The sequence below is a fragment of the Gastrolobium bilobum genome, unplaced genomic scaffold, assembly GCF_033153095.1.
Source record: "Gastrolobium bilobum isolate Gb01-03AN ecotype WA unplaced genomic scaffold, APGP_CSIRO_Gbil_v1 utg16812, whole genome shotgun sequence".
Lineage (NCBI taxonomy): Eukaryota > Viridiplantae > Streptophyta > Magnoliopsida > Fabales > Fabaceae > Gastrolobium > Gastrolobium bilobum.
Window position 1 is genome coordinate 9,881 of NW_026896311.1, and position 142,719 is coordinate 152,599.

At 34.4% G+C, this 142,719-nt stretch overlaps 13 protein-coding genes across 18 annotated transcripts in view; 7 read left to right on the forward strand and 6 right to left on the reverse strand.

Moving 5' to 3' along the window:
* The first annotated feature begins 11,001 nt into the window (after positions 1 to 11,001).
* On the forward strand, positions 11,002 to 23,304 carry LOC133298854 (uncharacterized). The gene is made up of 10 exons (XM_061498231.1): positions 11,002 to 11,332; positions 11,627 to 11,670; positions 11,943 to 12,078; positions 12,203 to 12,317; positions 19,181 to 19,731; positions 19,907 to 20,204; positions 20,292 to 20,571; positions 21,215 to 21,376; positions 21,911 to 22,378; positions 22,709 to 23,304. The coding sequence occupies exons 1-10, from the start codon at positions 11,137 to 11,139 to the stop codon at positions 23,000 to 23,002; spliced, it is 2,544 nt and encodes an 847-aa protein (XP_061354215.1). The 5' UTR covers positions 11,002 to 11,136; the 3' UTR covers positions 23,003 to 23,304.
* Positions 23,305 to 26,283: 2,979 nt separating this feature from the next.
* Positions 26,284 to 27,824, reverse strand: LOC133298861 (small ribosomal subunit protein mS86 (rPPR1)-like). The gene has a single exon (XM_061498239.1). It carries the CDS (start codon positions 27,725 to 27,727, stop codon positions 26,558 to 26,560), a length of 1,170 nt encoding a protein of 389 aa, XP_061354223.1. The 5' UTR covers positions 27,728 to 27,824; the 3' UTR covers positions 26,284 to 26,557.
* An 8,638-nt stretch (positions 27,825 to 36,462) lies between these two features.
* LOC133298865 (uncharacterized) lies at positions 36,463 to 44,532 on the forward strand. The gene is made up of 8 exons (XM_061498242.1): positions 36,463 to 36,582; positions 37,134 to 37,841; positions 39,125 to 39,313; positions 39,410 to 39,501; positions 41,690 to 41,749; positions 41,838 to 41,907; positions 43,696 to 43,899; positions 44,028 to 44,532. The coding sequence occupies exons 2-8, from the start codon at positions 37,137 to 37,139 to the stop codon at positions 44,412 to 44,414; spliced, it is 1,707 nt and encodes a 568-aa protein (XP_061354226.1). The 5' UTR covers positions 36,463 to 36,582; positions 37,134 to 37,136; the 3' UTR covers positions 44,415 to 44,532.
* A 1,946-nt stretch (positions 44,533 to 46,478) lies between these two features.
* On the reverse strand, positions 46,479 to 49,347 carry LOC133298845 (coatomer subunit zeta-2-like). Its single transcript, XM_061498218.1, has 6 exons — positions 49,305 to 49,347; positions 48,512 to 48,671; positions 48,157 to 48,304; positions 47,960 to 48,037; positions 46,855 to 46,939; positions 46,479 to 46,764 (listed from the first exon to the last, which is right to left on the reverse strand). Exons 1-6 carry the CDS (start codon positions 49,320 to 49,322, stop codon positions 46,705 to 46,707), a joined length of 549 nt encoding a protein of 182 aa, XP_061354202.1. The 5' UTR covers positions 49,323 to 49,347; the 3' UTR covers positions 46,479 to 46,704.
* A 1,445-nt stretch (positions 49,348 to 50,792) lies between these two features.
* On the reverse strand, positions 50,793 to 60,671 carry LOC133298847 (uncharacterized). The gene is made up of 7 exons (XM_061498220.1): positions 60,556 to 60,671; positions 59,975 to 60,163; positions 56,162 to 58,161; positions 56,068 to 56,095; positions 54,767 to 54,808; positions 54,071 to 54,169; positions 50,793 to 52,988 (listed from the first exon to the last, which is right to left on the reverse strand). The coding sequence occupies exons 3-7, from the start codon at positions 58,159 to 58,161 to the stop codon at positions 50,934 to 50,936; spliced, it is 4,224 nt and encodes a 1,407-aa protein (XP_061354204.1). The 5' UTR covers positions 59,975 to 60,163; positions 60,556 to 60,671; the 3' UTR covers positions 50,793 to 50,933.
* An 11,599-nt stretch (positions 60,672 to 72,270) lies between these two features.
* LOC133298864 (phenylacetaldehyde reductase) lies at positions 72,271 to 74,227 on the forward strand. The gene is made up of 2 exons (XM_061498241.1): positions 72,271 to 73,273; positions 73,926 to 74,227. The coding sequence occupies exons 1-2, from the start codon at positions 72,438 to 72,440 to the stop codon at positions 74,086 to 74,088; spliced, it is 999 nt and encodes a 332-aa protein (XP_061354225.1). The 5' UTR covers positions 72,271 to 72,437; the 3' UTR covers positions 74,089 to 74,227.
* Positions 74,228 to 74,564: 337 nt separating this feature from the next.
* On the reverse strand, positions 74,565 to 81,081 carry LOC133298860 (leucine-rich repeat receptor protein kinase HPCA1-like). The gene is made up of 19 exons (XM_061498238.1): positions 80,986 to 81,081; positions 80,736 to 80,853; positions 80,569 to 80,640; positions 80,151 to 80,225; positions 79,980 to 80,051; positions 79,733 to 79,894; positions 79,563 to 79,637; positions 79,093 to 79,164; positions 78,926 to 78,997; positions 78,739 to 78,807; positions 78,560 to 78,634; positions 78,393 to 78,464; positions 78,120 to 78,257; positions 77,520 to 77,956; positions 77,276 to 77,431; positions 77,061 to 77,197; positions 76,259 to 76,478; positions 75,703 to 75,938; positions 74,565 to 75,331 (listed from the first exon to the last, which is right to left on the reverse strand). The coding sequence occupies exons 1-19, from the start codon at positions 81,065 to 81,067 to the stop codon at positions 74,849 to 74,851; spliced, it is 2,823 nt and encodes a 940-aa protein (XP_061354222.1). The 5' UTR covers positions 81,068 to 81,081; the 3' UTR covers positions 74,565 to 74,848.
* A 3,405-nt stretch (positions 81,082 to 84,486) lies between these two features.
* Positions 84,487 to 98,537, reverse strand: LOC133298859 (leucine-rich repeat receptor protein kinase HPCA1-like). The gene is made up of 19 exons (XM_061498237.1): positions 98,248 to 98,537; positions 97,837 to 97,960; positions 97,681 to 97,752; positions 97,293 to 97,367; positions 97,125 to 97,196; positions 96,743 to 96,904; positions 96,559 to 96,633; positions 91,957 to 92,028; positions 91,805 to 91,876; positions 91,617 to 91,685; positions 91,426 to 91,500; positions 91,258 to 91,329; positions 90,956 to 91,093; positions 90,310 to 90,797; positions 90,050 to 90,220; positions 89,828 to 89,964; positions 89,112 to 89,331; positions 87,510 to 87,745; positions 84,487 to 85,187 (listed from the first exon to the last, which is right to left on the reverse strand). Exons 1-19 carry the CDS (start codon positions 98,327 to 98,329, stop codon positions 84,735 to 84,737), a joined length of 2,865 nt encoding a protein of 954 aa, XP_061354221.1. The 5' UTR covers positions 98,330 to 98,537; the 3' UTR covers positions 84,487 to 84,734.
* Positions 98,538 to 112,276: 13,739 nt separating this feature from the next.
* LOC133298866 (uncharacterized) lies at positions 112,277 to 114,475 on the forward strand. Of its 4 annotated transcripts, none has more exons than XM_061498243.1 (5): positions 112,277 to 112,662; positions 112,733 to 112,902; positions 113,117 to 113,801; positions 113,879 to 113,970; positions 114,097 to 114,475. In XM_061498243.1, exons 1-5 carry the CDS (start codon positions 112,339 to 112,341, stop codon positions 114,230 to 114,232), a joined length of 1,407 nt encoding a protein of 468 aa, XP_061354227.1. In that variant the 5' UTR covers positions 112,277 to 112,338; the 3' UTR covers positions 114,233 to 114,475. The 4 variants fall into 4 exon arrangements, with proteins under 4 accessions (XP_061354227.1, XP_061354228.1, XP_061354229.1 ...); XM_061498244.1 differs by having other exon boundaries at positions 112,739 to 112,902; XM_061498245.1 differs by having other exon boundaries at positions 112,409 to 112,662; positions 112,733 to 112,840.
* A 6,970-nt stretch (positions 114,476 to 121,445) lies between these two features.
* Positions 121,446 to 126,647, forward strand: LOC133298851 (ferric reduction oxidase 6-like). Of its 2 annotated transcripts, none has more exons than XM_061498224.1 (9): positions 121,446 to 121,798; positions 121,893 to 121,989; positions 122,097 to 122,291; positions 123,810 to 124,048; positions 124,311 to 124,634; positions 124,720 to 124,966; positions 125,057 to 125,312; positions 125,401 to 125,839; positions 126,237 to 126,647. In XM_061498224.1, exons 1-9 carry the CDS (start codon positions 121,561 to 121,563, stop codon positions 126,404 to 126,406), a joined length of 2,205 nt encoding a protein of 734 aa, XP_061354208.1. In that variant the 5' UTR covers positions 121,446 to 121,560; the 3' UTR covers positions 126,407 to 126,647. The 2 variants fall into 2 exon arrangements, with proteins under 2 accessions (XP_061354208.1, XP_061354207.1); XM_061498223.1 differs by having other exon boundaries at positions 121,448 to 121,798; positions 123,810 to 124,044; positions 124,307 to 124,634.
* A 6,275-nt stretch (positions 126,648 to 132,922) lies between these two features.
* On the forward strand, positions 132,923 to 136,694 carry LOC133298867 (endoglucanase 25-like). Of its 2 annotated transcripts, none has more exons than XM_061498247.1 (6): positions 132,923 to 133,494; positions 133,603 to 133,919; positions 134,143 to 134,604; positions 135,428 to 135,563; positions 135,660 to 135,832; positions 135,957 to 136,694. In XM_061498247.1, the coding sequence occupies exons 1-6, from the start codon at positions 133,113 to 133,115 to the stop codon at positions 136,356 to 136,358; spliced, it is 1,872 nt and encodes a 623-aa protein (XP_061354231.1). In that variant the 5' UTR covers positions 132,923 to 133,112; the 3' UTR covers positions 136,359 to 136,694. The 2 variants fall into 2 exon arrangements, with proteins under 2 accessions (XP_061354231.1, XP_061354232.1); XM_061498248.1 differs by having other exon boundaries at positions 135,660 to 135,805.
* Positions 136,695 to 137,460: 766 nt separating this feature from the next.
* LOC133298858 (MLO-like protein 13) lies at positions 137,461 to 140,509 on the forward strand. The gene is made up of 12 exons (XM_061498236.1): positions 137,461 to 137,580; positions 137,928 to 137,985; positions 138,334 to 138,554; positions 138,798 to 138,914; positions 139,034 to 139,081; positions 139,149 to 139,247; positions 139,450 to 139,524; positions 139,625 to 139,713; positions 139,805 to 139,854; positions 139,937 to 139,977; positions 140,076 to 140,285; positions 140,438 to 140,509. Exons 1-12 carry the CDS (start codon positions 137,461 to 137,463, stop codon positions 140,507 to 140,509), a joined length of 1,200 nt encoding a protein of 399 aa, XP_061354220.1.
* A 1,665-nt stretch (positions 140,510 to 142,174) lies between these two features.
* Positions 142,175 to 142,719, reverse strand: part of LOC133298862 (uncharacterized) — a 4,274-nt gene continuing 3,729 nt past the window's right edge. Inside the window, exon 5 of the mRNA XM_061498240.1 lies at positions 142,175 to 142,658. Within this exon, the coding sequence (XP_061354224.1) occupies positions 142,430 to 142,658 (229 nt within the window). The 3' untranslated portion in view covers positions 142,175 to 142,429. The remainder of the gene's footprint in view (positions 142,659 to 142,719) is intronic.

Below are 142,719 nucleotides of genomic sequence, written 5' to 3' on the forward strand. Positions count from 1 at the left end.
AAACTGTTCCCTTTTCCTTCGAGGAGGCTGTTACACTATTAAAGACATGCACTTTGTTGCTGCTCGCCATTCATGATAATGGATATGAAGCTAGAGTCCTGCTTATTTATCCTCTTAAGCACTGTTTTATCACTCATATCATCTGCAACATAGCTTACTGCCGTTCTTCTTTTGACCATATAAAGAACAGTATAGCGCATTTAAATGCGGGTAATATAGTTTTATGTCCCTTAATCTAATCTACCGGTTTGTTTTCAAATGTGCAGCTCACTCGGTCATAAAACGAGTCTGTGATTGGCTGAACGCTTTAACTTCTTTTAAGGGGAAAAAATCTACCCAAAAGTTAATTTTTTTTTTTTGGTGACCATACCCAAAAGTTAATTTAATAACAAAAATCATGGCAATAAACTTGAAAGTTATTCGAAATTATGAATTTTTTTAGTTAAGTAAATATAATGAATTATACGGGTGATAACAATGAGCCTATTTGAAATATGTTTCGAAAAGCAGTTTTTTGATTTTCAAAATAAAAAAATCTGTTTGGTAAGGTTTGTTTTGTAAAATAGGTTTTATAAATTGTAAATATATATATTTTTTTTTGGAATCAAATTTAAAAAATATATTTGAGTTATTTTTATTTTGTGTTTTGACTTTTAACTTAGAAAAATATATTAAAATACCTATTTTATTAACTATTCTACAAAACAAATTTAAGATAAAAAAAATTAGAACACAATCGAGCAAATCTTATTTTTTTCCAGAAGTTAATATTTGTATTAAAACATCAAAATTACAATTGGGTTAATTTCATATTAATGAACAATGGTTCTTTTATTACTTAAGGGGGCGTTTGGTACGTGGTATTTTTCAGGAATCTCGGCAAAACTAAATTTTTCTAAATTTTTAATTTTCGGATATTATCATAAACTGAATGTAAAAATCATATTTCTGAAAATTGAGATTCTCGAATAAATCTTTTTTTTCTCTACCAAACGCCCCTTAAAGGGTTATGAAGTATTATGTTACAGGTAATTTTACTATAGAGACAAAAGTGAGGAGAGAGATTTGGGGCTTTTGCCCCTCTTTATTACAAAAAAAAAAAAAAAAAAATGAGGAGAGAGAAAATGATAGAAGAAAACATAAAAGAAAAATGATGGACCCCACATTTGCATTGTTTGTACGGGAAAGTAGTTTTTTTTTAGTAAATACCCTTTTTAGTCCCTAGCAATATCCACGAAGTCCTTTTCAGTCCCTAGCAATAAAAAAAGGGACAAATTGGTCCCTGAAATAATAGAAAAGAGGCCACGTTCATCCTTCTGTTAACTCCCACCTGATGGTCGAACTAACGGTGCACAGTTGGCACGTTAGTTTGCTGACGCGGCTTGGATGTGCGACACCGTGGAAGACGAGACGACGACGTTTTGGTCCCTGTCAAAACCACGAGGGCCATTTTTGTCCCTGTCAAAATGCACGAGGACGTTTTTAGTCCCTGACAAAAAGCATGGGGCCCTTGTTGGTCCCTAACCAAAGAAAAATAGGCACATGACTTCTTGCTTTTCTATGCAGTCCAATTTTGCAAAACAGAAGTGCATTATAGAATAGGTGGTGCCATATAGAATAAGTGGTGCCATATTGTTGCATAACTTGTATGATTGCATGAGCATAATAGCTATTATGTCTTCAACGACTAGTATGATAGTTATTATGGGATTATTTTGATTTTAAATCATCCTAAGAAATTAATTAATAATTATTATGATTTTTATTAAAAATCTAGATTAATAATTGAATTAATTAATTTTGGATAATTAACATTAAGACAAATAATCGTTATGGAAATTATTTTGATTTCAAATTATGCTCATAAATGATAATTATTATGATTGTTGCAATCTAGATTAATAATTAAGTCAGCTATTTGGATGATTTAAATCTAGAAAAATAATTAGAGAAAATTTCCTAAGAGAATTCTTTTATTTTGCGAGTAATTTGTGGGTTTTCTGAAATGGTCATGGAATAACACACGCTGCATACAACATTCATGTATCATGATTGTTTGGAGCACACGCTGACGTAAAGTGACCGGATTTCAGGACCTTAATGCTTTCAAAATTATGTTAAGCTTAGTGCACGTTTATCGGCGCTCTTACTTATATAGTTTTTGAAATCAAACAAAGGATACTCTCAATTAAATAATTTTTGGAAATTAGAAAATGTTGCTTATGTTGAATGGAAGGAGATTTAAATTAAGAGATTAATTTAACCTTCAAGCGCATTATAGGACCATTAATAAAATAATCATGTGAAGTCCCATCGAATAAACATGATTGGATTTTATTAGATTGGACTTAAATATCTATGGGAGAAGATTTAAATTAAGAAATTAATTTAACCTCCAGGCGCATTGTGGGCCTATCAATAAAATAATCATGTGAGGCCCCAACGGATAAGTATGATTGGATTTTATTGGGCCTTAATAATTTCAAAATTTTAATAAAGTATTGTACGACCCATCGTCGATAATACTAAGTTATTAAAGATAATTTTGAAATTAAACAATGAATTCGACTGGGCTTATGAAAATTCTCAAACAAAAATGTTGAATGAGTAAAGGTTTTAAAAATTAATTAATTTTAAAACCTGCGGGCTCCATTTGTGGGTTTATTAGTGAAATGATTATCGCTGAAGCCCCATCGGATAAGGATAATCAGATTTCACTAGATTAAATCTTAATAATTTCAAAATTTTAGTAAAGTATTGTACGACCCATCGTCGGCAATGCTTAGACACTAAGGATAATTTTGAAATTAAACAATGGTTAATTACATTCAACTTTGGTAAAATTGTTAACCCTCTCATCGAGGCTCTGACAATGGCACTGAAGGCCCAAATAACAATTTTGGTTTTTACAAGTGACTTGCCCATCGTAAGCCTTGTAAATATAAACTGAAGGATTGTTAACAATAAACAAGAGTAGTTATGAGAATCTACTCGCAGTTCGTTTGTTTATTGCATTATTTGTTTGTAATTGTGTGCTTTATATGTTTTTCAGAAAATATCTTAGAAATGATTTTGAGTCGAAAACCTCTAGATGGTACCAACTATGAATAAGTGAAAAGCAAATTTTTTGATATTGTTCTAAAACATGGAAGCTAATATTTGTTCTGACAATGCGAGGGCCATAGCAACCTGCAAAGGATGCGTTTTAGGAAACTAAGATGCATTTCTCAGATTAGGAAATGGCAGATATGGTAGTTCGCTGCTATATTATTGTCAGTCTTTCCAAATACTTGCAGAAGCAAGTGTACATGATTAAGAGTGGAGTAGAAATGCTTCAGACTCTTAATGACATGTTTGCTGCGTCTAGCAGCTCTGCTAGACAGAATGCAGTCGGTGTAGGTTTTGCTAAGAGTCTTGTTAAATCCAAAGGGAAACCCAAGGGTGGTAACAAGAACAAAATGACTTGGCTATCAGTTGTCAAACCAGTTGCTATGAAGAAGCCGCAAGGCAAGTTCTTCAAGTGCAGACTAAAGGGACACTGAAAGAAAAATTGCCCAGAGGTGATGAAAAGAACCAGACATGGGCATATCAAGGCCTGATCAGTGAATGAATTATTGATTCAGGAATCACTGATTATGTTTGTTACTCTTTGTAGTAGTTCAAACATGGCATACCTGTCAGCAATGGACATAGATATTTTAAGCTTGAAAATGGAAACTTGTGTCTGCATTTGCAGTAGGACAAGTTATTTATACGACTATGGTTTTGAGTGACTGTTTATTTGTTCCGGATTTCAAGAAGAATTCAGTCTTTGTTAGTTGTTTTGGTTAAAACATGATTTGACAATGCAATTGATTCCTCAGTTACATTTCAAAGTTCATCTTCGTCTTGTTTTTTCTGGTACATTGTTTAAATAGTCTTTATTACCTTTGTCCTATACCCCCTAAATTTTTGTGTTGAATGGAAAGGATGATGAACAAGGATTTTCACCAAAGAAATAAAAGTTTCAAATGAAACACAACTTTGACCTTTGTGATTGAGTCACATTATCTCAAGTAGAGAATATGTTTTAGTTAAAAGAGAGACTGAAAGTTCAAGAATCTTTTAACTAACAGCTACATGTTAGTCTTATTTGGAAGGTAAAGTGGCCAAGAAATCCTACAAGGGCCAAAAAGGTTTGCGCAACTATTCAACTGGAACTGGTACATACTAATGTATGTGGACCAATTAACGTTCAGATCAGAAGATGTGATGAGTACTTCATTATATGAATGTTTACTCTGGATTTGGACAGATGAACCAAGTGCGCCATAAGTTTAAAGCTTTTGGAAATTCCAAGAGGTTTAGTCTGAGGCAGAAAAACATGTAGGTGTTCAAATCAAAAACACTTTGATCTGACTAAAGTGTTGGCTACCTGTCTGGTAAGTTCAGGTCTTACCTGATTTAAGAGGGGATAGTTTTTGTAACTATCAACTCTAAGAACGCGTTAGTTGAATGAAGTTGCAGTATGCAAAAATCAAACATTTATAGACTTGGTGAAGATCATGTTCAGTTATTCATCTTTGTCAATGTTGTTCAAGGGAGATGCCTAAGAGAAGGAAATGTACCTTCTTAACTTGATTCTGTCAAAGTTTGTTGTAAAGACACCTAAAAAAATTATGGAAAGGGTGCAAGCCCAGATCAAACCATATTCGGATTTAGGGTGCTACGGCACACGTCCTACAACAGCAGTCAAATGAGATGGAATCTTGTATGGAATAGTGCATATCTTTTGGCTACCCTAAGAGAACTAGGGATGATTTCTTATTTAGTCTTAAGGACAAGATAATCTAAGTGAGCACTCACATGATTTTCTTAAAGGAGGACTAGATAAGAAATTATAAGCTCTTAAGTTAGGTTATTCTTGATGAGATTTATCTCAGATCAAGAATTTACAGAATCTTTAGAAGCTTCATCCACTGTTCCCTTGATTGTTCAAGAGGGGATAGATATATCTCTAAGTGAACAAACAAGAGAACCATGATTGGAAATTCAACATGATAATATATAAGTGAAACTAGTAGAAATATTAGTATCACATGTAAAGGAACAATATCAAGGATAAGCAGATCCTCAAGAAATTGAAGATCCATCATTTAACCCACTCTTTGTTTTACCTATAAATACACAAGGTCTAGTGCAGTACATTCGTAGTGGAAAAGAACCTTGTTAACTCTCAAGTTGTCTCTTGTTGAGTGATATTGATCCTACTAGTTACGATAATGCACTAGAAGATGTTGTTGATCAAGTGTTGCTCAAGCTATGAACAATGAGATAAAATACTTGTATTTCAACTCCGTTCGGTCCTAGTAAAGACACCAAGAGGGTTAAAACCCACAAGGTGCATGTGGACATAAAAGGCAAAGAGAGGATGGACAAAAAGGTGAAAACCTTCAAAGCTAGCTTGGAGGCAATTTTTGCCAGACGCCATGCTTGAGTCTATCCAGATTCTCTTAGTTGCTATAAGTCTCAATTATGAGATTTCATTTTGGGAGTTGGATGTCAGGATATCTACATACAACAACCAAAAGGGTTTATAGCAAATGAGTAGGAACACACGGTATGCAAGTTGTGAAAGTCTATTTCATAGACTTAAGCAAGCATCCAGGTCTTGAAACATCAGTTTTGATCAGGTTATCAAAATTTTGATTTTGAGAGAACCTTGATGAATGATGTGTATTTGTATGTAAAGGATACAACGGAAGACAGTAGCTTTTCTGGTACTTTATGTAGATGATATGCTCCTTATTAGAAACAATGTGGAGGTAATATCAAGCATAAAGAGTTGGCTAAGTTAGTGTTTTGGTATGGAAGTACTGGGGAAGCCAATTATATTCTTGGTATAAAACTCTTATGAGGCCGGAAGAATAAGTTGTTGGCATCACCTCAGGCTACTTACATTGACAAAACTCTTGCCAAAATTCAACATGAGAATTCTAAGAGAAGAATTATAATTCTCAGATGTGGAATTCATCTTCCTAAGGAGTGACGACTTGTAAGAAGGAAGAATGCATGAGCAAGATATCTTATGCTTTGGCAAAGGTAGACTCACGCATATCATGTTGGGCGTTAAACCAGACATCTGTCACGCAGTGGGAGTAGTGAGATAGTACCATTTTGAACCTAGAGGAATACTAGATTATTGTTAAGCATGTACTCAAGTATCTTTGGAAAACGAGAGATTATATGCTGGTATATTCTAGTGGGAGTCTTGAAAAGCTGAGTTTTCAAAAATTCAGTTGTTTCAAGTGGATATTGACTCAAGAAAATCAACCTCGAGCTATGAGTTTTTCACTAAACTCAGATAGCATTAGAGGTGGATCTTGCAGACCCAGTTACTAAGAGTTTGCCTGAACTTGTGTTCGAGAGACATGTTACTTCTTTGGGTCTTAGGAGGATCCCAGACTTGCATTAAGCAAGTGAGAGTTATTGGTTTTATTGTGCTCTTGGAATAAGACGATGAAACAATAAAATCATTTTCTGAATTTCATAAATAAGGTTTTATTTATTTATTTTGCGCACTATTTACAAACATAAAGGTCCGGATCAAATTGTGGAGTATATGATCATATGGATACGTTCATGGAGGATATGATCATAGGATCTCACAATTGATGAATGAAGTCACAGCCGTTAAATAAAGCTGGGCACTTTATTCAGGCTGCAATATTTTATGAAATGATTTTGTCCGAATCATTGTAAAATATTGGTGTGAATTAACATTCACATTGAAAGGATCAAGGAGAGATTTGATTAAGGTTGTTTTTCTGTCATAAGGTATCAAATCTCCAGTTAACTATATTTATGTGATTGCTCTTAATCCTGAGTTTATTATAAATAGGTAATCAAATAGTTTTCATTCTTTGATTTACCAACGGGTGAGGTTCGATCTATTGACGGCCAATAACTCGGTATTTTGGGAGTGAGATTATTTGATTATCGGTATTTATGAGATAAACAATATGGAATTTATAGGATATGTCCCCTTGATATGTTTCGGTACTTGGATATTAAAGACACTGGCCAGTGCATGTAATCCATTAGAGAAACTATCATAGTCAAGGGAATAAATAATTGATTGAGTTATAGAAAACTTGTCAATCAATTATAGACATTCTACAAAGGGGCGATGCATATTCATGTTATAAGTGTTGTTAATCTTGGAGTTCAAGTTTGGGCTTTTAGTGGAGTAGCACCGAATTAGATAATCATTCGTTGATTATCAGGAGCCTTGATTAATAACAGATGGTAGATCCCCAGGCTAGCTTAAGACAAGGGACGAGTTGTATAATCAGATGATGATGGCTTATGGGCTACATAGTCTTGAGTTTATGAACTCAAGTTTGTGTCCGAAAGAGCAAGTGGGAGATTGTTGGGTTTAATATGCTTTTTTCACTTAAGCCCAATAGCTTTAGTGAGAGTGAGCCCAAAAGACTAATTTCAACCCATGAAGCTTAGGGTTAGTCTTGGATTGGGCAGAGTATATAAACTCTCTTTTCTCTCTAGTGCCTCCTAGGGTTACAAACATCAGAAACACAAAGAGGCAGACGTTCATCATCTGAACAGTTGCCCACACGACCACCTGATCCCCCTTGAGTCATAGCCTGGAAGATCAACCGTAGAGCGAAATTGCGACCGTTCGTGGTGCGTTGCTGCAGATCGTGAGGCTTGAGGAGGAGAACAGAACGTGAGAAATTGTCACGCTCGCCGCTTCATCTCAGGTAATCAAAGAGGTGTTCTTCATTCCTCATCACATCAGTACGATGCGCTTCCGCGTTTCTGATGATATACCTTCAATTACATCAGAAACAGGAGTGCAATCCAATTTTGCAAAACAGGAACATGACATTAAATTGGATTTGTATGCAGTCCAATTTGTTAAAACAGAAGACATGGATGTACAAGAACTACAACTACATATATTAGTTAAAAAACATCAAAAATGATAAACTTAAACATTCATCAACCCTGTGAAACATAATAGCTGGAACATGATTTGAGTATCATTATATTTGAAGACATGGATGTACAGTAGTGCATTACAAAATAAAGTAAACTGCCAGGAATTAAAAGAAAGGCCTCTAATACAATATGGCTAGAATTTACAAAAAAAAAAAAAATTGACATAATAAGGCCTCCAAATACATAATGGCCAGAATTTTCAAAAAAAGTCAGTCACATAATAATAAACCATTCTAAGTTGGCTCATGCACTACTCCCAGGTCATATACAGCAGCAGGTCATTTTCTTGAGGCAGGCCTTGGTGGCCTAAAACCAGGTGTGCTCATGAAGGCCAATAATCTGCTTCGTGTGCCACTGGTTGCTGCATTCATTGTTTCATTACTCAACAACTCATTTGCCTTTTGTGGATTTGATGCAGGTGGGCTGCTTCCTCCCAAGTTGCCTTCATGTGGCTGAGAACTACCAACTGCTGCAGTCCAGTTAACTGTCATGCATTGCAATAATCAACAATCATTTACCTGGCTTCTTCTCTTATTTTTCTCTGTATTTAAATATCAACAATCATGCAATTATCTTTTATAGAAAAATAAATAGTATAATTGTAATGCTACACTACTGAAGATATTGTTCGTAAATCGCATAACGCTATGTCTTATACAGACTAAGAGAATTAAAGCAGTTCATAGTGTTATAGGGATCGTAAAAGCTATTTGCAAGCGCCAAGAATCCCTTTTAACAAAGTGAGAAGCTTAGTTAGCATGAAAAAGATGAATAATCGTTAATAAGGTGGAAACTTCTGTTACAAACACAAACTTCTTTGCAATAAAATGCCAAGAAGGAGTATTTTACTTTGTGATGAAATTTAGTTTAATTACTTTGTGATGAACAAATGGATTACACTCCTGTTTCTGATGTAATGCACTTTTGTTTTGCAAAATTGGACTGCATAGAAAAGCAATGAAGTCATGTGCCTATTTTTCTCTGGTTAGGGACCAATAAGGGCCCTGTGCTTTTTGTCAAGGACTAAAAACGTCCTCGTGCATTTTGACATGGACCAAAATGGCCCTCGTGGTTTTGATAGGGACCAAAACGTCGTCGTCTCGTCTTCCACTGTGTCCCACATCCAAGCCGCGTCAGCAAACTAACGTGTCAACTGTGCACCGTTAGTTAGGCCGTTAGGTGGGAGTTAACAGAAGGATGAACGTGGCCTCTTTTTTGTTATTTCAGGAACCAATTTGTCCCTTTTTTATTGCTAGGGACTGAAAAGGGCTTCGTGGATATTGCCAGGGACTAAAAAGGGTATTTACTCTTTTTTTCCTATTACAAGATATTTATATTACCCTTACTTAAAATGTGGAATTACCTACACGACTTCTTCATCACACGAATCAAATGAGTTGACCCATATTTATATTGGGCTTTGTATATCTCATGTTACTCCAGAGCTTTGTCTTCTCTAGCGAGTTGCGTTGATAAAAAGTAGGTATTTGTATTTGTCATTTAACATGACACAACAAACTTTTCTACACATACAACATTTTGTGGGGCTCACATTTTTTGAAGAAAAAAAAAAATTACGGCAAGCAAAACGAATCTCTATAACATTACACAATTACTTCTCATACAACATAACTCTTATAAAACCTTAAAAAATAACACGAAAACTTGTTTTGTTATGTGTAACAACATTTTGCTGTTACGAATTGCGACCATCTAGGAGATGTTTGGTAAATTTTTTTTTTAAGATTTGCATAAAACTGAGAGTAATAATCTTATTTACTCATTTTTGATACAAGATTTTTAAAATTTTTATGAAAATCTGATTTTTCTGAGATTTTATTTTGTGTGTAAAATTTTCTGAAAATATCATCCAAAAATATTACCCAGGGGTGATATTCTAGGATTTTATGATAAGGTAAAATTCAACACAACCAAACATAGTATCAAGAAAATTAACTTAATATTTTTGAAAAGATTTTGATCTATCAAACAACTTTTTTGGTAATATTTTCGAAAAACTCATTTTTTAACCATATTCCTGAAAATTATGATTCTCGGGTAATTTTTTTTTTTCTGTACCAAAGATATATTATGTAACATAAATGATCGGTGAGTCTTGAGATATACCATAATTTTAAATTTGGACAACTTCTCCCTTATACTTCTGAAATATAAAAAAAATAATGCTAATATTACTAAAGTATAATTAAAAATTGTCCAATTAAAAATAACACGCACACTAAGATGAAGAAAACAAAATTCAAATTTGTTGCACTTGATTGAGCCTTATGGGCTTATGGCTTAGGAAATCCAAGTATTAAATGCGCCGGATACCATCTCGTGATGATATACCAGTGAAGTACTATATACCATATGAACAATTGGTGCTTCAGAATTATTATATTAAAAGAAGTAATAGATTTTAACAAATTATGGTTATTTTACAATATTAACATTTTATTTTTATATAATAAAATAAAGTAACCGTTTTTAAAAATGAGACAATTTTTGGTAACCCTTTTTTATTGTATCCTTTTCTTTCTTAAAATATGTGACTTAATTTTAAAACTCTCAAATTATCAATTATTTTTAATTTTTTACATTAAATTCTTTAAATTTTTAATTAGTTATATTCTTGAAATAATTTTTTTTCTGGAAAAACTCAAATACTTACAGTATCTACTTAATTATTTTCAAATTTTTTTATCAACCTCAGCAGCTTTACTTTTATTTCTTAAATCATAATATAGTACTTGAAGAATAAATAAATCCTTTTTTTTTTAAAGAATGAAACATATCATTCCTAATTTTAATTTAGAATTAATTAAATTTTCTTATAATTTATAAATTTATAAATTGTATCTGTTAAACATATAGCCATATCTTTTATAAATTTAAATAATGTATTAAAAATATTTTTAATTTAAATCAGCTGTGTTTTTTTTTAGTAAGAATAAAATAAAATTTGTAGATGCGACAAAAGGAGTGGGGAGAGAGTGAGAAGGGGTTTTCGCTTTCTGGGTGCAGAGAGAGAGAGAGAGAGAGAGAGAGGTTTCTTCTTTTTCGTTTTTGGCGCGGCGGAACCCTAGTGCGGTGGTGAGCGAGCCCTGTGGGGCGTGGGAACTGAGAGAGAGGATGAGTGGGAAGGGCGGTGGTGGCCACAACAATGACGGCGTTAAGGGGTTATCGGGGACGATTCCGGCGTCGTCGAGGAATATGGTGCAGAGTTTGAAGGAGATTGTGAGCAATTTCCCTGAAAACGAGATCTATGCTATGCTCAAAGACTGTAACATGGACCCCAACGAAGCTGTCAGTCGCCTTCTCTTCCAAGGTTCTCTCTCTCTCTCTCTCTCTCATGTTCGAGTTTTTTCTCTCTTTCGTTCAATCTCTCTGTGTTCTGTTCCATCGTTAACGTTTTTCTGTTTTGAAGTTCAACGCTTCTATCAGTTGGAGAAAAAAAAAACATTGTGATATGATTGTTCAGTGGGGGATTGTTGCTTTGCTTGCAATTCACGTGACATACACGTGAATGGGTGCAACATTATCAGATGTGTGTACGCACGCACTAGTTGGAACTTGGATGTTCAAAATTTTATTTCTAATCTTAGGTTTGTTAATTGTGTAGATCCTTTTCATGAGGTGAAGAGCAAGCGAGAAAAGAAAAAAGAGGTGTGTGTTTATGTAGGGAAATGTATATATTATTTCCGCTGTTCAGAATTGATTTTATGCTTGATAATCAATTCTGTTTCTTCCTTCTAGAGTGTGTTTCAATGCTAATTATAGAGGGTGCATATTTTTATGTTTCACCTCAATTAGCATGTACATGTGCCTAGGTTGATAAATTGACAGTAGGTGAATCTATGTGCTCCCTTTTTTTATTTTTGATATTTTGTTTGCGTTTCTCTATCCTTTTCTTTACCTGCTTGCTCTTATTGCTTCAGATTAAGGACCCAACAGATTTCAGGTCTCGTGCGAGTGGGACAAATAACTCATCTAGTCGTGGTGGTGGTGGTGGTGGTTGGGCTGGCACAGACCGTCACGGTGGACGTGGGGGCACCAACCAATTCAGCAGTAGTGGTATGCGGATGATGGGTGTTGGAACTGATATGCTTTTAGTCGAATTGTGCTCTGGACTTTATGAACTTATTTGCCACTTTTTTTTTTTTTTTATATTTATTTCTTCCATGTTTTTGGAGGTCAGATTTTGGTCTGCAGGGAAAACCTGTATACAAGAAGGAAAATGGAGCATCTGCTTATGGAGGTTCTACAGCTAGTGTGCTGGGAAATAATGCGAACAGGCGACCACCATCCCACAGGTCTACTTTCCTTCGTATTTATGCACAACAAAGTTTACATGATTGTAGTGGAAAAGATGTGTCACTCTAGAATATTCTAGAGTCTTTTACTTGTTTCTAGCTACTAGTATCTTTGAGTAGTGTGATGCCTCTTCGGTTACTGTGTATTTTATTTATTACTTCATCTCCTTAACTACCTTGTAATCTGTATAAAAAGAACCCTTTGGGGTGTCAATCAATATATGAAAAAATACATTTCAGTCTTATATTACAATATGGTATCAAGAGCAGGTTATCCTGTGGTCTTCTTGTAAACCTCCGTCGTCTTTTTTCCATTTTTTTTCACTGTTTCGCTTTTACAATTCAGAAACCATATCTGGACCCCTCCAATCACGAAACCAAGACCACCACTGAACTCAGAAGCCATTTTCGAGTCGACCCACGTCAGCCCCGTCGCCGGACCGTCAGCCACGCGCCGCCACCGCAGATCTGCCTCTCCGGCGCGTGTGAGCCACGCGCCACCCTGCCAGCTTCTGTTTGTCACGCGGCTTCCACAGAACAGCTCGCCTGGCTTCCCTCTTCCTGTTCTGAGGGTTTAAATCATGATTGGAGCACTTTTCTTGCTAAGTCCAGTTGTTTCCTCTTCGTTATCAAAGACAATAGGCGTGACCTGTTGCTCTCCTTCTTTTTAGAACGATGGAAGTTGGAAATAATGAGGATGAGAATAAGCATTCTGAAAAATTATCCGGTAATGTTTCCGGTGTCTCTCCTCTTTCCTGTTCTTCATCTTCTGGAGACAACCCAGCTATACAGATTACTAACCACCGTTTAAACGGTAAGAATTATGTGCAATGGCATCAATCTGTCAAGCTGTTTATCCAAGCAAAAGGGAAAATGGGGTATCTTGATGGAAAAAAGGAAAAACCCGAAGCTGATGATCCTGATTATGATAAATGGATGACTGAAAATGCCTTGGTCATGACGTGGTTGACTAACTCCATGGATCCTGATATTAGTCAAACTTATTTGTTTCTTGATACGGCTCAGGAAATTTGGTATGCCATTAAAGAATATTATTCTGACCTAGGCAATGCTTCTCAAGCTTTTGAACTCAACACCAAGGTAAGAGAGTTACATCAAGAGGGGATGTCTGTTACTGAATACTTTCTTGCTTTAAAAACTCTGTGGCAGGAGTTGGATCTTTATGATGCAGCAGATCTTCAAGGTTTAGAAGCTAATGCAAAGTTTAAGAGTTATTTAGAGAAAAGACGTCTCTATGATTTTCTTGCTGGCCTTAATCGTGATCTTGATGATGTTCGTGGAAGGATATTGGGGTAGAACCCGTTACCTTCCATTGCAGTTGTTTTTTCTATGGTACGACGGGAGGAACTTCGCCGAAAGGTAATGTTGGGAGACAAGAACTCTAAATCCTCCGATGTATCTGCCCTAGTAGCAAAACGTACTCCTCGTCCCCCTAGTGATGCAAAACGTTCTGACCGATGGTGTTCTCATTGCAATAAGAGTGGTCACACTCGCGAAAAATGTTGGGAAATTCATGGAAAACCACCAAACTGGAAAACAAAGGGGCTGAACAAGAGTCGTGCTTATCAAATCTCTTCTGATGATAAGGGTGAGGAGTCTCGTGCCTCTCCAAACTCCGATGGTGTATTCATTCTGAAAGCTCAGTATGAGCAATTCCAGAAGGTGATGTCTCAATCTGCTGAGGCAACTAGTCATGTTGCTCAACAAGGTATGGCATTTCATGTTGATCGTAGTAGTCGTTGGATTCTTGATTCAGGAGCCTCTGATCATATGACAGGTAATGCATCCTTGTTTTGTTCTTATACCCCTTATTATCATCCGTCACGAATAAGGACTGCTGATGGTAGTTTCTCTAATATTGCGGGAAAGGGATCCATTAAGCTCTCTGATCATATTACTCTGAAGTCTGTCCTTCATGTCCCTTCTCTTACTTGTAACCTTATCTCTATTAGTAAACTTTCCTCTGAATTGCATTGTGTTGCTAAATTCTCTGCCAAAACCTGTGTTTTTCAGGAACATGATTCGGGGCTGATGATTGGCAGTGCTAGAGAGGAAGAAGGACTTTACTATTTTGAAGAAGATTCTCATGAAAAGAGAATTTTTGCGAATCACTCTTTTTGTTTATCAGACGATTGTAATGATGTTTTGTTGTGGCATCGTCGTTTAGTACTCCCAAATTTCTTTTATCTTCAAAAGTTGTTTCCAAACTTATTTATCAATAAAAAACCAAGTTCCTTTTTTTGTGATGATTGTCAGTTTGCAAAACACTCTCGTGTTTCTTATTCCCTCAGAGATTATAATGTTTCGTCTCCATTTACATTGATCCATAGTGATATTTGGGGGCCTGCTCGTGAAAAAAATATATCTGGAACTCGTTGGTTTATTACTTTCATTGATGATCATTCTAGAGTATGCTGGGTATATCTTCTAAAGGATAAGTCTGAAGCTGCAGCCACTTTAAAAACTTTCATGCTATGGTACGAACTCAATTCCAGACCTCTATCCAAATCCTGCGAACTGACAACGGTACTGAATATTTTAATTCTGTTCTTGGGGATTACCTAACCAAGCAAGGTATTATCCATCAAAGTTCTTGTCCTAACACCCCGCAACAAAATGGGGTGGCTGAAAGAAAAAATAGGCATCTCATTGAAGTTGCTAGAGCCCTCTTGTTTAGGATGCATGTCCCTAAATACCTGTGGGGGGAGGCTGTATTGACTGCCGCATATTTCATCAATCGGATGCCCTCTCGTGTCCTGAATTTTCATTCTCCCATATCTTGCCTTACCCTTTTTTCCCCTCCTTTCGGGCTTTCTCTTCCCTTCCTCCAAAGTTGTTTGGCTGTGTGGCTTTTGTTCACATTCCTCCAGATCAAAGGTCAAAACTTGATCCTAAGTCTGTTAGATGTGTCTTCATAGGATATCCTCCTAATCAAAAAGGGTACAAATGCTACTCACCTTCTCTTCGAAAGGTCTTTGTTTCTATGGATGTTACCTTTTATGAAACACAATCATTTTTTCCTTCGACTTCTCTTCAGGGGGAGTCTATTGGTGTAAATGAAGACAAGTCTTGGATTCCAAATAATTCTACTGCATTTTTTTTACCCTTGGAAACAAGTGTTGTTTCTTTACCTATGGAGACAGGGGGAGTTAATGTACAGGAGAAAAGGACAACAACTGTACTAGAGATTGGAGATCCTCCCGGTAAATGGGGAAAATTCTACAGTAGGCGTAAATCTCCTCAAGATCCTCTAGACTGCCAGAATTCTGACTCGAGTCCTAGTTCCAGCAATCCACTTGAGAACACCGGTACATCTGACCTAGATATGCCCATTGCCCTTCGAAAAGGTACTAGATCTTGCACTGCTCATCCTATTTCTCATCACATTTCTTATGAAAAGTTATCTCCAGGTTTTCGTGCTTTCAACACTATATTAGACAGTACAAAAATTCCAAAAAATATCCAAGAGGCACTTAATGACCCTAAATGGAGGGATGCAGCTTTTGAAGAAATGGATGCACTTAAGAAAAATGGAACTTGGGAATCCGTGGCACTTCTCAGAGGAAAGAAAACTGTAGGTTGCAAATGGGTGTTCACAATAAAATTTAATGCAGATAACAACATCAACAAATATAAGGCCAGATTGGTTGCCAAAGGATTTACTCAGACTTATGGGATAGACTATCAGGAGACGTTTGCTCCCGTTGCCAAACTTAACTCTATCCGAGTCCTACTATCACTTGCTGCCAACCTTGATTGGCCCTTGCATCAATTGGACGTAAAGAATGCCTTCTTAAATGGGGACTTACATGAGGAAGTTTACATGGATCCACCACCTGGTTTTGAAGAGGGAGATGGTTCAGTATACAAGTTGATGAAGTCTTTTTATGGACTTAAACAATCCCCTAGAGAGTGGTTTGAAAAGTTTACTCGTGCTGTTAAAGAAAGAGGATTTGACCAAGCTCAGACTGATCACACTTTATTTTTTAAACACTCAGATAGTGGCAAAATTGCTATCCTCATTGTTTATGTTGATGACATAATTGTCACTGGTGATGACTGGGAGGAAATAAAATCTTTAAAGGGGGGTTTAGCTAATCAGTTTAAACTGAAGGATCTTGGATCACTCAAATATTTCCCTGGAATGGAAGTTGCTCGTAGCAAGGCGGGAATTTCCTTATCTCAGAAGAAATATATCCTAGACCTGCTACAAGAAACATGTATGCTCGGGTGCAAGCCAGCAGAAACTCCTGTTGAACCCAATATTAAATTGGGAATTGAAGATGGAAAAAATGTTGACAGGGAGCAGTACCAAAGGTTGTTAGGGAAGCTGATCTACTTATCTCACACTCGGCCTGATATTGCATTTGCAGTTAGCATGGTTAGCCAATTCATGCATTCTCCTAAGGAAAAACACCTTAGTGCGGTTTATAGAATCCTCAAGTACCTCAAAAACACCCCTGGTCGAGGAATGCTCTTTAAAAGGGGACACAAGAGGATGATAGAAATCTGTACAGATGCTGATTGGGCTGGCTCTGCAATGGACCGAAGATCCACTTCAGGATATTGTACCTATGTCTGGGGAAATCTTGTGACCTGGAGAAGTAAGAAACAAACTATTGTTGCCAGAAGCAGTGCAGAAGCAGAATTTCGGGCGCTAGCCCATGGCATTTGTGAAGGAATCTGGTTAAGAAGACTCCTTGAAGAGTTAAAGATATCTTATTCTCTACCTGTCAGACTCTATTGTGATAATAAGGCTGCAGTCAGTATTGCTCAAAATCCTGTACATCATGATAGAACCAAACATGTGGAGGTTGATCGTCATTTTATTAAAGAAAAATTGGAGGAGGGTAGTGTATGTTTGTCATATATACCTACCAAGGAGCAAACAACCGACATTCTCACCAAAGGATTACATAAACCCATCTTTGAGGATCTAATTAGCAAGTTGGGGATGATCAATATATATCTCCTAATTTGAGGGGGAGTGTAGAATATTCTAGAGTCTTTTACTTGTTTCTAGCTACTAGTATCTTTGAGTAGTGTGATGCCTCTTCGGTTACTGTGTGTTTTATTTATTACTTCATCTCCTTAACTACCTTGTAATCTGTATAAAAAGAACCCTTTGGGGTGTCAATCAATATATGAAAAAATACATTTCAGTCTTATATTACAATAGTCACAATGGTTAAAGGGATTCATATGGTTATGATACATATGCAAAAAATTTGGCCTAGTTATAAGATGAGAACTAAGCCTGACCACCTACAGGGGTTAATATAGTATGAAATTCAATTGTATTATATGCCAGATGACAAATGTTGAAATTGATTTCTTCAATTTATTTAAGAAACAAGTAAGCTGTCAAAGCATCTAGCTCTTACAGTCTTATCATCCATGATGTAAATCGGGTAACCAACAGTACTTTTCTTGGCCTGTTAATCTTCTGACAACCCTAGATTGTTTTTCTAGGGTTAGAGTGATCCTCCTACACAAGTCTCAGATACTCTCTGAATTAAAGAAGTATCAAATTTGTATTATGCAAAAGTCTCAATTGCATAAGGAGCTTAAAGGATATTTACAACCCAAAGATAAATAAAAATCCTAGGTAAACAAAAATCTAAATAAGTCCTAATTAGTTACATAATCTTAATAAAATATTAATATCCTTAAACTAGATAATTATCAAAGATTAACTCTCAAAAAATAATGAAAGATGTCTGTAACTAAATAACATAATTATCATGAAATCACAAATTAAAACTAACAAAAATTATTCTAATCTAATGTGCATCATTCTCCTCCTCAATAAGAACTCACCTCCTGAGGTTTAAACATTTTGTACTCATCTGAAGAGTTTAAGCAAGAAGAACATTGTATCTCTCCATCTTCAATTAATGGAGAGTGACAAAGAAATCTTGAAGTTTGTGATGAGCACAAAAATCAAGGCTGCAAACAAAGCATGGCAGCGAGATTGAAAGCAGTGTATGGAACATGGAAGCGGGATTGAAATGCTTGCGTACCAGTTCGATGTAGGGTGGGTAACCAAGACTCCAAGTGTACTCCTCTTGGCTAGATACTCCCTTGATAAACCTGGAGTGTTCATCAAGGGTGAAGTGCTCCTCTAACTCAAGCCTTAGATATTCTCTGAATAAAGGAAGTATCAACTTTCAATCGTGCAAAAGTTTTAAAAGTCTCAATTTGATAAGGCACCTAAAGGTATTTATAACCCGAAGATAATAAAAATTCTAGATAAATCCTAATTAGATACATAATCTTAACAAAATATAAATTTCCTTAAACTTGATATTTTATCAAAGATAATATCCCTTAAATTAAGGAAAGATGTCAATATCCTAAAGTACACAATTATCATCAACTCCATACATTAAAAATAACACAAACAATCCTAATCTATATTGCATCAATCTATTTCCAGTATAGATTTTATTCTTTTCTCAAACAGTAGATGTGTTTCTCCCATTTGTTCTCTGGATTGCTTTAGGGTTCTTTGTTGTTTTCTCTGTGCTGAGTATTACAAATAATGAATATTTTGGTTTTTGAACGAAATTGGTTGAATATGGATTGATAGTTTTTGTGTTCATTTTATGGTTTGTTCTTGCAGCTTTTGTTTGTTACATTTAATTATAAATAGAAAATATATGAAGTCCTAAAGTATTTGCTTGTTGTGTAACTATTTCTATTTTAGCTATCTTTGGTGGCTTAAACTTTTATGTCTTTTTTTATTGTTCCTGCAAGCACTTGGACTCAACTGTTATTATTATGTAGCCAAGGTGGAGTTCCCACTTCCCATGTCTCATGTATGTTGAAAATTTTTGCAGTGATTCTGCTGCTACTGAAAATAAAACATTTGCATTAGGCATCGGTGATGGATTTTCTTCATCATCACAGCATGATGGATTGCAGTCTGCATGGATGGGGAATGTGGGTCAAGTATCAATGGCTGACATTGTCAAGAGGGGTAGGCCACAGGCCAAGTCATCCATGCATAACATTTCCATCCACAGTGCTAATCATCAGGGTGTTTTGATGCATCCAGAATTATCAGATTACAATTTGCATTCATTGCAAGTTCATGCTTCTGCAGTTTCAGAGACGAATACTGATCAAGGTGATGCTATTAGCCACAATGTTCCACAGAATGATGAATGGCCTTGTATCGAGAACCAACATGATGTTAGAGTATATGCTGTTGTTGATGCCCATGCAAATTCTGAGTACTATACGAATTCGTCAAGCTTCGGTGAAGCTAATTGGCAGCAGAATGCTCACTTAGATGAACATTTGACTGAAGATGGTTCTGTTGAGAATGCAGACGATGAAGGATCTGCTTCCATATCTATTAGAAGTACATCAGACGATAACACAGGAGGTACATCTGTTTTTTATGGTAGCTTCTATAAGGACATAAATTCTTACCAACTTCACAGGCATCCTTTTCATAATAATGGTGACTAGGATGCTTTACACTTACAGTTCATAGTTGTAAGATAGACATTTGCCTATAAACAGACTCTTAGTCTTAATTATGAATTTCTTCCTTTCAGCTGAAGATGGCGTTTCATCAGTGGCTGCAAACTTAGAGCAGTTAAATTTACAGAGAGATAATCAGGGGACTGAACCAGAGGAGGACAATCCTTCTGTAGTAATTCCGAATCACTTACAACTCCATACTTCAGAATGCTTGAATCTGAGCTTCGGAAGTTTTGGATCTGGAAACAGTGCTCCACTTCCTGGATCTGGGCCATATGCATCTAGGCCCTTGAAAAATAACTTGGAAGATACATCTGGAGTGATGGATGTTTCAACAATTGGATCCTTGGATGCCAGATCCTCAGATGCTAGGTGTGTTGCTAGTACAATGGTAAACTTTGTTGCAAACATGCAATATCGTGATCATTCATAGTTTCCTTAAACATATCTTTCTTGCAGAAATCCTGACTATTATGGCGAGGAGCATATTACTACTACCCAGGATGGAAATTTAGTTCGTGGTACCAGTGCGAGTGCTGTGACCTATGAACATTCTTCCATTTCACAACAAGAGGTTTTAAAACCTGAACCCCCTGAAACTGCTCAGGAAAATCAATATTCATTTCCTTCATCTTCACATGGGTTTACTTATGAAAATGCCCAACAATCAGAGGTCACATTTCCTCATTCACAGACAAGCTCACAGATGCAGAACCTTGCTCCCTTCTCTGGTGTAATGGTAATGCATAGGGTTGTTAGGTTTTGGATGTTATATAGAACATGTTTTATGGCTGGGTCTTATTTTGGATCTTCAATGAATTAAAGTTGGTGCAAACTGACTAATTAGAAATCTTGTAGTGTTAAAACTTTGGGATGACCGGGACTGTGCATTTGTCCATTCCTTACTTGGTAAATCAACCTTGTGTTCTCCCAGTCCTTTGGGTGGGCGTAGTGGGTTTATTATACAAATTAACTTAAATTTGTTGGTCCATTTTTAAATATAAATTTGTCTCCTCTTTGATTTTATACCAGTAAGTAGAAGTAGAGGAAGGCCAAGGAGTACTCTCAGAGAATTGGGAATCTGGGCAGGCATATAAATGCCTTCTCTTGGACGTTTCATCCAGTTTGCTTGGACAATATGTGTGCTTTTATATCACTCCTCTGGTGCTTTACTAAATGAACTTGTTTGAAATGAACCCTACCCTTATTAGTATATAGCTAATTTCTTTCCCCATAAAACAATATTACGGAGACCATCTTCTGTTGCTTTAATGTAGTAATAACAACTTATATATCTCTAGTTTCTGTCTTCTATCTTGTAATTCTATATACTAACCCTGCTATCTACCTCTAAATTTTAGTGTTGACTGTTGATATTTTAGCAGGCATATTCAAATTCTTTGCCCAGTGCTCTGTTGGCTTCGACAGTTCAAACAGCAAGGGAGGCTATCCCATACTCACCCTTCCCTGCAACACAATCAATGCCTGCAAAATATAGCAACATTGCTCCTTCAATTGGCGGTCCCACCATAACCATGTCAGAGGTGCATTTCTGCTCTAGCTTATTTATGTGTCTCTATATACAAGCTTTTGAGAGGAGTATGTTGTATACATGAAACATACTATTCCAGCTTACAGAGTATTTAGAATTTTAGAGCATTCTTAGCCTAAAAAATGTGCAGTGGAATTATAATTATGGCTTATGTTATATTGAAGTGCTGAGTGGTATTCCAATAAATTCTTTTTTACATAATACTTTAGGGTATATCACAAATTTCACCCTGGCTATTATGTTATTAGCTTAATGTTGGCGTAGTGTGTATATTACATACCAACTGTGAACTTTTTGACTACTTTGTGTGTTATTATGCCAGTACTAGTGGTCCAATGATTGATTTCTCCTTTAATGAAATGTTTATAGAGCTAGTCATTGGTGTATTCTGAATTGAGATTGTTGGTTAATGATTACATTTGCAGAGTTAAATGCTGCATCTGTATCTTGAATTTATTGTTATAGGATAGGAAGAAGGAAAACTTGGGAATTCAATTATTTGATAATTTTCCTTGTCATTATGCAGGCTCTCAGAGCTAGCAGCATTTCTACACCTCATCCTAATCCACAAACCATTCCAGGTGCTAATGTTGCCACTGGACCTACACTTCCTCACCACCTAGCTGTGCATCCCTACTCCCAACCTAATCTTCCTTTGGGACACTATACTAATATGATTAGCTATCCATTCTTGCCTCAGAGTTATACCTATATGCCATCAGCTTTTCAGCAGACTTTTGCTGGAAATAGCACAACATATCACCAGTCTCTGGCAGCACTGCTTCCACAATATAAAAATAGTGCTTCTGTCAGCAGCTTGCCTCAGTCTGCTGCTGCTATTCCACCTGGATATGGCTTTGGCGGTTCAACAAACATTCCTGGAGGAAATTTTCCTCTGAATCCACCTGCTGCTCCTACTGGGGCAACCATTGGATATGATGACATAATAAGTTCCCAGTTTAAGGACAACAATCACATGATTTCGCTACAGCAGGTACAAATATCTTGATTTTAAAATGATTTACAGTACTGCCTTTCATTTTATGTAACAATTCTTCACTAAAGAGTTGTGTCAATTTCAAATCATCATGATGATTCTATTTCAAACTGATATGATCTGTTAAATTTTCTTTCATTTATGCTCATTAAAAATCATGGTCCTTTTAAAGGCTAGCTAAAAAATGTTGATCTGGTTCTTGTAGCCAGTAATTAGCTCCGATTTGTAATTTTTTGGGGGGTGGGGGCAAGGAAAAAATATAACTGATAATCTTGTCTCTTCTTTCAATACTGCATATAAGTTAAGCTATTTTGTATTTTCTGCCAGAATGAGAATTCTCCCATGTGGGTTCATGGGCCTGGCTCTCGAACAATGTCTGCAGTTCCTCCGAGCACATATTACAGCTTGCAGGGACAGAATCAACAACCAGGTGGATTTCGGCAAAGGCAGCAGCAGCAGCCTTCACAGCATTTTGGACCCCTTGGGTACCCTAATTTCTACCAATCTCAGACTGGCATTCCTATGGAACATCAACAGCAAAATTCTAGGGAAGCATCCCTGGGAGGTTCGCAAAGCCAACAATCTAAGCAGTCCCAACAAATATGGCAAAACAGCTACTAATCCTAGTCAAGTCCCGGTTTTTCAGGGTCTTGATGTGAAAGTGGCTAATCAGAGGCATTTCCATTGTCTAATAACTAAACTTATCACTGTCTGGTCCGAAGAGACCATGAGCCCATTGCCACGAGGTTGTATTCTACATAAATTATGTTCATCATGTTTAACGTAGGTACAAGTGTGCTAATTTGGTTTACTCAGTACATTTTTTTTTTTAATATTCTCATATCGTTATAGTGGAAAATCTCTTTGGATAATTTTCTCACCTTACACCCCTTGTGCTCATTTTTATTTTGTGATATACATTCGCCAGAAATTGTTCTTCAATTTGAATACACTATTACCCGGATTAGTTAATAATCAGTTTATTTTAGGCCTAACTTGTCATGCCCCCCTTATACTAAATAGTAAACTTTGACTTCCTATTGGAGGTAGTATGGTGATTTTAGGAAATTGTGTTAGTGAATCTCGAGGCATAAGAGGTTTTTGCACATGATTTGGAAGTGTTACGCATTCTAGCCTTTATTTTATAAGCCTCCACATGCAGTTACATAAAAGCGTGATGTTCCTTGTGGTAAAAGAATTGATTGTTTTGCTGTTCGCCGCAATAAGCAAAAATTTTCCTCGAAATGCATTTGTACTAGGTAGGTGAAGTGAATCATTATTACAAATTGAACTCTACGTATTTTCTTTTGTTGTCAAAGATGTAAATATTAAATCGATGTACTCAATCTGGTTTCCCAATGAGAAAAGGAATGGGCAGACTAGCTTTGCTGACGCGGAGGAGTTGGTTAGAACAGAAGCACAACTGTCAACTCCAAGTACAACTCTCTGGTTTTTCTACCTCTAGTGTATTGTTCGTCCTCTATCTCTCTTTTTCTAATCCCCCATGGGCCATGCTTACTGATGTTAGAGAAACATGATTCTACCTCAATAAAATTGCATCCACGTTATTCAGTTAATTTTCCGTCTTACATGTTTTCCTTATAATTGTTACAATTATAAATAAAATCTAATTCTATTCTCAAATTCAAAATGTCTGATTATATTTTTTTAGAGATAGAATATTTTTACTGCCAAATGTTTCTACTACCACTGTAATATAATTATGTATTCTGGAAGTACATTAAAAGCTATTTTCCCCTCTCTTCATAAACTTTTCCAGAGATTATCGGTTGAAAAATAGAATCTAACAGTGACTAGAGTGATAGTAGAAATATTTGATAGTAAGTAGGGGTGCTAAATGAACCAGGGACGAACCTTTGGCCGGCTCGTAAAGGCTTCAGCTTACATGTCTAAAATTGGTGGTTAAAACCAGACTTATAAAAGCTCGTTTAATAAAAAAGCCTCATGCTCTAATTCAAAAGCTCGGTCTTAGAGCCTCTAGGCTAGCCTAATATATTATATACTGACTTTTATTTATATTTTTTTATACTGCTCATAATAACTCTCTCTCCTCAACCTATTTCACCTCATTTTATTGGTTAAACAGACAATGATTTTGTATTATATTATGCTATTTGTATATACATTGAATTTATGAATTTTTGTGGAATTGTTAGTGTTATTGATCGTATATTCTATTTAGATAATTTTTGTTATTTTATTTTTTTAACAGTCTAATTGGTTAAACCAAACTTTTATTTTTTGTAAATAAGCTAGGCCATAGGCTGATAATTATATTTATAAAAGTATCAGGTTAGGCCAGACTGACACATTTAAATACAGACTTAGTCTTTTAAGACCAAAGCTCGACCTGACTCGGCCCATTAACACCCCTAGTAGTAAAAATATCCTACTTCAACTTTTTAACCCATGAAATCAAATAAATTCTTTAGAATTATATAAATCAAAATCTGAAATCCATACACATGCTTTGGAAAAAAAGGAAAAAAAAAATCTTCTCGTTACAATAATCAAGTCATTCTCATATGACTTGGAAAATTTGTAATTGCGCGTGATTCTTTAAAACACACACTTACGAATAATTAAGATTTTAAATAAATATTATTACAAGTACTTATTGAGATTTATAGCATGACATAAACTTACAATGGGATAGCCTCCCCTTTCACTAAATTTTGATCACCCAAAAAAAAAATTTGTTGATAAAAGTTATACTATTTTAGTACTTTATTAATGTCGATATCATTATCAAATGCTGCTAAGACATCAGCTTATCATTCAAAGCATTAACAATATAACCATTTGAAGTCTGAATGCATCTAATTGTATAAGAAACAACGAAATCACCAGAAATAATTGGTCAACTTTTTCAGTTAGAAAGTTAACATAAAAGAAATTCAAAACTTGGTTTTAGATATATGGTTGCTTCCGAAATACATACAAACAAACAGTGCTCCAAATTGAGAATCAATAGTAAATGTCCGGTATTATGATATTTATTGTTGGAGGGAGGTTCGGTGAAACGCTGAGTTTTCAGGAAAATAGGTGTTATCGAAAAGTAGTTGAAATTAAAAGGGTTAGAATAGCTTACAGCAAATTGGAGTCAGACCCCATGGATCCATTCATATCAAAATGTATAAAATCGAGTTACTTCTTAAAGTAGTTGATATAAAGGTAACAAAACACAATAATTAATATATTTTTTTAATGAGGTTAATTATAAAAATAATATATATTATTAACGAGACTTATTAATCTCATGTCGTTGAAGATATCTTGTCTCAGTATCATAGAAATAAACATGTAAGTCCCTTTAGTTTTATTTTTATTTTATAAAAGATGAACCCCACATGCTTATCTCTATGGCATGAAACAAAATATCTCTAACAATATGAGAAAATATTTTTCTATTATTAATATTATACGCTTAATGTTATACAATGTAAGCGGTTGATTTAAATGTTTATAATAAGTAATACAAAAAGAAAAATGCAAAAAGTGAATAATTCTTCTACCATACAGGCAATAAGAGCAACAATGTTGCAGATATTTTAAAATTTATTTATCACAATATTCATTTGAATTTATAAAGATCTAAAAATTACGTACTATTATTATTATTATTTTATAAAAAGGTATTGCGTTCGTATTATAATATTTTTTAAAAAAGCACTTTTTAGGGTAGAAAAAAAAAACTTACTTAGATTTCTAATTTACAAGACGAACGAATATATGAATAACTAATTTTCATTTCCCAAGATTGTCCAAAAGTGCAGTAATATACAAGTCTCTAAAAGACCCGAACACATGAAATAGAGGAAGAAAAGACAATGCAATTGAAAGAGGTAAAAAAATGAGAACTTTCATCAAACTATAAGCGTAACAATTTCTAACTCTTTTATTACCCAAACATGGAAAACTAAGCATGCCCAACAATGGTGAACATATTAAACAAACTTGCCAGATCACCATCTAACGTTTCATTAGAGGAAAATGACAATGCCTAGTGTCAGGGGGATTTGAGCAAAAGGCCTAGTGCAAGAGGAAATGGCAAAACAAAAGAAAGCCATTTCTAAGCTCCCTATTCCTGACATAATTTAATTTTTCAGGTTCCCCTCTCATTGACCAAAGAATTGTACAAGCACACGACACTCTTCATTCCTGAGGCAATCCAGCTTCAATTTCATCCCATTTTTCGCTGTTTGCAGCAAACTTTTCCTTGATTTGCTTAATAAGCTCTTTAGCATCATCAATCTTGGAGGCACCAACAAGCCCATCCACAAGCTTTTTCATTGTTGTGAAATTAGGAACCCATCCTTTGGCCATACTTTCTTTACAAATCTCCAAAGCATACTCAAAATCCCCACCTTGGCAAAGGAAGTGAACCAGGGTAAAATAAACATCAGCATTAGGTAAGTAACCTCTTTTCTTCATATCCCTAAACAACCTCTTGGCCTCTTCAAGGTTTCCTTCTCTACAGAACCCATGAATCAAATGAGAATAGCTAACCAAATTCGGCTTTATCCCTCTGCAAATCATCCCCTCAGACAAAGCCTTTGCCTCAGAAGACCTCTTCAACTTACACAAGCTATGAATCCTAACATTATATGTACTAAGACCAGGATACAACCTATAATTCTCCTCCATCAATTTCAACAACTTCCCCACTTCGTCAAACTTCTCCTCCCTATAAAAACCCTCAAGGGAATTGCAAAGAGTTGTGGCATTGGGTTTAACATTATTCCTATCCATCTCAGCCAAAACTGAATACACAGAGCTAGACGAACCAGACTCAGCAAACGCCTTAATCACTAGGTTATATGTATCAACATTGGGCTGAATCGCGTAAATCTTAGGGAATTCAAGGTAGATTCGTGTTACCTCTTTGTAGTTCTTGGCGAGGAGGGAAGCGAAGAGTAAGGCGTTGAGGGATTTGACGGAGCGAGGGACGTTGAGTTCATCCTCCATGTGCGTGAAGGTGCGGAGCGCGTGGTCGAGCATGTTGGCTTGGCCGTAGAGGACGATGGCGTGCGAGAGGAACCGCTCGTTGCGGAGGTCGGGTCGGGTTTTGAGTTCCTCCAGGTATTGGCGGATTCCGTCGAAGTGGTTTGCGCCGGAGAGCTTGGATACGGCGAGGGAGAAGACGATGCGGTCGAGGTGGGAGGCCGGAGTGAGGGATGCGGCGCGGCAGATTTCGAGGATGCGTTCGGGGTTGGTCTCCGTCTTGAGGAGGTTGAGTGCGCTCCTTGTTTTCTCCTTCGAGGTGAGTGGCGTCGATGAGAGGACCGTCGAGTAGTGGCGGCGGAGACGACGGAGCATAAACATGGCGGCGTCTGAGTAATTAGGGTTTTTCAGCAGAGAAATGAAGGGGACAAGGGGGGGGTTTTAGCAGAGCAGATGAAGGGTTCAGTGAAAATGCGAAAGAAAGTGTGTAAATGTCAAAGTGTGTGGACATTTGTGAAACGTTGCGTTTTAAGTATTTGGGAAATTAGGGGACTTCGGTTGTACATAATAATAAATATGATTTTTAGGAACATGCTGAGTGAATTTTTCATAAATATTATTGAAAAACTATTTGATAGATTAAATTATTTTAGAATAATTTTGATTTATTCTATATTTGATTAATTATTGTTGAAAATATGGGATAATTTTAGGGGAAGGTGCTGTTATAGGAAAACAAAAGATTGTGTTGCAGACACAACATTTTAGGAGAGAGAAAATGGTATAAGGAGAGAGAAAAAACAATAGATGGGACCCACAAAAAACTGTCTCTGCTTGAAAAAATTTCTTTTTCCAATAACAGTAGGGCTTTTTGACCACTGTAGCCCTTTATTAATAATTATTTACCAAATTGCCCTTGATTAGAAATTATTTCGAAAAATTAACCCTTCAAAAAAACATAACACCAATCTGCCCCTGTTTGACCGCTGACCACGAAATCTATCCGGGTACCCCACTCCATACCCGAGTATTTTTTTGAAAAATCAACCCTACTCGTGTATGTAGGTGGGTATCTGGATATTGTTCTTAAATCTGGAAAAATCTTAAATTATTTGCCCGGGTAGGTATGGGGGTACTCGGGTAGATATCGACCAGACATCTTGTGGGATGTGCTGTGTATGGGGGTACCCTATTGTCATATTCCACAAAATAAGCTTTTTTTCCTTTGGAGTTTTGAAGCTTCCTATAGTTTCCTACATAGATAGACCCTTATTTCAGATATTGTTAAAGATTTCATTTTTAGTTTATGGGTTTTAACTTGTGCCAGTTTGGAGATCTGGGTATGCTGCATTTTGGCCTTGACTTCAGCTTCTACAATGGATTAGGCCAGTAACAAATCTAGGTCATGAAATGCTGGATGCTCCTTGATTTCTCTTCTGCTGCAAAAAAAAAGGTTTTGTTTCTGTGAGCTGGGTTTCTTTTTCCCATTGTGAATTTGCTTTTCCTTTTAGTTGGGGGAGGCAGGGATGATGGCGGAGGAGGGGACTTAGTTGGCGGCAGTGTAGGTGATGGCGGAGGAGAGAGGGATGGGGAATGACGAGGGGTTACAGGCACTGCCTGTGGAGGAGAAGGAGGAGGAGCTGTAGATATCGTCAACCCTACCCGGGTATGGAGTGGGGTACCCGGGTAGGTTTCGTGGTCAACAGTCAAACAGGGGCAGATTGGTGTTATATTTTTTTGAAGAGTTAATTTTTTGAAATAGTTTCTAATCGAGGGCAATTTGGTAAATAATTATTAATAAAGGGCTACAGTGATCAAAAAGCCATAACATAGCGATGCATTACCCATAATTTTATAAAAGTAATCTGTATGCTTCAATATAAAGCTTTATGAGTTGCCGGTGGCGTTTCAGCCTTTTTATCCTCCAATAGATTTAATAGCTCCTTTTTGTTTGGACTTCTTGCTAAACATATTCACGGTTGTTACTTGTTACCCTCTTGCCATGGTATCCATGTATTCATCATGTCAGCCTGAACTCTCATTCGATAAGTTCTTGTGAAAATGGTGATGTTAAATACCTTGTTGGCTCAATGAATGATTAATAGCCAAATATTTTAACGAAGCCAAGAAGTTGATTAATCAAAAGTAAATCAATAAGATCAAGCTGAATTGACAAGAGATTAGAGTTGGCGACAGATTTGGGTTTTCTTTGCCCAGCATCCTTTTTCCTTGTTCCGTCCTTCACATGTGTTTGGCGGCACGTGACGGCGGTGGTGTTAAAACTCAACTCTTGGTAAAATATTTCTTCATTCATGCTGAAAATGGTTCCTCCTAGAGGTGTATTTATACAAAATAAATAATAACAACTCAGTAACAAACTAACAAATTCCTAGGATCAGAATATACAGAATTGTAACAGCTTTACTAAGAAACAAATTCCTAAAAATAACTTAGTTAAGATTCTAGAAAATACAACAATATTTCAAACTCAACTTTGAATTTTTCTTTCTGTTTCAACACTCCCCCTCAAGTTGGGGCGTGTATATCCAACATGTCCAACTTGCAAAGTATACTATCATGTGCTTTAACAGAGATTGCTTTGGTTAGACCATCTGTCAGTTGATCTTCAGATTTGATGTAAAGAACATTAATAATTTTTTGATCCACCTTTTCCTTTATAAAATGCCTGTCAACTTCTACATGCTTGGTTCTATCATATTGAACCGGGTTTTGTGCAATTTCAATGGCAGCCTTATTGTCACAGTAAAGGTCCATAGGGCAATTACTTCCTAGTTTTAAATCTTTAAGGACATTCTTAATCCATAGGAGTTCACAAATACCATATGACATACCTTTAAACTCAGCTTCAACACTTGATCTGGCAACCACCTTTTGTTTTTTGCTCCTCCATGTGACTAGATTCCCATCAACAAAGGTTAAATAACCCGAGGTAGACTGCCTTGAAGTCTGATCTCCTGCCCAGTTAGAGTCAGTATATCCTTCTATGCCTTCTTTCTTATTTTTCGAAAAGAGGAGACCTCTTCCGGGTGATTTTTTTAAATATCTCAGGATTCTAAAAACAACCTTCATGTGTTCTTCACTAGGAGAGTGCATAAACCTGCTCACCACTCCTACTGCATAACAAATATCTGGTCTTGTATGAGATAAATAGATAAGTCTTCCCACTAGTCTCTGGTACTTGCTAATATCAGTTTCAATTTGATCTGGGTAAATACCAAGCTTGTGGTTTACATCTATTGGTGTGTCAGCTGGTTTGCATGCTAGCATTCCAGTCTCATATAACAAGTCTAGAACATATTTCCTTTGTGACAAAGCTATTCCTTTTTTGGACCTTGTGACTTCAATGCCCAAGAAGTACTTCAGTTTACCCAAATCTTTCATATCAAATTCAGTGGCTAAGTGTTGTGTAAGAGATTACATCCCCTCCTCCTCATCTCCAGTCAAGATCATATCATCCACATAAACTATGAGAATAGTTATTTTTCCTTCCCCGTGTTTGAAGAATAAAGTGTGGTCTGCATTGCTCTGAGTATATCCATATTTTTTCATTGTTTGAGAAAATCTCCCAAACCAAGCTCTTGGTGACTGCTTCAGACCATATAGTGCCTTTTTTAACTTGCACACTGTATTCTCCTTTGAAGAAGAGAGCTTCACTCCAGGTGGCACATCCATATACAATTCCTCTTCCAATTCTCCATTCAAAAAAGCATTTTTTACATCAAATTGCCTTAATTTCCAGTCTCTGTTTGCAGCCAAAGAAATCAGAATTCGGATTGTGTTTAACTTGGCAACAGGAGCAAATGTCTCTTGGTAATCCACCCCATACTTCTCCCTTAGCCACTAATCTTGCCTTGAATCTATCAATATTCCCATCCGCTCTTAATTTCACATTGAAGACCCACTTGCATCCGATTATTTTCTTATTTTTTTGTGGCTGCACTAGTTCCCATGTATTATTTTTCTGAAGTGCCTCCATTTCAACTTCCATGGCAGCTTTCCACTTAAGATCATGCAACGCTTCCTGCACACTATTCGGAATACATACACTAGATAGTTGATTAATGGTTAGAGCACATGATTCAAAGAGATTTTGGGTAGACACATAGTTACTAATTGGATATTTGGCTTTGACTTTTGGATCTGGTTCATAAAAGGATTTTGGTATACCTTTATTGGTACAGTTAGACCTTCTAACATGAATGGGAGAATGTTGAGGTATAGGAGTTATGGATAAGTCAATTTGCATTTCACTAACCTGTTCAATTTGTGTTTCATGGTGCTGTGAGGATGAGACCCGAGGTGTAGGAATCAGACATGAAGCTTCAGGATGTGCAGAAATATTCGTGGAGCTAGGAGATGGAGTAGAGGCAGCACTTGATGGGAAAGAAGGGGCAGCAATCGTGAGTTTGTCTTGGAGATATATTTCTGCTTCTCCGAATTGATCTAGGACAGTCTCCCCCTGAGAAGGAGAAATGGAATCTCCCCCTGAATAATATGGTGTAGATTCATAGAAAGAAATTTCCAAAGAAACATGCATTTTATGAGAAATAGGATCAAAACACCTATATCCTTTTTGTGAATCAGAGTAGCCTACAAATACATATTTTTTTGCCTTAGGGTCAAGTTTAGACCTAAGGGTTTTAGGGACATGAACATAGGATGTGCAACCAAACATTCTAGGTTCAAGATTTGTGACATGAGGAAGAGAAAAATGGGACTCAAGTATTTGTTGTGGGGTTTTGAAATTAAGGGCACTGGAAGGAGTTCGATTCAAAAGATAAGCAGCGGAAGTTACAGCCTCCCCCCAATAACAGGGATGAACATTCATTTCAAAAAGAGAAGCTCTAACAATTTCCAAAAGTTGACGGTTACATCTCTCCGCCAGACCATTTTGCTGAGGTGTATATGGACAAGTTTGATGTTTTATGCCATGGGAGGATAAAAAATCAGAAAATAGATTGTTCAGGTATTCTGAGCCATTATCAGATTGGAAAATATAGATGGCAGAGGAATATTGATTCAAAACCATAACATGAAATTTTTTAAATGCAGAAAACACTTCACTTTTATGCTTAAGTAAAGTAATCTAGACCATACGAGTGCATTCATCAATAAAGGAGACATAATAATAAGATTTAGAAAATGAGGGAATTTTAGAGGGTCCCCATACATCAAAGTGGATTACTTGAAATGGAACAGAACTTTTATTAAAAGTGGGGAAAAGGGGATACGATGACTCTTGGCCAAAACACAAGTCTTACATTGAAAATCAGCAACATTCAAATTAACAAACAACTGGGGAAACAACTTTTTGAGATAACTAAAGGAGGGATGACCGAGTCTCTTATGCCAAAGCCAAACATCAGTGGAGGAAGAATCCAAACTCGAAACAGAAGATGCAGAAATTGAGGGGAAATTATCACGGATAGAGGAGTCCAAGAGGTATAACTTGCCTTGTCTAATTCCATAACCAAGGATATCGTGATTCTGGTTTCCCTGAAAGAGACAAAATTAGGGTAAAAAATAACCTTGCAATCAAGGTCTGAGGTTAGTTGGCTGACAAAAATAAGGTTGAATTCAAGAGATGGTACAATCAAACAGATTCAAGGGTGATTGTAGGAGATAATTCAATGAAACCTTGACCAGTAATAACTGAGGTTCCTCCATTAGCAGTGGAAATCACATTTTTAGCAGTAAGATTAATATTAGTTAAGGCATGGGGAATACAAACCATGTGATCAGAGGCACTCGTATCAACTATCCAAGTAGTATTGCGAGAAAGTGTAGAAGAAGCATGAGACATACCTAACAGCCCTTCATACACCGCATTGGCAACGGGATGAGAGGAATTAGTGGGCTCAGGAATTGAAGTTGTGGCCAGAGCTTTGAGAGATTTCCTTCGAGGCTTCTTGGAAAAATCCCACCAATCAGGATATCCATTGAGTTTATAGCAACGGGGCTTGGTATGGCCAGTATCCCCACAATACGAACAGAGAAGAGGGGTAGACTTGTTGGGGAATGGTTCTCTGCGGTTTCTGTTGGAAGAAGGGCCAGAGGAAGAACGTCGAACACTGTGATCTGTCGATTGTGTGAGCATAGCAGAGGGTTCCGTTGCAGGGTGTGGGCGACCCATAGTGATGCGTTGATGTTGTCCACGACGCACATAGGCGTAGCTGTCCTCCAAATCCAGCTTGGGGTCTTTGCGAAGGATTTCCCCACGGACGGAATCAAAGTCAGGGTCTAGGCTGCTGAGAAAAATATGGACACGGAGACGAGCCATAGCGGAATGCATCTGAACCACTCCTTGAACCGTGCTTCCTTGAGATGTCAGACAGTAATCGATGTCCTGGAAAATTGAAACCAGGTCGTTGTAGTACACGGACAAGGGGTGTCCATTTTGCTTCATGTTGAAGGACCTCTGGTTCAACTCAAACAAACAAGACTCATCAGACCCGTCGTAGAAGATACGAAGAGCAGCGTCCCAAATTTCCGAGGCTGTCTCCAAGCGAAGAAAACGCTGCATGAGAGAAGGATTCATTGATTCAATCAGCCAACTTTTCACTCTCTTGTTCTCTGTAACCCAACCGGCGTATGCAGGATCGTTCGCGGGTGGCTTTGTCGTTGCTCCGGTGAGATAACCGGATTTATTCCTTGCCCTAATTCTCATGTCCATCAATTGGGACCAAAGAGGGTAGTTGGAATTATCTAAAATTACGGTGACCAGGAACGAGGAGTTATCCTGGTGAATCACAATGTTGGAGGATGGTTGGAATCCGAGGAAGAAATGGCGGTGTTATGGGTGGGAGAACCAGTGTTTTCTCCGTCGACGGCCATTTTAGGGATTGAAGTTTTCGGGTTTGGGAAAAAATGAAAGCGAGTCAGTTTTGTTGAACAAGTTTCGGGTAGAAATAAAAACACACGGGTACGGGTATGGATATATGAAGTGAGAAGGATACGTGGCAGTAAGGAGAAAAAATTGGGGAGGGTTACGTGTTAGTGTTAAACAAACACTAATATGGGTGAAAAAAAACGGCCAGAGATAGAAAAATGATGATGAAAAAATATCCGAGGATCAGAACACTCGTGATACCATGTTAAAACCCAACTCTTGGTAAAATATTTCTTCATTCATGCCGAAAATGGTTCCTCCTAGAGGTGTATTTATACAGAATAAATAATAACAACTCAGTAACAAACTAACAAATTCCTAGGATCAGAATATACAGAATTGTAACAACTTTACTAAGAAACAAATTCCTAAAAATAACTTAGTTAAGATTCTAGAAAATACAACAATATTTCAAACTCAACTTTGAATTTTTCTTTCTGTTTCAACAGGTGGCGGCTGCTTGGGATTGATTGATGGCTGTGGCGGATTTTTCCGAAGAGGAGAAGAACCTTCCTTTGAAGACTATGTTTGATGAAGTCCTAGCAACATGGTGCTGTGAACTGCGACATTGAAAGAAGACAGAGAGAGAGAGACAATGAACAAAGAGACAGAAGAGGGTTTTTGATTGTAGAGAAAGAAGATTGAAATGGGTTTTTGATTGTAGAGAAAGAAGGTTGAAATGGTTGGCCAGTGGTTTGTTCAAAAGTTTTGATTGTTGAATTGAACTTGCATTATGTATTTTGGCAAACAGAGAAAAGAACCAAAAACGAAAGAAGAAGAGATAAGGTTAATTATGTTCAAATTTTTTTGCAAAATATTCCCATCGAGCGGTGGAAATTTAAAAAAGAGAGAAAAGAAGTTAAAGGGATCCACTTACTTTTGTACGAGTGTAGTAGAAATTTATTTTGCAGAAAAAATAGAAATATTAAATTTGTAATTAAAATAACACAGTTCTATGTTATTTAAAAAGGCAAACACTTGTTTATCAAAAAAAAAAAAGACAAACACTTTTTTACAAAAAAAGAAGAAGACAAACACTAGCAAAAAAAATTATGATATTATTATTTAAATAATAAATTATGAAAACATAACATTTTTTAAATGATTTACGAATCTATTGCATTTAGTCATGCTCAAAATGAACGTGACGACTCGCACTAAGATTAGGTGCAATAAAGTGACAATCGTGCCCAATTTAAGGGTGACTCACCCAGTACTGATATGCTGCACAAAAAAGTCAATCAAGAGTTTGACTATAAAATTTCGGAAGGCCATAAATTGACTCGAGTATCTGAATTCAGGTAATTTTTTTATTTCACATAACTTTTCGATATATATGCAATGACATCTCATTCAAGGGGATTTGGTCAAAAAAATTGTTTTTTTTTTTTTAAATTTGAGATATTTTACTGTAAAACTTCGAAAGACTATAACTTTGACCCAAGTGTCAAAATTAGGTGATTTCATTGAAGGGGATTTTTCATTTTATCAGGTGATCAATTCCCCCCTCCCCAAAGTGCTTCTCTGTGTCCCGTTTGACATATTTTATCTTTGTGAATGATGTTATTTAAATTTTACATTTCTAATATTAACAAATATTCCTTCGAGAATTTTTCAATGTGTATATATCAAATAATTATGTGAGATTAAAAAAAAATCTAATTTGGACTTCCGAGTCAAAAATTATGGTATTTCAAAATTTTACGATAAATTTAATCTCTTGGGGTGGCACCATTGTTGCAAATTTTTTGAATTTTTTTTGACCAAATCATCTTCATGAGATATCATTGCGTAGATATCGAAAAGTTATGTGGAATAAAAAAAATTACTTGATTCATACACCCAAATCAAAAGTTATGACTTTCTCAAATTTTACGATTTTTTTTTGTTTTGTTTTTGCCACGTGTCAATAATGGTAGTAACGCTGAGTTGCATCTAAATTGAGCACGACCATGCATCCTATTATACCTAATCTGGCATGAGGGCCATGACCATTTTGAACGTGAGTAAAATAGATCGGTAAATAGTTTCAAGTTTTCGTAATTTTTTACTTAAATAATAATATTTTAATTTTTTGCCGACAAACACTAACCCAAACAAAAATCATGAGACAACAAATACTCAAAAAGTATAAGTGGGAGTGAAGATGGCATTCTGGCAATGTCCATTTGGTTAGTTAGATATGTAGGTCGTTATCAGCAGGGCATCTCGTGTCAGTTACTGTGCACGCGCACAACGTGTCTCTCTTCCTTTATCAATATTCTTTTCGTTTGGAGATTGTGAAGCATCTCCACTCACCACTCATCACTCTCTCCATTTTCCTCTGGTAATTTTTTCTTTTCTTTTCTTTTTTCTGCAATGGTTGTGTTGTTTTGTTTTGCTTTTTGATTTTGACCATAGGAAGCTTCTCTTGTAGAGGTTTTATTGCATTATGAAAGTTCTCTAAAGTTATAAATCACTCAACCTTCCTTCTTTGTTCAAAGAAAATATTTTGTATGACAGTTAGCTTTTGATGCATGTTGATATATAAATGATTTAATATTTATATCCAGCCATCCTTGTGGTTAGAGTTAGACTACTGCTGAAAAATTTTCTTACAACAATCTCCTGCTTTAATTAACTACAATAGCAAAATAAATCACCAGTTCTGTTTAAATTATTTTCATTCACCCTTTGCTGCTTTTTCTTCTTGTTTCAATAAAAATACCTAAATTTAAAATTAAGACCTTTTACCTTCAAATTGTAGCATTAATTTGTTGATTGCCATCAGAAGAAGTTTTTGAAACATCACATTAGTGTAACTTTCTTTTTATATAAGAGTGGTTTTTCCTGTGAAGATCTAACTTATAAGCTCTATGTTGGCTTCATGAAGGGCAGAAAATGAATGATACAAAAGATCAATCACATTCCTCAAGAAAAAAGAAGAAACCAGAAAGCCTTAAAACTAATCATGGCAGTGATCCCAATCCTGGAAATGACCTTTGGACAGATGGACTTATTTGTGCTTTTGAATTTATTCGAGGACAAAAAAGATCAGGTAAATCCAGGTCCTCATCAAAGATCACAGACAGACTACACTTTGATGGACAATATTCAACGATGCATGTCCCTTCAGATGGTTTAATGGAGGCTTCTTCCATGAGACTAGATGAAAACAAGCTCTCACATCCTTCATCTGTAAATGTCTTAAGGGACAATTCGTTTGGTGCGTCCGATGATGACCGAGGGAGACAGGTTCTTCAGTCTGGCCAATCCAATACCCCAGAAAAGTATGTGGGTAGTCATTGGGTACCAATTGGATGGGCAAGAATTTCAGAACTTGTCCAATCAGTTCAGGTTGATGCAGTCTGGTCTTCTAATCAACTTGAATTTGAGGATTGTGAAGATGATATTACTGTAGCAGATTTGGCAGCTCCCTATTGGGAGCGTCCAGCTGGGCCTATATGGTGGTGCCATGTTTCTGCAGATCACCCCACTGTTGAGGCTTGGCTCAGCAATGCTCAATGGCTACATCCTGCTGTTAGTTTAGCTTTGAGAGATGAAAATAGGCTTATAAGTGAGCGAATGAAACACCTTCTCTATGAGGTACACTGCATTTTCAGCATTGTTAATTGCTAGTCTTAATAATATAATCATTTGACATCTATATTTTGATCTAAGTTTGCTAAGAGCATCTACGTGCACACGAAAAGCACATGATGGCATATGTGGCTGTGTATATACAATAATATTTCAAGTTAAGTTCTTCAATTGTATTATGTTTTTGTTGATCGCCTGAATGCTTCAAGGTTTGCGGTGTCCTTGTCATATTTATGTTTGTCATGTATTACTTAGACAAAGTCAGTGACCTGATGGATTTTGTTTTCTCTTCTGAGTTTGCAACTCTTAATAGGAAGACAGCGACAGATGCAATATTCAACGGATTTGGATTAGTGTTTTCTAGGGCAAATTAAGTGTGCAAAACAGGTGAATTGAAGGGTTATTTAGTGAATGTGAGGGAAGGGGGGAATTTAAGGAAAGTGTATACTAGAAGATACAAAAGGAAGGAACAGTTAGTTAGTTAGGGTAGTTAGGCATGTTGGGTTTGAGCTGGAAAGAACAGTTAGTTCTGTTCTGGTAGTTAAATGGGAGAAGCAGTGTACAGAAGAAGCAGTCAGATATTCATTCAGTTGAAGAGTCTTGAAGGCTAAGTTGAGAAGGGAAACCTTGTAAATGAGTTCTCTCCTTCAATTGATTCACAGAGTCAGAAGCTAGATTCTTCATCCCATTCTTTCCTTTCTTATCTCTTAATTTGTGTTTCCCTATATTTCCTCAATTAATCTTGTTCTTCTCACCCTTGAACCCTAACATCGAGGCATCACTCTTTTCACGAGTCAGAATAGGTGAGCAAGGACGCATCAAACAATGAGAAAGGATCATATCTTTATCTTGTTTGGTGCTTGTTAAGGACACGAGCAATTTAATAATTATGTTAGTAAACAAAAAAGTCGTCCCACCTCATACCCCTCAAATTGGGGGGTGAGTGATGGCGGAAGAAAAATAGATGAATTGGATAGAATAGACTCCATTAGGTTTCATTCTATTCACCCTATTTCAAACAATTCAAATAATGGCAACTAATGCCATTCCGTTCCATCCCTTTCCTTCAATTCAAACATAGTCTTAGTGTTTATAGTTTGTGCCTTTTTGAAAGTTTTATAATGATCTTAAGAAATGTTTAAACAATAAGATGAAGATTAAGACAAGGAATCTGCTAATAGTAAATAACATTTGCAACAAGTCAATGATTATCATGTTACTCTTCAAAAATTTTCCATGGACACCAGTCTTACTCATTACTGATTATTAGACTTTACTCTTATATGTAGGTCCCAGTCAGAGTTGCGGAGGGGCTGTTATTTGAGCTCTTGGGACAATCAGCGGGGGATCCTCTTGTTGAAGAAGATGACATTCCGATTGTAGTTAGGTCTTGGCAAGCACAAAACTTCCTAGTAACTGTAATGCATATAAAAGGATCAGTGTCAAGGGTAAATGTTCTGGGTATAACAGAAGTTCAGGTTGTTCTTGCTTGCCATTTCACTTCACTGACCTCTAGTCACTAATTAAAATTCTTATACAAAGATGTAATTCATTTTGTGCTCTGCTTTGGTTAGGAGCTTCTTTCTGCTGGAGGGTACAATGTGCCGAGAACAGTGCATGAAGTTATAGCACAGCTTACATGCCGTCTCTCTCGGTGGGATGATAGGTAATGACAACATTTTTCTTCATATTTGATGTGGGTAATAATTAGGTTGCTCACATATGAAAGTATGAAACAATACATTTGTCGGTCTCATGTCTCTTTCTTTGTTTCTATTCTTCAGTTTAAAATTGTTAACATAAGTTTTTTCTTAGTTATCTTACATTAGATTAAACTGACCTGCTCTTATAACATGGCAAATATTTTCTTACTACATATCATGCTTGAGCAAACTTACATATATGGTTTTGTTCCTGAGAGAGAAAATAAATTGGTTCATATTTGGCATCATATCAATAACTTTGTAGATAGTTGGTAATATGCAAGCTTGTGATTATACATGGATAAGCTAAATTTAGTAATAAAGATAATTTTATTCTTAATTTAGTGCAATGGTTTGCTTGAATGTTGCATGGTCCAGATTTTGTTTGATGTGTACCAGTATATCTTTTTTTCATCCATATGAAAAGAAAATGAACATGAAAGGAAAAATACAAAATACAAAATACAAAATAAAGAAATAAGTATAGAAGGAAGGAATAAGAAAGAAGACAATTGAAAGTAATTCACCAGCTGACTGTTGATTGGAGATGAATTTCTAGAAGACCTGAAAATTTGGTATATGGATTCCTCAAATTAATTGCTTATGCAGTGAAAATCAACCAATTCATCACTTGGCAGGGGAAAAAAAGACAAGTTACTACTAAAAAGCTTGCAATCAAAAAATTGAGAATTTTATAAAAGGCTAAAATACAAGGAACCCCTCCAACTATGGGTCATGTGCAGAAAGCCCCCTGTACTTGAACTCATCAACACATCTCCCTATACTCACCAAATTGTGCATATTACTGTGTATTGGCTCCCTCGTTCATATGTAGAAAACTCCATACAGGGAGTCAATAAGCATGGTTTGGTGAGTTTAGGGAGATGTGTTGGTGAGTTTCAAAGCACAAGGGGATTTTCTGCATATGACTTATAGTTGGAGGGAGTTCCTTGAAATTGTAGCCTTTATAAAACTAATGACAAGCATCCAATCCAAAATATGATAAAAACCACTCCTCATTAAACCCTGACTAGCAGGGTGGGGTGAGGACAATCCTTGTACGCAGCTTTACCCTAGCATACCTGCATAGAGATTGTTTTTTGGATTCGAACCATGACCTTTCAGTCATAAAGGAGCAGCTTTTACCGCTGCTCGAGGTTCGTCCTCTTTTTTTCCAATCCAAAATATGATAATTTTATAAACTATGTGTTATCATTCACTGAGGATCTATTTCACCATCTTTATTTGGCACTACGTTCTTACAACTATATAACTTTTCTCCTCCCTCTTGTTCTTTGTGAATCTACTACTTGAAACTTGAATCTTCTATCTTCATACTAAGATTGTAGTTTATTGATGTAACCCAGAAAATGGGAAACGAGAAAATGAAGATATTCGCACAAAGATATGGGTAGTTTCAATCCAATATAAATTAAGGGAGAATTATCCAGTGTGTTAGTGTTGCGTCTTGGCATTCTTGAAATACTTTCCCAAACCCAAAACTGGTTCTTTTATTTATTTATTTTGAGTTGTCTGGAGCACTGGATACTTTTAAAAACATATACTTATTCTGGAAAAGAAGAAAAATCTTTCAAAATTTGGTTAAGTCTTGCTCTAATTATGTCAAAGATTTGGAATCTTACAACAATCTTAAAACATGCAAAAGATTATAACTCCGTTTGAAAATTATAGATTCAAATGTCTGAGGGTCAGTTAAGTCTGTAAAATATTATGACATTAAATGTTTCGAAAGAAGAGCTATCAAGCATAGGGAAAAATGATTGATTTAATTTCTTGAAAAATGAATTCTTTTTCCGTATTTAATTTTTAATATTATGACATTGTGTTGTCTATCACTCCTAGCTCTGCTGATTTACAAAAAAGGGGGAAAATATGGATTGCTAGATTAGATTTTGATGTGGGTTTTGGTGTTAATTTGTCTTCTTTAGCTTTTTTTACTTTTATGCTCTCGTACTTGATTACATGGGCACATTGGTTCCTCAGGAGCGTCTCTTAGGTAAGTAGCACGCAAAGATGGACATTTTGCCCAATGCTTGCATTGATGTTCAGTGCACCTTTTTTTCCCGACTGCATTTCAATTAAACTTCAAGTCATGTTAATTTGGTTTAACATTTTTGTTTAGTTTTTCAGGTTATTTCGTAAATCTATATTTGGGGCAGCAGATGAGATTGAATTGAAGTTTATGAATAGGTTCTTAAATGTGCATTGTGTGTGAATTCAAGTCATTCCAATTTTGTAAGTTGTCTTCCACTAAGTTGACAGTTTTCCCTTTGACCAGGAGAAACCATGAAGATTTAAATCTTTTTGTCATAATATTAAATCAAGAAATCAGAAAGTTATCAAGACAGGTATGCTCATTCTTGTTAAGCAGAAGATACCTCTTTAGAGGAATTACTAATTTTATTATTTGAGGCTGAAATGCATTTGAAAGGAGAAAACTCAAATATTATTATTTCTCAAGTCAACATGTACAAAGGGTTACATTATATATAGAGACTAATGAGGCTAATGGGTCGAAGGGAATAAATCCAAATCCTATAATAAGGAAACACTTATCTTGCTAATAAAATAAATACAATAATTTACAACAAATTCTTTTTTATGTGATTATTTTCACTCAGTAATAGAGGATAAAACGAGGGTTCAGATTTTTAAATGGTTAGAGGGTTGCAATTCACAGGTTGATCTTTTGGTTGCTGGTTAAATAGTGCATTTTTCACTCATAAAATTAAGTATAATTTTATGAGAGTATACAGGAACTGTATGTCTAAATTAGACCACACAAGGGTATATTTATACTAGTGAGTTTTAATTACAGCCATAGTAACAAGTAATTATCTCTGAAAATTGCTCCTTAATTAGAGGACTAACGTACTTTACACATGCATTATTAAAAAGGTATTTCTATGAATTATTCTGGAAGATTCAAATCCTGAGTAAGACGTATGTGAATTTAGTTTTGATGTTACATCTCTTAATAGAAATTAAGATCAAGAAAGTGGATATAATTGAACTGAAGCTGCAGATCTGTTTGATAAAAAGTTGTTAGTAAACTAAATTCTAATTGCTATTGAGATGTGTGAGTTGACAAAACTAAATTCTTAGGATTGTAAAATGTCCATTGGCTATATTGAGCCACACATAACTGTTTGCACTGAAGTACCTGGTAGTTGTTCATGTGCAGGTGGTCTAAAGTTATCACGCTTGTGAGGGCTGGCAATGAACTGAACCAACTTGAGAGTAGTTTAAGACTCGACTAATTATTTAGCTCGATGGACTTGGTTCATGACCCAAATAAGCTAAACTTGAGCCAAGTACTGCTAGACTCTTTTAGTTAACGAACTGGCTCAATGTATGTGCATGTATATGCGTGTATATATATATAATTGATTAGTTGAGTTGAGTTGAATTATGAACCAGGTTCAAGAGCTAGTTTGGTTGATAATAGAATTTGAAAGCGGAAACCACTTTTTATTTTTATTTGGTGTAACTAAGCCGGATGAAACTTACCCATCAAGGAATTTCACTACCTTAGGACCGTTATAGTTACGGCTGCCTGTCTCATGTTTGATTCATGTAATTCAAACTGGTGACCCAAACCATAGAGTTTTAGAACTTGTTTCGAGCTGTGAGCTACAAAAATTGGTTCATATTGAACTCGAGTTAAGTTTGGTGCTGAACCATTTATTATCAAGTCAAGCCAAACCGAACTTGTTTCCAGCCCTGCGGCCACTTGTCTATAAAAAGGATAACCTGGTGCTATAAAGTTCATGCTCTACACAGGGTCCTGGGAAGGATTTGTCGTAGGCAACCTTATCTTGCATTTGCAAGAGGTTCATTACATAAATTGAACCTTTGACCTGTTCACATAGCAACAACACTAACCATTGTGCCTAGACTCCCCTTCAAACATAATGGGTTTATGATCATTAAAATTTACCAGACTTGTGATAAGGGTCTATTTAGTTGGTTATTTTGATCATTCGCTTTTGAAAATAGCTTTTGAAAAGCACAAGCAACACCAAAGTGAGTTAAATTTTCTGTCTTAGGCTGATTTCTGTTTGTTTAATAACAATTCATGCCGGCCAAGTCCATTGTACAGAGAATCTCCTTACAACTTTTGTGTTTCGATCCAGGTTATCAGAGTGAAGTGGTCACTCCATGCAAGAGATGAAATTGTCTTTGAGCTTCTCCAACATCTGAAAGGAAATGGAGCAAGAAGCTTGTTAGAGGGAATAAAAAAGAGTACTAGGGAAATGATTGATGAGCAAGAAGCAGTTCGTGGCCGCTTGTTTACCATTCAAGATGTTACGCAGAGCACTGTTCGAGCTTGGTTGCAGGTATTAATACCTCTGAACTTTCATTTAGGATGCCTTTTATTTTCAAATAGTAGCTAGAAACAATTGCATATTCCTCGTCCTAGATAAACATGATATTTTTGTCTTGCATCTGCTGAATATCTATCCAGGATAGAAGCCTTAGAGTGACCCATAATTTAGCTGTATTTGGTGGTGTTGGCGTCATCCTCACCATCATTACTGGGTTATTTGGGATCAACGTTGATGGAATACCTGGGGCAGAAAAAACACCATATGCATTTGGTGTCTTCACAGCCATCCTCATCTTTTTAGGAGCAGTGCTGATTGCAGTTGGCCAGGTTTACCTTGGGTTGAAAAAACCTATTGCTGAAGAAAAGGTTGAAGTAAGGATGCTTGAGCTGCAAGAATTGGTGAAGATGTTTAAACATGAAGCTGAGACTCATGCCCAAGTTCGGAAAAGTGTTTCTCGGAGTAACTTACCTCCTACTGCTGGTGATGCTTTCCATAATGATGCGGATTATCTACTCATACAATAAATTGTCCAAGTATGCTTCAACATTGACACCAGTTGGTGGCAATGGGTTGTTGCAAGTCTTAAGTTGAAAAGAGCTTTGGTAAATAAATAAGTTTTTTATATAAATTAAATATTTATATGCCTCAAGTCAATTTTTATTTGGCTTAATCGATGGAAGTTATGCCAACTAAGTATATATATAATAATTTCTCTTGTCTAACACCAAAGTGAAAAATGTGACAAACAAAGCTCAGCATATTTGGTAGATAGTTGGATTCCTTAATCATGCTGACAGGAATTTAATTCCTAGTCATGTGTATGAAAAATGATTTGTTGGGAGAGATTTACTCACTTAATGTGATTTTTCGTCTCGAAAGGATTAGTCTTAAGCTGTCGGCTAGAGGATATCTCAGGAAAAAAAAGAGAATGAAAAAATGTGATACCAGTGAGAGCGTGAGACTTCAAACATTCTAGCTCTACCATGCTAAAATGGGATTTGTAACTTTCTGCTACCTTCATTCTTTAATAAGAACAATATACATTATTGTAAAAAAACATTTGCCAGCTGTTCGAGCTCATCATCAAGCACTATACAAACTCGCAGATTATTGGTTTCAAAATAAAATTAGACGCATGAAATGGTTCATGATAACAAATTTGAATGCGTTACAAGACAAGCAGTTAGAGTACCACCCGTTGTCCACATAAAAGCACATTAAAAAGGTTATAAAGTCACTGAATACAGGACCATAACTTGGTTATTGAACAAACTTCACTACCTTGAAAAATGGGGGAAATTAATGTTGAAGAACTGCTAAGAAGGAATACTTGATCTTAAAAGAAATAACAAGTTTAAATTATTAAGGGCCACGCTAATTTTGTCTAGAAACGATTGCTAAATTTAACCTAGATAAAGATTATCTTATGAATTTTTTTATAAATGATTATTGTTTGTTAATTGGTATGTATTTGTACTTAGTGTATGATTAACAATTGTTAATGAAGTTATATATAAGATTTGTGATGTTAAAAAGAAATTTGAAAATAAATCTCATTCTTGAGTTACGAGTCCTGTTCTAACTATAGCTACTTAGGAGATACAACTTAAAATAATAGCATAAGGGATTGAAATATACCTTTTTTTTTTACTAAGAAAAAATTGTGTTCTTATTACTTTCCTTTGTCAAACCTCGAACCAATAAGGGAAATTAATTCACTTTAATGCATTAAGCAAATATGGAAGGTATACCTTTGAAATCGTATTAAAAAAAGTCATGTGTTAATCAGTTGTAGTCCAAAAATATTTATAACATAAAATAAAAGAGAACAAGAGACTTGGTCTATACCCTACACTTTGTATCAATTTCATGAATATGTTTGGTTTAGATTTTTTTTTTTTTTTTTTGGTAAAAAGATTTTAGTTAATGTTTGAAGAATTAATTTTAAAAGAATTAATATTGAAATAATTTATTTTCTTAAGAATAATATTTTAAAAATTATCCTAAAAGAATTAATTTTATTTGAGTGATAACAAGTAAAATTAATTTTGAATATAAAATAACAACTCACTTTCTATAAAAGACAAGTATGTTGATTGTAAATTTTTTTTATATAAAATTGACAATCCACAAATATAAAACATTATGCAGCAAAGTTAACTTCTTGGTCACGTGATAATCCATACAAATGGTGTACTTGACACAAATCAACAATAAGAGAAGAGATTAATTACCATACAGTATACTCGATCAATTTATATTTTAAAGTCATAACAAAAGGTGAACAAGATTTTTTGAGATGTATATGTGCAATGATGGATGAAATATTTTCATCTTTTAATTTAAACTGTGAGCTTTCTGTAAAACAAAATCTTGTGCAACTATGAGGAGTTAGGCCTGTAGACATGACGACCTATTTATTATCAATTTGAAATCCATTATTAACAATTTTCACGATCTCTGAAACATTAATCAAGGGAGAGTTGTATACTTTTGAAACTTAAGTGGGGATAATATAAATTAAAAATTAGCATGAACTAAAACTGATTTTGACGAAATTTTCTGAAGAACATAGAGTATATGCCATAATGATCTTTAAATATAGTGGGTAATTAAATGAAAAAAATGTCACAAGAAAAAGAGTGCAAAAAAAAAAAAAAACAAAAAAAAACTATATTCGCATGTAAAAAATAATAATCACAGCGCAAGTAACATCATTATACAGGTTCCAGAATGCAATATGCAGGGAGATTCTTAAACGTTTCTAGAAAACGCCAAAAGATAAGTTTCCTCCATTGCCCAATGCCATATGGATCATTTAAGAAGAGATCTTGCAAGATGTTCTCTGGCTGTGGCCAATGCTTGACTTAATGTCTGCAACGGAAAGAAATACAATTATTCTTCAAATAAGTGAGTTTCATTTCAATTTTCTTTTCTGGTATTAAAGTGACGGATGTTAAATACCTGTTCAGACAAAGGAGCTCCAGAATCTATACTATTACTTGCAACTTTCCCAGCTATAACATTTGGATCTGTTTCAAGAACAATACTGCACAAAATATGAAGACATGAAATTTGAGTGAGACTGGGATGGAGAGTCAAGACAAATGTTGACAAGAGGCAAGAAAAAGAGGAGAAAAGTGGCGAGGTGAAAATGAGGGAAAGCCTGAATGAGAGAGGGGGCACACATAAGGAGAACATTGGACGATATACGGGCTAGTAGAAAGGTATATAATGGGGAAGGAGAACGTCAGAGGGATATGTCTGTTCTAGAGAAATGTGATTTATGGTATGATTCTGCTGAAATTCTAGTACAGCGGGACCTATAACTATTGAAATCACAATGGCAGCAACGAGGTGCTATAATTATCATTGTAATGTGCATTTTAGTTCACAGGAAACCTGGAGGAAAAACATTTAAGGAGTAGCATCAAAATTAACTGTATCCAAGATTTAAGCTATGGCGTAATACACTTTTATCAAAACTTCCAAAGAAACATGCATTCAACCTTGTGCTTCATCTAAAACTATTGTTTTGATCTAAATGACATCTTTTCATTTAAGAAAAAGGGAAAATGAAGAGATCATGGATCCAAACCAATCAGGGGTATGTGGTTGGCTTAAAAATGAAAAGAGAACTGATAAAATCGATGTCATCGTATGAAAAATTTAGCAAAAATTTTCAGCAGAAAAATCATGTATTCAAATTCTACTCTGGCTGAGGATAGTGAAAAAAACTTATGCAAGCGACATTTGTTACATCACATTGATCACATTAAATAAGTCCAATGGTACATAATTATTCTAGAGTTAGCAAAAACTTATCTAAGCACAATTGTTATTCAAAAGTATCATGGCGAACTTAGAAAGCTCCAAACTGTGGTATTTATGTTCCTTCCTAGCAGAATAACAGTTCAAATAAGGTGTTTTGTTTTTATGACAAAAATTACAATTGCAATCAATTAACTGCAGAAAAAGAACCGGTCTCTCAAATGTAGAGGCAAGAACAACATGAAGCAAACAAACAAACAGTAGAAGATAAGTTAAATATGAATAACATATAGCATACCCGCCATCAATAATTTCATCAATGCACAAGAGAATGAGATCCAAGTTCTCCAGTGCTTCCTTCTTGTCCACATTGCCTCTGGAGGGGAAAAGTGGGGAAGCCAATAAAATCACCAAGGAATAATGTGTCAATACATATAGATTGATAACACCTTTGAATATGTCATAAGGTTAAATAGTTAAGTTTAAGAAAATAACCTGAGCAGGAGACCCACAGAATCAAAAAATGCCTGCAGAACTGTGGATAAGATAAGCTCGTTTTCATTGTCACCCCCGGTAACAAAGAAGTGAAGATCTTGGACAAACTTGTAAACAACAATGTTACTCTCAAACATTGCTATCTCCGCTGTCAAATGAAAAACCCATAAACACAATAAAAGTGACATCAATATGTTGGCAAAACGAGGACATATACAGAGTAGCGATTAGAAATATATTCAAATCATAGGCAGATATCAACCAAACGTGAAGGTGATTCTTGATCATGAATTATGGCATGGCCATTCACCATACCACAGAGAGGACCTCTTGAGAAGGAAGCACAAGCACTCACCTTCTGTGCGGGCATTGGTCTTCTGAGTCTTGTTGAATACAACTTTCTCAAAAGTCTCCTTTGCACTATTCGTCGGCCAGTCATCGGAGAAATATTTGACCGCCACACGTTTCCCATCAGAATCCAGAAGAAGGATGTTCTTTACAGAAGGGCATGACTCCTAACAAAAAGCACAAAGTACAGGATCAGAACTTTCCTTAAAAGTAAGTATCTCTCATAAAAACACTTCAAAATCTCAATTTTTTTTACAGTAATTTTAAATCAAGGCTTACAAGCAAGTCAAAAAACACATTGTCATATATAGTAAAACATGTTTAACTCTAAATTAAGTCAACCAAGAGAATCATAATGGTCAGGTCCATCTCTAAGTGGCACAGCATAAGCTAAATTGGAATTTCGAAATACCAAATTATGTAGCTTCCAGCTTCACTTTCGTAACCCAAATCCAAAAGAGAAAAAAATAAAATTCCCACAAAGGAAGAGAACAATAAACAATTTTACGAATTAGATCATAAAATCCAATTATAAATAAAGTAATAAAATTAGGTATATGATTATGATCTGAATGATACATACATTATAAGCAGGCGATGGTTTACAGGGTTTAACAGTAAAATAAATCAGCAAAGGCAGATCTGTGTTAACAAAAAATAGAAGAAAATCGGATTCATGCAAAGTTGAAGAGACGAGATCTGAGTATTATGGATTCAGAAAATTGAAAAGAAAAAGAAAAAGAAAAGTGTGAAATTGAAGTCCAGAGAGAGAGAGAGAGAGAGAGAGAGAGAGAGCTTACAACAGATGGGCGAGACATGATGGAGAAACCGTCGGGGGAGAAAGACTGAAGCAAGTTTTTCAACCTCTTTCAACTTAGTTCCCTTTTATTATTATTTTTTTCATTTCTTTTTCTTTTTTATTTTTAATTCGGGAGTGTTGTAATTTATAAAAACTACTTATAGGATTTATAGAGTTCTTAAATTTATATGAAATTTTAAAAATATAAATTAAAAAAAAATCAAAATTATTAGAGAGTTATGCATGATTAATTTCAAAAGTATACATTAAATATTAAAATTATAAATAAAATGTGCATAATAAATTTAAAAGAACTAGAATTTAAATATTCAAAAATAAAAAATGACGTGTGTTATTTTTTAAGAAATAATATACCAAGAGATCAATCAATTCTTAAAAATATATATTCTAATATAAAAGGGTGAATTAGAAAATTTAATATATAATGATATTTTTTTTAATAAAAAAAAAATACTTCTATGAATCAAGGCCAAACAAGTCTAAGACAAAAGATACTTTTATTGAGTTGAATTATAAGAAAGGCTTATTGAGTTGAATTATATGAGAAGAGCCACATTGCTTAATAGATTTGGATTAGGTAACGAAGTATTTTCTTTCCTAATAATAAACACAAGGAAAGATTAGGATGGTTTAGAGAGCTTTTCTCTCGTTTGATAGAGAATTTTTTTTATGCGGGAATCATGATTTTCAGAAATATTATGAGAAAATGAGTTTTCTGATAATATTACCAAAAAGTTATTTAGTAGACTAAAATATTTTCAGAAATATTGAGTTAATTATCTTGATATTATATTTAGTTGCATTAAATTTTTTCTTGCCATTAAAAATCTTAAAATACCTCCTCCTGGATGGTATTTTCAAAAAAAATTACACATAACATAAAATCTCGAAAAAATCAGATTCCCGAAATTTTTTTAAAAATCTTGTACCGTGAGCAAATAGGATTATGACTTTCGGTTTTCCGGAAAACCTAAAATAAATATTGTACCAAACGGCACTAAAGTTGTGTAGGATATAATAAATAGTATTTAAATCAAATTCTACAAAGTAATATGTTTATCATGTCAGAATCAGTAGCTTAATTGGAAATATTTATTATTTACATTGCAAACGCTTAAATTTTTTTGTACTTGGATCTCTATAATTTCAAAATATTTTAATTGTGTCTCTAAATCCAAACAAATTTAAGAGGTTAGATTATTTTTTTTTAAATATAGAAATTGAATTACAGTTTTTCAAATCTTAAGAACTTATTAAAACATTCCAACAAAATAAAAAATAAAAGGGTGAAGACCTGTATGAAACTTGTTATGACGCATTGGAAATGTACAACATGAAGGACATTTTGATGCTGATAGAGGAATTTTTTTTTTTTTTTTGGAGCATAATGTGGATTTTATTTCTGCCATGATAAAATTTATAGGAGCAAAAACAACAGACCTGTATTTGAGGAGGAAAGAGACCTGTATTTCGAGTAGGGTTTGGATGAACTTAACAGCTTCATGACCAACACATTCTATGCTTTCACATAATTTTGCAAACTGTGAATGTTAGGCAAACGAAGAAATGGGTTGCGCACAACATATTGTTATCACTATTCTTGATTTATTTATTCAATCTTGTCTGCTACAAGGCGAATCTTATTCAAAGACTCTTTAAATGCTTGCCAAGAAACCATATAATGATCTTGGGATATCATCCCTTCTTCAACAACTTGCATAGCACGTTTGTACAAATGATCAAAACACTGAACTGGGTTGCTAATATCAACATTATCAGAACTGAGATGAGGTACATACAATCGCTTAAAATCCTTCCTCCATCTTGACAAAATATATTGACATGGAATTTCCTCCACACCATTGTAATTAAGGATATACAAGGCATGTCTGCACAGGTAGCCTTTGAAGTTAAAGCAATTACAAATGCAGCGTACTTCTGCTCCAGCTTTATCATACATGACATCAAACTGCCTAGCATCTCTTGCAGGTTCTTCCCCTAAAGGTTCTTTTACCATGTACGTCACTATAGACCCATTTGTTTGAATTTGTGTGACGCTGAAACAAGAGGACATCATCACCACCTCATCTTGGAACTTCCTGAATATTGTATTTGTATACAATCTAGAGAGCTGCAGCTCATAGTAGCATCTTGTCTTCAGTAATGGGATTGAATTGCATGACTCATAATCATCAAGAGCTTCAGTTTTATGCTTTTTTTGCAGAACTAACTCATAAATCTCAAAAAATTCTTTCAAAGAAGTTTGTTGATGCACATGACCCTTAAAAAAGGGAACCACAGACTCACCCTTTTCATAATCAGAAATTCCAGCAAAAAATGTGTCCTTGGAGTAAACTGGAGCCCAATGCTCTCGTTCCTCATGCAAGGTTTGAAGCTTTTCATGGCTTCTTATTCCAAAATGCTGGGTCAGTTCATCCCAATCCCTTTCAAATTCATCTACTGTTTTAGAGTCAAACATCACTTTAGTCAGCGCCGTCTGAAATGCCTCATAATCCTGAAATTGCACAAAATATCCAAGAATGCTCTGCATGACTTGTGATAGACAAATTCTATGGTGAGCTCTTGGGAAAACCTCTGCTATTGCACTTTGCATGGTTTTGCACTGGTTTGTAATCATAGTTTGTGGAGGGCGACCAGACATACATGTAAGCCATGCCCTAAATAACCACATATATGTTTCAAATGTCTCATCTGCAAGCAGACCACATCCTAGCAAAATAGATTGCCCATGGTGATTAACACCAACAAATGCAACAAGTGGGATCTCATAATTGTTTGACAAACATGTTGAGTCAAATGCAACCACATCACCAAAATAACCATATGCAGCCCTAGATCTAGAGTCAATCCAAAATATGTTTCTCAGTTGTCCATCATCATTCAGATCCATCACATAGAAAAAATTAGGATTCATTAGTTGACTGCGGCAGAAGTAATTTGAAATAAGTTCTGGATCACCTTTTTTAAGTTTCAAACGCCTGGAAAAATTAATGTTGTTGCTACTTCCTCCTTCATTAGAATTTGAGCTTCCATAACCTGATGCATCTACAACTGGCATTCGGTATAACTTGATTGTTCGTACTTCAACATCTACAGTTGGCTCAACTTTTCTTTTGGCCCCAGTGTCAATCTTCTTATGGGATTTAGAGTTTTGTGCTCTCTCAGGATCAAAAGAATGGTTATGCTCAAGCTTGACTTCATCGACCCTCCACATGCTAGATTCCACTAATCTCAATCTAATCATTGCTAGACAGCCTGTTCTTGTTTCTTTCCTATGACTATTTGCTTCTTTAATTGTTTTAAAACCCTCACAGTTGCAACACAGCACAGCACCACGCTTCTCTTTGCTGTTACGTTTGGTCCACGAAGATTTAACACGAATAGCAAATCCAATTTCCTTGGCATAGCTATTGTAATAGTTGTAGGCATCATCATAAGTATCAAACTCCATTCCCACAACTGGTGGGGGGTAGTCTTTCCCTAGAGATTCTCCACTAAGATTATCAACTACTGTTGTTTCATCCCTCCCAATTTCGTGTTCACTTCCATCAATATCAAATAATTGACCACAGTCATTCTCAAGCCCATTGCCGTCATCCTCAACCTCAAGTAGTTGTTCACTGTTTGGAGATCCGTCATCTATCTGGAAAAAGATAAAAGAAAAATTATAATTCAAAAGAAGATCTACAAAATTTGAGTATGCATTGAAAATTGAAATCGACAATAGAGATTGAAATATCGTGACAACAAAGCTCATAGATGGCTTTGCCAGTTGCCAACTTGAAATTTTATTTGCTCCCCATCCCTTTCCCTCTCTCTCACTACATATTATAATTATATATTTGAAGCAATAACTCAGCTACTTTTTCTACACTAGTGTATAGCCCTGATCTTGAGGAATATCCAGAAAGGCATGATATCCGTCTCAGATTTAATGATTTATAATCCACTAATTATTGTCTTCCAGATACCGATAGCTCTAATAATCCTTTTCCCATATATTTATTTATTTATTTCTTCTCTCTTATTTATTTTCCTTTTTCCTCCATCTTACTTTTTATTTGGGTTCATCAACTGCTCACCCCAATTACTTTGGAATAAAAGTGATGTTGATGTTAATCATAGTCCGTTGGCTGCTCAACAAAAAATTCCAATATAATTCTGTAAATTAAGGACTGGCACTCCAAAGCACCTATGACATCCTAACAATAAAAGTGACAGAAATTTGAAGCGATAGACAACATAATTAAAATCCATTAATCATTCTCTTTTATTTTAACAGTGACTACAAGACAGTTGATACACTTCTTTTCTTCCCTCATTTAGCTCACAAGAAATTCACAGCAGTGCCAAAAACTTGTCAGTCCAATGACATTGCACCATTTTCTCAAAACTGGGAGAACCCTTTGAACATAAAGGACAAACAAGAACAAAAGAGTTTCAATAAAAGAAGGATCAAGCCTCAGGTTCTTCAAGACTTACCACAACATGATGTTAGAAACAAAAATCAGGCACCAAATTTAACTGAACTAAATGCCACAGTAATGTATTATAAGTTTTAGATTTCACAGAAAAATTCAGAGCTTAGCATTCATCTTCTTCATTTTTTCTTCCCAATAAAAGAGAATGTCATGGTGAAAGAATCTGAGCAACAGACACACAGACAAAGATGCGCTCTAATCCAACATCAGATTGCATGATTTCAGGGTTTAGTTGAAGATTTACCGTGATGTCGAGATTAGGACTAAGCGACGACAAGTCCTTATCGTTCAGAGAACACAGAGTATTGTCGTTCATGGTCCGGCCAGAGGGTTCATATGTGTTCTGTCAAAGTATGAGATGTTAGCCTTGCCATAATCTCGCATTTCAAGCAATTATTACATTTTAACTCAAATATATCTGAACATAATAATACAACATTATGAGTCTTGGGCTTAACAAAAAAAACAAGTAATTAAATTTTTTCACAGCCTAGTCAAACATCTTCAGAAGTATAGTTAAATGAACACTTGATCAGCATATATGAATTTGACATAGACAAAAATAGTGGATGGTACCGATTATTATCAAAACACTGAATCCTTTACACAATCTTCACAAATTGAAGGGAAAATTAGAATTATTAACAACAGACATATACACCATACCTCGTAGAATCAGGATTTTAAAGTTCACGAATCCTTATAACATGAACAGTTCCTCGTAGAATTAGGATTTTATACATAATCAAATTTGACATTTCAAAATCTACTAATTGAACCAATAGGATTTGAATTCATTCGGACTCAGCTAAATAGGTTTTAGTATTGAGAAAAAAAGTCAACAAATTCTTGAGAAGAAAAAAAATAAAAAAAGTTAAAGAAAATAGAAATGAAGAGAAAATTTGAAAGGAAGATGAGAAGGTGAAAAAAACAAACTCACTCGAGCAAGAGAGGCACGATTGTTGTGGCAAAGAAAGAAAACCTATATATATATATATATATACCCTCGTTTGGTGCAATCATTCAGTTAAGCGAAAATCATGTGAGAGAAGAAAAAGAGCAAGAGTGGAGTTGCAGAAAAGAAATAATCTGCTGTGCATGCGTCCAAACACATCCCTTTCTTCTTCCTCCCTCTTTTTTTTTTTAATTAGATTACGACAACGTGAATATTTTATCCAGTTGTTTCTTTTAATAATTATTTTAAACGAATTTTAGTGCACGAGACTTATTCATTTTTTGTGGGCCCATTACTTTATTTGTGAGAGTGACAGATAAATTTTTTACAATCAATGTAGGAAAGTTAAACATAAAAATAAATGAAAAATGAAAATAAAGTTCAAAAAGTAAGAGAAATAGAAAAGAAAAATAAGAGAAGTGGAACGAGATTGTAATAAATGAAAAAGGAATAAGAGAGGTGTTAGGAAAAAAATAATAGAATATATCATTATTTCCGAATTACACTTTTTTTAGAAAAAGTAAATAGTAGAATAACAAATGTCAGTTATATTTTATAATTAATTTATAAATAAAGTACGAAAGGAGTCAATGCTATTTTTCAATTTATGTGTTAAAAAATGAAATAAAGAAATGTATGAGAGTTCTCTTTATTGGTAACATAGATAAAATTAAGCATATTCTGTATAATTTAATATAATTTTTACAATGTCTTTTGGTCCTCTTTTCCTTTTTTCTTTTTTAAGAAAAAAGTTGTTATAGTCTAAGTTATGCCATAAGCTTTAATAAAGACTTATTTACATATGATCTAAGTCTAACATTGAAGACACCTGCAAGAATTGAACACACAACTTTACTAATATAGATTAATTATTTTGTTCAAAGTTTTTTTTTTTTTTTTTCATTGTTAAAAGTCATGAACCGTCAGTTTGGAAATCTCAACAAAGTAAATGAGCGTCGAAAGTTATAAAAAGCAAGAATTAATGGGTGTGGCAGACATATATAGAAAATTTCTGACCAAAAATATGATAAAACAATTGATATCCTATGAAATTGTCTCATTTCCCTTGATAACTATATATTATAATTGCTGTATTCAAGACATTCCAACAACAGTAGTAAGCGAGAAAAGAAGACATTCAAGAAACAGCATGTCAATTGTTCAACTTTCAAAGGAGTACCATTCCCATGTAAAGATATTTGATTCATTCGTTGTTGCAGAAATAACATGAGAAAAGCTATATAGGGTTTAACCAAAAAAAATCTTCAGCTATACAAGTTATATACATTGTAAAAGGACCAAAGTAAAACAGCGCTAGGTAGAAATATACAAAGTAACATACACTAAACAGTAATGTTTTTGAAGTACATTGAAGATTACTCCTGTCTCTGTTCTACATCATGAACCTTACTCAGTGATTTTTCAAAAACCTGCAACGCTACATTGTAATGGTCTAGAGAAATTATCCCCTCCTCCACAACTTGTAAGGCACTTCTAAATAACTGACTGGACCATTGAATACGGTCAGTATCCTCAGCACTACCAGAGCTGTGATCAGGAACATAAAGGCGCTTGTAATCTTTCTTCCATCGTGAAAGAATGTATTTGTAAGGTATCTCCTCCACCCCATTAAAATTGAGCACACACAGTGCATGCCGACATAAGTATCCATAAAAATTAAAGCAGCTACAGATGCAACGAACTTCACCTGCTGTCCTACTGTAGAGAACTTCAAAATCCCTAATCTCCCGTCTGTTTCCATCGATCAAAACACGCTCCTTGACCAAGAAGATTATGATCGGGCCATCCACATGTAATTGTGTTGTACCAAAACAAGAATACATTTCTTCCACTTCAAATTGGAACTTCATGAATATTTCTCTGGTGTACAATCTAGAGAGCTGCAGTTCAAAAGAACATCTCGTTTTCAGCAAGGGGCTTGAACTTCTTGATTCAATATCAGCAAAAGATTCTTCCTTGTGCTTCTTGTGAAGAGCTAATTCATACTTATCAAGAAACTCCTTCAAAGGAGTCTGTTTGTGCACATATCTATCGAAAAATGGACTAATGGTCTCACTAGGGCGGGCTGCAGACATTCCAGCAAAAAAAGTGTCCTTCAAATATACCGGAGCCCAACGTACTCGATCTTCATATAGAGAACGAAGCCACTCATGGTCACTAACTCCAAAACGCTGAATCATAAATCCCCATGCTGTTTCAAATTCAATCACTTTCAATGTCTCATAAACTGCTTTAATCAGTGCTTTCCGGATCGCATCATAATTGTGCAACCCCCCTAATTTTTCTGGTACTTTTTTCATTATTAATGACAAGCCAAAACGATGTTGAGCTCTAGGAAAAACTTCTACAATTGCACTCTGCAAAGCCTTGCACCTGTCAGTAATAATAGTTTGGGGAGAACGTCCTGACATACATGTAACCCATGCTGTAAACAACCATCTATAAGACTCTGTTGTTTCACCAGCAAGCAGGCCACAGCCTAATAACACTGATTGACCATGGTGATTTATTCCAACAAAAGCTACAAGAGGGATTTCATATTTGTTTGACAAATAAGTGTTGTCAAAATATATAACATCACAAAAATAACCACAAGCAGCCCTGGACCTAGCATCAACCCAGAATGCATTCCTCAAATGCCCTTCATCATTGAAATCCATCAAGTAAAAGAAGTTTGGATTAGTCAACTGCATACGGCATAGGAAATTATAAATGGCTTGTGTGTCACCTTTTTTAAGGTTCAACTTATTAGAAAATTCAGGGAAAGTTATGTCATCTCTTGCACTGAAGTTTGAATTACCACTACCTCCTGCATCTATCACAAGAGCACGGTACAACTTAATTGTTTGCGCCTCAGCATCAGAACTAGGCAACGTCTTCCTTTTGGTTCCAGTTCCCATCTTCTTAACCGATTTGTGTATCTTAGCACCTAACATGTGGTTATGTTCACTTGTAACCTCAAGTATCCTCCATCTTTGAGAATCCATTAACCTCATCCTTATCATCGCAGGACAACCAGTTCTTGTCTCTTTTCTCAAATGGTTAACATCTTTTATTCTTTTGAAACCCTGGCTGCTACAGCAAAGCACTGCACCATATTTTTCTCTGCTATTTCGCTTAAACCATGAATTCTTCACCCTTACACGAAACCCCACCTCCTTGGCATAGCAGATATAATAATTGTAAGCATCATCATATGACTCAAACTCCATTCCAACAGCAGGTGCAACAAATTCCTTTCTCTCTTCAGAAAAACCATTTTGACAATCTAATTCAATTAGTGCACCATCTTCTTCTTTCCGAACCTCAATGCATTCCCCATCTGGCAATTGTTCGCAGCAAACAGAGGTCTCTTCCATCTAGCATATTGTCAAACAAAATCAATAAGCTAACTCTAATAAAAAATATTTGAATACTAAGCCTTTGACATATGAAGCCAGCAATAGAATTTTCAATCATATATCAGGTGCTTAATCTCTTAAATGACTTTATATCTCACGCTAGGCTGTCAGTAGCGGCCCGTAGCGCTATGCGACATTGGCCGTAGCGGAAGGTAGCAGCGTAGCGTAGCAGCAATACCTCTACCCGCTACACCACTCCCATGTTGGAATTTGATGGAGAATCCGAAGATGATGACGATTTTCTTTTTTAGTTCACTTCTTGTACTTGGCTATTTGACAATTTTATTGTTCAGTTGTGTTTAATTTTGGATCCTTCCTTTATGTTCCTTGTATTTGACATTGATTGTGGAATTATGTGTTTGATTTTGTGTGACTTCTTATGTTTGAGCATTAATACTAAAAGCAGTATTGCCTTGTTTCTTGACTGTTAGTATAATATATGTGGAATTAATACTTCACCGTAGCGGTAATACCGCTACCCGCTACACCGCTATACCATTTTTGGGGTCGGCCGCTACTGGCCGCTAACTGCTATTGACAACTATGATCGCACGCGAGGTAGCACAAAAGCTGTTAAGTTTCTCTACTGTTATTTTTTAAATGCAACCCAATTTGACTTTGAGATAGGAGCTCAAGCAGGAAGCTTTTTGAGTATCTTCAAGAGACATTTCATCTGGCCAGAGCATGCAGCTCAACTGGCACTGACCCCCGTCTCTAAGCTTGGGGTGTAATGATGAAGTTAGAGGTTCAATCTTCCACTAGGCCACCTATCCCCTTCCCCCACCCACGTGATTGCACCTCCCCATCTACTAAAACAAAAACCCACAAATTGAATACAATAAGTTAAAATATTTTTCATTTTTACTTAACATTAACACCAATGGCAACATTATTTCTGCTTAACGCTACATGCATCAGTAATTGAAGCATCATTGCACCCTGAAAGATGATTCATATGATGTCCGACAAAGTATAACAACAACCTACATACAATGGCACCTAAGTTCACTCAACAATGCAGATGACATAAAAAATATATCAGCTAATGGCAAGGCAACAACTACAAATCAACATGTCCCTTAGTAATTGTTAGAATATATTAAATATGATTAGATATGATTAGTCTGTAATTAATATTAGTAATATCTACACAACAGCTAATGACATAAAAAATATATCATTTAAGTTTGGATACTACAACTGACAGTCTGAACATGTGCGCAGACATGAGAAATCAAATCACAAATCTTTTTTAATGATTTTTCAAATAAGAAAAGAAAGATGTACACTAGGCAGGGAATAGGAAATAACATGTCCCTGAGTAATATCTACACAACATCTATATTGAGAAATGATTGTTACACATCCCATGGAGGGTGTTCAAAATCTGGAATTTTCAAATTAAGCTTACGTCGGATCCATTTTTGTTTCCAGGTGATTACAGAGGAGGCACGAGGAGTGAGAGTGTGCATGTCCTATGTAACAGAACTCTTAACACATTTAAGCTCGGGCATTCTAGTCTCAACCTTTCTCACCTGTGTATGGTCATATTCTAAAAACCTAACATCTTTTGATGTACAGCAGTAATATCTCTTTTTATTATTAGCCTTTGTATTTTTTTATTTTTTTAAAACATATAAGAATGATTAACCTTTTGATCAGTTAAATAAGAGAACACCCACATACATGTATTTATGTATTTACATATACTATAAGAAAAGGACATTTGGAAGAAAAAAGGGACAGTAAATCTGGTGGAGAATGAAAAAACCTGAAAAAGCAAAAGGAGAACACGAAGTCAAAGTGGCCAAAAAAATGCAACAAAGTTGTTCAATCTTTTTGCATATCAGACTGTCTCTAATGGAGATTCCCTGAGAACAACCATGAGCAGAGCACCCGAGAATTGAATCTTATCCACAACAAATCTAAGGGCAAATCTTCAACCAAATACAGCAGAGAACTGCACAAACCATACAAATTCACATCAAAATCTTAACAAAAATTAATGTTTAGTCTCCATGAAATTGCAGGAGCCGAGCTTCTTGGAAACGCATAATTCTTTTTCCTTTTTTTTTCTACATAGGAAAAGAACTTAATTCGAAAGAGTAGAGAAAATAGTACACAGAACGTCAAAGGTGGAAATAAATAAATAAATAAATAAAAGCAGCAAAGTTTCCCAATATCTGAAACCCTAGCGTTAAAGTAACCATTGGCAAAACATGAAATATAGACAATAGTATCCCATAATCATCTAACAGTGAGAGTAAATTGATACTGAATATAAAATGATCATTCCTATTTGTTTGAACTGTGAAAATTGAGATTGAGATTGAGAGATAAATAATTACCCACCGACACGACACGACACGACACCGTGTTTCTCTTCTTCTCAATCGGACTCCGACAACATGCTCTGCTCTCACCTTCACATATCCTCGCCTCCATGCCAATATGTACTCCGTTTCTTCTACATTTCTTACGGTACGTTCCAACCAAATATTTTTATTTAATATTTTATGGGAAAAACTATTTTTATGCTACATGCTATATGTGATAAATTTCTCTATTACGCACTCTTCGACATTTGTGCCACATTTTTTTTCAGGTGGTGGAGCTCACAAATTTATCTCTATGATATCAGATAACTTATCTCATTTAACATGAGATTAATTAAGGGAAAAAATATACTTACCACCAAAAAAGTTTACAACCTTTAGAACCAATTTAATCGCCATTGATTTTCGTCAATCTAACGGTTATAATTTATTGAAAATTATTGGGTCATATTTATTAATAATTATTAATTTTCAATAAATTATAACCGTTAGATTGACGGAAATCAACGGTGATTAGATTGGTTGTAAATGTTGTAAAAAATTTTGGTGGTAAGTATATCCTGCCTGATTAATAAAACTCATATTTTATTTTACCAAATATAAAATTTTGATTTAATATATCAGATATTATGCTTTTCGGTGGCTAGGGGTGTAAATGGGCCAAGCTGGCCTGGCCTAGCCTACTGCCCGGCCTACGTTGAAAAGTAAAGTATGGTTAGGTTTATAAGAAAGCATTTTTAACAAATAGGTCGTAGGCCAATTTTGTCAAGCCTGACCTATTTAATTTTTAAAAAAGAAATAAAATAATATATTTATTTTAGGTGGTAATTAGTACCAACTCTTGTCTTGATGGTGGTTTAAAGATATTTCAATGAATGATATTATCTTGTAGATTTTATTTCAGCTTTGGTTGACTTATTAATTGTTTTTTTTTATTTTCCCATTTCTTTGAATGATATACATTATAAAGCTGGAATATTATGTTGACTCTTTCTTGTTTGTCATTTTTTATTTCTTATGAGAAGTACTAGTGCATGCATGAATGAAACTTTGTTCAATATATTTTTTTAGTTATTTTTTTTATTATTGTAAAAATTTTAATGCTCACTAGTGAAATTTATATTTCGTGTAAAAAAATGCAGCAATTTATGAACACGTTAATGACTTGTAATGTTAAGCGAATATTTTAAAAATTGTTATTTATTTTTTTTTTGAAATTTTTAAAAATATATCACGAGGGAGGCCTACAAAGCCTTTAGGCCATATCAGGCTCTCTAATTTTTTAAAATAGGCCAGGTTTGGCCTATAAATGAAGCCTTTAATAGGTCAGTAGGCCAGATAGGCTGAATATTTTTTTACGTAGGCTTAGGCCAAGAAGATCAAAGCCCAGCCCAACCCAGCCCATTTACACCCATACCGGTGGCGGGAGAGTAAAAAAAATTTCAGCACAAATTTATTTTCTGTGCCAATTAAATTTTTTTTAATATAAAATATAGAACCCACATTTAATTTGTCTCTACTTTTGTTCTCTCATGTTTTCATGTAACATAAGAAAAGTTGAACCCTATTAATATATGAGGAAGATTATACTTACAACTTTTTTTTTACAATCTCTTACAATCATATCTTAACACCGTTAATTTTTGCCAATCAATGGTTATCATTTATTGTGAATTAATAATTAATTAATGAGTTTAATTTGCTAAAATCATAACCGTTGATTGGCGAAAATCAACGGTGTTAAGATATGGTTGTAAGAGATTGTAAAAAAAAAGTTGTAAGTGTAACCTTCCTCTTAATATATTTAGTTTAGCCGTTTAAGATTTACCGTTTATCTTTCACACATACATATAAAATTATTTACATGTATCTCACCATGTCATTTTGGAGTGTGAGAATAAATACATTTCTCTTCATCTCAAAATCACTTTGTGTTGGGATCACGAGAGATAATTGATTGGATCTTATTATAAAATAAAGAGAAAGAAATAGTGGAAGAAAACTGAAGAAAGAAAACATATGAAAATTTAAGAAAAAATTCCGGGAAAAGCATAGAAATATCACTTAACTGATGAATTTTTCATGTAAGATCTTTCATATAAGTCTTGTTCTTGTATAAGACATTCTATATGAATAAGGGAATAAATACACTTCAATACATAATTAGTATAGTGGTTATATGGTATATCAAAAGTAAAGGAAAATTAAATATTCATACACACATCATAAGTCATATGAAAACCTAAAAGGTCATCCACGTATTAAAATATATATTTTACAACACTTTCTTTTAGATGACTTTAGACTATGGATATGCTTTGTTAAAACATTGCTATAAAAATCGAATGGAATAAAAACTTAGCGAAGGAAAAAAAAAGTATAATATTTATAATTAACATGTAATCTTTTGTTATATGCTAACTTAGACTATCTCATTAAAAACTCTTCCAAGAAAAATCTAGTGAGATAAAAATTTGGTAAAGAGAAAAAGAGTGCAATACTTACAACTCCCCCTAAATTAAGCCATATAACTATTCTTGGAGCTAAGGAAGTGAAGCAACACTTACAAATTTTCATGATAGTTATCTCGTAATATTTCCCCATAATAAAGTGTAGTAATGTCCATTCAATTGGATGGTATTGGTAACATTCATCTGTAACACTTCCCATTGGACATTATTGCATTAAGTTCATGCCTTGTTAAAACCTTGTTGGAAAACCCAATGGCCAAAAACTAGCGAAGGAAAAAAGAGTTCATGACATACACTATCAAAACATTGCACAAATTGTCTCATTAAAACCTTTGGCCAAGAAAAACCCTTTCGAAAAAAAAATATTGGCAAAGGAAAAAAGAGTACAATAATAAACCTTCAGGAATTTTCAAATAAATATCACCGTGAAATGACCTACAATTCATTAAAAGCATCTAAAGATGAATTCTAGTTGCCATATTGATCAAGTAATAGAACCTAATAAAATCCAATATAGGAGAATAAGAAACATCATAATTGATGTCGGGTCTCCTAAATGCTTTTGACATTCTTGAATGATTTTAGATTCTGGATCCAGATTATCACTTGAGACAACAAGAATATTGGACTTAGCTACTCATTTGTAATTAGTAAATACATTTGGCATTTGTCTTGCTAAAGTTTGCAAGTTAATGATATTTTTGAACTTCAAGTTCAATTATACTTGTATGTTGAGAAAGATAATTTATTTGATTTTTCTTTCAGAATAATTTCCCAAGATTCACTATGCTTCTGACTTTCTCCTCCTAATGTCGAGAAATGTCCCTCATTAAATATATAATTAGTGAATTGGGTAGTGAACAAGTCACCCATAAGGGACCCAACTACTTGATTATATACGAAGCATAAAAAACTCACGTAAATATGACCTTCTTTAAGACCCCATTTTTGGACATAGAGGAGCTGGGTGGTATGGGGACATATATAGTATAACCAAAAATACGTAGATGGGAAACATCAGGTTCACATTCACGTACAAGTCGAAGAGGGGAGTGTGCTTAAAAGCATCTCGGCTAGTGAATTTCAGGTTCATGATCATTTTTAAAAGCAGTAACATATACTAAATCATTACTTCATATTTTACTCTTATATTTCTAGAGTTTATATGGTTGTTATAATTTTTCTATACTTGAACCATTCTTGGGGTCACTTTTTCTAAAAATATGAAATCGATAGTCTATCATTGACCTCTTCAAGAGTGTCACTTTGAAATTTTATTTCCTTTCATCAAGGAACAAAATTGTTTGTATATTTTATATTTATTAGTCATTATATTCACATCTTGTTCTTCAGGAATAATTAATTTCAAAAAAATATTTGTAATGGTTTGCAATATTTTGCAAATCAATTATTGTTTGAACTTCAATTTCACAATCTTTTGGGCGTATAACTAGATGGATAATTCATTAAATTGATTCATCTAAATAAATAATTAGCTTTTCTAGAGCTATTGCAAATATTGTTGTAGACATGCCCACGATAATAGTTATGCCCACGACCACATCCACGATTATGTAATTGTATTGCATTCACTTCAAGAAATGACAAAGAACTAATTGGTAGCAGTTAGGAATTTGTCATCAAATATGACCATAATTTTTATCATGTCTAAAATTATAATTTGGAATATTCACTTCAGGGAATGGAGTTTAACTCGTTGACCAAACTCTTGAGCCTTTTGTCTTGGATATGACTACTTCTGGAGCATATTCAAGAGGCATAAAATATAAAGAATATTTTCTCCCTATATTTTATTTCAAATTATTCAACAAATCTATAAGATCTTTTTAATCATGGTATAAAGTTATAGTTTTTCAGGAATTAAACCACATATATTCATAAAAATGATAACCAAGAAAAATCATTGGCTTTGTGTATTCCTTTTGGGATATATAAAATATAACTTCTTCAGGAAGTTAATTAACAAACTCAATATAAGACAGAATATGTTTGTCCATATATTCAACAATAAAATCACCATAAATGAAATATAAAAATAATAGTTATACTAAAAATATCATGAAGAAAAAAAAGAGAGCAACGAATCAATTTAAAACAAAATGATAAGAAATATTAATCTAAGGGATAAGATATTATGTCTTCCTTTTTTTTTCATGCCTACTCTACCTACTTATTTCTAACACCATTGGATCAAAATATCAAGAGGAGAGAGAATTGGTGAAAGTTAGTTAAGATCTAACGATGTTGAGATGAGTAAATAAGGTAGGCATGAAAAAAGGTAGATAGAATATCATATCCTTAATCTAACTATGTATTTGTTACTTTAGGAGCAATAACTGACTAAGGTATTATTTGCCTTAGAAATGGTTATGGCAATAGGAGTAATTTTCATGGCATAAGATTAAACATACCTATCCTTATTTTTATTTTTATTTAGCCACTTTCGTTTGACTTCTTTCCTTTATTATGATTTGACCAAATGTAAGATTTTCTACCATTCCTTCAAGAGTTATATCATTGTCTGCACTCATAGCCCTGAAAATGGCTATAAATTTTTATAGAGTTGGCATTTGCTTTAGCAATACTTTTGAAGTCGTTCATTGACTTTGCTTTTGAATCAATAAGTTCAGAATTATAATTATTTCCACCTACTTCTAGGATGTGGAATTTTAACTTTTCAATATTTGTCATAACATTACTAAACACTTATTACTACTTCAGGAGCCCAAGGATATAGGCTGTCAAATATTCAATAATATTTTCAAACACTCACTACTACTTCAAGAGTAGAATGATATATGTTTTCAAATATCTATTGCCACCTCAGGAGCATAAACAAAAATGAAAACGGAGAATTGGTAGAAGAAAAAGAATTAGAAATTGGTAAAAGAATAAACAAATGAATATACCCACCAAATCTCTACCTCGTAAGAAAAATTCACTTTGTGAGAACCTTTTAACCTTAGTTGGTAGAGGCTATCGTGCTGATAAGATATTATAAAATAAAGGGAGAGAAATAGAGAAAGAAAAGTGAAGAAAGAAAACATATAAAGATTAAAGGAAGAACTATAGGAAAAGTATAGAAATATCACTAACTTATGAATTCATTATCATCCAATCTTTCATATAAATCTTGTCCTTATATAAGCCTTTATACATGAATAAGGGAGTAAATACATTTCAACACACCATTGGTGGAGTGGTTACATGATATATAAGAAATTATAGGAAATCAAAGGTCATCCACACATCATAAGACATATTAAAACATAAAGGAAATTTATATATTAAAATATATATTTTACAACAGATCCCACTTTTTCTATTTCTCTCTTCTCCTTATAGGGTCCCATAGGAGAAAAACATGAATCCCTTAATTTAGACAATATTATTTAACTTACTTAACTATCATTAATATTTGATAAAGGTTTGTTGAAATATTATTAATAGAAAACATTTAATATATATTTTGAGTAATATATTTAAATTACAAAAAATCAAAATAGAATTATTTTCTTGAAAAAAAATATCTATCCTTTTAAAGGACATAATATTATATTATTTTAAATAAAATAATTATGGTTAAGGGAAAAACGTTTGTCTTTTTAAAGGATAGAATTTTCTGTCATTTTAGATCTTAACCATTGATTTCCATCGATTAAACGGTTAAGATTTATTGGATCAAACTTATTAATTAATTAGTAATTCACAATAAAACTCAATAAATTCTAATCTTTGATTAACAAAAATCAACGGTTAGGATCTAAAATGACACAAAGTTATATCCTTTAAAAGGACAAACATTTTTTTTATAGACAAAAGACCTAAGCCAACACAAACAGAAAAGAAAACAACAACAAAAAGAGACTAAAGATTACACACCACATCACGTGGTCTACTAACAGAATCTAAATCAGCCAGCAGCAAAAGCCTAATACCAGGAGGAGGATCCGACCAAATAATTTTAGAAGCCTGCACTTGATTATCTAAAATATAATTGGCCAACCAATCAGCACAAGAATTCCCTTCTCTATAGGTATGCCTGAGAGACACAGACCAGTTCCTTTGAAGCTATATCCGTATACGAGAAATCAGATGACACTCACGGATTGCTACACCATTTTTGGTTAGCAGAGTGATTATACTAGAAGAATCACTTTCAAGAATTATATTACAGTAACCTGCAACCCAAGCCAACTCCAAACCCCTCAGCACACCCCATAATTCAGCTTTGAAAGAATTACAACACCCCAACCTATAAGCAAAACCACCCAACCACTGACCATTAGCGTCTCTCTTCACACCACCACACGCTGCAGAACCAGGATTACCACGAGCAGCCCCATCAGTGTTAACCTTAATCATTTCAGGAATAGGAAACTGCCAAGAAATATCAATACTCATAGTTCTTTTCTTAGCAAACCGATTTGAATGATTACAACCAGCAAAATTAATATCATCAACTAAAGTCCGAATCATCCTAGTTCTCTCATTAGCCGAGAGCAGAGAAGACCCATGCAAGACCTCATTACGCCAAGTCCAGGATTTCCAACAAGTGACAAAGAAAAAGGACAACCACCTATCAGCAACATTATCTGTCATCTCCATTTTGAAATTCAATTCCAACCACACATCCAAATCACCAAGAAAGAAGCATTGTATATAATTATTTGGCACCATGCAAGACCAGATAATACGCACCATCTGACAATCTCGAAGAATATGGATCACAGTCTCTTTTTCTAAACCACAAAGAGGACACAAGTCATCCCCACTACCCCAATGAGCTGTTTTGGCTTTAGTCAAAAGCCTCCCATGCATAACCTTCCACATAAACACTTTAATCTTTTGAGGTCCAAACCACTTCCAAAGAGTGGTCCAATTAAATCTGTTATTATTAACAGAATTGGCCTGGTAAGTAAGAGAAGCATAAACAGCCTTTACCGAGACTACACCATCACCATCCAAGTTCCATAATCTCCTATTAGGCCCATCCGCTGCATTAAGAGGAAGAATGCCTAACAATATGTTAATGATGTTACCAGGAAGCCATTGATTAAGAACATGCCAATCCCAATCCCCATCAGATGTGACCATGTCTGCCACATTGGCATTAAGCCTCAAATTAGACATACTTGTCACAGAAAAATCAGTTAACGATTGATTCTAAATAAGCCAAGTGTCCCTCCAAAAATTAATGCTAGTGCCATCACCAAGCTCCCACATTAATTTATCCTCCATTTCTTTCCAAATTCTACACAAATTCTTCCAGAACACTGAATCATAATTTAATGATGTAAATAAACCAGTCCTTCTAGAGTTAGGAGTATACTTGGCATGAAGAACTTTAAACCAAAGCTGGTATGTTGATGTCATAAACAACCAAGCTCTTTTTGCAAGAAAAACATCATTCATGACCTCCAATCTTTTCAAACCCAAACCACCATCCTTCTTAGGCTGCGTAATGGTTTTCCAATTAATCAAGTGATGTTTCCTCCTCTGATCCTTATCACCCCAAATGAAATTCCTTTGAATTTTTTCAACCTGCATACAAATGAAAGTAGAGATCTTGGTACTCTGCATTTGGAAGTAAGGGATAGCTACCAAAACAGAACTTGACAGTGTGATCCTACCAACTTGAGATAGACTTTGTTGATGCCGAACATTAAGCTTACCTTTTATTTTCTCCACAATTTCTTCATATAAATCCTTTGAAGCTCTACCATGTCTCATCATTGACCCAAGATAGCGGCCAATATTTTTAACATGTTTAAAACCACTCCTCTGAGTGATATCAGCAATAACCTCAGCATCTGTATTTTTAGAAAAGAAAATACTAGTTTTTCCCACACTAAGGCTTAAACCAGAAACTTCTTCAAAGAGATATAGGCATTTATGCAGGAGATCAAACTGATCAACACTAGCTTCCATAAACACCATGAGGTCATCTGCAAAAGCAAGATGAGTAATTTGAGGACCACCCTTACCAACATGAATAGGCTTCCACAAACCACCATTCAAAGCAGTCATAAAGATATGAGTTAATTTTTCTATAGCAAGGACAAAAAGATAGGAAGAAAGGGGATCACCCTGCCTAATACCCCTCGAAGGACTAAACTCACTAGTCTTGCCTCCGTTCCAAAGAAAACGTTTTTACCTATGTTTAATGGTGATAAAAATTTATCACACAATGGAAGATAATCACAGAAGAGAATTGGAGGTTATTGGCTTACCGGAAAAAAAAAAAGAATTGGAGGTTATTGGTGATTTTTTTTTAAAAAAATATTAATTGAAACACTACTATTTCACTTAAAATGAGATAATATTTTGCCTATAAAAGAAGGGCCATGTTAGATTTACACACTTTTTGTTTACAAATTCTTACAAACTCAACTATGTATTGCAAACAAAGCTTGTATTCCCCAAAATACATAGTTGAGTTTATAAACAAAATTTTTATAAATATAAACCTCCTCATAAAAGAATGAATACTTTTCCCTTTACTTCTATTTAATTACTTTAACTCGGAAACCCCCTCTCCCCATTACAAAATATGTAATTTTTCATATCTATGTTAAAAAATAAATGTATTGATCATAAGTCTTTTACCATTTGTTTTTGTAAAAGAGAAATTAAAAGGTTCATTAATTAATTTTAAAATAATCACAAAAAATAGAACTAATATTAAATAAATAAAAATAAGAAGGAATAAATTTGATAGTTACATTTTAAAAGTTTAATTAAATTAATAATTGTAGCTGCAAGTTTTTTTTTAAGAAATATATATTAGTATACATATATTAGTAAATATTCTCTATATATACATATATGGAGTATGTATATAAATATTTACTTAATTTTATTTTTTTTATTATACTTAGTATAATTATTCAATTTTACTAAGTATAAACATATATGAATTTCATGTATGTAATATTGTAATCACAAACTCAAATTTGAAAATATTAAAATTTTAAACTATTAAAATTTAAATATGCTTAACAGTGAAACCTAAAATTGAAATGTGAGAATATGACTTTTCTAAATTATTTTTCTATAAAATTAGGTATGAATTAAGTATTTTAGAAATATTTTCGTTATTTAGCTTTCAATTCAAAATTACACGTATAATTAAAATATAATAAATTATTAAGGATTTAGTGTGAAGAGCAGATTTCGTATTCTCATCAACATTGAGCGGTGCCCTTTATTTTCACTTTCACCCTTTTTTAACGCTCCGGTTGATTCATCAATATATCCAGTGGCGGACGCAGATCAGTGCAAGTGCCGACACAAAGTTGTGGAAAAAAAATTTCATGAGTGATTTAAGTCAAGTAAAAAAAAAAAAAAAAAAGGAAGATTAAAGGAAAAAAGTAAAAATATGTCCGACCCAACCAACCCCTACAATTAAAAGTTTAAAGCTTAAACCCTAGCTCATTGCTTTGTCTTTTTTTTTTTTTAGTAAATACCCTCTTGGGTCCCTAACAAAAAATACGATCCCAATTTTAGTCTTTTACAAAAAAATTAGTCAGTTGGTCCCTATGAAATTCAAAGTGGACCTATTTTATTCCTTTTGAGGGATTAATATGAATCTTTTTTGAATTTGTAAGGACCACGATTTCAACTAAAGGGGTCCACTTTGAATTTCATAGGGACTTTGAGAGTAATTTTTTTTTTTTGTAAAGGACTAAAGTGTAGACAATGTTTTTTATTAGGGATCAAAAATAATATCTATTTTTTTTTATAAACCTTATCAGCTCCAAATCTTAACAAACACCAACATTCCTGAAATTCAATCTTCATCAAGTGGAGTAGAATCGCACGAGATTTTTTACTTTTTTTGTGAAACAAAAGTGGCCAACTTTGGATCAAATATATATCGACAAATGTGGGTTTTTGATTGATTAACTTCTACAATTATACTATATTTTACAAATGTCTTTTTGTGGTGTTTATTTTTTTTAATTATCATTATCTATTATTTCTTTAAAACTTTGGTTGATTCACCAAAGCTTTACTTTTAAGTGGAAACAAAAATTGAATCATGATCATGTTCTTTAAAATAAAAAAATAAAAATTATGCAGACATAAAAAAAATGTCCTGGGTCCGGTACTGAATATATCCAAGCAATTTTGCAAAACAAATGTCCAGAACAAAGTTATTTCACACTCCTCGTAAATCATAATCATATTAATTAAAACAATATCAGCACTTTAATTCATCAAGCCAAAACTAATATCATTCAACTAAACTTTTAAAAAGCATTCCAACGCAGACAGTGAAAAAAGAAAAACATCTCTACGTAATGCGTCAAAGGAAATCTCAGAAAAACCAGCACAAGCTAAATTGCATAAAGTCATAATGTAGTACATCAACTACAACATATAAGGAGGTCAAGGTGATTCTAAAGTGTATAACTATATCATCGTTACTTGGTAGACTCAAAATAAAAAGGACTTTCCTTAGTCAACACTGATTCAAGAGGGCTTCGAAAATTATGTAAAGTACTTTATGCAGAAATTGCAAACATATTAAAACTCATAACACACTCCAAACCAACTATTTTTTATCAACTTGCTTTGGAATTCAACAAACAAACATAGTTCAACTGTCTAATCATTGCTACATGCAAGTTCTTAAGATTCCAGCCACGTGGCATACAACTCACTAATTACAAATATTAAAACATGTTATGACCAGCAAATTGACTCGCGATACAATATAAAAATTCTTGTTCGAATTAACTTGTAAAAGAATTTGTGTAATTCAAACATTAATGGAAAAAAAAATTCGATGTTACTTTAGATAACTTTATCTAATATTCATTGAAACAACGTCGTTTTGGAATTGAAAAATTAAAAAATTAGAGTGATAAAGATTATTATAACCCTGAAATAAATTAAAATTACAAAAATACCAAGATTTCCGTCTCAAAACAACGTCGTTTTGATAAACATTAGATAAAATTATCTAAACATCAGAAAAAACAAATCCAAAAATATAATACACAAAAAATCATATCATATCATATCACATGTCATGTCAACATGAATTTGATCCATATTTTGTTTAATTTCAATCCATTATTTTAATTTTTTTTTATTAATTACCATTTAGACTCGTAACTTTCACAAAATTTGTGAGTAGTGTTTGTATTGAAGAATTTGACAAAAATAAAAAAAATAAAAAAAATTTCACGTGGTGTTGGTGTTTCTTGTATTTGTTTCGTGTATGACAAGGTTTTAAAGAACAATGGGGACATCATCGTACCTAACGAAGATACGAAATCACCGAACCATTTATGATATCAAAAATAAAAATAAAAATATCACGGAACCATTTTCACTTTCACTGCACCAAACAACACAAGATTGTGAGAGGAAACATTGAACTAACCTCAAAACCATGGCTAACAAAAACACAAAGGAGGTTGTGTGCGTCACCGGAGCCAACGGTTTCATAGGGTCGTGGCTGGTTCGAACCCTCTTGGAAAACCCACGCTACACCACCATCAACGCCACCGTCTTCCCCGGTTCCGACCACTCCCACCTCTTTACACTCCACCCTGACGCCAAAACCCGCGTCACCGTCTTCTACGCCGACATTATCGACGCCTCCGCCGTGTCCCGCGCCGTCGACGGCTGCTCCGGCGTATTCCACGTGGCGTCCCCGTGTACACTCGAGGACCCCGCGGACCCACTCAAGGAGCTGGTGCAACCCGCGGTGCAGGGCACCCTGAACGTTCTAGAAGCCGCGAGGCGCGTCGGCGGCGTGAAGCGCGTGGTCCTCACCTCCTCGATCTCCGCCATGGTCCCGAACCCTAAATGGCCGCAAGGCAAGGTGGTCGACGAGTCGTCGTGGACGGATGTCGAGTACTGCAAGTCGCGGCGGAAGTGGTATCCGGTGTCGAAGACGGAGGCGGAGAGGGCGGCGTGGGAGTTCAAGGGGAAGCACGGCGTGGACGTGGTGGCGATTCACCCGGCGACGTGTCTGGGGCCGTTGCTGCAGCCGTCGCTGAATGCTAGCTCCGCCGTGCTGCAGCGGTTGATGATGGGGTCAATGGAGACACAGGAGTATCATTGGTTGGGTGGTGTGCATGTTAAGGATGTTGCTAAAGCTCATGTTTTGCTTTATGAGACTCCCACTGCTGCTGGCAGATATCTGTGTACTAATGGTATCTACCAGTTTTCTAGTTTTGCCAACACTGTCTCTGAATTGTACCCTCATTTCCCTATTCACAGGTTTGTTAGTTAGTTAGTTACATTTTCTTGTTGCTTTTGCAAGATACATGTTACACACGAGATCTTTCGGTGTGCTTTGTTTCATTTACACACTTGCCGTAGATTTATCTTATTAGGAAAAGTAGATTTATCTTATTGCTACAGGTTGTATCAATTAATTCTTATAAGTTATCTTTAACTGTACAGTCCTATATACCAGCACAACATCTAGAATTCTTCTCTTTCGAGTCTTGATTCGATTCATTCATGATTTGGCATAAGCCACTCATTGTCCGTCCGGTGATCACTCCTTGCACTTGCCGGCCCCTTGGATGATACAGTTTCTTTGGGTTTTGCTTGTTAATGTTGAGTTAGTTTGAGGATGATTGGATTATATGCTGTGGTCGCTTCAATTGTGATAATGACATTTACATTGTTGGAGTGAACTTTGCTCCTCTTGGTGTATATACATAAGGAGTGGTTCAATCCAATCCCTTCAATTATGTCATGTAGGAAACTGGACAGCCTGGATAGCAAGATTTATATAAAACCAGATAGATAGATTTTCTAATTAAGAAAATTGGAACTCATTTAAATTCTGTTTTTGTGCTTTTGGTCTGCTGAATTCTCTTACATAGTATGCTAGTATTCTCTGAACAAGAACTACATGCAGGTTTCCAGCGGAAACTCAACCTGGCCTTACACCATGTAAAGATGCAGCAAGGAGGCTAATAGACTTGGGCCTTGTCTTCACACCAGTTGAAGATGCTGTGAGAGAAGCAGCGGAGAGCCTTATAGCTAAAGGCTTCCTGCAGCAAACGCCCTCACGGAATTAGTATTTAGATTTCATATAATTTTTCTCTTCAGGCAAAATAATCATTGCTTTAAATCTTATCTTTGATATATGGTGGATGTAATAAAAATGTAATTATACTTTGTTTATATAGTAGATTAACTTCTTACTTTTGTTGTACTTCTAGCTTTATTTTCATAAGTAATATTCATGATCGCTTCTACTGGATCAGTATCACTTGTCCAGTTGTCATCCGTATCATTGTTGTCACTATGTTCATGATAATAGATGAATTAATAGAATACCATATATCAATTAATTTGGAGAGGAATTTATGTTTGTTAATTGAGGGAAGAACTTTGGTTTGATTATTAGAATCTCTATAACCTATTTCGAAATTGGCAGCTTGAATCATATCTTATATAGGCTAGAGAGGGAATTTAACTTAACCCTCGTTAACAATGTGTTTATTGGGTTCACCTATCACATATCATGTTTACATAGTGCTGCAACTAGGCCTAGTACCACTAGATACCAAGCATATATTGAAATTTATAACAAAATAATGTCATGAAAAACATAACCGTTTACGTTCTACAAATTCTATATCAAAACTGATATTCGGCATACAATACACTGCTTTATACAGAAACATAGAAAAAAAAAATGACAGTCAAGGAAATGTGGACCATTTTTACTCGTGAGTTAACAGCTATAAACTCTTCTACTTCAACTTTGCTGTGTTTTGGCCAAGAAATGCTTGATAAATGAGCTTCTCTTGACTTCTATCTTGAGAAGAAGACTTAACTAGGCTCATTTTTTGGATGCAAATGTTCTGTACTTGAATCAAAGGACTCATTGCTGTAAGGATGGTGGGGACTCCCCATACTTACCTCATAACATTTATAAATAGATGAAGTAGATACTTCTGGTTCAGATGTTGAGTTCAAACCAGCAGACTGCAACATGTCTTCAATTTCTTTAACCACATCACTCATTGTAGGCCTGTCAGCTCCTGACTCTTCAACACACTTCATTGCAAGGTCCACAAACTTCTCAAAACCTTTCATTGTTGATCCTGAACCGATGGTTGGGTCAATAAGTTCATGAAGACCATAAAAGTCTTTTGTCTTATCAATTGCATTCCTGACCACTTTCACAATGTATTTCCCTCGCTCTATTGGCTTTTTTGCAGTTATCAGCTCCAGCATTATCACTCCAAAACTATAAACATCGCTCTTTTCAGTCAACTGCTGACTAGAATAATAATCCGGATCCAAGTAGCCCTATATGTCAATAAATTGAATCCGTTCCCATCAGTCATCACAAAAGTTTAATGCAATTTTCTCCAATGCAAAAGATTTTGAAAATTAGATTATACTCCATGTCAGATGATGTGTTTTCCTTGTCTGCACAGATATGACTGCACTATATGTTGAAGAAGCTATATCATAATAGGCTTGGATGCTTACTTAATTTCATAAAAATTCTCAACAGACATAAGATTTAGAATGAAAATTACTTAAAACTAGAACCTTGAAAAAGCATGCAATTAATCACTTTCTACCTCCACCCATTTGTTAAATAAGATGTCATCTTCTCATTAGTAATCTTGCTTCATTTTGTGGTAAAAAATGCATAGAAGATATATACGAACCATTGTTCCTTTAACTTGAGTGGTGACATGATCTTTTTCACAATCTAAGATAGACTTGGAGAGACCAAAATCAGCGACTTTTGCATTAAAGTTCTCATCCAACAGAATGTTGTTTGATTTGATATCCCTGTGTATAATAGGAGGATTGGCATGTCCATGAAGATAAGCCAAACCCCAAGCAGCACCAAGTGCTACTTTTAGCCTTCTACTCCAGCCCAATACATATCCTGATGTCCCTGTGAAGATCATATGCATGTTATCATTTATCAAGTACAATAAACATGAGTTATAAATTTGTCAAATCTCGTTTAGAAACCATTTCCAGATTTGAATATCATATATATATATATATATATATATATATATATATATATATATATATATCTAAGGGCTCTAATTTTTTAGTAATGTAAGCCATTGAATATAAGTGGATCAATGGTCAAGATTGAGTGTAAGACTTCTAACTCTTACACTGGTGTAAGAATATCCTGCCGCATATATATATATATATATATATATATATATATATATATATATATATAAATAAATAAAGTACCTGAGATGAAATCCTTCAAAGTTCCATTTGGAACAAACTCGTAAACCAGCATTTGTTCTTCTCGTTCAAAGCAGAATCCCACAAGGCTTACCACATTCTTGTGGTGGACCCTTGAAAGGAGTTCAATCTCAGCTTTAAATTCTAGCACCCCCTGCTTTGATCCTTTTTGAGCTCGTTTTATGGCTATCAGTTGCCCACAGGGAAGAGTTCCACGGTAAACCTGTGAACGTGAGCTGATTAGTCTGTTGTTAGAAGTATATAGTTAAATTTATGTCGATAAATGTTACATTTATTAACATATTCATATAAAATTTCTTGCTAATCACTAGCATGTCTCGGTTAATGGTAGCTGCATGCACCTAATGCATAGATGCGAGTGATTGTGCCACACAAGGTTGCATGAATGACCATGTTATCTGTCATCATAGTTAGAATTGTGGGAGAATTAGAGTTAGGAATTTCTAGTGGAAAATTTTCCAACTTAGGAAATTAACCACATCAACCACTTTTGTGGTTAATTAACTAAATATTTGGCTACAACATTTACCACTCTTTGAATATTATTGGAAATTCAATTTGGTTAACATGTCAAGTTGTTAATATTTTGAAAATAATTTTTTTTAGCCAGGTTGTTCTAAATCATAATTCTCCCTAGAATTTTTATTTTGTGAATTTACAAACAATACTTGTACACTACATTTTTTAAGTCAGATATATATATATATATATATATATATATATATATATATATATATATCTAAATCACAGCAGCACATTGAACTTAACAAGAAACATTCAAGACCTTTCCATAACCCCCTGATCCAATATCATTGGCTTGTGAAAAGTTGTTTGTGTATTTCTTAAGTTCTTTAAAAGAGAACTGCCTTGTTGCTTTTAACTGAGGGATGCCGCAGTTGCTTTTATTTGGATCCCAGTTTCCTGCATTTTATGAAAACTAAAATATAAGATAACAGAATCAGATGTCACAGTGCAGCAACTGAATTTATAATTATTTACCAAAAGGATTGCTTAGAGAAATTGCTCTTTCAGCCCTTCTCTTCTGGCGGAAAGCATAAACACCTGCTAGTAATAACACTAGCAGGAAAGAAGAACCACCAATAGCCGCAACAATAATTAAGGCAATGTTTGATGAGTTACTCGACTCCTTAGGTCCTTAAGTATGAGAAACAAGAGAGACAATAAATATTGTTAATTCTGTCCCTAGAAAATGGGGGTGAAAATTAGTAGGGTAGTTAGTTACCTTGGTTTTCAGTAACAAAAGTATATGGTCTATTAGTACTTAGGTTGCCAAGCAAAGAGCTTATACTAGAAATTTCTTGCTGGTTGAAATGATCTTGGCCTAATGGGAAGATTTGTATGATAAACTCAAAAGATTGAAATGGATCTTCAGGAGGAATGATTAAAGAAACTGAATCCACTGGTAGGTGAAGGGATTGAAAAGCATGGAAAAGATCTTCCTCCAAGGAAGATTTATTTCTCCAGGCAAACAAAGAAGGTGATCTGAAAGTTAAAGTTCCTGTATATGGATATGCGCATTTGCACTTGGGACTGAGAATCTGATTTGAACTGCAAATGTCAGCCAGACAGTTCTTCTGTTGTTTTGTATCTAAGGTATTTTGCTTGGTGCAGTAAGTCCCAGTAGCTCCTGTTTCATCACAAATTGGGTTGTACACAAGTCTGCAGACAAAAATGCAGTTAAATCTTCTATAAAACAAAGACTTTGAAATATTAAATCTTCTACATGAAAAAAAAGACTAAATTTGTTTGAAGTAACAAAATAACCTATGTATGCAATCAAAGACAGAAAAATGATCCAGAATCATTAACAAGTATGACTTACATTATCGTGATATTGGGGAATTCATTTTGTTGCTTGAAGTCTTCAATTGAATTTGATTGCAGGTCAATAAGTTGCAGTTGTTTGCTGTAGTTGGTGCCAATATCCAAGGTTCCATCAAGTTTGTTGCTTTTTAGCACACTATGAACACATTGCATGGCAAACATGTCTTATATATCAGTACAACTATGATGAATATGTAACCACTTTTTTTTTATTTCTAAAAGTGGACTTTTTGAGATTGTTCAGAGTGAATCAAAGACACAGGTAACTCACACATTTTCCAAATAGGCAAGACTAAACAAAGGAACAGGAATTTTCCCATAAAGGTTCACACTTTCCATCAGCCTGCCAAGCAACAAAAGAGAAAATTGCATTGAAGTGTGTTGAAATTACATATATAGAGAACTCACGGGAAAAACAAGTGCACAAGAAAGACATACAATGTCCTTAAGTTCTTCATATTTGAAAGCCATGGTGGAAAACCTGACGGATCAAAGTTATTGTTGCTCAAATCCCTTCAAAACAGATTTCCCATTATCACACAAGAAACATTCACCTCACATGAGAAAGGTTGAGTAATAACATTACAATTGTTACACATAAATGCTTTATTACTCACAAGTATTCTAGGGAGTTCATCCCTGTAAGGTTTGGCAGGGAACCTTGCAGCTTATTGTTGGACAACAACCTAAAAAGCACAAAACCAAAATCCTTGCCGTTCAAAGATTGAACTTCTGCTTCAGATACCAACATGCATAAAGAAGAATATAACTCTAGTTGGCACATTATAATTTATGTCTGCTTACAGGTCTGTAACATTCGTAAGGTTGTTGAGGTTCTGAGGCACATATCCATCTAATGAATTCTTTTCCAAGCGCCTGTAGCCACAAAAACATGTTTAAGCAAACAAGCATGAAGCAAAATTCTACCTATGAATTTGCTTGAGGATGTAATTAGTCAAGGATTCACTCACACCACCACCAGACTCTTAACAAGTCCAAGCGTTTCTGGAATGCTGCCAATTAGTTGATTGCTCTCAAAAATCCTGCCAGTAAATATATATATATTCAGGTTCATTGATAGATACGATATTGAAATTGGCACGCTAAGACAACAAAGAAATGCTTTTAAAGTTTAAATTCACTATTTTATAATTATGTCTTTTTTGTCACTCATCTCAATTTCCTCACTGTTTTTTTCTGTAGTTTACCAAGAGAAGCTAACATAGTTTGCAAAAGGACATCAATATCCTCATATTTGCATTTTTTTAACACTATATCTTTATGCTACTTTTCCTTTTTAAGGATTAGTTACTGCAAAAAATCCGTAAACATCATGCATCTCCTTTGCTAGAATTAGACCAATTTTTGTACAGGATTGGACTAGTGTAAATCTTACATAAAACAAAGGTGTGAAAGTATAATTTTTGAGGGAAACTCTTACACATGTATCAGAGTCATTTTTGAGCTAAAAAGTTGAGAAGGAATTTCCCCTGAGAGCTTATTCTTCCCAAGATGACTGCAGACAATATTGGAAACATGTTGGCTGGATTTTGATCACATTAAAAACATCACTAATACAGAAAAACTGGCAGCTGAAGAGAGTTAACATACAAGTGCTTTGTAGTGAGTAGCATATCAAGACCAGGAGTAGATCGACTAGATACTGGGATGGATCCATCAAGCTGATTATCAGTTAAATCTAGCCAAATAAGATTTGATAAATTGCCAATAGATGGGGGAATTGGTCCAACAAAGTAGTTGGAGTTTAAAGATCTGCAATAGGAAGTTGCTGATTTAGAATATCACCCAAGAATTAGTATGCCAGTGATTTACCAAAAAAAATTGGAACAGTCCTTACAAGAAAACAAGCTGTTGTAGGGATCCTATTTCATCTGGAATAGGACCAGTAAAACCACAACCAACAAGAATTCTGGAAGATAAATGAGAAAGTACCACTTTTGTTAGAATTGTTTTATCAAGCTTATTCAGGATTGAGTTACAATCTTGACAACAATCAATACTGCCTTACAATTTTGATAGCTTCTTCAAATTTCCAATTTCTTGTGGAAGTGGTCCTGTTAGGTCCCTATTGTATGAGAGATCCCTGTTAAAAGGAGAAAACAATTAGGAACAAAAAAGTGGCCTATTCATAAAAATTGGTCTCCAAATTAATTCACAAACCAAGGAAATTATGATTCATTTGGATATTCTTTCTAGTCACTTAGCCTAACATAATCTCATGGCTTTGACTCCAAGTGGATGACAAAAGTTGACTGCAGTTAGATATTATAGATGAACAAATTAACCCGAGACAAATCCTTAATAATTGAGGTAATATGCAGACTTTTTTTTTTTTTTTTGAATCTTTCTTTTTTTGATGTGCCTCAGAAATCTAGTCTATTTATGATAACTGAATAGTTTTTCAATCTGTATATTAAAAGGCTTACAGAGTCTCCAATTCAGAAAGTGATCCAATATCTCCTGAAAGCTGGCCTGTCAAACCAGTGCCTGGTAATGATCTGAAATACTAGCCACCAAGTTATACTCTTTCAAAAGTAAAGATTAATTCAGTTGAAAACTAACATAACATGGAAATATTCTAAAGAGACTTTACATGGAAATTACACGTGAGTTTTTGCACTTAATGCCATCCCAACCATTGCAAGGATCTGAACCCACCCAACTAGGAGTTGTGCTCTGCCAGGAATCCCTTAGAGACTCTAGGGCTCTAACTGCATGAGAAGTCTCATTGAAAATTTTCAAGTTATATTTCTGTCACTGAAGTGTTTAATCTTAATACATATAAGTATCCAAACAGAATCAACATGTATGATCATAGGACACAGAATCAAAACAGAACTTACAATCATTGGTAACATCTTGTGCTACTGCAGACAACAAAAAATTGAACAAAAGCACCAATGGTACTAGTATTCTTTCACCCATTATTAAAAATGAAGTAGAACTCAAAGTCTAGCCACTCTCATAACTCTCCAATGTTATGTAGCTATATTGCTATTCACTCACCACATTATCCACTCATAGGAAAGTTGATGATAAACGTAAACTAGATTTGAACTCTTTCTTGTCTTCTCCCAGTTTCTGTCACACTGAGTCAATGTCCCTTTGTTGAATAGCTTGACTTGAACTACAGAGGAATATTGCACAATGAATCAGCGAGACTTCAGTTCCCACAAGTTAAATTGACTGAATCATAACGTAATAAAAATAAGGGTTAGTCACATCTACTATTGTTGCATATCAGAAATTTTGTAACAAATATATTTACGCTAGAATCCGCATGCGGATCTTGACATTTAAAAAATAAAAAAATTGAATTCGCATGCGTATCCTGATTTTCTCTGTGTGTTGCTACAAAAAAAAAATTCTGTAACGACAACAGAAGTATATTTACCTAAAAATAATTTTCATGCAAAATGAAACATGAGAAAACATTAATAAAATACATTTAAGTATATACCCTAACGAAGTTGCTAAGAAGTAATGCATTTAAGTATGTAACACTATTTAGTATTTAACATTGACATATTCCTGAATCATTAAAACTACAAGGATAAGACAATGACCAATGTGACTTCATTTTCACATACCAAGTCACCCGTGAGATTAAAAAAAATACATCATATGAGTAAAATAGTTATGGAATTTATTCTATTTAGTGTAGGAGGGAGGATTTTCAATATAAATATTTTTTGAAAATAAGTTCAATTTGCTTATAAATGTGAATTACTTGCAAGTTTTTTTCAGTTGAGGTGGTAGATTTTAAATTTTTTTATTAGAAGTTGTCTTTATTTAAAGCGAATTCTAGTAATTAATTAATTTTTTTAAAATGCATGTTTGTTTTAATATATTATTAAACAAATAATTTTGTTTAAAGTTCTCTCAGAAAACTGAAAACATAATTACATAATAATAATTTATCGATATAAGCTAATAGTAATTCATTTCAAATTAGAAGTGACTATTGTAAAGTAGTTTCTTAAAATTACATTTAAAATTTTCCTTTATTAAAAACCACTTTTGAACATATTTTTCTAAAAAACAAACTGGTTTGTTATCAGAAGGCGTGTATAGTAATTATGACTTATAAAAAGTGTCAACCAAAAGAAATCCATGAACTTAATTAGCAGATTAAGGGAATTTTAGTATAATCAAAAAGCATTTTTTTCTTACAAAAAAACTATACCAAGAAATAGAGGTGGCAAAGTGGACGGTCCTTTTTCCACTTCGCCATCAACCCCCAAAAAATGAATCAGCTCGTCTCACTCCACTTCTCCACTTTTGAAAGGGGGCTAAAAAACTCGGGTCATCCCACCTCAGTTGGTGGGTGGAGCGAATTGGCCTGCCAATCCGAACCAGTTTTATACTGACAAGCTCCACTTTTTTCCTGTCATCAACCCGTCTAAAAATGAGACAAGCCTCACTTTTGAAAATAAATTGTAAAACTTAGCCCGTATCATCTGATTTGGTGGGTGGGGCTATACGGAGAAAAAAGCGCAAGACTACATATTTCACATGGGTCTTATATGGAGACAAGAAGTACTGTCCTGTCATATAGTACTGGAAGAAGAACCTCAAATCCAAGTCTTCCTGAAAACCGTAAAAAAAATGAAATATAAATCAAACACAAGGGCTTTGAAGAAACAAATGTTAAATAAAATAAGACTAATAAAGAAATAAGAGATTCATCTTAATGTTGAATGTGTCAAAAGAACTTAATGTAATAACTTAGAGATTTATATCCATCAATGAACATATATACCCTTCTTGACTCTTAAGATGAGGTTGAATGTTTCAGCACCATTCAAAATAATAAATATCCTGACTCAATCTACAAGACAGAACTTGCATGTCATTATAATCTCGTGATTTGTCGTATAGTTGACTTGATTGCATTTTGATTCAGCCCACTTGATAGAAATTTGGGAAACATTAACATCCATAATGCCCACATGCATGTCATTAAGAAATGAACGTTGATAAAACTGCGTTGGAACTGTATTCCCTCATAGACTCAAAATGGAACAAGATACGGACTTAGAATCTTTCAACAGTCATTGGTTGACTACACAAAAAATGGTGCATCATGTAACTTGTTATTATGTGCTAATCATGGGATAAATACAGCTAATTATTATGTTTATTTAAAGTAGTTATGTAATCGCTCGAGCTTCCATTAATTGCCAAAAAATAAATCATGCTTATCTATTTAGTACTAACATTTTTAAAGCGGGACCCTCATAAAACTTAAATTTAAGTCAATAAATAGGTGCTGAGTAGAGATAGAAACCCCGTTTCCTGGAACAATACAAAGCATCCATAATGATATTATTGGAATTAATTTTTTAAAATTAATTACTTTCAAGAATAAGAAGTTTGATTTGAAAATGTGTGCTTTTTCATCGTTGAACGGATGCGTCTTTTCGTGTCGAACGAATGTGTTGTTTCGTCGACGAATAGGTGCCTTTTGAATCGTGACTTTACGTTTCCTATAAATATATAAAGAATCAGGATTTTTAAGATATTTTTTTCTTTGCATTTACATTAGTCTACTCTAGTGTAGTTGGTAAGACATAAATTGAGTTCGATGATGCTATTCAATGTGAAAGTATTGCCATAAGAATAGAGATAATTCGTTCTATCCTGAGAGATAGTTGTTCGCAAATCTTGAGCACCATAGAGAGAGCAATATTGTCTTAAGGACATGATGTCTCTAACACTAAGATCAGATTTTCCCTTGTTGCATTCATATATTTTCGTACGGTATACTTTAACTATGTGTTATTGCATATTTCAATTTCTTGTGTGAATTTCATAGAACTGTGAATATTGTCAAATTGATTTCTCTAACAAAAATTATCCTCTCTCAATGATTTTAACATCGTTTGGATAACGGATATCAAGAATGAAGAACACATAAATTTAATTTAGAGTAAATACTCTTCTTGGTCCTCAGCAAATTTCACGAAGTCCGTTTTAGTCCCTAGCAAATAAAAAGACCCATCGTGGTCCCTAAGAAATTCAAAATGGACCTATTTAGTTGAAATCGAGGTCCCTCACAAATTCAAAAGAGGACTAATATGGGTCCATTTTGAATTTTTTAGGGACCACGATGGGTCTTTTTATTTGCTAGGGACTAAAGCGGGCTTCGTGAAATTTGCTGAGGACCAAAAAGAGTATTTACTCTTTAATTTGACTTTCACCTTAAAATATTGAATGCGTAAAATTCAAATTTTATGGCTATAAGTGTCAGGGAAAAGAGACCAAGAGGGAAAAAAAGGTCCTGAAATATGTTCAAAAGTAACATATATGTCACACGATCCTGCCATTGTACAAGCCAACTTGAACAGAAGACAAATCTATAGTATGTTCAAAAGTAATATTATGTTACACAATCCCAGATAATAGAAATCTGATAGTGTAAACAAGAAACTAAAAGAAGGGTTTCTCCTCAAACTTGAGCTCCAATCATGTTCAGTCTTAAGCTAACAGCATAGTACACTTGATTACCAACATCCCCTGCTCCCACCCACCCACACACACACACACACTCCTTTTTACATTATTTAAAGAAGACCTACGTAGGCTGAATTTATGCACGAGGAATTATCACACTTGAATCAAAGTACTCATCGTAAGGATGCTTGGAACTCCCTTTACTTAAGTTATAACTAGATGAAGTGGATGCTGATTCAGCATTGGGGTTTGAACCAGCCAACAGCAACATGTTTTCAATTTCTTTCACCACAGAATTCATTGAAGGCCTGTTAGAACTTGACTCATTAACACATTGCATTGCAAGATCCACAAACTTCTCAAAATCGTTCAGTGTTGTCCCCAAATCAATGGCTGGATCAAGAATTTCCTTTAGACCACATACCTCTTTTGTCTTGTCAATAGCACTACTAACCACTTTCACAATATATTTCCCTCGTTCTATTGGCCTTCTTGCAGTCATTAGCTCCAACATTAGCACTCCAAAGCTATAAACATCACTCTTCTCAGTCAACTGTTGAGTCATATAATACTCTGGGTCCAAGTAGCCCTACATAACAACAAAAATCCATTATCATTTCTTTATTTTGATAAGATCCGAAAAATTCTTGGATACTAGCTGTTTCTGCAGACATAAGCGATAGTGTTTTCCGTCTCCATATGAATCACATTTTTGAGACTGTTAATCACAACTTAATGGTACAAAAGGATCCATCTTCACTCCATTAATTAGTTGAGGATTGAAAGTTTCAGGATCACAGCTTTCAAATCCAGTTGGTTACATCGTGTGACACTCCTTTTCAAATGAAGTGCATGTGTACATACGTGAGAGAATGCATGCCAAAGAGGTAGCTTATAAAGGAAGTCAAAAGGTGGGGTTATAAATGCTTATTAATAGCATACAGTTCTCAACTTTTTCTCCTTAAATATCAGTTTCCTGGAATTTTTCAAGTTCTCCAATTTACAAAGAGAACTCATTCTGTTCTATTGTTGGAAAAATTTGTTAGAAAGGAAATTCAAGTGTGAGTGTGATGTTCTAATTGGTTAGAAATGAACCAACTAAATACCATATAACTTGTAAAAGACCAATAGACTAAGGGCTCGTTTGGTGGACATGATAAAATAAGAATAGGATATGATATGGGGCTCATAAAGGTAGGATATGATATGGGACTGATAAGCCTATATCATGTCCTGTGTTTGATGAGCACCTGATTAGCAATCTGATAAAATTATGTAGAAGGAGAAAGGAGAAAGAAAAAACAACATATAATGCAATAAATACAAATATATTGGGTAGCGTAGGGATATATTTGGTATCCTATCTTGTTGAATCCTAACCCAGCTCCCCCCATAGGATAAAAAATCATGTATTAGATAGAATGAGACAATAGGATAAACTAATCATATCCTATTGACCCACCAAACAAGAGATAAAAGTAGGATATGATAAGTTATACTATCCTATCTTCTTTATCAGGTGCTCCAAACATGCCCTAAATGTTTTAAGGTTTTGGGTTGGGATATGGTGTAAGTCAACTTATTGTGGTTAGTCATTCGATCCATTGGTATAAGTAACCCTTCTACTGGTTTAAGTATCCCTTGCAAAAGGTTTTAAGCTCCCAATACCATTCTAAAAAATCTATAGTTCCATGTCTTTATATTTTTATGTTGGGTGAATTAAAGCCTTTAAGTTTTTAATCATAATCAACTTTAGTCGACAAACTTTAAAGTCCCACAATTAGACCTGTAAAGTTTCGAAAGCATACCTTACATCCTCTTGAATAGTAGCAAACATTGCAAGTGATCTTGTTTTTGCCTAATTCGATGGAATTTATCAAGATGCATTTGAACTCTTTTTTGGTATGCCAACCCTAATTATTTTTTTGAGGTAAGTCGGTTCACGGGGTATAAAATACTTGGAATTGCCTAAGAGAATTTTTCTCAGCCCCTATGAATTAATATTAAAATCTGATTACGATTCAAATCCCTAATAAAATAACTCCTGGATAAGAGATAAAGATATTATCTATAATAGTTAACACTCTCCCTCAAATTGGTACGTGAATATATATGTATGCATCAAGCTTGTTATATATGCAAGTTGTAAAGAACCAATTCAACTCAAAAACTTAAGCTGTTGGAAGAGGCTACATTAATGGTTTTTATATATCTCTAACATGCCTCCTCACAAGAGAGCCCATTGGGCTTAAAAGGTGGATGATGCATCAGGCCCAGCTCACCTGTGCTAAGAAATTTCACAGAGAAAACGGGGGGCGGCGAGGATCGAACCCGGGACACCGAGGCTCTGATACCATATAAAGAATCAATTCAACCCAAAAGTTTAAGCTGTTGGATGAGGCTACATTAATGGTTTTTATATATCTCTAACACGAGTTATCATTGGAGCTCGAAGAGGTTTGGTGAAGATATCTGCTAGTTCAACATTGAAGTTAGAAAAAAAAAAAATTATTACCATTATCAGTGTTTTTTAATCTTCAATGGGTTCAAGAGAGAGGTAAATTGTGTGTGTGTGTTGGGGGGTGGGGTAAGGACGTGCGGTAATATTGATGTGGATATAAATTTTAAGGAGATAAAGTGTAATTTCCCCTTTATGTATGCATTTACGCAGCTATCTATTCGCTGATATAACTGGGAAATATTAGTTTTAGATGCCTAAATAATACTATTAAAATCTCAAGAAGATGGATAAAGTTTTTACAGAATAATCATTTACTTAATACTTTGTTAATTCGAATTAGCAACAAACCAAACACATCATCCCCCCATCCATTAAGCTTTCATCTTTCAATATGTAATTATATTCCCGTAAACATTTATAGTGCAAAGTTCTAGAAGATTATATACCAACCATTGTTCCTTTGACTTGAGTGGTAATATAGCCTTTGTCACCATCACCCAAAGGCTTGGAGAGACCAAAATCAGATACTCTAGCATTCAAGCGCTCATCCAGTAAAATGTTACTGGATTTGATGTCCCTGTGTATGATACGAGGATTGGCATGCACATGGAGATAATCCAGCCCCCTGGCAGCACCAAGGGTTATTTTTAGCCTTCTTATCCAGTCCAATCTAATTCCTGACTTACCTGCAGAGACCATAATCATATGCGTGTTATTTGGTAAAGAAGAAAAGAAAGAGTTTCGAACCTGTTACACCTTTTCTAGATCAAATAATAATGCAAAGACACTGGAACAAGGATGTGATAAGTAAATATCTAAATGGAAAATGACCAAACAAAGAAAGCAAAAAACTCTCACAGAAAGATTCTTTTCTACTTTGGAATGGCTAAAGAACTATCAACATGCATGAGTCAAGCTCGCGCCCAGCTTGAATAGTCAGATAAAAACGGGGGTTGATACGGTGTTATTCCGGTATCCATCTTTTTTTTATTAAGTATTTCATTCGCTAACACCAAAATCTTTGGCCCAATTCAGGTCAGGCCAAGTCCAAATGAAGCTATCACTGCATCTTCCAAGTCTCAGCCTCATCCTCGTCCTCATTCTACACATTTCTTCATTAAAATATGGGTTTTATAATTCTCATTCAACATGAGAATTAAAATTTTCCTACACACCCTTCGATTTCCGTGCTGACATGGGTCCTACATATAATTTTTTCTAACACATGCGTCCCACATGCTTTTTTTCTCTACAACATGAGAATTGAATTCTCATTTAACATGAGAAAATCAAACCCCTTAAAATATTTATCTAACCCTTCTATATTTGTGCGCCTTAACCCACCACAAGTGATTTAAAAACTAATGGGTTACTGATTCAGCGGGCTAGGACAAAAATCGCAGGTGCCCAAATTTACAGTGAATGTTAACAATTTGAAAACTGAAAACACTGCTTAAAAAGAGGATTGTTAAACCAAATTATCCAAGTGTATAGAGGGTACTTAAACAAAGGATATTGTAACTTGCAAAAGTTTTTTCCTCACAAAACCCTTAGAGACTGATAGGAATATATATGTAAGTGTATGTAAGGTGAGTTGTAGAGAATTATGAGCTACCAATGAGGGGCATAACTAACTTTAGAATATTCAGGAGGGTAGGCTTAGTATAAGATGGGGAAGGGTGTGAAGTAGATTGGAACTTGGGCTGGGAAACCAGATTGGAGAGAATCAGAGCACTCTCTAATTGCTCTGAAATTATCTTTTGTTTTTCTTCCTTTTCCATTGTAATTTTCCTCTGTTCCATTACTGTTTTTTGCATTCATTGTAATTGTCTTTTCTAGTTCAATATATAGAAAATTCAGATTGCCATTTCCTTGGTGTTTTGTGCGCTATCTCTGATACATTTTTCCATATCCTATCAGAGACATTACATAGACAAGCCATTAAATAGTACCTTAACTTTTTCTAAATGGTCCGCACCAGTCCCCCTTGTATAAATTTGAGTATTTTTACTACTCAAAACTAATAATGTGAAATCGTGAATATACATGTACCTGAAAGAGCATCCTTCAAAGTACCATTTGTAACATACTCATAAACCAGCATTTGTTCTCCTTGATCAAAGCAGAAACCTACAAGGGTAACAAGATTTTTATGGTGGACCCTTGATAGAAGTTCAATCTCAGTTTTGAACTCCAGTCCTCCCTGCATAGAGTCCTTTTGAGCTCGTTTTACTGCAACTAGTTGCCCGTTGGGAAGAGTTCCCCGATAAACCTGCCAACATTACCTTTATTAAGACACTTCTTAAATGTGCATTAAGAGGCTAAGTAGTGTTATAGTTATAGCTACAAACATGCTGACAAATATCTCATCATCTCTTCCTGAAAGGTGCCATAACTATAAGGTGCCTTTACTTCTTCGGACACTATGAATGTGTCATTTGGTTACAGTTCTTTCTGAAAAAATTAGAATTTTCATTATTTAAAAGAGAATTGAATTGGTATAAAAAAAAAGGACTGAAGAGGAACACATAACACACAGTTGAGCATTTAATTTTTTTTTATATCAGGCAGATTGTTAAGTGATAGTCTACATGCATATTGCTTTACCCTACAATGTTCAAGCAGAAGTTCTGATGGGACCAACAACAATCAGATGCTGCCAACTATGTAGGTGTGAAACGTGATTGCATGTTGTGATACTGGCATCAATCTATTGGCTATTGCTTGACTACTATAGAGAAATGAAGCAAACCAGACGCATTAAATACCTTCCCATAACCCCCAGATCCAATATTATTGACCAGTGAAAAGTTTTTGGTGCAGCTCTGAATCTCTTCGAAAGTGAAGCACCTTGCTCCTTTTAACTGTGGGATGCTATTATTGCTCTCATGCAGATCCCATTCTTCTGCATTTTATGAAATCAATATAAATAAACTCAACTACTCAATGTTAGCTTAAGTGATCAGGAGCTAAGTATAAGGTTATCTTACCAAAAGGATTGTTTTTCCCAGTTTCTCTTTTTCCCTTTTTATTTTTGCGGAAAGCATAAGCACTTATAAGGAGTAATAAGACCAGCAGGAAAGAACCACCAACCGCAGCTCCAGCTATGATGGCAATGTTTGAAGATGTACCAGACGGTGTACCAGACGCTGGAGGACTTTCTAATACCAAAGGACAAGAGAAAGTTATAGGCTTAAAATGGAGGCCTTATTATAATTAATTGCATTACTATATGTAGAATCAAATTTACCTGAACCATTCATATAGTATTCATAGTTATCAGGAATGAATCTATATGGTCCGAAATTTGGAGGAGACTTATATGTCTGGCTGGTAAACTGAAAGACTATATCAGAAATCCCTGTTTGATTGAAAACTTTTTGGCCAAATGGAAATACTTCTAAAGTGTAATAAAGATACTGCAATTCACTCTTCTTTTGAAAGATTGCATGAACTGAATCCACGGGTAAACCACTCGAATTAAAAAAATGCATCAGAGATGACTCCAGCTTTCCAGAGACTGACTTGTTTCCCACGTTTGAGAAGGAAGGAGCTGTGAATATTAAAGGTCCTGTAAATGGGTAAGCACATATGCAGTTGGGGCTTAATATCTGGTCTGGGCTGCAGGCAACACCCACACAGTTATTTGATGGCATTGTAGATGAGCCGTTGGGTTGTGCAGTGGGGCAAAAAGTCTTTCCAGCTCCTGTTTCTTGGCAAAACGGATTATTCACAAGTCTGCAAACAAATATGTATTTGATTATCAATCTTATAAGGGTGAAAACAAAGACAAGATGGAAACGTTGAAACTTAAAACATTCAGAGAAAATTTCTATTTCTTTAGAACTAATGAAACCACCTATTGTAATAAACTAATCACTATGATTATGGCTTACATTATCTTTACTTGGGAGACAGCAATTTGTGGACTAAATTCTTCGATTGAATTATTCTGCAAATCAAGGAGCTCCAATTGGCTGCTGATGGATGTGCCAATATCCAAAGTGCCACTCAGCTGGTTGTCTTTAAGATCCCTATATAGGTAACGTAAGAAAGTTAGCTTATATATCAATGTATCAAAGATGAACATGAACAACTAGTTACAACTATATTTACACTTTGAGAACCCTGTGAGGTTTTCCGCCATTGATTCTTAGCATAAAATGGAACTTCCAAAGCAATTACGGTTGGTACTCACACTGTCTGTAACTGAACCAGGCTGAACAAAGAAACAGGAATAGTTCCTTTAAGACTTGTATTCTCCATTACTCTGCCGTACAAAAGAAACTATGAGCATTTTGGTGTTGAAACCCCAGAGAGATAGAAAAAAGCTGATAGCCGAAAAAGTTCATAAAGAAAGACGTACATTGTTGTCAGATACTGTAGAGTTGATAACCAGAGAGGAATGTCTGAAGGATCAAAACTGTTATTGCTCATATCCCTTCCGAATAATTTAATTAACAAAGTTAGCCATTGTTATTAAAATAAGTATTCACTTTGGATGACAATGGTAATATAGAGAAAAAAATTATCTTAGATAAACAATATACTAATTACAGGTAGTTGAGAGAATTCATTCCAGTAAGGTTTGGCAGGGGACCAGATAGGTTGTTGTTGGACAGGAACCTGACAAACATATAATAAAAACCTCCATCAACGTAGTTAAAATTTATCACAATGGACACCAACAATATACCTTAAGGAATAATGAAAATTTGTTTGGAACATTAGTTTTCTCTACTTACAAATCCCTCAGATTTCCAAGATTGCTGATGTTCGGAGGTATATTTCCACTTAACAAGTTACTATCAAGGCGCCTGCAGCCACAAAAATATATTTCAAGACAAGAAGAAAGAATTCTATTTACTAATTTAAACTATGAGATATGGACACTCACACCACCTCCAGAGACTGGACAAGTCCAAGTGTGGATGGAATGCTGCCATTAAGTTGGTTGCTTTCAAAAAGCCTGCCAAAGAGATATTATTGTAAACTTGAATTCACAATTCTTCCCACCGTGCCCTCCCTAGTCTCTCTTGTTTTTTACTTTAATTTACCTGTGTGTTTCCATTTCCTTCATTGTACAAAAACAGAGTTTGCCAACTAAATGCTAAATAAGTGAAAAATATATTGGTCTATTAGCAGGCTGTATGGGGCTCCCCTATTTGAAATGCAGAGGAAAATAAAACATGTTGTAAATATTAATATTATTTATTTATTTATTATTTGTTGTATTGGGCTTAGCCCATTAGGTCAAGTATTCTAAGTCTTGTATTCTCTATAAATAGAGAACATTTGTACAAAGTATTTACACAATGCTATAATATATCAGAATACCTTTTTCAAGTTGGTATCAGAGCTCTCGATTCTGAGGGTTCTGCTTCCGCAAATCACCATCTTTAAAAACCAACCCTATTTGCCTCTCGCCGCCACAAAGCCGCCGCCGGAAAAAAAATTCAGGGACCTTTTGGACCGTGAGGACCCTTGTTTCACTCCGTTTTCTTAGATCTATCATTCTACGGAGGTTTCTTTTTCATCAGACGACCGGAACAGCTCAAAAAAAAAAAAACGGTACTGTTCATGGCACACTGTTCACGCGGTACTATTCATCGCACACTGTTCACGTGGTACTGTTCATCGGGTACTGTTCACTTGGTACTGTTCATCGGGTACTGTTCACAAAAAATTTCCTGCTTGTTTTTTTGTCTCCTCTCCATGGATCAGCTTAAACCCGCTATTGATAATATGTGTAAGCCATATGACCGTTCTTTGATCTTATCTGGTAAGAACACACGTTCTACATCTCTTCTTGCTTCTTGCACTGATTTTAAAACCTCATGGAGGATTCTGGTGCAACTGATCATATGGCTTGTCGTACTGAGTTGTTTTGTTCTTATCATCCTACTGTTGGTAGTCATACTTTATCCGTAGTTGATGGATCCCATAAATCAGTTATTGGTTCTGATAACATTCAAATTCAACCTTCCTTGTTTCTTAAGAATGTCCTTTATGTTCCTCAGCTTTCTACTAATCTTATCTCCACTCAAAAACTTACAACTGATTTGAATTATTCTATCACATTTTTTCCTTCTCATTGTGTTATTCAAGATCTTACCACGTAGAAGACAATTGGAGTTGCTAATGAACAGGATGGGTTGTATCATCTCCTTCCAGACCATGCTAGCAAAAATCAGTTATTAATGACACGTCATCCTTCACTGCAGAGTCTATGATTTGGCTCCATCACAAGCGTCTGGGGCATCCACCATTTAGTCTTTTGAAGTCTATGTTCCCCTATCTGTTTCTCAATAAGTCGGTTGAGACCTTTCATTGTGATGTTTGTGAATTTGCAAAACACCATCGAGTGTCATTTCCTTCTAGCACTATTAAAAGAAAGGAACCTTTTTCTCTTATCCATTCTGATGTTTGGGGCCCTTCTAAAATGCACAGTGTTTCAGGTGAAAGGTGGTTTGTTTCTTTTATTGACGATTGTACTCGGGTAACATGGATATACTTGATGAAAGACAAGTCTGAAGTACCAGAGATATTTATTCGGTTTCATCACATGGTTGAGACTCAGTTTGGTAAAGGTATTAAAAGACTCAGATCTAATAATGGTACTGAGTACGTCAATCAACGCCTGTCACAATTCATTTCAGACAGAGGTATGATTCATGAGCTCACATGTGTTGATACCCCTCAACAAAACGGGGTTACTGAAAGAAAAAATCGTCACCTTCTTGAAGTTGCTAGAGCACTACTTTTCCAGACATCTGTTCCTAGTTCTTATTGGGGAGAAGCAGTGTTAGCTGCAACTTTTTTGATCAACCGTTTACCTTCACGGGTCCTTAACAATATCAGTCCTATTCATTCCATGACTTCCTTCTTTCTTTCTGTTCCCATATTGCAGAGCCTTCCACCAAGAGTGTTTGGATGTGTTGCCTTTGTCCATGTTCATAAACAACATCGGAGTAAGTTGGATCCTAGGGCTCTTAAGTGTGTCTTCCTTGGTTATACCCCTTATAAAAAAGGCTACAAGTGTTATCATCCACCAAGTCGAAAATTTTTTGTTTCTATGGATGTCACGTTTCAAGAATCTGAATCTTATTTCCTAGGTTCTCATCGTCAAGGGGAGAACAGTTCTTCAGAAGACTCGTCCCCTTCCTTCTTTGAGCCTGGATCAGTCTTCTCTCTACCTAGTGTATCTGCTCCTGGTGTGTCAGAACCTTCAAATACACCTGAGATACGGAAAATTTTGACACCTAAATTGGTATATCAGAGGAGGAAACAACCCATACTGTCTCACCAGCAACCTCAATCGTCTGAACCACTGGTAAGTCCTGAATCTCCTGTTTCTTCTGAGTCTCATGTTTCTCCTGAATCTCATATTTCTGATCATGATGTTAATACTTCTGATAAGTTACCCATTAATTTTGATTCTGATGATTTGCCCATTGCTCTTAGAAAAGGAAAAAGATCTTGTCACAAGAAAACTTGTTCCTCCTGTCCCTCTTGTACTCAATATCCTATCTCCCACTTTGTTTCCTCTTCTAATCTTTCTGTGCAGCACAAAAGCTTTGTTTCAGCACTAGATACTATTGCAATTCCAAAATCAGTACATGAAGCCTTAAAAGATGGGAATTGGGCTCAAGCCATGCAATAGGAGATGAATGCGTTGGAAAAAAATAAAACATGGGAGGTTATTGATAGACCCAACGGAAAAAAAAGCAGTAGGGTGCAGATGGGTTTATGCCCTGAAATATAATTCTGATGGCACTCTTGAGAGATACAAGGCTCGATTAGTCGCCAAAGGTTACACTCAAACCTATGGCATTGATTATGAAGAAACCTTTGCTCCAGTTGCAAAGATGAATACGGTGAGAATCTTGTTATCCCTTGCTGCCCATTACAATTGGGATATAAATCAATTTGATGTGAAAAATGTTTTCCTCAATGGTGAGTTAGAAGAAGAAGTCTAAATGGAAATACCGCCTGATTTTGATTCTGTGAAGGGGAAAATAAAGTTTGTAGATTAAAAAAGGCCTTGTATGGATTGAAGCAGTCACCTCGTGTTTGGTTTGGAAGGTTTACTAAGGTTATGATGACCTTAGAATACAGACAGAGTCAAGGAGATCACACTCTTTTCTTCAAGCACTTCCAAAATGGGAAGCTTACTGTTCTCCTTGTATATGTTGATGATATTATGATCACAGGTGATGATTTTGTGGAGAGACAGATTCTGCAGACACGGCTTGCCTCTGAGTTCGAAGTCAAAGACCTTGGGAAACTGAGATATTTCCTAGGGATAGAAGTAGCTCATTCAAGCAAAGGAATTTTTATCAGTCAGAGGAAATATGTTTTGGATCTTCTCAAAGAAGCAAGAAAGCTCGGGTGTAAACCCTCTAATATTCCTATTGAGCAGAATCACAAGATAGGCTTTGAAGAGGAGAGTCCTCCAGTTGATAAAGGACAATATCAACGGCTAATTGGGAAATTGATATATCTGGCCCATACTAGACCAGACTTAGCTTATGTTGTTAGTGTTGTCAGTCAGTTTATGCATGATCCAAAGGAGAAACACATTCAGGCAGTGGAGAGAATTCTTCAGTATCTTAAAGCTACTCCTGGTAAAGGACTGTTATTCCGGCGAGATGGCAATCTCTCTTTAGAAGTCTACACTGATGCTGATTATGCTGGATCTGTGACGGACCGTCGTTCTACCACTGGTTATTGTAAGTTTCTTTGTGGTAACTTGGTGACATGGAGAAGTAAGAAACAAGATGTGGTTGCCAGATCAAGTGCAGAGGCTGAATTTCGAGCCATGACTCAAGGCATTTGTGAGTTACTATGGCTGAAAATTATACTTGATGATCTTAAAATAAAATGTGAGGGACCAATGAAGCTGCTATGTGATAATAAGTCAGCTATTTGTATAGCTCATAATCCGGTTCAACATGATCGGACTAAACATATTGAGGTCGACCGCCATTTCATCAAAGAGAAACTTGATAGCAGGTTGATTACCACACCCTACATTTCCACCGGGCGTCAATTAGCTGATGTATTGACAAAGGGACTTCCTTCAGATAGATTTCAAGAGCTTACTAGCAAGCTGGGAATGATAAATATCTATTCCTCAGCTTGAGGGGGAGTGTTGTAAATATTAATATTATTTATTTATTTATTATTTGTTGTATTGGGCTTAACCCATTAGGTCAAGTATTCTAGGTCTTGTATTCTCTATAAATAGAGAACCTTTGTACAAAGTATTTACACAATTCTATAATATATCAGAATACCTTTTTCAAGTAAACATAAGAAAGAAGTAATTTCACAGAACAAACTGGCAGGACTCACTACAGTGTGACAAGTTCGTTTTGATGTTGCAAGAGCTTTATACCCATTTTTTATGAGTCAGTATTACGATGATTTTAAATGCTCAGCTCCATTTGTTCAATATAAACAAATTCCAGATGAAAAACATTGGGACGGATCTTACGCATGTTTCAGAGACATTCCCGAGCTAAAAAGTTGAGGAGGAATATTGCCTGAAAGCTTATTGCTCCAAAAATGACTGCAGATAATGGAAATATATTAGAAGGATTTTAATAGATATAAAGCAAATTATTGTAAAGAGAAAAAAAAAAGATATTGCCAACTTTTACAAAATGGATTTCACATACAAGTGCAGACAATTGAACAGCATATCAAGGCCAGGAGTAGTTCCATTTGATATTGGGATGGGCCCATAAAGAAGGTTTTCAGATAAGTCAAGCCAAGTAATTCTTGAGAGTCTACCAATGGAAGGTGGAATTGGCCCATAGAACTTATTAGAATTTAAAGACCTGCAATTGAAATTTAGTTAGTTATTGCACAAGATATCAGTAGCACCAGAAAAATATGTTAAGACTGCAAAACAAGAAATGGAAATATGATATTCGAAACACAAAGGCCCATATAGGAAGTGCCAAGGACTTTAAAGGCAATAACCCTATGGATTATAGGTTATGCCAAATGAAGAGGCCTTTTATATAAATCTTCGAAAAATAAAGCGAAAATCCTTACAGTTGGACAAGCCTCTGTAGGTTTCCTATTGTATCTGGGATAGCATCATTGAAACCACAACCAATAAGAGTTCTGGGAGATAAAATAAGAAAGATCATTGTTAGAATTGTATGATCATACTTAATCAGACTTGGGTTATAATCTTAACAATGTTAAATAAGTCCTTACAAAACTTGCAGCTTTTTAAGGTTTCCAATTTCATTGGGAAGCCGTCCTATTAGATTCTTATTGTAAGACAGATCCCTGCAAAGGAAAATCAAGAACAAAACACAAAGGGAAACTTCATGAAAAACAGTTTCCAATACTAAAATCGGGGAAGTTATAAATAAAAATGAAATAAAGTCTTCATGGAATTGTATAGATAGTAGCCAAACATAATTACTTTCCAGGATGCACAGTTCACGGACAACTCCTCAACATTATTTTGATGTTATTCTTAAGATATTTGATCATTGTCAATTAAGTAATCGGGTTGAAGCTGAGCATTGTTTCAAATACATTTATCTGTGAACCGAATATAATATATTAATAGAAAATACCAAAGTAGAAGACGCACAAAGTCTGCAATTGAGATAGTAATCCAATTTCTGAAGGAAGCTGGCCACTCAAATTCCTGTTCACTAATGTTCTGAAACACTAGCAATCAAGTTAAGCTCACAAAAAACAATTCAGAAGTTAGCAACTTCACCTAAGAATTTAAAAGAGGAAGTACATGGAGATAACGCTTCCAAAGGAGCACTGAATGCCATCCCAATCATCGCCACAAGGATCTGATGAGTCCACCCAATTAGATGGGATGTTCTGCCACTCACTTTTTATAGCTGTAAAAGCAGTGCCTGCATCAGAAATTAAAAATACAAAGACATATTTCAATCACTGAATCTTAACATAAGAACTGTTACAGAAGATAAGAGTGAATGCTGGAGGACTCTTTCCAGAATTTGATGCTTATCAAGTATACAGATTTTTTATTAACTGAAAAACAAGGTCGAATATTTCTTATTCCAAGAGGTTAAAGGCTGAGTTCTATAGATTATAAGCTCTTAATGCATCAATGTGCACACCACTTGGACGATGAGAAAAAAATTTAACACACAGAGCACAACATTATAATTGAACTTACGATCCTGATCCGCTGTTCTTGCTACTGCAATCAAAAAATAACTGAAAATGAGTAGAAGGAATACTGGAATTCTTTCTCCCATGATCAAACTTAAAAGAGGACACAAAACTTGGCTACTCTCATAACTGTAAAAAATGCTGAATATATAGAGCCTCTGTTGACAGCATTCAGTGCCAATCCAGAGAATCCAACCATCACTTCATTACATCAATGGAGAAAAATTCAACAAGCTAAAGTTATTTCTTTTGCCCACTGTGTCTCATTTAGTTGAAAATTGCATGAATAAACAACTTGAATATAACTGTTACTCGGTAATACAATTAAGAATTACAACTAACTAACAATGATAGCGTATTCCTACATCATTTGAACAAAAGTATAACAGAATGTTCAATAGGATTAACAACATTATAATATTACATGGGGAGGACATAATTATTGCCATGTAGACGAAGTCTTCCGCCACGTATTAAAACGATGGCAATAAGCAAATAGTTAATAAGGTGATGGCAATAAGCAAGAAGTTAGTAAGGGGTACCAATTTAATTTGACTTTCCTAGGTTTTGAATGTTTCAGCGCCAAATTCACTATCTGACAGCTGCAGATATCGTTATCTGTCAATAGCTGGGCCCCACTTCATTTGTGTCTAGTTGGCTTCCAGTTGACTTGTCCTTTCCTCAAGTGTTATCTCATTAGAAAATTGGGCAACAAGAAAGAAGGAAAATATCTTACAGGGAGGTTACTTGCTCGATTTAACGACAACATTGACTTAAAGATTTTTATTGAGATAAGCCACAAGACTGATTTTAAAAAGAAATAATAAGAAACGGAAACAAATAAGAAAAAAGAAAAGAAACATCTACTTGGATTTTTTGTATTGACTGATAGGTGACATGCAACAAACCGTAAAGAATCATTCAATATTTTGATTTATTGGATTTGGATTGATTGTGCAATTACGTAGAGAACTATATACTAACGAGTGATAATCCACAAAACACTTCTTAACTAGGTAAGCCTGTCTCTGAAAAAAAAAATATTAAATAAAAGAAACTTTCAAAATGATTTATAGTTTAAAATTTATTAAAATTTTGGCAGAGTTTTTCTTATAATTCTAACATCCCAAAATCTTATACACTTGTCATGCAAAATATAAATCAACAGCCAGCAACAATAAAATATATATTATAGACATCTAGAACTTAATAAAAACAAACTAACAAATTACCTATCGAATGGAGAACCACCAAAATAAAGCTACAAGATGAACTAAAACTCCGAGCAGTTTACTATTCATCTACCCACTGTTTTGGAAGTAAAATAAAAGAGGAGTGAGTCATAGGGGTTCGGTGAGACATAATAATCACGAAAACAAAGTACATACAAGTTATTTTCTCTTTTCACTTATGAACTATAAAGATAATAGGACAATGAAAGTAAATAATACAAACAAAGTCAATAACTTGTGTAAAAAGAAATGAAGAAATTTACAAAGTAATGTAAATGTTAATTATAAAAAAATAAAATAAAAATAATAATTTAATACTATAGGCTCACACATGAGAGAATCAAATCTAAGACAATTCCTCCTTCTAAGGAAGTCCTTTCAGGGGCAACTCCATCTAACAGTTAGTCCTCTCTTTTCTCAATTCAAGTTAGATCATAACATCTGATCGGGGATGACTTCATCTCGCTGATAAGTGATAATCCTCCAAGGGGTAATCTTTCCCTTGTGGAGACTTCATCTAAGAGATAACTCTCTCTTCATAGAATAAAGCATTCATATACAAACTCCCAAGAGTAGCTCAGTTGGCAACTGAGCTCCCAAGGGTTTGCTTGAGTCAGGGGTTCAAACCCTGCCTTAAGCAAATTCTTGAAAAATCTTTAGGGGCTAGAAGGATGTGCCTCCCTCTTCGAATAGGGGATTAGTCTCATCCTTCCTCCGGTAGCGAAGCTCAATGCACCCATTGTTTCAATGAGAGGGTAGCCTTCAGGACCGTACTCTGAGGACAAGGTGACCGGAGAAGGTTGAATGAAGATACCTCCAGGTTATACCAAAAAAAAAAAGTATTCATATACAAAACTAGATACACCAGGACCGTTACTCCCGCTAACAGTTATGGAATTCCAATATAGATTCTAAAACATATATAAAAATCATAACAAATCAACTTTTATTCGTTTTGAATTCATTTCGAATGATAATTGAAATTCTTAAATCTCATACCTTCAAATCAAACATTAAATTTAAAATATGTAAATTTCACCATTCGTAATATAAAATATTTTTTCCACATGCATATGTTATTAAATAATAATGATACAACAAAATTTAAAAAAATAATTAGCAATGATAAAATATGTCATCATAATCATTATTCACTCAGCTTTGAAAAATCAAGTAAATCACTTTCAATGACTCTATAGAAAGCAAGGGAGCTCATATATAGTGAATTTGAACACCAATAAATAATTTGATAGTGTCTTAGAAAATATTAAAGGATGAAAAAAGGTTGGCTAAAACCCTAAAGTTATAACCAAAGCTCCAAAGTATCCCAACCCAAAATAAATCTATACAAAATATAGATTCCTCAAATTTTTTGAATAATGAATTTTATCTCAAAGAGTTCAAAAAGTCAATTCTTAAAAAGTGGGTTGTATCCTTTTTTCCTTGGAGCATGTTCCTTAACTCTAAAGGTCACCCCAAAATCTACTTACAAGAGAAAGAAAATGAGTAGGCTTTAAAGTTTCAACAAAGCTTCATAAGGATATTGAGATTTGGCAAGGGAGGAAGCAAAAGAAGAAGGAACTAAGAAGAGTGAAAGGTGGGGATAAAAAACAATGCTTCTATCAGAGGAAGCATGTGAAATCTCAACTTTAATAGAAGCATTGTTTTTATAGAATTGTATACATTTTGAGCACCATTGAAATATAAGGTATTAAATATGAGGAATCATAACCGTACAAAAATGAAAATAGATATAATCGTTAGATCAACATAATCGATCTAATGGTGAAATTGATTGATAGTAACATTGGTAGTAACCTTAATTGGTTGTTACAATATCCTACCCCATGTAAATATACTAAAATATAGACTTCTATACATTTTGAGCACCATCGACTAAGGAGCTAAAAGCATGCTAGCGCATTAGTTCTGAAGAGGGGCGGTAAGCTTTAATTGTGGCTAAATCCCTATTCAGGATTAATCTTATAGTGGTTCAAAGAGTTAAAGTTTGTGGGGATATCGGATAGCCGACTTGCCATAAAGAAATAATTAAGGTCGGTGTAACAAAAAACGAAAAAGAAAAAAAAAAGGCATATTTGCGGAAAGGGGTTTTCACCATGCCTTTTCAAAAATATTTACCATGAACCTTCTTCGTCGCTCATCGTTTCTGTTTCATAATACCATGTACACATATTGTTCCACACAATCCAATCCAACACACTCAAACTGATTACTGGCTTACCAAAAAGCTGAATAATATATTCCTTCTAATTGAGTAACTCGTACGCCACAGTAAGGAGGACATGTGAAACACAACAGAGAAAACTCTTCACAAACAACATGAAGAACTGAAATAGTACCTGCAAATTGATTGCTCTTTTTGAATTATCACGAGGCAGCAAAGGGTTCTGAGGATACTCATCCTCCAAATACTGTATATGCATATAGAAAACATGAAAATTAGCACATTTTAAGAGAAACGGGGAAAATGTATAGAAATCATTTACATTTCCAAAGGGAACAAGTCAAAGCAGGGAATCACCATAACAGTGGCCAAATAGTCAGCAATTACTAAAATGGGAACAAACCCAAAAGGATTTGATAAAAAAAAAGGTAAGCCTTGGCGGGAATGGATCGATAAACTATCTAGTCTGCAATTTAATTCAAAAGCGGGAATAAATAATTAGGGCTTAGGGTTTACGTTAAAATTTCACAAATTTTGATAAGATTTAACCTATTTAATTAGAAAATTTTCAGGTAACAAAATTATATGAAATTTGAACATAAGAGACGGGTAAAGTTGCACTAGAATTTGATAATGTTCATGAGTTAAAAAAATATCTTGCAATTTGTAAATAATAATAAAAAATTAGTAACATGCAATATACAAATAATTTATTTATTTTTTTGGTAAACCGAATAAATCTTTAATTGCACTGAATATTCAATGCAGCTTCCATTTATTTTATGATATTGGACTAAAAAGATCACATCATTTGAAGAAAAAAAAATTAAATAATAATTGACTAAATAATATGATATTTTTTGTCTTGCACTAAATATTTATTCGCAATATACATATGCTGGCAAGCTTCAAAAGTCAAGTAGTTATTAATTGAGAGATTGCCCGAAGAGTTATTTTATGTCTTGTTTTAATATAATTGTTTTTCTTTTTAAATGACATAATTTATATTATTTCACTCTCACAAAGAGATAGGACCCACACCTTCTTCTTTTTTCACTCTCTCTTCTCCTTTATCTATTTCTTTCTCTCACTTAAAATGATATAACTTTACATCCTTTAAAATGACACACATTTTTTCCTTTATAATTTAGGGGAAAAGATTTATCCTTTTAAAGGATATAATTTTTTGTCATTTTAGTTCTAAACCGATGATTTTCATCAATCAACTGTTATAATTTACCAAATCTAATTATATAATAAATTAGTAATTTACAATAAATGATAATCGTTGATTGACGAAAATAAACGGTTAGGATCTAAAATAACGCAAAATTATATCCTTTAAAAAGATAAAAAAAATTCTCCATAATTTATAATGATAAACTGATTGTTAATTTATCAATAAAAATTGCAAATGGTTGTGGTATAATAAATCAGGATTTATTCCACATTTTAAAGTTATGTTTGTTAATTATATCGATGCATAAAAAAATTGTGCTGACATGCCATCTCAGATAGTGTTGACAATGGGACATGGAAACCCCTTAAAACAAGCAAGGCGGGTCCAGCATCTCCCACATTATGTTCGCAGATGATCTTTGCTGAAGTCAACATGCAGCAAGCAGAAACAATAATGAAAGTACTCAAAAATTTCGAAGATACATATGGACAAAAGGTGAGCAGTAACAAATTCCTCATTTATTTCTCCAGGAACGTACGCGACGACGAGGCTGAAAGAATAGCAAGTAAGTGTAATTTTCAGCCAACGAAGAGCCTCGGCAGATACCTGGGTTCAATTATCAAACATGGAAGAACGACAAAGCAACATTATGCTGATGTTATGTCTCGCGTCAAGAAAAGGTTAGATGGTTGGAAGCTACGAAGGACCAATACTCCTTAAAAAAAATTTCAACGTATCGAATAAGCGTATCGGAAACGTATTGTATGATAATCGACATCCTGTATCATCGAGAACGTATCGAAAACGCCGTATCGGTGCTTCATAGGTTGGAAGCATCAAACACTATCTTTTGCTGGCAGAGATACTCTTATGAGATCTGTCATATCGGCTATCCCAGCTTTCACAATGCAGAACAATATAATTCCAATGTCAATTTGTGATGAAGTGGAAAGAGAGCAACATAAGTTTATTTGGGGTAGCACATCTGAACATAAAAAGGCTCACATGGTTCCATGGAATCAAATTTGTAAACCCAGATCATTGGGGGGCCTTGGGGTAACCAATCTAAGAGCTCAGAATGAGGCTTACATTTATAAACTAGCACGAGGGATATTGAAAAACCAAATGAGCTTTGGGTTAAGGTGCTTGTGTGAAAATATGGAATGAACATAGATCTAAGGAGAGATATAAAAGTTAAATCATATGACTCTCCCCTCTGGAAGGCTTTAGGGAAGTGTTGGAAGAAATTTCTACATTAGGAGTTTGGAATACTGTTTATCTTAAACAATATTTATGTGATGAATTAGTGCGAAGTATTACAGCAAAACCTCCACCAACAAATGAGACTAGGGAAGACCGTCTAGTTTGGACAAACAACCATGTAGGAAAATCCATTGTCAAGGTGGCTTATCAGAATATTATGGGATTTGCAGAGACCCCGTCTCAGCTTAAATGGAAGTATCTTTGGAAATGGCCCGACTCGGAGCGCATCAAAATTTCATGAAGAAAACTTCTCTTATCTATTTAATCCTAATAAAATCATCTCTAAATACATAAAAGATGTTCACCAGGTCAATAATAGGAGGCATAGAACATATTTTTCCAGTAACAATTCCAACACCTACAACCTTTGGAACCCACCAGAGCCAAGATGGTTAAACTTAATTTTGATGGAGCTTCAGCCCACCCAAGTAGAATTGCAAGCTGTGGCGGTATCTTTAGAGATGATAATGGATCTTGGCAAGGGGGATTCTCATTATTTTTGGGAATAGCTAATCCCCTTGATGCCAAATTACATGGAATGCTAATGGGCCTAAAACAAGCATGGAACTTAGGAGCAAGGAAAATCATTGTGGAAGGGGATTCTCTCCAAGCGCTTGAGGTTTTAAAGTCTAAAGCATCAAATGGGAGGGACCCAAATGTGGTATAAGAGATCCATAAATGGTTAGATAGAGAATGGGAAGTCATAGGTCATCACATTCACTGGGAACGAAACAAATATGCTCACTGGTTAGCAGCCCTATCATCTCATTCAGGCCAGTCAAGTCAAATCTTGCAGAACCCACCCCCTGAACTGCATGAACTATTAGTCAAAGAGATCTTTCTATTTCAATCTAGCAATGTGTTTAGTAATGTTTAGTTAATTTTCATTTTTCTTTAGGCATTTGCCTACCATATGTTAAAAAAAAAAAAATTATGCTAAAATCACATCATGAATTGCTAAGAGAGCACAACATTAACCATCCCAAAATACAAAAATATATTGGCCCTCAACCCAAACTAATATTTATTCTTTGTCAGAGACTGTAGAGTTGATAACCACAGAGGAATGTCTGATGGATCAAAACTATTATTGCTCATATCCCTTTCGAATAATTTTATTAACCAAGTTAGCCGTTGTTACAAAATAAGTATTCACTTTGAGTGACAATGGTTATATAGAAAAATAAAATTATCTTAGATAAACAATGTACTAATTACAGATAGTTGAGAGCATTCATTCCAGTAAGGTTTGGTAGGAGCAGGGGACCAGTACTTAGGCCATTGTTGGACAGGAACCTGACAGGACATATAATAAAAACCTCCATCAACCTAGTTAGAATTTATCACAATGTAAACAACATTCATTATTGCCTCACAAGGTTTTCAACTTTGTCAAGTGTCCAATTTCAATGGGAAGCGGTCCTGTTAAATTCTCATTGTAAGAGAGATCCCTGCGAAGGAAAATCAAGAACAAAACACAAAGGAACCACTTCATGAAAAACAGTTTCCAATACCAAAATCAAGGAGGTTATAAATAAGAACAAAATAAATTCTTCATGCAATTCTATGGATAGTAGCCAAACATAATTACTTTCCAGGATGCACAGGTTCACTGACAACTACTCAACATTATTTTGATGTTATTCTTATGATAGTTGATCACTGTCAATGAGTAATTGGGTTGAAGCTGAGCATTGTTTCAGTACATTTATCTTGGAATTGAATATGATACATTGCTAGAAAATGCCAAAGTAGAACACGTACAAAATCTTCAATTCAGATAGTAATCCAATATCAGGATTAAGCTGGCCAGTCAAATTCATGCTTGCTAATGATTTGAAACACTAGCAACAAAGTTAAACTCACAAAAGACAATTAAGGAGAAGGTAGCAACTTCAAATAAGAATTTAAAAGAGAAAGTACATGGAGATAATGCTTCCATCGGTGCACTTAGGGCTTGTTTGATGTGATGTATAAGGCTTGTCAATATAAGCTTATACTATACGTTATGACATTTTCAGTTGTTTGGTGTGACCATCATATAATATAAGCTTATACAACAGAACCCCTTAATTGTAACACCCCGTTCTAGAACTGGTTTGTTATCATTACGTACGGCATTAAACGCAGTTACAAACACCAAATTGAATTAAAATAAGGATAAAATTTTTCCTTTTTATTTATAAACGATTTTGATTAAATCAATTTCGTACTTAAAACAATTCCCATAAGGTGAATGTAACTTAACTACATGTGGAATTATTACTGTAGGTCTCACTTTTATTGCTTTTAGAATCTAAACGCATCCACCCTTTGTTTATTTAAGAAATTCCTATTCTACTCTTATGGTCTCCATTTGTTCAACATATTATAGAATTTTTCATTAGTTACGCGTGGGTTCAAATCGGAGCACCGTAGCCCAAGTTACGCATTTTCTAAGAAAATGGTGCAAAATTCCCAGAACCCCCACGCCCATAGCGTGGGCAAACAGAAAGGTTGACGCTAAGAGCGTGAATCTCACGCTCAGAGCGTGGCAGTTCTGGAGCAAGCACCCAAAACAGGACAATCTGACCTCCTATGGTATTCTACCCATAACTTGAGTTGTACTCATCCAAATTACCCAATCTTGGTCTCTATGGAAAGCTAAGAGAAATATCTACAACTTCCATTAAGACAAAAGGGTTCAAATCTATCATATAAAATACGAAAATTGGACAATAAGACAGGATATCTTTACTTCTACTTGGATTTTCCACTTTGAGGCCTCCTTTCACCTAATTGACCATCATATGATTCTCTCAATACATGAATTCTAGTCTTTCAAAGTACTCATACACAAGAGAAACATGCATACCATTTTATCATACATATATCTCCATTAATTACAACCTTTCAACATGTCTTAATTACAATTCATGGGACTTAGCTACAAAAAGAACTATAATCACTCCCTTGGCTTTCAACAACAAAATAGGCACCAAAAGAAGTGAGCACAGGCTAAGTCCATCCAATAAAGCATGGTATACATATAACAATTGGCTTTCAAATATAAATCCTATACATGGTATTTCTACATGTCATATGTAATCCCAAAAAAAATGCAACATCTTCATGCATCAACTAATCCAAATATGGTCACTTGCCACTGGAGGCTCTTGCAGCATCCTTTCCTGAAAGGGGGTCCCCACAACACGGGGTGAGATATACGAATATATCAAAGTAAACCAGGGGTCCTTGGAGCATCTCTCCACCCCATAGTTCAATATCAGTGTAATAGCAATAACAATAATAATGCAATAAATACATATCCATGCAGTGTGTAAACAACATCTCCAGGAGAAATCCCTCGAGCTCTCAAGTTGTCCTAAGGATACTCAGATGCAAATAGTCCTACTGGCCAGCTAAACTACCAAGTATGATTTACGCATCGTCATGCAACATACCAACATAGGGAAACACCATCCTATGCCACACCAAAGCATACACATACGTATAACAAAACATTAAACTATTTCATTGCATTTATATGCACTATCACAACCACTACCCAATCAGGACTTGGTTGAACAATCAAGGGAATTACACCCAAGGTCCGAAGGCTTACCTCAAAGCTTTAGTTCAACCTTTGTTCTCCACTAACAGGTTCTACAACCAGTCAACTTCGATTTCAAGCTATAACTTGTAAAGTACACACCTACATCAAGGTGTCACAACATCAATCATGCAATCCCATGAATATTTAGATATCCATCAATACCACAACAACTCTACATTATAACTTAACATGAGCTTACCTATTCCAAAGAGCTAATCAAGCTCCATAGCTTGCTCCAATGGTTGATCACTCACGGTTGGTCCAAATGCCTCAATCCTAGACATCACATGGACACACTTATTATTCAACCCAACCATTGATCATAATGGCAAGAAAACCCACAATCAAGTATCATATTCTTGAAATTTTCAAAGTGTAATCATATAACTATCTAAGCTCATTTTCACCGATTAAATGTCATTCCTAGCATTTTTCATAACATATACTAAGTCTCAATCCTCATAGAACATAGCCAATCAACTCACATTATCATAAAACCCTAAACACTATTCATCATCTTCCTCAATCATGCAATCTCCATGAAAATAAGGTTCAAGGAGTAGAATCTTACCACCAATGGTTGCACAATCAAGGAGTGATGGTTCTTCAAGCTTCCAAGGAAGTAGAAGCCCACAAATCTCTTAACTTTCCATATGGGTCGAAACTTTGGAGAAAGAAATCTCACACCACACTACACCCCACTAAGAACCAAGCTAGGATTCAAGAAGAGATAAGAATTTAGAGTGGTTGTGGTTTTTGAATCACACAAAATGATGAAGAATCAAGAGAGCTAGGGTTTCCCTCTTTTCCCTCACTTCTCCTCCTCTCCCTTTCTGTTTTTTGGTCGACGGTGTATGGGGGGAAATGGGTTTTTGGTTTCTTTTATCACTTAACTTTGGTTAAGTTGAATAAAATGGGTATTAGCTTATCTATCTATTCAACTCCATTAATTACCAAACTTTACCCAAAAGTCTGGAATATTATTCTAGGAATATTTCCGCTTTTATTTTTATATTTTGGGTACTTTTGCCTACACCAATTTATACCCCTTAATTTTTACTGAGTACACTTTTTACCTCAAAAGTGACCCCAATTCACTTCAATAGGTCCTATACTTAATTTTACTCACTAATACATGCTTAATTATTTGATTACATGTAATTTACTAATTAATTAGGCTAGAGCTATTATATTAATACATCAAAATGATGTATAACTTAATCAGGCCTAAGGGGGTGGGGTTAAGCCTGATAAGGGGGTTGATGTATTAATATTGCTTACAAGTACAATTTTCAAGAACTAATATATCATTTCAATATTAATATATTAAAATAATTTTTTTAATATATTAATTTTTAAAATATTGGAGGATATTATCTTATACAATATCATACCAAACGCTGGATAGTTTAAAATTTAATCAGGTCTTATACAATCAGGTCTTATTCTATCAGGTCTTATACTATCAGGCCTTATCAAATACTATGCACCAAACATGCCTTTAATGTCATCCCAATCATCACCACGAGCAAAGTTTGTGTGCTCTTGGAGCACAAAACATTTGGTGGGACTGTGGTGAGAGAAAGAGATAAAAGGTTGAGGAGAAAGGTGAGAGAAGAAAGAAAAAAAAAATTAATCCAGGTGTCAATTTTCTAGTGGAAGGACCATGGTAGTCCTGGACCACATTAAAAAATTTCCATCACCACAAGGATTAAATTTTTTTAGGAAAAAATGTGTGTCATTTTAAAGGATGTAAATTGTGTCATTTTAAGAGAGAGAAAGAGATAGATAAAGGAGGAGAGAGAGTTGACAAAAAAATAAAGGTGTGGGTCTCACCTCTTTGTGAAAGTGAAATGATATTAGTTGTGTCAATTAAAAGGATAAACACTTTTCCCAAAAATTTAATATATTATTATTCAGAATAATATTTCTGCAGTTACTGCAGATAAGTTATCTGCATTAATTTCCAAAACGACGTCATTTTGGGATTGAAAAATTAAATAATTATAATTATAAAGACTATAATAACTTTGAAATAAATTAAAATTACAAAAATACAATGATTTTTTGCCCCAAAACGACGTCATATTAGGCTTACTACAGATAACTTATCTGCAGTAATTGAAGAAAAAGCGAACCCATTATTATTTAAATAAAAAATTACAAAAATATGACAATTTTAAATCAATTTACGAATCTATAGCACTCAGTCGCATCCCAGGTAAGCGTTACTTATGTGCAAGGACACGCCCACACAAGTACAACTTGTGCAAAGTTGTGCTCCACACATGTGAGACTGGTTGCGCCCCATCCAGGCTCAACTTTGCATCATTTACATGGTGACACGTGGCACAAAAAGTCATTATTTTGACAATAAAATTTCGGAAGGCCATAACTTTTAATTTGGGTGTCCGAATCATATAATTCGTTTTTTGATTTTAAATAAATTTTTGAGGTCTACGCAATGACATCTCTTTGAATGAGATTCAAACAAAAAAGTTTTCAAATTTATTTCGAATTTAAGATATATTACCATAAAACTTTGAAAGGCCATAACTTTTGACTCGGATGTTCGAATCAAAGACAAAGAAAACACACACTCTCTCTCTCTCTCTCACTATGTCTGCGAGCTCCTATCTCTCTTCAATGGAGGTGGTGGAGCTTGCAAGATAGAACCAGGTATCAATGAAGGATATTTGGTCAAAAAAATTCGAACACTCGAGTAATACTCGATGCTCGAAAAAAAATTGGAATTTTTTTTTGTCTCAATCCCCTTCAATGAGATGTCATTGCATAAATCTCGAAAAATCATGTGAAATAAAAAAAATCACTAATTCAGACACTCGAGTCAAAAGTTACGATCTTTCGAAATTTTACGGTCAAAATATTAACTTTTGTGCCATGTGTCACCGTGTGAATGGTGCAAAGTCGCGCTTGGTTGGGGCGCGACTTTGCACCATTGGCGCCTCTGTTGCACCCACAAGAGGCTCGACTCAATGCAATAGATTTGTAAATTGGTTCAAAACGACTATATTTTCATAGTTTTTTATTAAAATAATAATATTTTAATTTTTTTCCCCCAAGTTCTGCATCAGGAATGAAAAAGACAAACACATTTCAATCACTGAGTCATAACACAAAAAGTGTTACAGAAGATAAGAGTGAATGCTGAAGCACTCTTTCCAAAATTTGAAGCTGATCAAGTATTCATACTTTTTAGCAACTGAAAAACAGGTTGCATATTTCTTATTTTAAGATATTAAAGTCGGAGTACTGAACATTATGAACTCTTAATGGAACAATTTTTCACACCAAAAATGGTATTTAGATGATAAGAATTTTTTTTTTAACATATAGAGCATAACATTAAAACTGAACTTACAATCCTGTCTCGCTGTTCTTGCTATAACGATAAAAAAATAACTGAAAATGAGTACAAGGAATACAGGAATTCTTTCTTCCATAATCAACTAATAGGAGGACACAAAACTTTGCTACTCTTAAAACTGTCAAATGCCGAATAAATAGATCCTCAGTTGACAGCATTCAGTGCCAAAGCAAAGAATCCAACCATCACTTCACTACATCAATAGAGAAAAATTCAACAAGCAAAAGTTCTTTCTTTTACCCAGTTTGTCTCATTTAGTTAAAAATTGCATGAATGAACAACTTGAATAGAACTGTTACTCGGTAATACAATTAAAGAAATACCACTAACTAACAATGATGGCGTATTCCTACATCATTTGAACAAAAAGTATAAAAGACTGACCAATAGGTTTAACAACATACAATGTCAATAATCACATCAGCATAAAAAAAATTATTGAATAATGAAAATAAAACACACTCTATAAATTAAAAATATTATTTAACATTGAAACATGTTTGACGTGTCAATGTAACATCGCAAGGGCAACATGAAGTGATCGCGGGTGCAAAAGAGGTACGAACAATGAGCAGCTCATGCCAAATCTTGCCGATAAAAAAGTACATAAATAAATTGAATCAAGAAGAGAAAAAGAGGGATTCCAAATGCAATGATGATATGGGATGGTAAAATTATGGACAACTTATATAAATTAATTACTACTATCTATGATAACAAGATGGGAAAAATGTGTATCATTTTAAAGGATATGTCATTTTAAGTGAGAGAAAAAGATAGATAAAGAAGGAGAGAGTGGACAAAAAAATATAAAGATGTGGGTTCTACATCTTTGTGAGAGTGAAAGGATATAAGTTGTGTTATTTAAAAGGACAAATATTTTTCCCTAACAAGATAGGTAGAAAAAACTTGATAGATAAGTGTGCTTAATTTTTTGGAAATTTTTTTTAAATATGCGAGTGAGGACAAAACGCACTAAAAATTACAATGTTAATTTGTGGGAACAGTAATTCAAAATTGGCGGGCGTTACCTCGAATGTCATAATGTCGTGAGTATCGGTCAACATTCCTTTTCTAATTGGATCTTTTGTATTGACCGAGAGGTGACATGCTACCAAAGCCATAAAGAAACATAATCTAGTACTGCTATTTTTCTTTCAGGGATATACACCATTTTTTGTCTGGAGAAATTAAACAAGAGTAAGGATTAAGAAAGGATAGTAATAATAAGTAACGCTGTAAAAGTGGGAGAATGGAGTTTCAAAAACATGACGAGCTCGAGCTAGAAAGAAAATCAACATGGTTGGAGTTGAAGATGGAACTTCCACTGGGAATCCCAACACAACAATTTCTATTGGAGAAAGCAGTTTGCAGCCATGGCCTCTTCATGATGGCACCCAATCACTGGGACCCACTCTCCAACACCCTCACGCGCCCTCTGCGCCTCCATCATCATCATCATGATCACCCTTCTTCCTCTCTTATCGTTTCTATTTCTCAGCACCACGCCGCCTCTCTCGCCGTTAGGGTTCACGGGACCCACTCACTCTCTCCTCAACAAGAAAGCGCCTTGCTGGTACTAAACTCTTTAACCCCTCCTTTGAATTCGTGGGTTTTGATCGCAATATTGATTTCGGTAGTTTTAGGCTCAGGTGTCGAGAATGCTGCATTTGTCTGAAGAGGAAGAGAAAACCGTTAGAGAGTTCAGAAGCATGCCCCACCTCGATCATCAAAATAGAAGTTTTACTGGAAGGGTATTTAGGTCTTCCACATTGTTTGAGGATATGGTGAAGTGCATGCTCCTCTGTAACTGTCAGTGAGTGTATTTCAAACGTGTACACTACATGTTTGACATAATGCCTCAATATGGCAAAAAAAAAGAAAAAAAAAAGAATTTATTCTGTTCGCACAAACTGCTTAGAAATGCTCCCATTTTCTTTCTTTGTTAATCCTATCTGTATCTTTATTCTGTGTGCTTATTGTGTTAAGTTGTTTTCATTTTCAAGTGAGTAACTTAACAGACCTTTCAGGTGGTCAAGGACTTTGAGCATGGCTCAGGCGCTTTGTGAGCTTCAGTTGGAACTGCAAAATGAATCACCCCGTGCAGTTTCAGTCTCAGGCAATCCAAAAGTTGAGACTGAGGACTTCATTCCCAAGACACCAGCTGCTAAAGTGACTGGGAGAAAGGGTAGAAATTCTTCTGGTGTTTCAACAAAAGGCACATTTTGTAAGAAGAAATTAGAGTTGGAAGTTGCTGGAAATGCATCAAGTTCGAATGTGACCTTGCTTCCAACAGATGTAGAGGGCAATGCATGTCATTGTGGCAAATCTTGTGTAGCCACTGAAGAGCCAAGTTCAGATGATTCATTTCTTCAGTTGCCTAATGGAAGAGAGTATTTTAACCATACTGGAAATTTTCCATCCCCAAGTGAGCTAGCAAACCTCGATGAGAGTTTTCTGGCAAAGCGATGTAACCTTGGGTATAGAGCAAGTCGTATAATAAAACTTGCTCAAGCCATTGTTGAAGGAAAAATTCAATTAAGACAACTTGAAGAACTCTCCAAAGATGCAAGCTTGTCCAACTACAAGCTGCTTGAGGATCAGTTGAAGCAAATTACAGGATTTGGCCCTTTTACTCGTGCCAATGTACTTATGTGCATGGGATATTACCACGTCATTCCAACTGATTCTGAAACTATTAGACATTTAAAACAGGTGCTGTCTTCTTCCTTTTCCTGTTTCATTTTGTCTATCGTAAACTCTCTTGATATGCATGAGATGTGTTAATGCAGGTTCATTCAAGAAATTCGAGCTCTAAAACAATTGACAGAGATGTTGAAGAAATTTATGGAAAGTATGAGCCCTATCAGTTCCTTGCATACTGGTAAATAACAAGATAGCCTAATCTACAACTACTTCTGAGTTCTGTGTTCTCTAGTGTTAGTGGCTTGGGATTTTATAAAGGATCTATCTATGTAAATATCTTTACTCGGTTCTTCTTTTGGACCAGGTCTGAAATGTTGGAGTTCTACGAAAGAAGGTTTGGCAAGATGAATGAAATGCATTCTTCTGACTATAAACTTATAACCGGTAGTAATATGAGAAGCGCTAGTAAAGGCACAAGTAAGAGGAAGAGACTATCCTGAAAATGCCAATGCTAAAGTCTTACTCTCCAAATACACACTTCAATTTGTTCAGCTTATATAACTACTTGAACAAGGTGTTTGGCTTATCATGTAGAAGTAATTTAATGTTTCATGTTTAAGTTCTTTTGTTATATTCTATTAGCTCTTAATAATTTGTGCTTTGAGATGGCACTGAAACTTTGCTATCTCCAAATACACACTTCATTTTGTTCAGCTTATATAACTACTTGAACAAGGTGTTTGGCGTATCATGTAGAAGTAATTTAATGTTTCATGTTTAAGTTCTTTTGTTGTATTCTATTAGCTCTTAATAATTTGTGCTATCTCGTGGTTTGACTTCTCTTCCGCGCTAAATAGGATATTAACATAATATCAATTAGCATTTTCCCTTTTTGCCAAATAGCTATTTGTATAGATGACATACATAGCTACATTTCCCCCCACACCACCCACCCTCCTTGATAATTTGTGTTTATGTGAGAGTTACAAGATTACTTTAATTATCGACAATCATCAGTACAAAAGATAAGGAATTTGTTCCTTAATCAGATGATTCGAAGTTTGAGTCTTAGAATCGGAAAAAAATAATTTTAAAAGAACCACCTCTTATATAAGTTTAATAAAATTAAATTAAATTAATCGATAAATGATTAATGTTAAATTTTTTTTTGTTAATTTTCAGAATATACCCAAACATTATGCCAAATCTCGTTTTCAAAAATTATTGATTTACATGTTTGAAGGGGATTAAGCAACTGCCACGTGTTGCACACCTGAGATATTTTTGGGAGCAAAACAACTCTATTTTAAAAATTGTTTCTAATAATGATTTAAGTTAAATAATTTTTTTATTCACCATTTTTTTTTTTGGTACATAAAAAGGCCATATCCCAAACAAAGAAAAAGAAAAACAGAAAAGTCATGAACTACTAGAGTTCTATCCCTACCAACAGAAGACATATCAGCTAAATATAATAAATGAATCCAGGAGGAGGAACAATACAAATAACACAAGAATCCTCCATAAAATCTAAAATATAGTTTGTCATCCAATCAGCACACACATTATTCTCTCTATAAGTATGTTGAATCTTGATTCTCCAATCTTTTTGTAACCACGCCCGTATTCGAGTAATCAATTGACTCTCACAGGCTGTTGCACCACTATTGGTGAGCACCGAGATAACACTCGTTGAGTCGCTTTCAAGCTCACTCAATCTTACTGAATCCTTTAGCTCAAGCTAGTTCAAGGCCACGGAGAATTTTCCACAATTCCGCTTTAAACGAGGAACAAACTCCCAATTTATATGCAAATCCAATAATTCAAACACCATTAGAATCATGAATAGTACCTCCACAAGCGGCAGGACCTACCATGAGCAGCCTTATCAGAGTTAATTTTAATAAATCCCTCGTCAGGAAATTTTCATACTACACTGGTGCTCACTGTTCTTCTGCACAATCTATAACTATTAGGATTTTGAAAGCAATATCAATATCCTTAACCAAATTTCGGATCAAGCTTTCTCTAATGACTAGATTGGTAATCAAAACTCCATGACAAACCTCATTTCTCCATTGCCAAATTTTCCAACAAGAAATAGTTTTTTAAATCTGAATTCCCAATTCTTCTCTCCATGTTAAGATTTAACCATTGCTCCAAGTTAACAGAGAAGAAATCAGCAGCAAAACATGTGGGAATTAATTTTATTCACCATTTTTAAAAGAGCGCCATCGAATGAAATTGTATTTTTCGACTAAATAATTAATTTCAACTAATTTTCTAATCAAATTATTTAATTTCTATTTTTATTATCACTCAAAACCAAAGCGTGTGAAAAATCCTGAAAAATCTTTTAAAAAAAATTGAAGGCTGTTTACATATTTGATGCAATTTACCAAATTAATGAGTTGGCGTTTAACACATTAAATCCTAAACCCTAAATTGTAACACATTAAATATTGATTTATAATATTTTATTAGCCTGCGTGAAATAAAAATTATTAATAAAATGTAAAAATATTTAATGCCTAAAGATATCTAAAGTATACTTAGAGAATATTTTGGAAAGATTATTTATAAAACCTCTCTTATTCGAAGAATTTTTAAAAAGTAAATTTTTTCCAAAAAAAAAAAAAACTAACATGCACTTGCTTTCTTATTTAAGTAATAGTGATCATTTAACGAAGAGTAATAAATTTTATTTGTAAAATTGAACCCTTGTTTATATTAGATTTAGCGTCCTTTTTTTTTCTTGTTAAAGAAAAATGCTTGGCGTCATGGCGTGGACGTGTGGCGCTCTGCTCACTTTCCTGTATAACTGATAGAATTAAAATGCAAGTGTATACAAAATTAAGTGAATCAATTAAAATTAAATGATAAAATTACACAAATATAAAGTAATACGTGTAAGTTGATGTGGTCCTTTCCTAAATCACTATCGTATAATTTAGATAGATAGCAATAATTATGTGGGTTTATAGGAGCCACTCGAAAATATTATCAGAGGACAGAAAACTCAATGCACCCTTTATTAAATATAAAACAAGTAATATATTTATTTTTTATATTTTACCCATTTTTGTACAATTATGTTTTCCTAAATCTCCGTCCTTTTCTATTTTTAATAAATGAGTACATATTTCTGAATCACTAAAAATGTGCTAGAGCTAGGAATGTACATGGGTTGAACCGAATCATTTTTTTTTGAAAAATCGAACTGAATTGGTTTAAATGGTTCGGTTCGATTGAAAACGGTTCAGTTTGAAACCGGTTCGGTTCGAAACCGATTCGGGTCGACCCTCTTTTGAAAAGAAAAAAATTTAAAAATTTAAAAAATAAAATTATAAAAATCAATTTGGTTCGGTTTGAAAATGGTTCGGTTCGGAAACGGTTCGGTTCGGTTCGGTTCAAAATAATATTCGGTTCTTAAACTGATTCTAAAAACCGATTCGATTTTTAAACTGATTCTAAAAACTGATTCGGTTCATGAACTGGTTCTTTAAAAATCGGTTCGGTTCGTGAACTGATTTTTAAAAACTGATTAATTTACAGAACGATTTGGTTCGGTTCATGGTTCGATTTAGTTTTTTTGGTTATTTTGCATGTCCCGAAATACAGCCACTCGATCCACGTGAAGCAAAAGATATTCCTTAATAAGGAAGCATGAATCATGAATGTCCCACTCGGTACCAAATTACCAATCCAATTCGTGCTGTCTTTTCTCCTGTTTCTTTTAAGGAAAAAAGTATTTTTCTATTAAGTAAAAAGAAATATTGTTTTCATGTTGTTACATTGAATAAATTATGTCATGAAATGCATAAAAAGTAAATGAGATTTTTTATTTATTTATGTATTGCATAACATAAATTATCATATATAATATAAAAAATAAGTTTTATAATTTTCATGTTGAAAAAGAATTGAAATCTTATGTTGTAGAGATAAAAAGTATGTGAGACCCATACGTTAAAAAAAATTATATATAAGATCCATGTCAGCACGAAAATCGAAAATCGAAGGGTGTGTAGGAAAATTTTAATTCTCATGTTAAATGAGAATTATAAAACCCATAAAAAGTATATTCCCTATCTTTAAAACGCGATACTGTATAACGACTATAGCAAAGGAAAAAAAAAACACTATAAGAATGTTTTTAATTGATATTTCTTTGGCAAAATTATTTAAATGTCTATATCTTAAATATTAATACCATCATTGTTAACGTTATTATTTTTATTATTGTAAAAGAAATTCTCCCATTTTATTTCTCACATTCTCTCCAAAACTATGATAAATGAGTTTGACATTACATCTTAATCTAAAATATTGAACGATTGAATTTATAAGTCTTTTCTAGTTATATGAATCTAGTTTTGTTCATTTTTAACCCACGTAAAATTTGCTATTCACACTTGAATTTTATTTCTAATATTTTCCCCTCAAACGTGAGTCCAACATCATGTTGAGTGACATGGGGGAGGGGAAGCTTAATATCCTTGCAAGAGTCAAGATATTCTTCCATTATATAGACTAAGGGACAAATTATAATAAATGGATTTCACATCAAATCTCGAACCAAAATATTAAGACAACGAGTCTTTGAATCTTTCACACTTACAAAATCCTTGCTCAGATCCATTTTTAACTAATATAAAATTTCTTACCCACACTTAAATTTCATTTCGACCACATTATTCTTTAATTCCCCACTCTATTGGAATTATTTTCGTAAAACTTTGTAGTTCTATTACAATTTTATTTTAGAAATATAATAATAGAGAACCAACATAAAAATCTTCTTTATAGTAGTAAAAATATATTATATATTCCAAAAAAGATAGGTTATGACCATTTTTTCGTATCACCTCTTACAACTAATTTTATCATCGTTAGATCAAAATCAAATTAACGGCTCTCATTTCATATCATTTTATAACCGTTAATTTAATTTTGATCCAATGATAACCAAATTGGTTATAAGATGTGATAAGAAAAATGGTAGTAAGTATAATATTCTCGTTTAAAAAAAGAGGACGGTTATACTTACCACCAGGTAAGTTTACCACCTTTACAACCAATCTCATCACCGTTAGATTTGAGTTAAATCTAACGGTTCGTAATTATCTCTTATTATTTTAATTTTTACTCTCTCATTTTCTCTCTCTCTAAGTTTGGGATCTGCAAACCTCTCTCTAGGTTTGAGAATCACCTCTCTTCATCGTTGTAGCACTTTGATTTTCAGTTCCTGCAAAAATATCTCACACAAACAAAAAAATTTGCAATAGGTGCAAACAATTAATAATAACACTTAATGATAAAACTGAAAATCGATCATTGATCTTTGAATCGGTTCATTTTCATTTCGATCCATTCTTTGGAAAACCATTCTTGAATTAGTTTAATAGTGGAACAACAGAACCCAGATCTGGTTCTCAAGATTGTGCGGCGAATGGTTTTCCAAGAATTGCTTATTATAATTTTTCCTAATTTCGATTCAATTCTTGCTTTAATAGTGTTTTCGATCCATTCTTTTTCATATAAAGTTACACTATTCAAATCTAGACAGAATCAATGGGTTCTTTTTCATTTCAATTTAGGATCCATGATAAAAGTTAAATTAAATTCAATACTTTGCATTTCGATCTCTTTTTCTGACTCCTTCCATAGAATCGGTTTTTTAATTTTCCATTTGATCCATATTTGATATTTGAATGATAGTGGCTCTGAATGATAATGTTAATGGGAACTCACCTTTAATTTCAATTTCGATAGAGCGCTACAAAGAGAAGAATTTGGAGAGAGATGTATGCATATCCCAAACCTAGAGAGAGAAAGAGGGAATGTGAGAGTAAAAATTAGGATTATAAGGAATAATTATGAATCGTTAGATTTAATTCAAATCTAATGGTGATGAGATTAGTTGTAAGGGTGGTACTTACCTGGTGGTAAGTATAACCGTCCCCTTAAAAGAATACGTAGTTTTAAAAAATGTTAAATAATAATAATAATAAAAGGAATTTATTTTAAAAATTTTAAATCAAATAAATGTTATTTATTATAGTAATGTATAATAAATGATGGGATAATAACCAGTGGCGGCCCCATGTGTTGTCCGGGTGTTGGCCCGGGCTAAATTTTAACAAATTGTACTTATTATGTATAATTAAATAATTAATTATAATTTGACCCAGTTAAAATTATAACTTGGCCCGGGTTACAATTTGTAATTTGGCCCTATCTAAAATTTAAAATATTTTGGGTAAAAGATTTGGATAAATTGTATTAGGTTATGTGTTCAATTTTCACTTATATAATAGAATATATATATATATATATATATATATATATATATATATTTAGTAAAATTAAAAAATATTTAATAAAATTATAATTCTTCTTAATACTCCCTGTTCAGGTGCTCTGTATTTAATATAATTTAAATATATTATGATATGAATTAACTAAAATTAAAAAAAAAAAATACACATATAATTTTTGTTCAAATTTAAATTGGAGCGCGATTCCGCCAGTGATAATAACTTTCTTGTTGTAAGAGAAGTTTTCAATTTCCAGCAGAGAAAACAAATCCTAGGCTTCACAGTTTTATAAAAATAAAAAATAAGGGCTCAAATTTCGATGTCTCATATGAGGGAATACTTTCTTCTGATAATATACAATAGATTACATTAAATAAAAATTAAAATAAACCTTTATTTAAAAAAAAAAAAATAGAGAGGGAATATAATCAATAAAAATTGTCGTATTTGCATGATGAACAAGGAAAAAGATAACACCTGGGAGCATTGCGTACACAAAGCTACAAGTGGACCTCATTCTCCAAATATCAACTTCTCATTATTGCCACCTGTCTCCTTAAAAACTGTGGACACTGTTCCTTTACTTGACTTATTTGTAGCCTTACACAAATATAATAACATATATCTTCCAATTTTTTTAAGGATGTCACACTTTTTTTATTTTAAATCATTATACAGAAGAAAAACGGTTGAATCCAGATTCTTTGCCTGCCAAAGGGAGGAAGGTTACCCTGTACCACTGCATAACCTAAAGTGGTTAAATATATGATACTCCCACCTAACCATTTTAGAATCATATATATATATATATATATATATATATATATATACTTCTCAAACCTTATAATATAATATTTTTATAATCTTTTAGCTATAAATAAAAATTGTGGAACCCCATGAATCAATTTGTACTTGCCAATTGCCATGCATCAGTGTTCCTTAATTTGATTTCTACTCTTGGACATTCAATAACCTTAGCATGAGTTATGAGATGTTAAACTAACCTTAAAAACAGTGTCACATTTGTTGGTGATATGAAATTTATGTCTTCCGTCTCTGATACTTTTGCAAAAAAAACAGTATCCCAAGTTGGTGATGCTAAAGTCCACGTCCCACTTTGTTCTCTTGCTCTTAATTGGTCATAGCCTTTACCCTCGTGAAGGCATGAATGGTCTAGTATAATTAAATCAACCTTCCTTGATCTTTCAAATATCTTTGTCACAGTAATGTACTTGGTTCCATTCCACCACATATGTTACACTCGAGTACTATTTTATCCTCAGATGAAAATTCATTTCGGTGGTTCAGAAATTTTCCCTTATTTTTAGTGATTCTGATATTTCAATCTTGATGTTATCATGGGTTCCACAAAAGTTGTCTCCTTTACTCTTTCTACCTGGTATTTTTATGGGGCTTTGTGCTTCTCCAAGAAGCAGGTAGCACATTAGTGCATTGCAGGATATACCATCTACGAGTTTGAGCAATTTCTTGTTGTGGTGGTGCCTTCCATGGAGAAAAACTCTGTTGATGATAGTCCTTTGCTTTCTCCTAGAGGTGATGAAACTGTTGGTTATGCCAGGAAGACACATCCTATTGTCTCAGCTACCAAATGGACTCTCAAGTTTGTGATTTGCGTGATCTTCATTGCATGGGCAACTTCTATTTTTCTATACCCAGCAGAACCAGTGCATGACTTGTTTTCAAAGTGGATCAATTCCACCAGTGGAAATCCTTTAGGAATCACAGGTTATCTTCTATTTTTCTTGGTTTATTACTTTTCTTTTTCTTTTTCTTTTTTCACCATGTGGCGTGAGTTCAAAGTTAACTGTGTATTCTGTAGGAAGCATTTTTCTGATCTTCAGTGCTCCAGTTCTCATAATTGCATTCCTTGCCATTGTGCACCTAATTATTTGTGGGGAGGATAAGCAGCTTCATGAGTATGTGATTTCCTCAAACTTCCCCTATCTTTGCACTGAATTTCATCATTATATCTTATATTTTCACATGTTGGGTGCATTGTTTTTGACTTGGATTTTGATGGCAGGAAGAAGAATTCCAAGTATCCAAGATTCCGCCTATGGACTTTTCCAGTGCTTGTCAATGGACCATTTGGGGTTGTTTCTGCTACTGAGTTCATTGGGATTGTCCTCTTTTCTGCATATGTTATCTGGGCTTTCTGTGCCTATGCTGTGCAGGCCTTTGGATTTATGTCTGGTCAATCATCTTTCAGAACCAAGAGGTACAACAGTCTACTGCAGATTTACTCTACTTTGAATTTGATGAGCAACTTTATGTCGCCCAACACATTTTAAGTTGTGAAATTAGGATATTATTGGAGTGGTGAAACTTCAATAAGAACTTAAAGAGGTTTACAATCTATATATTAGAAATTTAATAAAAAATATAAAATCATTCACATACCTTTATCTAATAACTTTAGTTTTTGGAATAGTTGGTTGCATGACATGGATTCATAGCCTTGATGACTAAACCACTTCCCACTAAATCCTAACGAGCAGGGAGGGTGGAGTGAGGACAATTTTTATATATGCAACCTTACCCTTGCATAATTATAAAGAGGTTGTTTCTCGGATTTGAACTTTTCATGTTGAGATATATAATCCTACGTTGGTTGTATGAGAAACTAATGTGGAGTTTATAAGGCCTTGGGCACTCCCAGCTAGCTTTTGGGGTGGTGTATCCCAAGGTTCTTTACATGGTATCAGAGCCTCGCCGCCCCCCACTTTCTCTTGTGGAATTTATTAGCACAGGTAGGCTGGGGGCCTGTTGCATCATCCACTCTTCAAGCCCAATAGGCTCTTGTGTGAGGGGGCGTGTTGAGATATATAATCCCACATTGGTTGTATGAGCAACTAATGTGGAGTTTATAAGGCCTTGGGCACTTCCACCCTTTGAGCTAGCTTTTGGGGTGGTGTATCCCAAGGTTCTTTACATTTCAGTTACAAAGAAATAACTTTACCACTATTCTTGGCTTGCCCTTTATGACCAAGTGATAAAAATTTGGTCTTGCCGCTCACCCTTCAAGTCAGGGACATTGTACAGAACCATTTCAATCCAAAAGTTTAAGCTATTAGGTGAGACTACATTAATGGTTTTATATATCTCTAATGCGCCCTCTCATATGAGAACCCACTAAGCTTGAAGGGTGGATAATGCCCAGGGGCACATACACCTACCTATGCTAACAAATTCCGCAATACTTAATTATTTATTAATTAAATGGGGCGATGAGGATATAACCCGTGACACCGAGCTTTGATACCATGTAAAGAACCATTTCAACCCCAAAATTTAAGATGTTGGGTGAGGCTAAGTTAATGGTTTTATATATCTTTAACAAACCTATTAGAAATATAATATATAATATAAAACTTTTCATCTGACCTTATCTAAGAGCTTAAGTTTTTGGAGTAGTTAGTGCATTTTATTATGGGTTTAGTGTTTATCATGTTGTTAGAGATAAATTTATCTCTTATACACACATAAAAGTGAGTGGCGCTCATGTGAACCCACGTGAAAAGAAAAGAGAAAGGAAAAATATGTACGTTACACACTTTTATTTATATATAAGAAATAAAATTATTTCCTACAAACATTAAACCCTTTAATTATTACTGATAACGATCATTTTTGAATATTAGCATCATGGAACAAGTATTTGCTTACAATTTTCATGAAGTTTCAAACACTGAAGAATATGATAAGCTAATTTTCCTGGTTTACTTCCATTTTTCAGCATGTTCATGTTGGAAATTATGGGACTTCGCTTGGGTTCGATTGGGTTATTTTGCATGGCATTTTTATTTCTTCCAGTATCAAGGGGATCTGTTCTTCTCCGCTTTATAGATATCCCTTTTGAACATGCTACGAGATATCATGTATGGCTGGGACACCTAACAATGGTGCTTTTTACTCTCCATGGACTCTTCTATGTAATTGCATGGGCAATGGATGGCCGCCTCATACAAGAAGTGAGTCCTAGTTGTGCCTTAATGAATGATTTTCTTTGGTCTCAAATATGTCTTGTTTTTAGAATGAAATTTATGGTTTTTAAACTGTTTTTTCTAATCTTAATTTTGGAACTCTTAATAAGGGTTCAAAGTTGATCTATTTTAACTTGCCTTTCACTTCAAAATATGTTGTTCTTACTAATAGTTCAAGCTTTTGCTCGAATACATTGGTTTAATAAAAATGAAAATTCACTTCCTGTACATACTTTGGTCCTTTTTGCAGTTAGAAGACTGGAAAGATATTGGTGTTGCCAATCTCCCAGGAGTTATCAGCCTTCTAGCTGGTTTGTTGATGTGGGTGACCTCTCTTCCTGGAGTGAGGACATGGAATTTTGAGTTGTTTTTCTACACCCACCAATTATATGTAGTCTTTGTTGTCTTTCTGGCTTTGCATGTTGGTGACTTCATTTTCACTATGGCTGCTGGAGGAATATTTCTTTTTGTGCTTGATCGTTTTCTGAGGTTCTGCCAATCACGAAGGACGGTCAATGTAATCTCATCCAGGTGCCTTCCATGTGGCACTGTGGAATTGGTTCTGTCAAAACCTCAAAGTAATTTATACTTATTATAGTATTTTTGTGCACATAATTTGGTGTCATTACCATATCAGTGACAATAAATCTTTTTAAAATGTAGGTTTGAGATACAATGCTCTAAGTTTCATTTTCCTTCAAGTCCGGGAATTATCATGGCTGCAGTGGCATCCATTCAGTGTTTCTTCTAGTCCTTTGGATGGAAAGCATCACCTTTCTGTTCTCATTAAGGTTCTTGGCAAATGGACAGAAAGGTTGAGAGAAAACATTATTAATGTTGATGCACAAAAAGTTTTGTTAACAGCTTCGGTTGAGGGACCTTATGGTCATGAAGTACCATACCACTTGATGTAAGTGGCTACATGCCCAATTGATTTCGATGTTGCTCACATTGTAGATAACAGAAACCTTGAAATGATTTGGTCATTTTGTTCTCTTAGGTATGAAAATCTTATATTGGTGGCTGGTGGTATTGGACTTTCACCCTTCCTTGCTATATTAAGTGATATTCTCCACCGTGTGAGGGAGGGGAAACCTTGTCAACCAAGAAATATTTTGGTTGTTTGGGCAGTGAAAAAATCAAACGAGCTTCCACTTCTTTCAACCATTGACATGGAAACAATCTGTCCATTCTTTTCTGATAAAGTAAATATTGATACAAATATTTATGTCACTAGAGAATCAGATCCTCCAGTGGTGAGTCTAGCTTTCTTCTTACAAATTTGTGCTTTCTAATGGTTTCTTATTTTTTCACTTAATAGCATTTGATTGTTATTATCTGCAGGAAGAGGGACACATTTACAAACCAATTAAGTCTTCATTCTGCCCTGTGCGGCCTGTGCCTAGTGCTTGTGGCATGTCTGTTTTGGTTGGGACAGGAAACAATTTTTGGTCTGGACTATATGTCATCTCATCTACCGTTGGCTTTCTGATCTTACTAAGTTTGTTGAATATTTACTATATAAACCCATTTGGCGTATATAAATGGTGGTACAAAGGGCTACTATTTGTAATCTGCATGGTTGCAAGTGTTGTTATCTTTGGTGGTTTAGTGGTTGGAATGTGGCATATTTGGGAAAAGAAAAGTTCAATGAGGGATAAGTCCAATAATATAAAGGTTGATAAAACTGAGCAAAATGGTTCTATGCCTCCCAAGGATCCAATTCAAGACAAAATTGCAAAATCAACTGTCATTCGTTATGGTTCTAGACCAGACTTTAAAGGTATGTCTTCATGAAGCCATTTTTTTTTTTAATCTTAATCTTAAAACATGAAAGGACTGTTGTGTGGTGAAGTTTACATCATAATTGCATCACATGTATAAGCTCATTTTTGAGTCACTTGAGATGGATCTGATTCTTGTTATGTGAAGTTAATCTCTTAGAAAACCAATTAATTTTTTGGTTAAAAGCCAATAATAGTCCTGCATCTAAGAAGTGGGTATGGATGTAAGTTCTTTAGAAACCAAGTTAACACAAACGTTTCCTTGTTCCAAGTCCCACTTCCTTTTTCTCTCTTTATTGTTTCTTTACACTACCTAGGGGCTTGACATGTTTTTAATAAGGTTACATTTTCTCAACATTTAAGGGTTACTAATCCGGATATACATATATATTGCAGAAATATTTGCATTGATGTCAGAGAAATGGGACCATGTTGATGTTGGTGTTATAGTTTGTGGTCCTCCAACTCTTCAGTCAAGTGTTGCTCAAGAAATCAGGTCACACAGTATGACAAGACAACGCCATCATCCCATCTTCCATTTCCACAGTCATAGCTTTGATCTCTAAGATGGAAGACATGCATGCATTCTCTAATGAAAAACCATATATATATATATCTGTAGCATATAGCAGTAATCCAATACTGCAATCCATTGCAGGATAAGGTGCTAAAATCTTTAGAAGGATTCTAAGTGGGATAGTATATATTACTCCTTATGTGAATATAATATATATCTATCACTAGACATATTTGTATGCAATTTCAGCTTCAGTCTTGTATATACTCGTTTTTCTTTTATTTCCAAGTTTTTCAGTTGTTATGCTAAAAATGCTATTCCTCAGTTTTTTTCTCCTTTTCTCTTTGTATCTCACATCCCAAAGTTTAAATGACTAAATCAAATCATAATTAAAACTCCTAAGTATATACTATTTTAAATTAAGTTTCTAGTAGGTGCCTAATTTTTTTGGCACCACACATTGGATTATGTATTTAATTTCACCTAACAATAATTCAATGATACACTATTAACACTTTAGGCGTACCAATGCTTTAATTGTATTTGTGTTTTTCTGTTTTCAAAACAATAACGAAATATTGAGTTTTTAAATTTGTTTACGTCAATTGAGAGGAGGTCTTTACTTAAAGTGGATCTTAAGGAACAGATAAATGCATTGCTTGGTGCACAAGCTTATTTGCACATCAGCTCACAATTTTACATAAGTGATAAAATTAGAATGAAGGTGCGTAAAATCAAGTATAATAAAATGATAAAATCTTACAAATGTAAAGTATTATGTATATAAACGGGACATGTTATTTTTACATTAGTATAAGAATAAGAAATTTATATTCAATCTTGATAATTAGTTTGCTTCAATTTAACAGCTGAGATATATAATAAATCAAAATCATTAAATATAAATAGGATCGTGCCGGTGTGACTTATACTAAAGTAAAATGAGGATAAGATGAGGCTCTTTGACCCATTTGGGATTTTTATCCCTTTAATTTTTTAATCTGATATTTGATTAAGGTATTTATCAATAGGGGTCATTGAGTGACTCGAGGAGGACCGAGCAACACTGAGTGTCGCGACCCTCCCCGCGTCACTCACACATTCTTTTATTTATTTATTTTTTTCAATTGAGTGACGCTCCCTCCCTTAATCTCGTTAGTTATGTTACCGTAAAACTTCGGAAAACCATAACTTTTGACTCAGGTATCCAAATTGGATGATTTTTTTTATTTCACGTAACTTTTCGAGATCTACACAATGACATCTCATTTGGCATATTTTATCTCTCACAAACATAGTTCGAATTTGTAAAAAAGTGGAGCTATTGTTGCAAATTTGAACTATATTAATGGAAGATAAAATATGTCAAATGAGGTGTCATTGCGTAGATCTCGAAAAGTTATGTGAAATTAAAAAAAAATCATCTGATTTAGATACCCGAATAAAAAATTATGACCTTCTAAAATTTTATGGTAACAAGATTAACGAGATTGTGCCACTCCCTACGAGTGCATCAGGGGAGAGGTCATCACTCAATTAAAAAAAAAAAAGAATATGTAAGTGACGCGGGAAGAGAATCGTGACACTCAATGATGTTAGGTCCTCTTGCATCATTAAATGACTCCCAATAATAAATAACGTGAATCAAATACAATTAAAACATCAAAAAAGGGTCAAAGAGCCACTTAAGATGTTGTATATTATTGGACACCCCAACCTTACTGTTAAATTAAGCCTTCTTGTAAATTACTTTCAAGACAAGTTATTGTGCTTTTCTGATGCTGTACTCGTAGCTAGACGTGGCACCTGATCCTCGAGGCAATGTTTATTAACGTGTGCGGATGTATCATTCCAAGTTCTCAACAATTTGGTCAAATGTCTCTTTTTCTTATGGTTTGGTTTTTCTGATTATTAACATGAAAAGAACCAAAACAAAAATTACATTTATTAAGTTAAATGTTTTTGTGGTTCGAACATTAGGAGAAATAATTATTATGAAGTTCTCTTAATTGCAATATTTTCTAATGAAATAAGTTTACGTACGGTAATGCATATAGAAATACTATGGTAAAAAATCAAAATAGATATGTTTGCGATTTTCTCATATTAATGTTATTTATCTTCAGCTTACTATTTTCAGATTTAAATTTTAATAAATTTGTTGAGTCCAGAATTAAAAAATTAAATTCTAAAAAAGAATATATATATATATATATATATATATATATATATATATATATATATATATATATGGGAAGGGTTATATTTACAACCCAAATAGTTTACAAACTCTTACAACCATATCTTAACCGTTGATTTCCGCCAATCAACGGTTGTCATTTATTGTGATTAATAATTAATTAATAAATTTGATTTGCGAAAATCTTAACCGTTGATTGAAGGAAATCAACAGTTGATTAAACGAAAATAGGTTGTAAATATAACATTCCCATATATATATATATATATATATATATATATGGGAAAAACATTTCTCAAGTTGCTTGAGACAATGTTATCTCCAGCCACTTCAAAACTACGTCGTTTTATTTATTTATTTCCTTATTTTAATTGATTCACCTTTGAATGGTTATGATTCCATATTTCTCTCTTTTTCTTTATCACCATTGATCCATCTTTGTACGGTTATGATTGAGTAGCCGGAGATAACATTATCTCAAGCCGCTTGAGAAACGATAAGCCCTATATATATATATATATATATATATATATATATATATATATATATATGAAAAAATATATTTCTACAGCCTATATATATATATATATATATATACTATATATATAAGGTTATCTACAGCTATCCGAAAAACTACGTCGGTTTGTTTGATTAATGAAGGGTATTTTTGTAATTTTAGGTGAATTAATGAAGAGTGTTTCTGTAATTTTGTTTATTTTTTATCATATACATTTTACTGAAACACCCTTTATTAATTCACATAAAATTACACAAACACAATTCATTAATCAAAACGACGTAGTTTTTGGGTAGCTATAGATAACTTTATCTAAAGTGACTGTGAAAATATTTTTTTCATTTATATATATATATATATATATATATATATATATATATATATATAGGCAGGATCTGTTTATAGACTTTTTTTTTTACAAACTTACAAATTATATTATGTCTGACCGGTAATACTCTAATCAAAAGTGTATTACCGGTCAGACATATTGTAGTTTGTAAAAAACAAATGTATAAATATAACATTATATATATATATATATATATATATATATATCAATATTAGAGTTAAATTGATGTTTAAAACTATACTAAAAAACCTAATTGATGTCTATTTCAAATATTCATGAATTAATTTATTATTTAAACTTAATATCCCAATATTTAGTCTTAAAAGAATTGATTAAATCAACCCCAAGTGAATAATTTTCTTTTCTTTTTATACAATCCCCAATGAATATTATTAGACCAAACTTACAAATCTCTTTTGAGTTTTGACAGTGGACACAATTAATCTTGTAAAATAGTTTTTTTCTTGTTTGGGCCACCCCAAATAATATTAAGAGTAAATATCCTTTTCGGTCCTCAGCAAATTTTATGATGCCTGCTTATGAAGTACCGACACTTCAAAAACTCTGACGTGTCGTGTCCAACACTTCTTGACACTCTCCGACACTTCAACACACGTTATAAAAATTCAAAAAAAGGTTAAAAGGTTTCGTTGTTTTAAGTTTTTAGTTACAACTATTAGATTCGTTGGATTACGATTACTATTTTATTGAGTTTAATATAAATATTTGAGATATTTTATGTTTCTTCGCAAAATTAATGAATATTATAAGTTTAGTTTTATTTTTTTGTTAAATTATTGAATATTAAATAAAATATACACTACATAAATTAAAAATACTATTTAATATCAAAACGTGTAATAACGTGTCAAAATCTAATATATTTTTCAGAATTAACGTGTCGAAGTGTCGTATCATATCGTGTCACGTGTCCCGTGTCAGTATCGGTGCTATATAGATGCTCGTTTTAGTCCTAGCAAATAAAAAAGCTATTCATGGTCCCTAAGAAATTTAAAGTGGACCCTTTTTAATCTTTTTGAGGGATTAATGTGAATCTTTTTTGAATTTGTGAGGGACCACAATTTCAACTAAATGGATCCATTTTGAATTTTTTAAAGATCACGAATAGTCTTTTTATTTGTTAGGGACTACAGCGGACCTCGTAAAATTTGCCGAGGATAAAAAAAGATATTTACTCTAATATTAAAGGAGAAAAGTGTTTGTCATTTTAAATGACAGAAAGTTATGTCATTTTAAGAGAGATACAGACACAGAAAATTTAAATTTTAAATTAAAAAAAATCACCCACTTTTTCTCTCCCATGATTTTTGTTTTTATGTGCCTATCTCTTTTCTAAAATGACATAAGTTATGTAATTTAAAATTACAAATACCAAACCCATATTAAAGAGGGAGATTAAAAAGAAAAAGCGCATAAACGATAAAACAGGAAAAGTAGAAAACCACGGTGGGTCTAAAGACAAACGTCAGAGAGAGAGAGAGAGAGAGAGAAAAGCAGGTAAAGGAATTATCATATCTTGTAGTGTCGGCAAACCTTTGGTTGAAACTAAAGTTAAAAAACGTTATGGTTGGTTGATTTGTAATGCTTTTAATTTAAAATAAAAGAAATGGCATATTCCTTTGTCACTATTTACTTTATAAAATTCCGTACCTAATATCTTAATAAAAATTATTACTCCGTCCTTTCTTGAAATGGTAAACATTATGATTTTATTATTATTATTATTATTATTATTTTTGTATAAAACATTATGATTTTATATTATACTAGTAAGTGGATGATTTGGGTATCCATTGCATTATAGCTCATTAATTCCCTTGGCCTTGCGAACAGTGACAAATCTATTATCTATAAACCGTTAGTTGGAATAGGAACACATTCTGACAGTCAGCAGTTAACGTATTTGTACGAAACATTTAATATCCCCAAAAAATAACTATTATATAATATTACAGTATGTTGGGTTTTTTTCTTTTAATTTTTGTATTTTTATGTTGGGTTTTCGGACAGAGTGTCGGTGTCGATTAGTGGACTGGTCACTGTCTTCAACCTAATTAATCTAATTTTCCAAGCAAAATTATATTAAAAAAATAGAAAAAGTGGAGAAATCTGAAAGCAAAATCCCAACCCCCATGAGAGAACGCAGCACCAAGGAAGCACCGTCACTACCATCCACAGCCACCTAAGAAAATGTCCAGAAATATCTGTCTTCTCAACTTATTAATTTCTAATTCAACCAATGAAGGAAATCACTTATAATTAAATTCCACAATACTCTTTATTTACCTTTTTATCTCTTAAATCATTATTACTTTATTTTTTTTTTATTTTACTTGTTTTAAAATCATACGAGTAGTCTCATGTTATCTGTTTATTTTATAATATTATTTATTAATTTAATACAAATAAAATGTATATGAAAAATGTGTGGATTTAACTGATGTAAACGCGTGACTTTTACAAAAACCAAAATACATTTGTCATCTGCAAGACACTTTTAGGGTGTGCCAGTTAAACGCGCAATGCCATTACGAACCCGTGGTATTTCAATTTTGACGTGCCGTGTCCGATACTTGTTGATATTTTGACACTTTTTGATTTTTTAACATGTGTTGTAGAAATTTAAAAAAAAGTTCAAACAATATGTTGCATTGCGTTTTTAGTTTCAACTATTATATTCGTTGGATTACGATTATCATTTTATTGAGTTTAATATAAATATTTAGAATATATTATGTTTCTTTGTAAAATTGATTGTTATTATAAGTTTAGTTTTATTTTTTTGTTAAATTATTGAATATTAAATATAATATACACTACATAAATTAAAAAATATTAGTTAATATCAAAACGTGTCCTAACGTGTCGAAAACTAACATTTTTTAAAATTAACGTGTGAGAGTATCGTATCATATCATGCATAGTTGTTAAAATCTCGATTTATCACTACGATTTTACGTTTTTACAATTTTTTTTCATCAACACGATTTTACTAATATTCCAAACGCTTTTACATTTTTACGATTTTTTAGAATTTTTACATTACGATTTTATGTTTTACGATTTTTTAATTTCCTTTCGATTTTATTTAAAATCTCAATTTTAACAACATTAATATTCCAAACTCTGTCCTGTATGATGCTACATAGATGCCAAATATGCATCTTGTATTGCATTAAAATACACTGATTTTTGTTATAAAAAAAAAAAATACACTGATTTTTTTGTACAAATCAAATATGGGTGATCGTGATACTCAACTAAAATCTCTCAACTACGTTTCACTCGCATTAAATAAATTAAATAGGTGAATAGTATTCAAAAGAATTAAAAAAAAAATGTTTCAAATTTTGAATTAGGTCCTAACCAAGGCCTCTTAACTCTACATCCTACCTTAAAATAAAAATAAAAAAATAGACAAAATTGATATAAAAAGAATGAAATGTGAGAAGAAGAAAACAGCACCATGGACTCTTAGCTCAGCCACAGCCACTGCCACTGCTCAACCCACTAATAGAGAGAGAAACTAAATAAGAAACAGTGAAAGCTAGAGAGAGAGAGAGAGTGTTTGTATGTGTGTGTGTGTTCCATTCCTATAGTAGAGTGTGATCATCATTTAAGTTGTTGCATTATTGGGAATTGTATTGTGTTTGAATTGAGGGAAGAAGATGAGTATGTACGGTAGGGATCCGTGGGGTGGTCCGCTGGAAATTAACGCCACCGACTCTGCCACCGACGATGACCGCAGCCGCAACCTTAACGACCTCGACAGGGCGGCGCTGTCACGTCCACTCGACGAGACACAGCAGAGCTGGTTACTGGGACCCACCGACCAGAAGAAGAAGAAGAAGTACGTCGATCTCGGTTGCATCATCGTTAGCCGCAAGATCTTCGTTTGGACCCTCGGAACCATTCTCGTCTCCGCCTTCATCGCCGGATTCATAACCCTCATCGTTAAAACCGTCCCTCGCCACCACCACAAACACCCTCCACCCGATAACTACACTCTCGCTCTTCACAAGACCCTCATGTTCTTCAACGCCCAAAAATGTATTATCTTTATTTTAACCCTAACCCTTCTTCATAATAATAATAATCATAATGTGTTTTCAATTTCAATTTTTTTTTTAATTAGTTTTTTTTTGTGTGTGTTTGCAGCTGGGAAATTGCCTAAGCATAATAATGTTTCGTGGAGGGGTAACTCTTGTTTGCAAGATGGGAAGGCTTCTGGTACTTCATCATCTTCCATAAAGGATCTGGTTGGTGGATATTATGATGCCGGGGATGCTATTAAGTTCAACTTCCCTCAATCTTTTGCCATTACCATGTTGAGTTGGAGTGTTATTGAATACAGTGCTAAGTATGAAGCTGCTGGTGAGCTTGATCATGTTAAGGATATTATTAAATGGGGTACTGATTACTTTCTCAAGACCTTCAATAATTCTGCTGATACCATTACTACCCTTGCTGCACAGGTAAAAATCATGTTTTTTTTAATTCTCTAATATGTTGGATTTATGTAATCAGCCTTTTGCAAAAATGAAATGGGTGGGACATTTCTCTAGATCCACATAGGATGAGCTTTATGTTTGATAAATTGGATAAGAAGAGAGGATTTAGCTACACAAATTTGAAATTTCTCATTTTGCTGCATGTTTGAGAAAATTTGCTATATATGATGGTTGCTTTATTTGACAGGTTGGGATAGGGGATACTTCTGGAGGGAGTACAAGTGAAAATGATCATTACTGCTGGATGCGTCCGGAGGATATTGACTATGATCGACCAGTGACTGAGTGTAGAAGTTGCTCGGATCTTGCGGCAGAAATGGCTGCTGCCTTAGCTGCTGCATCCATTGTTTTCAAAGACAACAAAGCCTATTCGAAGAAGCTTGTACATGGTGCCACCACGCTCTTTAAGTTTTCAAGGGAACAGAGAGGCAGATACAGTGCAGGTAGTTCGGAAGCTGCGATATTTTACAATTCCACTAGCTACTGGGATGAGTTTGTTTGGGGAGGCGCTTGGATGTATTACGCCACTGGGAATTCCTCATACCTTAAGCTTGCTACTACTCCTGGCCTGGCAAAGCATGCCGGTGCCTTCTGGGGAGGCCCTGATTATGGGGTATTTAGCTGGGATAACAAGCTTGCTGGTGCTCAGGTAATTTTCTATGAGATTCTTTATTGTAACATGCTCAATTTGATTTGGTTTGTGGTTAGGAAATTATATTAACATCAACTGACAACAGCTAGAAGTTAAAAGTCTTTTTAGTTTTCTTACCAGAATTGATATGATGAATTTATAAGTGCTTTTTTGTTTGCTTTTTCATTTTACAAGAAGACATCCATCTGAAAAAAATCATCATAGTTGCCTGACAGCTGTGGTGTTTCTGGTAGCTTCTGTATGCAGTTTCAATACTCTGTCCTTAAGCTGCAAAACTCAGTTTTCTGGTGTCTGTAGACTGAAATTTTCATGGGAGAATTATTATTTAGGAAATTCCTGGTAACTGTTACCTTACTGCTTTGTAACAACTAACCAAACATGTTGTTAATTAATCGTTATATGATTAACCCATTAACCACTCTTTGTACATTTTTAAATTGTTTGGTTAATCCTTCCTGAATTGGAATTATTTTTTCCAGAAATTCTTATATTTTAATTCTATCAAGTTTCATTTATCCTATTTTTGTGTGATTGCAACTGATTCTTGGATAGTATTTGCCTTTGTATGTGCCATAAGCTCTGCTATGTAATGTTTTACTGCTTTTAACAACTTCCCCCCCTTGACTATAGACAAATTGGTGTTTAGAGTTGTATACCAATAATATTTTTCTCAGTTCAACTCTACACTTTAGCCTTTCCTCATTATTCCTCTTCAATTCTCTCTCTTCTGGCCTTCCCAGGATGTTCCCTTTCAAGTGGATCTTAATATCACGCGATTTAGTGTCATTTGACTAATTTGATAATGTAATCTTGTATTTAGGTTCTTCTGAGTCGTTTGAGGTTGTTCTTGAGTCCTGGGTATCCATATGAAGAAATTTTAAGGACATTTCATAATCAGACCAGCATAGTTATGTGCTCTTACCTACCGGTGTTCACAAGCTTTAATAGAACCAAAGGTAACAATTCTTCCTTCAAACATTTTCATTGAGCACCAGAATTAATGATTTTCCAATTTCTATTCTGATGCAAATGTTGGTATTTTATGCCCCCAGGAGGCTTGATTCAATTAAACCATGGAAGGCCTCAGCCTCTCCAATATGTTGTCAATGCTGCCTTTCTGGCTGCCGTATACAGTGATTATCTTGATGCTGCTGATACACCCGGATGGTATTGTGGACCTAATTTCTTTTCAACTGATGTTCTCCGTGACTTTGCCAGGACCCAGGTGTGTGATATTCTGCTCCTTTAAGTGAGACATCTCTGGGATCCAACCCTTCCTCGCATAATGAACTCACAATGAGGTGTCTGGGCTAATTTATCATTTTTCCCTTTTGTGGGTGTTTTTGCAGATTGATTACATCCTTGGGAAGAATCCTCGAAAAATGAGCTACGTAGTAGGTTTTGGTAATCATTATCCAAAACATGTCCACCATAGAGGTGCGTCTATACCAAAGAACAAGGTTAAGTATAACTGTAAAGGTGGATGGAAATGGAGGGACTCACCAAACCCGAACCCAAATACAATTGTTGGTGCCATGGTTGCTGGTCCTGACAAGCATGATGGCTTCCATGATGTTCGTACAAATTACAATTACACAGAACCAACTGTTGCTGGAAATGCTGGTTTAGTAGCGGCACTTGTGGCATTGTCAGGTGACAAAAGCACAACTATTGACAAAAATACCATTTTCTCTGCTGTTCCCCCAATGTTTCCTACACCGCCACCACCTCCGGCACCATGGAAACCATAAGACGTCATGCCATTTGTTTTCGTTTTCCAGCAAGTACCCCAAATGACTTGAGTGCATTGATAAGTTCTGTTATTTTCTATCAACTGGAAGATCAAGGTAATTTTCAAGACAAAGGGCATGGGGAAATGGAAGTAGAGCACGGCCTTGTGAATCTAGTTGGCTGCGGCCAATGATCGACTCAAGATTAGCATTTAGAATTGATAAAGTGTTCTTGAGAGTGTCTCTTTGTGTAATTTTTTTGTGATATACATAGTATATATGTATCAAAGTCAAATCTTGTATTCTTTAAACATGGAAACTGAACAGCTTGTAATTGTTTGACAGTTTCATCTAATGTTTTTACAGATTTACTCGAGGCTTTCTCTTTCCTTCTACCTGTATTTAAAACTTTTTCTTGTTGAGCCTGGATTCTCCCTTCATTCTATTTTGGTAGATAGACATTAAGCTGTTCTAAATACTGTGCCAGTGGATCTATGTATGCATAAACATAGTTGTAGCTGCTAGAAGTCATCATGCTCCTTATTTGGACGGTAGCGTGCCTGAAATAACCGTTGTTTTTTATGTACTTTGAACACCATAAAAAAGAGATAAGGAAGTATACCCAAAAAAAAAGGAACAAGGACACGCCACTCACTCTGACGACGATGGCACACCTCGTGTTTCAGGATGAGAATGATGTTGCCCTTTCCATTAAATATATGTAAGTTTTTTTTTTTTTTTTCCTTAAAATAAATAAAATATAAATCTCTACACTTCACAATTTATAGATTTATTTTTGTTTCGCAATGTGGATGTGTAAGGTGTTTATGTTTGGTATATGGACACCATGGGTGTGAAACAAGCTATCTTATTTTATTAGTCAATCCTTCACACTACACGTGACAAGCACTCTAGAATCTTGTTCCCCTTTTTATGCCAACTTCATTGAGCTGTGTATACCTTGATGCCTTGGCAAACATTCCTTGCTTGCTGTCTGGTATACATTAAGTCTGCAGAATATGGTTTCCTTGACTCCCATCACTTTCAGGCCAAATATATATATTAAACAAAAAAAGAATAGTCATAAACTCATCACTCTATCAAACTATAGTGCTAAAAAAACATGGCAGAAGAACTGAACCAGTCTCTGGAATATACACCAACATGGATTGTCGCAGCTGTTTGCTCCATTATAGTTTTCATCTCTCTTGGTGTTGCGCGTGCCCTTCACCGGCTTGGAAAGGTAAACTAATACATATCATTGTTTTCATCTCTCTTTGTGTTGTAGGGGACACATGATGTTATTGATAAGCTGGTTTTCAAGCCTTTGAGAATTCAAAGCCATTTTTTTTTCTTATATTACTGGTGAGGAGGGGCTTGAAATTAGACATCCTTGGCTAAAACAAGTTTTGTTCAGATGATCATATACGTTATTCAAGAAATAGTAAGGCTTAAGGAGACAATGTAAGGCTAGTAGTATTAGCATTGTGGTTCCATGACAGCAAGCATAAGCAATGCAAGACTACAGTAACTGTATATAGATAACTTGATTCGTTCATGATGAGTTGTTTGTTGGGTTGGATGTTACAGTACTTGAAGCGCAAGAAGCAGAATGCATTAAATGAAGCCTTACAAAAATTGGAAGAAGGTAGTTTCTTTTATAAGTTTGATTTTGATTCATAGTCAAGTACAAAGTTTTATTGTATGATGTGTTGGCGCATCATATAATCTTTTTATGCTAACATTTTGACCTGTAAAGAATATTATTCTGACATCAGTGTAATCTAATTCCTCAAAGAATTAAATTGTCCAAATAAGTGACAGCAAATCCAAAGACTCCGGATTGAGTCTTCTGAAGTAATAGCTGTATTTTTAAGTGGAAAACACAATCTTTGCACTCAATTGCTATTGAATTTTACATTAATACTTTTTCTGTAGATGACCATTCTAATATGATTCTTTAGCCTAATCAGTGTGTACCTTATGCTTTCACCAGAATTGATGGTTTTAGGGTTCATTTCCCTTCTATTAACCGTCTTCCAAGGTCTAATAAGCCATTTTTGCATCCAACCTAAGTTTGCAACCAAAATGCTTCCATGCAAGTTGCCTCATGGGTCTTCAGAAGGTTCAGAGCATGACCAGATTTACTATGATACTATAATCAACAGAAGAAGGCTTTTTTCTACAGAAACTGGTGCAGGGCATTGTAGGCAACAGGTAATAGCTAATAATTTTATTTTGATTTATTAAAGTTTCTATTACGTTACTAACAGACCATTTTGGAATCCTGAAAACTTGAAAAAATAACTATTCAGTCCAGATAATTGAAAACTCAGATTATAATACAATATTGGATAATAGATCAATAAAAATGAAGGAAAGAGTACCCTTATTTCGTAATAATATTTGCATTCACAAACAAATTATTTTATAATACATTCCATTCTTTTTCCTGTGCAGGGGAAGGTTCCATTGTTATCACTAGAATCACTACACCAACTTCACATTTTCATCTTTGTATTGGCCGTTGTACATGCACTATTCTGTGTCACCACAATGATTCTTGGAGGTGCAAGGGTAATAATAAATTGGTCATATGATACTGGTTGAAGCTGATATATGCTTAGTGCTTACTAGTAAAATAATAGTCCATTCATGATTTGCAGCATAATGATGTTTAATTTTACCTTGTGTAGATGCGCCAGTGGAAGAGCTGGGAGGATGGTATAAAAAAATCAAGAGGTATGAATCTGAAACTCTAGATAATCTATATATAAGAAAATGAAAAGAATTATCTTTTTAGATTCTAACTTTCTAGCTTTTTTCTCAGATGCAGGTCAAAGTCACCATGAGTTCTTCAAAAAACATGATAAGGGATATTGGAGAAGAACAGCTGTTGTTGGTTGGCTGGTAAGTCTTGGAATTCTAAATGTGGATTTTCTTCAAAACCTTAGTCTTCTTTCAACTTTAACCTATAGTAATAAGTATGCCTGCTTGAAATGGATTGAATGAACTAATACATTATCATGGAAGATATAGGCTAACATGTATTTGATAAATAAAAATAAAATGAGAATGTTATCCTTGCAAGATGGCCATTTTTGTGATGCAGATGTCATTCTTTAAGCAATTTTATGGCTCTGTTACAAAATCCGACTACCTTGCACTGAGGCATGGATTTATCAAGGTTATGATCCGGTCATATAGTATATACTTAATCTCTTGGAGAATAATTAATTTCATCATGTGGACATAAAATAAATTATATTACATGTAACCTTTTCCAGAAACACTACCCAAGTGAGCCTGATTATGATTTTCACAAGTACATGACGCGTACACTCGAAATTGACTTCAGAAAAGTTGTAGGCATAAGGTGAGAGTTTGAACATGTTTATCTATTTTAGTTTATTGTAAGAAAATTTGACTTATAAGCCAACCATTCTTAATTGTTTCACCTACCATAGCTGGTACCTGTGGCTCTTTGTTGTGCTGTTTTTGCTGTTGAATCTTGAAGGTAATACCTTGGGTCCTGCTTAGCAATATTCAATCAAACGATGGTAGTTTTAAATCGACCTACTTATGAGTTTACTATGCAGGGTGGCACACTTATTTCTGGTTAGCCTTTTTACCATTGATAGTAAGTGACAAAATTCTTTCCAAATGGATATTTTGATAAACATTACTAATGAAGAATGAGATATTAGTAAGACCTAATTCAGCTTTCTTATGAAACAGATTCTACTTCTCGTGGGGGCAAAGTTAGAGCACATAATTGCTCGTTTGGCCCAGGAGTCAAGAGAAAACATGGAAAAGGGAAGTTCCCCTACACATGTGAAGCCATCAAATGATTACTTTTGGTTTGGTCGTCCAGCTCTTGTCCTTGACTTACTTCACTTCACTTTGTTTCAAAACTCTTTTGAGATTGCATTTTTCTTCTGGATTTTTGTGAGTATTTACACTATAAACTTCCCTTTCAAATCAAACCAAATATAATTTTCAACTGTACTTTTTACTGTTAAAAAAAATCAATATAAAAGTGAACCTCAGTCATTTGAATAAATATTTTTTTCTGAGAGTAAGTATTGTCCCCTATGCAGTGCACGTATGGATTTGATTCATGCATTATGGAGAAAATAGCCTACATCATCCCAAGACTTATAATGGGGTAATACTCTTTTAAAATGTAACAGAAAAATCATAACATACTTTTGCTCAAGCTATATATTGTTGCTCAGAACAATTTGCTGTATTCTCATCTCATTGCTTGGTGGTAATGTTATGCAGTGTAATTGTTCAAGTGCTTTGTAGTTACAGCACTTTGCCTCTATACACTCTTGTAACTCAGGTTAGATAATCTAAGGACATGCCTCCTCCATTAAATTCATAGAAACTCTTCGAAAGCACAATATAAGTTTTGATCAAAACTCTCATATGCTTGTCTTCTTTGGTTTAATCTTCACTCAATGGGAGCAGATGGGCGATGCGCCAAAGGAAACTTCTGGTGATAAGGTGGAATCATCTGAAGGTGACTCCCAGGATTCAAGGAAGACCACGTCCCACAAAATGACCAAAGAATCAACTCAACATACTCAAAGTGATGAACAAGCAATAATCGTGATGGAAGATGCAACAACATCTACAATAGAGCTTCCCCGCATTGTCCAAGCTCCCTTAGAGAGACATAATTTATAGAATATTCACTAGCATGAATTCATCATGATTGTAGATGAATTAGCATCAATACAAAGATTGAAAATAACATCTAATATAGTATGAGTTCATCATGATTGTAGAAGAAAGACTGCAAATACAAAGGTTGAAAACAATACTTACTTTGGTTCTTAATAAAAAATAAAAATAAATAAGGAAGTGGGGGGAAAAAAAAAGGATGTGAGAGTAGATTGTGGTTTGAGATTCTGATGCCCTGTCATGTCTATCCAACTTAATGGAGTGTAGATAGAATAGTGTTTTGGAAATGAAATATTTAAGAATTAGATTTGATTTGTAAATGAAATTCTTTATTTAAAAAGTTATAAGTTAAGTATTGATTTGATTATGAAATTTTTTATATTTAAGTTGTTTATAAATAGAAATATGCTCAGCGCTGGTTGGATTTAAGTGGGTTTGATTTGATTTTAGTTTTGATTGATAAAATTAATATTATTGTCCCTATTAGTTGAGTCATTTAAGCTAGTACAAGTAAGGAAAATAAAGTACATTGCAAAAAAAAAAATTAATTCAATTCAACTTTAATTTATTACAATCATAGAAGGAAAGGTAGGCATAAAACTCAAGACAAACCACAGCAAAAAATTGTCGTTGGTGCTAAGTGTATTGTCTACATGAATTATCAGCTCATTAATAGTACAGATCCAAAGTTAATATAACAGATTCTACAATACAATTCTTTTATTACAACGAAAATTATTTAGTTACTCAATTAAGGCCTTACATGCTTTCTAGTGTAAAGTGTAAACATTTTTTATCACAACAGAAAATTTTAAACTCTGATAATATCGTGATAAATACTCTTAATTTATTGTTTTTAAAGTCAGTAAAAATAGACATATGCTTAATTTAGTTTAAAATACATCATACCATTAACATACTAAAATTTAAAATTAAGAGATTGTTCACTTTAAAGGAATTTTTCTGACTTAATATTACATATCGCTTATTATGTTTGCCCAATTGGTTAATTGAAATTGAAATGCGTTGGTGGATTTGCATAGGCTTACTTGAATAAATCTTTGGTGCTACTGTTACACCAAAGATTCAGTACATCCCACCAATAAAAATATTACATGTTAATCAAAGTTTTCTTTCTTCTGCCAAATTTTTTTTCTCTCCTCTGATATATAATGCTCCTATTGGTGAGATGCACTGAATCTAAGTGCAACAGTAACACCAAAAATTTATCCGGGTTTACAGAGTAACGAAATAACCACATTTGCTTTTCTGTCTCACATGCTCATTCAGTAATTACATGCCTAAGAGGGAAAGTATATCATATATGTATATAGCTTATACCAAATTTTAGATACACCAATATACACTATGAATCTATGATAAATTTGATGAGAAGCCTTTCAATGGGAAGGCTTCTCCATCTCAAGAGTAGCATTCCTAGAAACAGATGCAGCTTCCTCATTGTCTTCTGCTATTTTGAGTTCATTCAAAGTCCTTTTTGCATAAACAGTGAAGGCAATAGTGGTAACAACAGCAATTATGAAAGAAACAATGTTGTACACAATTTCCACAGTGGTCAAGTGGTGCTTCCCATACTCTGCGTCCGCCAAGGTCTTTATTAGTCGACCACTGCTCAAAATTGACCACCATTAACAAATGAGAAAAAAAATAAAGAAATAAATCTATTAAC

Excerpts from the sequence above, each read along its gene's own strand:
- LOC133298861 (XM_061498239.1), bottom strand. The coding sequence starts at position 27,727 with ATGTTTATGCTCCGTCGTCTCCGCCGCCACTACTCGACGGTCCTCTCA.
- LOC133298864 (XM_061498241.1), top strand. The coding sequence starts at position 72,438 with ATGGCTAACAAAAACACAAAGGAGGTTGTGTGCGTCACCGGAGCCAAC. Across the intron at positions 73,274-73,925 it reads CCTCATTTCCCTATTCACAG|GTTTCCAGCGGAAACTCAAC; the intron begins GTTTGTTAGTTA and ends AACTACATGCAG.
- LOC133298858 (XM_061498236.1), top strand. The coding sequence starts at position 137,461 with ATGGCAGAAGAACTGAACCAGTCTCTGGAATATACACCAACATGGATT. Across the intron at positions 139,248-139,449 it reads CAGCTGTTGTTGGTTGGCTG|ATGTCATTCTTTAAGCAATT; the intron begins GTAAGTCTTGGA and ends TTTGTGATGCAG. Across the intron at positions 139,855-139,936 it reads TTTGCTGTTGAATCTTGAAG|GGTGGCACACTTATTTCTGG; the intron begins GTAATACCTTGG and ends TTTACTATGCAG.
- LOC133298845 (XM_061498218.1), bottom strand. Across the intron at positions 48,305-48,511 it reads GACCAATGCCCGCACAGAAG|CGGAGATAGCAATGTTTGAG; the intron begins GTGAGTGCTTGT and ends TTCATTTGACAG. Across the intron at positions 48,038-48,156 it reads TCTGTGGGTCTCCTGCTCAG|AGGCAATGTGGACAAGAAGG; the intron begins GTTATTTTCTTA and ends TTTCCCCTCCAG.
- LOC133298854 (XM_061498231.1), top strand. The coding sequence starts at position 11,137 with ATGAGTGGGAAGGGCGGTGGTGGCCACAACAATGACGGCGTTAAGGGG. Across the intron at positions 11,671-11,942 it reads AGCGAGAAAAGAAAAAAGAG|ATTAAGGACCCAACAGATTT; the intron begins GTGTGTGTTTAT and ends TTATTGCTTCAG. Across the intron at positions 20,205-20,291 it reads GCCAGATCCTCAGATGCTAG|AAATCCTGACTATTATGGCG; the intron begins GTGTGTTGCTAG and ends TCTTTCTTGCAG.
- LOC133298851 (XM_061498224.1), top strand. The coding sequence starts at position 121,561 with ATGGAGAAAAACTCTGTTGATGATAGTCCTTTGCTTTCTCCTAGAGGT. Across the intron at positions 124,967-125,056 it reads GAAGTACCATACCACTTGAT|GTATGAAAATCTTATATTGG; the intron begins GTAAGTGGCTAC and ends TTGTTCTCTTAG. Across the intron at positions 125,313-125,400 it reads GAGAATCAGATCCTCCAGTG|GAAGAGGGACACATTTACAA; the intron begins GTGAGTCTAGCT and ends TATTATCTGCAG.
- LOC133298866 (XM_061498243.1), top strand. The coding sequence starts at position 112,339 with ATGGAGTTTCAAAAACATGACGAGCTCGAGCTAGAAAGAAAATCAACA. Across the intron at positions 113,802-113,878 it reads CTATTAGACATTTAAAACAG|GTTCATTCAAGAAATTCGAG; the intron begins GTGCTGTCTTCT and ends GTGTTAATGCAG. Across the intron at positions 113,971-114,096 it reads TATCAGTTCCTTGCATACTG|GTCTGAAATGTTGGAGTTCT; the intron begins GTAAATAACAAG and ends CTTTTGGACCAG.
- LOC133298847 (XM_061498220.1), bottom strand. The coding sequence starts at position 58,161 with ATGGAAGAGACCTCTGTTTGCTGCGAACAATTGCCAGATGGGGAATGC. Across the intron at positions 56,096-56,161 it reads GATGTAGAACAGAGACAGGA|CGCTGTTTTACTTTGGTCCT; the intron begins GTAATCTTCAAT and ends ATTTCTACCTAG. Across the intron at positions 52,989-54,070 it reads GTCCTAATCTCGACATCACG|ATAGATGACGGATCTCCAAA; the intron begins GTAAATCTTCAA and ends ATCTTTTTCCAG.
- LOC133298865 (XM_061498242.1), top strand. The coding sequence starts at position 37,137 with ATGAATGATACAAAAGATCAATCACATTCCTCAAGAAAAAAGAAGAAA. Across the intron at positions 39,314-39,409 it reads TGGGTATAACAGAAGTTCAG|GAGCTTCTTTCTGCTGGAGG; the intron begins GTTGTTCTTGCT and ends TGCTTTGGTTAG. Across the intron at positions 43,900-44,027 it reads CTGTTCGAGCTTGGTTGCAG|GATAGAAGCCTTAGAGTGAC; the intron begins GTATTAATACCT and ends ATATCTATCCAG.
- LOC133298867 (XM_061498247.1), top strand. The coding sequence starts at position 133,113 with ATGAGTATGTACGGTAGGGATCCGTGGGGTGGTCCGCTGGAAATTAAC. Across the intron at positions 135,564-135,659 it reads AAGCTTTAATAGAACCAAAG|GAGGCTTGATTCAATTAAAC; the intron begins GTAACAATTCTT and ends TTATGCCCCCAG. Across the intron at positions 135,833-135,956 it reads GTGACTTTGCCAGGACCCAG|ATTGATTACATCCTTGGGAA; the intron begins GTGTGTGATATT and ends GTGTTTTTGCAG.
- LOC133298860 (XM_061498238.1), bottom strand. The coding sequence starts at position 81,067 with ATGGGTGAAAGAATACTAGTACCATTGGTGCTTTTGTTCAATTTTTTG. Across the intron at positions 80,052-80,150 it reads TTGAAGAAGCTATCAAAATT|AATTCTTGTTGGTTGTGGTT; the intron begins GTAAGGCAGTAT and ends TTTATCTTCCAG. Across the intron at positions 79,895-79,979 it reads CTACAACAGCTTGTTTTCTT|ATCTTTAAACTCCAACTACT; the intron begins GTAAGGACTGTT and ends TTCCTATTGCAG.
- LOC133298859 (XM_061498237.1), bottom strand. The coding sequence starts at position 98,329 with ATGGGAGAAAGAATTCCAGTATTCCTTCTACTCATTTTCAGTTATTTT. Across the intron at positions 89,965-90,049 it reads TGGGAAAAACAATCCTTTTG|AAGAATGGGATCTGCATGAG; the intron begins GTAAGATAACCT and ends CATAAAATGCAG. Across the intron at positions 85,188-87,509 it reads CTCAAGTCAAAGGAACAATG|GGCTACTTGGACCCAGAGTA; the intron begins GTTGGTATATAA and ends GTTGTTATGTAG.